The 129,719-nt window shown below is 45.6% G+C and overlaps 1 protein-coding gene across 1 annotated transcript; it reads left to right on the forward strand.

Annotated features, from left to right (window-relative positions):
* Positions 1-25,666: 25,666 nt before the first annotated feature.
* LOC115077641 (vomeronasal type-2 receptor 26-like) lies at positions 25,667-120,341 on the forward strand. The gene is made up of 5 exons (XM_029579936.1): positions 25,667-25,671; positions 28,692-28,983; positions 62,713-62,877; positions 116,837-116,960; positions 119,446-120,341. Exons 1-5 carry the CDS (start codon positions 25,667-25,669, stop codon positions 120,339-120,341), a joined length of 1,482 nt encoding a protein of 493 aa, XP_029435796.1.
* Positions 120,342-129,719: the final 9,378 nt, after the last annotated feature.

Raw genomic sequence — 129,719 nt, forward strand, 5'->3', positions numbered from 1 at the left:
TGAAAGAACTACATAGGTAGATGGAGGGCCATTCAAGGCGAAAGATTTTTTTTAACTAGCCTATAACTGGCATTTAGATAAATTCATGCTGATGTCTTTCCAATTAGTTGTCTGATCATGCGCAAAGAAAATCTATTTTCTCTCTTGCATTTTGGACATAAAATTTGTATTTTCAAAAGAACTCAGTCAAAGGAAAGCTTTAAAAAAGGAGAGAGAAGAATTTTGTTATTGGTAAAGTGATTTCTCAGATCTCCACTGGTTCAATAACAGTGCTCTCACTGTGAAATGTATTCATTTATTAAAAAAAAACATTTATATACCACCTATAGAAATGTTTTTAGGATCTAAGTGGTTTAAAATAAAAGAGAAAATATGATAATCAGAAAGTTAGGGGAAAGTAAAAATAGACTAAAGAAGAGTAAAATTCAAAAGAAAACCAAAGTAGAGCAAAAACCAAAAAATACAAATATGAGAAGTAATAAAAATATTAAAATTAATAAAATTAAGAAGATATAGGAAAAGATAAAATGTCATATGTAGGAGTCATATAGTTGTGTGAGTTGTGTGACATAAAGCCTGTGGTACTGCTTTCTGCCTGCTCACTGAGGAAGGGAAATAGATTGGAGTACAGGAGCAGCCTTCTTAGTTTATTCCTTTTGTTACAGATATATTTTTGGTATGTGTAAAAGGAGTATATCAGCAGTATACAAACATACACCGTGTATGAATGTGCATTTGATCAAAACATTTTTGCAAACAATGTGAGGGTAGGAATCTTTGTTTTCAGTTTTTATTTTATTTTACCTTGGCATTTATTAGTGTTTATCACAGCAAAGAAAAAATGGGAGAAATGAGTGAATTAAATAAGCCTATCATTTTTTCCAGTAAATATCATTTTTGTTTTATAATTTTTGGGGAGAAATAAAAACTGAAAATGAGGGCCCCATTGTGAGAGAGAGCCCTAGAAAGATGGAGACTGAGTTTGTGTCACAGAAGGTTGCTAAATCTGCTTGGCAATTTGGCAGTGCAGGCCATGCACTGAAGTGAACTCAGTCTGTCAACGTGATTAAGTGTGTGACAGACAGATACTGGTGAGTGGTATTGTATCAATAGAGTATATTGTGACAGGAAAGCCCTGGTAGCCACATCCAATTCCATCATGCTGTCATGGTCAGGCAGGCTAGAGTCAGGGAGCATCCCCACAAAAGCAGTGCAGGACAACAGGGCTGAATTAAGGCTGGTTTACTGTTACCATCCCGGTCACGAGTGCCGCGACCAGGCCCTTACCTCCATGTTCCTGGACCTGTTCCCGCTTCTGTTGGCAAAGTTCACGGCCTGTTCGGCGGCGTCCCCGTGGGAGCAACGCCGCCGGGGAACCTCTGATGTTCCTAGGCGCGCGTGCGCGCAAGTTGGACACCTTTCTAGGCCCGTTCCCGCCATTGGTGACTCCGCCCAATTCTTGATGTCAGAAGCCGCGGCCTTGATAAGCTGGCCGCGGACACTCAGTCTTTGCCTTGCAATGGGGTTACCTTGCGGTTCCTAGTTGCTCCGTGCCCCGGAGTGGGTTGCCTTCCTGAACTCGCTCCGTTCCTGCCTGCTACAGTACCTGCCTGGTTCCAGCATGCTTGCTACAGTTCCTGCCTGGTTCCAGTACCCGAGTCTTGCTACAGTTCCTGCCTGGTTCCAGTACCCGAGTCTTGCTACAGTTCCTGCCTGGTTCCAGTTCCCGAGTCCAGCTACAGTTCTGTCCGGTTCCAGTTCACCAGCCTGCTTGCTCCTGTCTCAGTTACACCACTCGCCTAAGTCCCAGCAGCTGGGCCCCTATGGGCTGCTCCCGGGGGGGCTGCGGCTTCCAGGGGTGAAACCTCACCTAAGTCCCAGTGGCTGGGCTCCTACGGGCTTCTCCCAGGGGAGCATCAGCTTCCAGGGTGAAGAGCTTTGTCCACATCCTGCCTGACATCTGCCTCCCAGCCTGTGTTTACCTGGAGACAGCTGAACACCATTCCTAGTCTTTTGCAGGTCGGCCCAAGGGTCCACTAAACTGAGACTCTACAACGGATTGCAAGGCCATGGACTTGATGGATGTGACTGGTCCCCCGGATCTGCCTGGGATGACCCAGCGAATGCTACAGCACCTAAACTGCATTGATACACTGGCAGCTACAGTGGAACAACTATCCACTCATCTGGATTCCCTGCCTGTCGTTGGCCTGGCGCCTGAGGGACAAGGCTTGTCCGTGACTCAGCAACCGGCACCCTCTCGCTACACTGGAGATACAAGGATCTGCCGCGGCTTCCTGAACCAATGTTTCATACGGTTCTCCCTGCTGCCCCGGCAGTTCCCCACGGATGCGGTGAAAGTAGCCTATATCCTGTCCCTGCTTAATGGGAAGGCCTTGGTATGGGCCTCCCCCCTTTGGGAAGATAATGATTCCTCGCTAGTGGATTTACAACAGTTCATCTCGAACTTCCGGCTCTCTTTTGATGAGCCAGCTCGAGTAGCTACAGCTACGTCTGAACTGCTACAGCTCCGTCAGGGGGCTCGCTCCTTGGCAGACTATGCTATGGAGTTCCGGAACTTAGCCCAGGAAGTAGGTTGGCAGGATGGTAGCCTTAAGGCCATCTTCTTGGAGGGTCTATCCGAACGTATTAAAGATGAAATTGCTGCCCGAGATCTGCCGGAGGACCTCAACGCCTTGATAGAGATGGCTGCTCGCATTGATCGCCGCCTACATCAAAGGGCCAAGGAGCAGCAGACATCCCAACGCAGCCCCGCTTCTGCGAGACCCGTGTCTTCTCCTAAGACTTCTCGCCCAGACGTCCCCACCTGAGAACCTATGCAGCTGGGACGTGCCCTGTTCTCTGCTGAAGAGAGAAAACATCGTCGTTCGTTGAGACTGTGCTTGTATTGTGGCCAGAAAGGCCATTTCTTATTTATTTATTTATTTATTTATTTATTTAACAGTTTTTAATATACCAACGTTCGTATGGCACATCACGCCGGTTTACAAGTAACTCAATTAAAGGAGGAATTACAATGAACAGGGGGCCGGGGATGGGAGCAGGCCTGAAAGAGGAGGGGGGTAATGGAGACAGGAGAAGAGAGGGAAAGATAGGTAGCGTGAAATAGAGAATAAAGAGCAACCGTGAAAACAATAGAAGGAACTTATTTACAGAAGGATCTATTTACAATAGTTACATCTAAAATAATATTAATTACTTCAGTTTCATTGAAATACTTTATAAAATTGCAGAACGATAAAAAAGGGAGGGCAGGCACCGGGAGGTGGAGAGGTATTGCCTTAGGGAGGGAAAGGCGGGCGGGGTGGTAGGGAGGGAGACTAGGAGGCTATAAAGGTGGGGGTGGGTAGGACTGGGTAGAAGTGTCTAGGTTTGGTTGGTTTCAGGATAGGCCTTTCTGCATGCTCCTGGCATGCTGCCAGGAGCATGCAGAAAACGCAAGAGCCTAGGAGGTCGGGAGGAGCTCCTCCTAGGCTGTGCTACAGCTCCTCAATGTACCGTGCCTATTACCCTGGAATACCCTGGAGGGTCTATTGAGACAATCGCATACCTGGATTCGGGAGCAGGGGGTAATTTCATCCTGCAGGACTTAGTCTCCCAGTTGCGGATTCCCACGTATAGACGGGAGGTCCCATTACAAATTACCTCCATCCAGGGGACGCACCTTACAGGCCCCATTGTGATGTCCATGGAACCCATTACTGTCTGCACCGGGGTGATCCATTCGGAGGAGATAGCCTTCTTAGTGTTGGAGAAGGCCATCCACCCCGTGGTGCTAGGGTTGCCGTGGCTACAGAAGCACTCGCCCATGTTTCAGTGGGATACTCTACAGATTGTTAAGAGGAGCCCCTTCTGTCTTGCCAATTGTATGAAGATGCCTAAGGCTCCCGGACTTCTGATGATGCACTCTGCCCTTAGTCCTTATGAGGACTTCACGGACGTTTTCTCCAAGACCAAGGTGGAGATTCTTCCACAGCACTGCCCGTATGACTGGGCCAAAGACCTGCTACCCAGAGCTATGCCCCTCGAGGAAGGGTATATCCCCTGTCATTACCTGAAATCCGGGCCATGTCCGAATATATTTCAGAAAACCTGGCCAAGGGGTTTATTCGCCCATCCAAGTCGCCTGCAGGGGCAGGCTTCTTCTTTGTCAGCAAGAAAGACTGCTCGTTGAGACCGTGTATTGACTATTGAGGGCTTAATTCTATTACTAAGCGGGACCGCTACCCACTTCCGCTAATACCGGAGCTCCTCGATAGGCTCCATGGAGCAAAGATTTTTACAAAGTTGGATTTGCGAGGTGCTTACAACTTAGTCAGAATTCATCCTGGAGACGAGTGGAAAACCACTTTTAATACCATAGACGGGCATTATGAATATCTTGTGATGCCTTTCGGCTTATGTAATGCCCTGGCGGTGTTCCAGCACCTGATGAACAAGGTGCTATGGGAACTTCTGAACACCTACGTAATTGTCTACCTTGAAGATGTTCTAATCTACTCCCAGGACCTGCCTTCACACCATCAGCATGTCCGTCAAGTACTCCAAATACTTAGATAGCATAGTATGTATGCAAAACTTGAGAAATGTAGTTTCGAGAAGACGTCCCTGCCGTTCCTGGGCTACATCATCTCTGCAGCCGGCTTTCAAATGGATCCCGAGAAAGTGGCTGCAATTAAGAACTGGCCTTGGCCGAGGGGTCTTAAAGTGCTGCAACGCTTCCTCAGCTTTTCCAATTTCTACAGACATGTTATTCCCAATTACTCCCGCATTGTGGCTCCTTTGACTGTTCTTACCCGGAAGGGAGCCAATGCGGTGGATTGGCCTGATTCCGCCTGCCAAGCCTTCGAGGATCTCAAAGAATCCTTTTTGCTGGACACCTGCCTTCGTCATCCCGACTCTAGCCGGCCATTTGGGGTGGAAGTCGATGCTTCCAATGTGGCTATAGGGGCAGTACATAGCCAGTACTCCAATTCTGGACAACTGTTACCATGTTCCTACTTCTGAAAGAAGTTCTCGCCGCGGAAAGCAACTACTGTATTAGCAATAAAGAGTTGCTAGCCATAAAACTCGCTCTGGAGGAATGGAGACAGTGGTTGGAGGGGGCCAACCACCCAGTTTCAGTTTACACTGACCACAAGAACTTGGCATTTTTGAGGCAAGCCCTGCGCCTGAACCCAAGGCAAGCCTGGTGGTCTCTGTTCTTCGATCAGTTTAACTTTACGTTACATTACCGACCCGGCTCTAAGAATATCCGAGCTGACGTGCTTTTGCGCTACTCTGAGGTCGAGGAGACTCCAGACACTTCACAGGATATTGTTGACCCCACAAAGGTGAGCCTCGCTGCAACTCTGGTGTTCTCCCAAGGGAAGACCGTCGTCCCAAGTCGCTCCCATAGAGCAGTCCTTGCCTGGGCCCATGATTCCCTCACCGGGGGCCATACTGCCCGTAAAGGAACCTTAGACCTGCTGAATCAATTCTACTGGTGGCCGATGATGAGACAGGACATCCAAGCTTTTGTGGGCTCTTGCTCTACCTGCACCATACAGAAGCCACTCACTGGGAAGCCCAGGGGCCTGTTACAAACATTGTCCATCCAGGTGGAGCCCTGGATGCATATCTCCAACGACTTTGTGGTGTATCTCCCAGTGTCGGAAGGAAATTTGGTCATTTGGGTGACCGTAGACCGATTCTCTAAGATAGCGCACTTTGTCCCCCTGCCAAAGTTTCCTTCTGCACCTGACTTAGCCAACCTCTTCGCTCAACATATCTTCATACTTCATGGCCTTCCGCAGGACATAATCTCAGATCGAGGTCCACAGTTTACCTCTCGATATTGGAAGGCACTCTGTAAATGCTTCAGTGTGCAACTCAGTCTTTCATCTGTGTTCCACTCCCAGAGTAATGGGCAGACGGAACGGACTAACTGAACATTAAAGACTTTCTTCCGTTCATTCGTAAATGAACGGCAATATAATTGGGCCAAGTTACTCCCATGGGCGGAGTTCTCGTATAACAATCATACGCATGCAGCTACTGGAAGTTCACCTTTCCTTGTTCCTTTCCTCGTCCACCCTTGCCTTAGCTTGAACCCAGTGCACTCCCGGCAGTGCAGCTTTCAGCCCGCCAGCTCCTTTCTTTATGGACATCTATCCACGGGAAGTTGCATAAAGCCGCCAAGTCCGCCAAGAAATGGGTGGATAAACATCGTCAACCAGCGCCCATCTTCCTCCCCGGAGTTCGCGTCTGGCTTAGTACTAAGAATCTACAGCTATGGATCCCGTCTCGAAGACTAGCCCCCGAGATTCTGTGGGCATTCCGAGTCGCCGAGCGAGTGGGAGCAGTCTCATACTGATTACGCCTACCTTACTCCATGCACATACATAATGTCTTCCACGTGTCGTTGTTGAAGCCTCTTGTTCTTTCCAGATATCAATCCCGGGCTCCTGAACCCCTGGATCCTTCAGTACCAGATGACACCACTTATCAAGTTCGCGAGATCCTTGATGTACGCTTCCATCAACGATGCTGGGAGTACCTGCTCACCTGGGAAGGCTGCGGACCCGGGGACAACTCGTGGGAACCTGTCCATAACATCCTTGACAAGGACTTACTACGGCAGTTCCATCAAGACCACCCAGGTAAACCCGGACCTGCTAAGAGGGGGCGTAAGAGGGGAGGTACTGTTACGGTCCTGGTCGCGAGTGCCGCGACCTGGCCCTTACCTCCACATTCCTGGACCCGTTCCTGCTTCTGTTGGCAAAGTCTGCGGCCTGTTCGGCGGCGTCCCCGTGGGGGCAATGCTGCCGGAGAGCTTCCGATTGATGCCCTGCTCCTAGGCGCGCGTGCAAGTTGGATGCCTTTCTAGGCCCGTTCCCGCCATTGGTGACTCCGCCCAATTCCTGACGTCAGACGCCACGGCCTTGATAAGCTGGCCGCGGGCACTCAGTCTTCGCCTTGCAATGGGGTTACCTTGCGGTTCCCAGTTGCTCCGTGCCCCGGAGTGGGTTGCTTTCAAGGAATTCGCTCAGTTCCTGCCTGCTACAGTACCTGCCTGGTTCCTGCCTGCTTACTACAGTACCTGCCTGGTTCCTGCCTGTTTGCTATAGTTCCTGCCTGGTTCCTGTCTGCTTGGTACAGTACCTGCCTGGTTCCTGCCTGCTTGCTACAGTTCCTGCCTGGTTCCGGTACCCGAGTCTTGATACAGTTCCTGCCTGGTTCCAGTACCCGAGTCTTGCTACAGTTCCTGCCTGATTTCAGTACCCGAGTCTTGCTACTGTTCCTGTCTGGTTCCAGTTCACCAGCCTGCCTGCTCCTGTCTCGGTTCCACCACTCGCCTAAGTCCCAGCGGCTGAGCTCCTACGGGCTTCTCCCGGGAGAGCACCAGCTTCCAGGGTGAAAAGCTTCATCCACATCCTGCCTGACATCTGCCTCCCGGCCTGTGTTTACCTGGAGACAGCTGAACACCTTTCCCAGTCTCTTGCAGGTCGGCCCAAGGGTCCACTAAACTGAGACTCCACAACAGTCTTCTATCTACTCTCGCCTTTAAAGGTTGACTCCTTTCATTCTGGGGCCTGGAAGGATTTGTTTATGGCAGAACAACATGGTGCAGGCTGGTAGCTGAGGTCGGTCATAGGCTGGAAGCTGAGGGTAGGCACAGGCTGGATACAGGTACTGGCAAGGGGCTGGATGCAGAGCATAGGCTGGGGATGAATCCAGGTATTGAGGGTAGGCAGGGTCTGGAGCTGAACCATGGAAAAGTGCAAGTGTTAGTTTTTTTTTAAGTTTCATGGACTCTTGGCCCATGGTGGGAGTTGATACTACCAGAGAGATAGGGCCAGAGATAGGGCCAGAGATAGGGCTGGCTGGGAACAGAGGCAACTGCACCACTGCTGTGGCCCTGGAGAAAAAAGAAGTAAATGAGCTATCTGCATCATAGCCACGTGATCACAGGCGTCCACACCATGCCTGTACTGTGGAGTGCCCCTAGGAGCAGAGCTGAGGTGAGACAGTTCTAAGGAGTCACAGTGCAGGGTAGATCTGAGAGCGAATATCCCAGATAGGTTCCCAGTGTGAGAGTGCACCAGGCTGGCCCCAAGGAGCGGGAAGAGTGGATGCAGGCGCTTTGGTGTATCAGCACAGAGGCTACCTCGAGAAGCGGGGAAGTGCAGAGGCAGTTTCTTTGGTAAATAGATGCTGAAACTGCCCCGAGGAGTAGAGAAGCACAGAGGCAGTCTCTTTGGTGAATAGGTGCTGAAGCTGCACCGAGCAGTGGGGAGGTGTAGTGGCAGTCTCTCTGAAGTAGTGGAGCAGGGGCTACCCAGAAGAGCGGAGAAATGTAGAGGCAGACTCTCTGATGTATCAATGCTGAGGTTACTCCGAGGAGCAGGGTAGCGTAGAGTCAGGCTCTCTGATGTGGCAACGCTGGGATTACCCCGAGGAGCGGGGTAGAATATAAGCAGGCTCTCTGATTTAGCAATGCTGGGATTACCCCGAGGAGCGGGGTAGAATATAAGCAGACTCTCTGATTTAGCAATGCTGAGACTACCCCAAGGGGTGGGGTAGTGTAGAAGTAGGAGCTCTGGAAAAGTAGCGCTTGTGGCCCTCCCAAGGAGCGGGAAGCATAAGAAAAAGTCCCAGGGACAGAAGCGCAAGTGAGCCCCCGAGGAGCGGGTACTCAGCCAGAATCCAAGAAAGCACAGAGATCCAACTGGAACCTCAGGTCCAAAGTACAGAAACAAACACCAGAGTAGCTGAGGGAACTCGTTGCCAAGGCCCAAGGCAGTGCTTAAATATCTTGATCTTGTGATGTCATCAATCGGGGATGGCTTGGGGTTCCCACTGTAGGCCCATTAAAAGAAGCACCAATGGCGCGCACATGTGCCTAAAGAGGCCTGGAGTCAGAGGGTGGATCAGCGGCGTTCCAGCCACCACGTGGGACGCAGAAAGGACAGCGGTAGTGGCTGGCTGCAGCCGCAAGCACCCCAGGAGTGACGGGCCAGGCAAGACACAAAGTAAGTTGAGGCAGCCGCTGGCGGCCACGGCCTACGGTCATAACAGCAAGGACTGGAAAACAGACAAGGACTTGGCAGAAAGCGCAAGACAGAACAAGGATTAGACAAGGACAGGACTTGACAAGGACAAGGTCTAGACAACAATATACAGGGAAGCCCAACAGGGCACAACGATGTCTGGGAGAATCTAGCAGGGCCAGAGGCTGTAAAGTAAGGCAGAGAGGCCCAGAGGGCAACAGCAAGGCAACTAGACCTGGAAGGGCACAGAGCAAAGCAGGAGGCCAAAAAAGGCTACAAGGCAAGGCAGAAGGTCTGAGTAGGATGCAAGGCAAGACAGAGAAGTGAGAAGGTGGCCAAGTCAAGGACCTAAGGTGACTTGATGAAAAGGCACTGAGGAAATGGCCAGGCTGGGGATCAGGTGATCTGGAAGGTAGTGGCTTGTGCAACTGGGAGCAGGGCTTGCTGAATGCCCCTGGTGGGGGGAAGACTATACAGCAGGCTGAAACTTGGCATGCAGAAACTGCACAGCAGGCAAAGTCATGCCACTGCAAGGAAAAGGGAGCGGAGAGAATGGCAGGGGCAGAGAATTGGTTGTTGATACACAGTCAGCCAAGCCTGTGAGAAATACTTGTAGAAGTGAGAAAGAAGGGAGTCCTTCTTCAAAATCTGACATATTTATTATCTGCAGAAATCAAGTACTGGAAGCCAGCTAAATAAAAAAGAAATTAAAATTGTAAGAACATGTGCCACTGCCACTTTTTATGGGTGCTATGAAATATTTTTCTCTGAAGCCAGACTAGTTTAGTGGCAGTGAAGAAATTAAAAATAAGTACAGCAAAGTGATTGCTGTTAAATATATCTGAAGCAAGAAAACTGTGAAGGAATCGGTTAGACCATTAGATGACCGAGGGGTAAAAGGGGCTCTTAGGGAAGATAAGGCCATTGCAGAAAGAATAAATGAATTATTTGCTTCCGTGTTAACTAATGAGGATGTTGGGGAGATACCAGTTACGGAAACGGTTTTCAGGAGTGACGAACTGAACAAAATCAATGTGAACCTGGAAGATGTAGAAGGCCAGATTGACAAACTAGAGTAGCAAATCACCAGGACCAGATGGCATGCATCCTAGGGTACCGAAGGAACTAAAAAATGAAATTTCTGATCTATTAATTAAAATTTGTAACCTATCATTAAAATTATCCATTGCATCTGAAGACTGGAGGGTGGCCAATGTAACCCCAATATTTAAAAAAGGCTCCAGGGGCGATCCGGGTAACTATAGACCAGTGAGCCTGACTTCAGTGCCAGGAAAAACAGTGGAAACTTCTCAAGATCAAAATCGTAAGCATATTGAAAGGCATGGTTTAATGGAATACAGTCAACATGGATTTACCCAAGGGAAGTCTTGCCTAACAAATCTGCTTCATTTTTTTGAAGGGGTTAATAAACGTGGATAAAGGAGAACTGGTAGAAGTAGTGTATTTAGATTTTCAGAAGGCGTTTGACAAAGTACCGTATGAGAGGCTTCTAAGAAAACTAAAAAGTCATACGATAGGAGGCGATGTCCTTTCATGGATTACAAACTGGTTAAAAGACAGGAAACAGAGTAGGATTAAATGGTCAATTTTCTCAGTGGAAAAGGGTAAACAGTGGAGTGCCTCAGGGATCTGTACTTGGACCTGTGCTTTTTAATATATATATCTGGAAAGGAATACGACGACGAGTGAGGTTATCAAATTTGCGGACGATACAAAATTATTCAGAGTAGTTAAATCACAAGCGGATTGTGATACAGTACTGGAGGACCTTGCAAGACTGGAAGATTGTGCATCCAAATGACAGATTAAATTTAATGTGGACAAGTGCAAGTTGTGCAGATTGTGATAAATTGCAGTTGTGCAGATTGTGATAAATTGCAGGAAGACCTTGTGAGACTGGAAAATTGGGCATCCAAATGGCAGATGAAATTTAATGTGGATAAGTGCAAGGTGATGCATATAGGGAAAAATAACCCGTGCTATAATTACACAATGTTGGATTCCATATTAGGTGCTACAACCCAAGAAAGAGATCTAGGTGTCATAGTGGATAACACATTGAAATTGTCGGTTCAGTGTGCTGCGGCAGTCAAAAAAGCAAACAGAATGTTGGGAATTATTAGAAAGCGAATGGTGAATAAAACGGAAAATGTCATAATGCCTCTGTATCGCTCCATGGTGAGACCTCACCTTGAATACTGTGTACAATTCTGGTCGCCGCATCTCAAAAAAGATATAATTGCGATGGAGAAGGTACAGAGAAAGGCTACCAAAATGATAAGGGGAATGGAACAACTCCCCTATGAGGAAAGACTAAAGAGGTTAGGACTTTTCAGCTTGGAAAAGAGATGACTGAGGGGGGATATGATAGAGGTGTTTAAAATCATGAGAGGTCTAGAACGGGTAGATGTGAATCGGTTATTTACTCTTTCGGATAGTAGAAAGACTAGGAGGCACTCCATGAAGTTAGCATGGGGCACATTTAAAACTAATTGGAGAAAGTTATTTTTTACTCAACGCACAATTAAACTCTGGAATTTGTTGCCAGAGGACATGGTTAGTGCAGTTAGTATAGCTGTGTTTAAAAAAAGATTGGATAAGTTCTTGGAGGAGAAGTCCATTACCTGCTATTAAGTTCACTTAGAGAATAGCCACTACCATTAGCAATGGTAACATGAAATAGACTTAGTTTTTGGGTACTTGCCAGGTTCTTATGGCCTGGATTGGCCACTGTTGGAAACAGGATGCTGGGCTTGATGGACCCTTGGTCTGACCCAGCATGGCATTTTCTTATGTTCTTAGGGAAAAATAACCCGTGCTGTAGTTACACGATATTAGGTTCCATATTAGGAGCTACCACCCAGGAAAAAGATCTATGCATCATAGTGGATAATATTTTTAAATCGTCATCTCAGAGTGCAGCAGCAGTCAAAAATGCAAACAGAATGTTAGGAATTATTAGGAAGGGAATGGTTAATAAAACGGAAAATGTCATAATGCCTCTGTATCGCTCCATGGTGAGACCGCATCTTGAATACTGTGTACAATTCTGGTCGCCACATCTCAGAAAATATATAGTTGTGATGGAAAAGTTACAGAGAACGGCGATCAAGATGTTGAAGGGGATGGAACAGCTCCCCTATGAGGAAAGGCTGAAGAGGTTAGGGCTGTTCAGCTTGGAGAAGAGACTGTTGAGGGGGGATATGATAGAGGTGTTTAAAATCATGAGAGGTCTGGAATGAGTATTTGTGAATCCGTTATTTATACTGTACTTTTGGATAATAGAAGGACTAGGGGGCACTCCATGATGTTAGCAAGTAGCACATTTAAGACTAATCGGAGAAAGTTCTTTTTCACTCAATGTACACCTAAACTCTGGAATTTGTTGCCAGAGGATGTGGTTAGTGCAGTTAGTGTAGCTGGGTTTAAAAAATGTTTGGATAAGTTCTTGGAGGAGAAGTTCATTAACTGCTATTAATCAAGTTGACTTAGGGAATGACCTCTGCTATGACTATCATCAGTAGCTTGGGATCATCTTAGTGTTTGGGTATTTGCCAGGTGGCCTGGTTTCTTGTGGCCTGGTTTGGCCTCTGTTGGAAACAGAATGCTGGGCTTGATGGACCCTTGGTCTGACCCAGCATGGCAATTTCTTATGTTTTTATGACATTGCTTTCATCATACAGGGATGCCATTAAACTAATGACAGAGTGAATGAAGTCTTTAATATGACAGCTTATTGAGTATAATCATCGGTCTTATATTAATACAGAAACCTTTTGAAAAATTTGTGAAAACACTAAGGGGCCGATGCAATCAGTGCGCTCAGCCGAGTGCACTGTCCAACCTGCAGTTGGATGTGCGTTGTATAGGTGCTATCTAATGCCTTTATGCCATAAGGGGATTAGCGCCTCTACAATGCGCGACCAATGCAGATTGAAACTAATATTTCTTATCCTATTCAAATGCATGTGATTGAGACTATTAGCTATTCAAATGTAAACAAAAAGAAATCTGTCTATGACTCACATTTTTGTGCTCAGAAATTATCACCTGTCTGGAGCAAATTTAAATTGCTGCAAGCTCCTAAAATTAGTACAGAATACAGAAAAAATGTCTTTTCTATACAGCCTCCTAGTTAATATCGTTGTGATGTTAAGTAGGAGAAAAAAAAAATTAAGATTTCAGAAATCGATGGCAGTCGGATGCAGGAAATGGACCTCGGACAAGCATCTGTTTTCTAAACCCCTGCCTGTGCGCCGTTTGGGAAACTGACGCCGATAAATTTGGTGGACGGCTGACACTCATGGGCTCCCATTATAAAGGAGGCGCTAGGGATGTGCAAGCCGATACACGCACAAGTGCCGGGCCCTGAAAAAGAGGTGGGCAGGGGGGCAGGGTCTGGGTGGGAAGTGGCAGGGTGGGGTGGGATGGAGGCAGGGTGAGGTGGGATGGAGGCAGGCCGGGACAGTGCCCATTAGCTGTTGTTCTTGGGATGCTGGCTGATGCACACAAGTTACTTCTGCTCCTACAGAGGAGTAAGGGAACAAAATAAAAGAATAGACAGGTAGGAGGTAGGGGTCAGGGTGGAGAGGGGAAAGGGGAAAGGGGAAAGGGAAGGAAGGTTAAGTAGGAGGGTAGGGAAACTCCCTAACAGTCCTTAATTGGAGTGGATTGGGAGGGAACTGGAGGAGGCCTGATTGTGTCACCGTGAGTAATACTAGAAAATGCATCCTCCTGTACATGCTGCCTGCCCATGCGTGTGCAGATTGTAAAATCTGGTGTGCATGTGTGCATGGCCAATAGATTTTATAACATGCGCACACTAGGACATGCATGTTAAAAAAGTGATGCATCCATGTGTATGCGCCAGGAACCGCACGCACATGGACATGCGTGCACTTCTTTTAAAATCTACTCCTTTGTGATTTTATTGGCACAGTCTAAAAAATGTTCTCAAAACTTATTTGCAAAAAAACTTCTGTATTGATATGACTGATGATTTTACTCAAGACGAAGTCTATTTAAAAACTTTATTGACTGTCATGAATTTAAAAGGCGTCCCTATATGATGGTCATGTTAATGAAAGCAATGTGAAATCACAGTGATTTTTTCTCAACTTTCTTCTAGCTTGATCGGCTTTATTTTTCACCTATTTGGGTTCATTGTATTTCTAATTGTGTGTGTGTGTATTTGCCTGCACCTGTGTGTGTTTTAGGGAGGAATATGGATTGTCTGCCTGTGTGTGGGGAGGGTGCTTTGTGTGGATGTGTGTTTGTTATGTGTGTGCTTGTGCCTTGTGTATGTGAGTGTTTGTCTGCCAGTGCCTTCCTGTGTGTGTGCTACTGTGTTTGTGAGTGACAGCTTTTAAGACAGAGCATGATTTCTTTGCAAAGTGCATTGTTCTGGGTATCACCTGATGGCCACAACTGTTTGACTGAGATTGATTTGAGAGATGGAGAAAGAGAGAGATAAGGAGAGTAAGAATATCAGTGGTGGGAGACATGAAATTATATGTGGTTAAAAGAGAAGTGTAAAGAATATTCTTAAGAAAGGAGGGAGGATATTCACCCAAATTATTTTTGGACAAACAACAGACTACTTTGGGATTTTTCAGAATAATAATTTCTGTAAAACCAGAAACTTGGGCGAAAAATATAGATCAGGAATGCACATCATTTTGAAATGAATTCTTGGAGGCCGGTCTGTAGGAAGAGTTGGGGGTGAAAATCCTGTGCATTCCTGATATAGACTTGGAAATGTCTAGTGGTTATTTACTTTTTCACATAATACAAGGGCTAGGGGCACTCCATGAAGTTAGCAAGTAGCACATTTAAAACAAATTGGAAACAATTATTTTTCTCAATGCAGAATTAAGCTCTGTAATTTATTGTTGGAGGATGCAATTAATGAAGTTAGAATAGCTGTTTTTAAAAAAGGTTTTCAACAAGTACTTGAAAAAGAAGTCCATAAACTGCTATTAACCAAGATGACTTAGCGGTAGATCTTAAAAGATCCAATTTTAGAACATGTGCATGCTGGCACGCACATATTATAAAACCTGGTGGCCACGCGCACATGTGGTGTATTTTACAATCCGTGTGCACATCTGCGGGTGCCATGTGCAAGGAGGGATGCATTTTTGCAAATGACGCATGGCGACGCAATCGGGCCTTTGAGTCCCGTCCAATTAAGAAGCGCACTGGAAGGGACCTTCCCTAAAACCCTGTCTAACCTTCCTTGTCCTTCTCTCCTCCCTGACACCTATACTAACTATTAATATGATTTTTTTTTGTTTCATAACTTACCTGCTCCTTCAGAGCAGAAGTAACTTACACACACCTGCCGACTGCCAGCACGCACTTCCCCGGCACAGCGGGTAATGGACGCTGTCCCGGTCAGTCTCCACCCTGCCCTGCCCCTCCCCACTCAGACCACACCCCCTGCCCGCCCCTTTCTCATTGCTTGGCACTTGTGCACATATTGGTATTTATGCATGTGGCCGGGCCCTTTAGAAAATGTGTGCGGCACGCGCAAGGCCCTGCCACGCATGTAAACCCCAAAATGTACGCACGCCAGGCTTTTAAAATCCTTGCTTTAGGGAATAGCTACTAATTTTTACCAACATTAGAAGCATGGGATTTTTTTTTACTGTTTGGGTATTTGTCAGGTACTTATATCCCAGATTGACCAGAAGGGAAAGAGGATGCTGGGCTTGATGGACTCTCATTTGGACTCAATATGGCAGCTTCCTATGTATTTATGTTCTCTTAGATAACAGTATTTATGATTCAAAAATATTGTAAATTAAGGGGGTGGAGTTGCCACTAAGAGTCTGTTTTATGTTTTTTTTCAGCTTTTTTTACTTTTCTTTCTATGTCATCTTAGAACATTTCTCTTTCTTTAAATTTCCTGAGCAGCGCACAAGATGGCCGCCCACGCTTAAAGCTCCATGCACCCTCGCTCCCAAAATAATTCTTTTGGACGATTCGTAATATTTTTTTCAGTTAGCACGGGACCAACTCCTTTCTGAAACATGGCAGCAGCTAAAACGGGGAAAATTGAAGCGGCATTCGCTTCCGCAGCCGGCACAAAGCGACAGAAACAAGATCCTCCAATGCCGGACAAGGCCAACCCCGGGAAAAACATGGCGTCGGCCGAATTGGTCTTAGCGGAGCTCAAACAACTAAAGGACATGTTACAACTTAATATCGAAAACACTACTGCGATTCGCACAGATCTGCAAACCTTATCTGCTCGGATGGATGGATTTCAACTGCGTTTAGATGACACCGAAACGCAGGTATCCTCCTTGCTCCTTACAACCGCGTCTCTCCCGGATCTCACTAAAACTGTGGCGCAGCTCAAAACGGACGTGGAAGATCTATCTAATAGAAATCGCCGTAACAACATTAGGATACTGGGGATTCCGGAGGGAGCGGAAGGTAACGATCTCATGCTCTTTTTGGGGACCATGGTTCCTGCATGTTTACAGCTGACCTTTGAGCAACCATTAGAGCTGGAGCGGGCTCACCGTATACCTTCTAGGCCTCTGAGAAATTCCAAGTACCCGAGACCTATCATCTTTTTTTTTTTTAACATATGTTTATTACATCGTAAAATAACACCATAGGAACATAACCTTCGCAGATTACATACGCTGAAACTCATACACACATCCGGTATACAATAAATGGTCATATTACCTAATGGTTCTGTAAGCTTTACTATATTGCAGTTCATATTTTGATTTTTCCTCCCTTTTTTCGTCGCCCCTCCCACCCTGGGATCTGTACATCCAGTTATCACTGCTTCCTTTGCCCTTTTCGTACGGTTAAGGGATAGTTCCCTTCTTAACACAGTCCTGCATGGGTAATGTGAGAGTGTTCCAGTATTTATTCCAAATCTTTTGGCATTTTGCTTTGGCATCCGGAGATTTGATGTTTGTCATATAATCGAATCGCAGAAGCTTGTGTAACCTGTGTTTCCACTGTTCAACTCGCGGCGGATCCGCGGGAATCCATTCAGTCATGACTGGTTGTAGCGCTACTAATAGTGCTTTCCTCAGGAATATACAGTCCCAATCTGTTAAAATGTCCAAAGTGCCTCGAAAGAAGCGTAGTAAGCAAACCTCTAGTTTCAGAGGCACAGCAATTTGCAGGATTTGGCTCAGGGCTTCCGTCACCTGCTCCCAATACTGCTTTACCGTGGCGCAATGCCAGAACATGTGCATTAATGATCCTGGTTCGTGACTGCATTTCAAACATTTGTCCGAGTTGCTTATCTTAGCAATAAACATTCTGGTTCTGGACATATACATGCAATGTAAAACCTTGTATCCTGTCTCCCTCAAGCGGACATTTTCTGTAGTTTTTAAACAATCCCACCATATCCGTTCTCTGTCCTTCATAGTCAAGCTTACACCAGCTTGGTCCTTCCATATTTTTTGTATTTCTACCAGAGTCTCTTCTTTTCTTAAGTCTCTTAATGCCCTTGAGAAGTTTGAGCAAGATTTCAAAATTTTACCCGGTGGCATAAAGAAGTCCGGTAACAACTTCATCTGTTGACCTCTTCCCATAGGTCTGTGCGTGGTAAGCATATAGTGTCTAGCTTGTAGATAGGCATAGAAATCTCTCGAGTCTATACCATATGTTTCTTGTATGTCGCTGAAACTCCGCACAGAACCAATGCTCTCGTCCCACAGCTGTGCCACTCTGGTTAATCCCTTTGATTCCCATGTGCGGAACACTGGGCTCGATACCCCTATTTCAAATAGAGGATTACCTCTGAAGGTCAGAAATTGTATATTTAACCCTAAACAGCCCAATTTTTCTTTACATAAAAATTTCCAAGCTTTTCTACATTCTTGTAGTATCATGCTATGTTTATAAGATGACGGAACTCTCGCTGCCTCAATTTGAAGCAGATTTTCTGGTCTATAGGGATAGGTCCACTCCTTAACAAACTCATACGGAGTGTACATACTAGTGCCCTGCAGCCAGTCCTGCATATGTCGTAATAAGCAAGCCAAATTGTACTCTCTCCAATTTGGGCAAGATAATCCTCCCTGTTCGTAGGGGCGCATCAGAGATATTAAGGATACTCGTGCCCGTCTTCCACCCCACACGTAATTACGTATTGCCCGATTGATTTGCTGCACCTCCCTCTTGGTCAGCCAGAATGGAATCTGCTGTAGCACATAAAGCCAGCGCGGTAGCTCCATCATCTTTAGTAAGCTTATTTTTCCCATTAAAGACAATGGAAGCGAGGCCCAGATCTTTAATCTGCTTTCCATTTTCTCAAGTAATGGTCGAATATTTGCCCCTCTGAGTTGTCCCACCTCCCTGGTTATTTGTAGCCCTAAGTACCTCATGGACTGATTGACCCATCTTAATGGAAAGGTCCCTTTCCAATCTGCTTTGACCCCGTCCCCTATGTCCATGGCTTCAGATTTCTCCTCATTTATCTTTAACCTGGCAAACATGCCAAAGGACCTTTGATGTTACAGTACTTTTTGTAATGAGAGTTGCGGCCTAGTTAAAAATACTAACACATCATCTGCAAAGGCAGAAACTTTAAATTCCTGTGTTCTCAACCGGTACCCGGTAATGGAGGGATCCTCTTCAATTTTCCTTAACAAAGGATCGATTGTTAGAATATATAGCAATGGAGACAGGGGGCATCCCTGTCTCGTACCCCTATATAATTGGAAATCTTCTGACACATGGCCATTAGCTAGTATAGCCGATGTCAGGGCACGATACAGCATAGCAATGTTGCGTACTATGTCTCCCTGGATCCCATATCTATCTAGCACAGAGAATAGATAAGGCCAGGACACCCTATCGAACGCCTTTTCGGAGTCAAATCCAACTACTAGTGCCGGGACTCCATTAGCTTGGCCCTCTTCCAAGGCTATCAGTAGTTTGGTGACATTCGTACTGATCGCCCTTCCCCGTACAAAGCCCACTTGATTTTTGGTAATTATGGTTGGGAAGACCAGCCCGAGTCTGTCCGCCAGAATTTTTGCAAATATCTTGGTTTCATAATTTAACAGGGAAATTGGTCGGTATGAAGATGTGAGCGCCGGGTCTTTGCCCGGCTTCTCTAAAACAGTTATGTAGGCCCGAGTGAAATCAGTAGGAAACTGCTGTCGTTTTGCGCTTCCTTATAAAATAGCAAGAGGTCTGGAGCAATTTGGTATAACAATGACTTATAATACTCTGCACTAAAGCCATCAGGCCCTGGCGCTTTACCTCTTTTACTAGTCTTGATCGCTCCTATTATTTCTACCAAGCTAATCGGTTGATTTAATTGTTCTAGTTGTTCAGGCCGAATACAGGGTAACGCAATATCACCAAAAAATTCTGCCTCATGTTCCATACCTCCTCTTCTATCATCTGTATATAGCTTTATATAGAAGTCGCGGAATGCGGCACAAATGTCTGTTGGCTTGGTAATGGGGGTTCCATGCTTATCTTTAAGCTTAGTTATGAATGTTTTCCCTCTAGCTAGCTTGATCATGCCGGCTAAAAGCCGACCCGCTTTGTTTCCATATCTGAATAACTTATGCTCTCCAAATAGAATCGCCTGCTGTGCTTTCTTATGTAACCAATCGTTTAAGGAGTGCAGTATTGCATGATATTCTGCTCTAGCTTGCCCAGTGTTGGATGTTACCATACAGGACTTAGCCATCTTAAGTTGCGATTCCAAACTTTTAATTTGATTGTGCATATTCTTAGATCTAGCGATCTGGTAGGCTAAAATTTCACCACGCATAACCGCTTTCTCAGCTGCCCAATATAAAACCGGATCTGTCTTATGTTGCCGGTTATGAGTCTCATACTCCCTCCATTTTTCTTTTAAGAAATCTTTAAATTTTTGATTATCTGCTAAATAACCTGGAAACTTCCAAAGCACAGGACCGGGATTAGCCTCTGTACTTTTGAGGTCAATCCAGATCATTGCGTGGTCCGAGATCTCAATGGGGCCAATATCTGCCCTACTAATCTTAGGAAAGAGAGCTTCAGCTATCAAAACATAGTCAATCCTTGACATTGTGGCGTGAGCTCTCGAAACATGAGTATAGTCATGTTCGGTTGGATGCAGAGTGCGCCAGATATCCATCAAGTTCAATTCCGCGCATAAGTATTCAATGCCTTTTACCTTCCTTCCCACTTTATTAGTCCCCGGGCCTGTTCTATCCATCAGTGGGTCCCTTACACAATTGAAATCTCCCAAGAGTATTAGCGATCCCCTGGCAGCTGATATTAGTTTGGCCACTATTGTTTGAAAAAAAGAATGAGAATAAGAGTTCGGGCCATACACTGTACAGAAAGTATACTCTTTGCCCTTAATTTTTCCTACCACTATTAAATATCTTCCCTCGTCATCAGTGATTTGGTGAGTCACCTCTAGTGTGATGTTTTTGTGAATTAATATTGCGACTCCCGCCCTTCTGTGTATTGCCGGGGAGGAGAAGCATTGTCCCACCCAGCTGCGTTGCAATTTTTTGCTTTCGGCTGCAGTCAGGTGTGTTTCTTGCAGGCATGCAATTTCTATTTTTTTTCTTTGCAAAGCACTAAGTATTTTCTGCCACTTTATCGGCGAACTAATACCTCCCACATTCCATGACCCGCATCTAAGTGTCGTCATTTTTCTGGGCTGAAGGTGCGCCACGGGTGTACCTGAAATGCAATGTCAACACCTCGAGGCCTCCCAGCCTGGGCCCCCAGGTCACGTATACTTGCAACGTGATTGTCAGCGAACCCATCTATATCCCTTAGTGCATGTCCTGTTCTTGTACCAGATCCCCCTAACCCCCCCGCTCCCACCCCCTCCCTCCCTTCCCCCACCCAAGTTCTCCTTGGTCTTCCGAATCTTCCCCCTCTCTTGGGTTCTGAGATCCCCCTTCTGTTGTACCACCCCCATATCCGTGGGGGTCGAGGTCCATGCTAAGTGCGCTCGGGAGCTTCCCCCCTGTCCACTACTATGGTTTTCCCTGCTGGACTATTACCACCTGTCTTACTAAGTCTTTGTATATGGTATTCCTGGTACCTTCACCTATATGTTAATTTTTCTGATTAGACCTTTAAACCCTTCATCCTGTGAGGGCTAAGTTGTGGAACTTACTAATGGAAGGATTTGCAAGAATTTACCCTTTAAATCCTCTATTATATCCGTATAAGTTTCCCTTTGTCATATGCATCCCTCTTGCATACCGTACTTGAGAGGCTGAACCTGATATTATAACCAAAATCCCCTTTTTTTTTTTTTTTGTTTCCCCTTATTTAGATAACTTTGGGATTGTTGTACCATTTCCCGAACACTCCATAGTTAGTGTCAAACATAAAAAAATTCAGGAGCATATGAACATAACAATTCAGGAAACTGCCAAACCTTTTACAACCTCAGATAACATAAGCAAAATAATGTATTTGCCTTTAGCGTTGTGGCTGAACACCACAGGTCCTGCTGCCGGGGCTAGAAGCCCGCCTTTTCAAGTGTGACCTGGTCCTTTGGCCATCCATTCCTCCGCTTTAATGTGGGAGTCAAAAGAGAAAATTTTCCCTTCACTCCAAATCTTGAGCGTAGCTGGATATTGCAGTGCAAAGCGCGTTTTCTGGTTGTACAAATCCTGACACGTTTTGGAGAACAGCTTTCTCTTTGCTGCCACTGCTGCGGAGTAGTCCTGAAAGGTGATGATCTTTTTCCCTTGATATTGAACTGCTTTAAGCTTCCTGTAAGCAGCCAAGATTGCAGCTCTCTGGCCCCAGTCAAGAAATCTAGCAATTACCAGCCGTGGTCTCCTCTCCGAGTCCCTCCTTGCCCCCAGTCTGTGCGCTCTTTCAATCTTTAGCTTACCCTCCAGGTCTGTAAGCTTTAGTTCCTGTGTTAGCCAGCCTTCCAATGTACTGCTCAGGTCACCCTCTATGATCGATTCTGGAAGCCCCATAAACTTTAAATTGTTCCTTCTTGACCTATTTTCTAGGTCTTCCAGTTTTTCCTCTGCTGCTTTCACTGCTGTTTCCAACGCGGTTACTTTTGCTGCCATCGCCATGTTGTCTTCCTCGACTACAGAAATTCTTCCTTCTGCTATTTCAATCCTATGTCCGATGTCCCCCAGCGTTTCTTTCAGGGCTGTCAAATTTTCATTAATCCCTGCAAATTTGTGGTCCAACGCTGCTACCACCGCTGTTGTAAGCTTTTCGATCCCCCTGTCTTCGCCCGCCATTATTTCTACAGAGCTGCCGCCATCCGCCATTTTGTCTTCGGCTCCGACTGCCTTAAGCTTATCTTTTTTAGGTGCTTTTGAGGCCATTGTTTCGTCTGTATCCCTCGATTTCGCACGAACTCGTCGGCCCTGCACCTCGCCTTCCTTTCTGCAGCTTTTCGGCTGTTAGGGGGTCGCGTTTACGGCGGTGTTTTTCCGTTTTCGGGGGTCAGCTCCCGGAGCTCAGGCGAACGCGACTCACCCGGCTCACCGCATCACGTGACATCGACCTATCATCTTTAAAGTTTTGCGATACCCACAGGTTCTGCAGATCTTTGCTGCGGCTCGCACTAAAGCCCCAATTACATATCAAGGAAATTCAATTTTGTTTATCCCGGATCTGGCTAAAACTACTGCTCATCGGCGTAAAGCCTTATTGAGTTTGAGGCCACGTTTACAAGCTTTGGGAGCGCGTTATGGTTTACTGTATCCAGCCCAAATGAGGGTCACTCTAAATAACAGAACTCAGATTTTTCAAGACCCACAGGAACTGGAGGACTTTCTATCCTCCTCTGATTCTGCAGCTTCTATGGTGACCTGAATTCTGACTTGATTTTTGTTTGCTGCCTCACAATCTATCATGGGTTACAGGTGTTACTTTGTACCTGTCATATTTAGCTTTTCGATCTAAAAGTCTTCCTGCTGCCATTTTGTTAGGTGACGCTTGTCCCCTTTTGTTTACTTTCTTTGCTTGGAATCATGTACTGGGAGCGAGGGATGTGGGCGACACCCTGGCCTGCCTTGAGGCCCGTTTTATTTTCCACGTGAAGCCAGTGTGAGTTAATACTGTCCTCTCTACTTATGATTCAGTACATTGTTGAGGTATTGATGGGACGATTTGCATTTTTGTTCTTTTTTCTTTTGTCTTCTCAACTCTTCGCACCTGGGAAATCGCTTCTTAATTCTTTACCATACATGCAGTATGTATACCAGCTGATTATGTATATCATATGGATGGCCTGTCTGTTATCTATGTGCTAATGGCGACAAGTATCTCGTCTTTCAAAATAGTCTCCTTGAACGTCAACGGTTTTTCGCATCCAATTAAGCGGAGGAAGATTTTCACATATCTTCATTCCATCAAAACGGATATTGCACTCTTGCAGGTGACTCACCTCTCCGCCACTGAAGCCTTAAAGCTTAAACAACAGTGGGTGGGTCAAGTATATTTCAGTGCAGCGATCAAGAAAAAAAGAGGCACTGTTATCCTTATACATAAATCCTTAACAGCGACTGTTTCTGACCAATTGGCGGATCCTGAGGGTAGGTGGAACTTACTACACCTCTCTATCCAAAATGAGCAGTTTACTATCCTCAATATTTATGCACCAAACATCGATAATCCACAATTTTTCCAGGATGTGTTTGTGAACTTGCTCCAGTTGGACTCTACTTCATACATCATAGGTGGTGATTTTAACCAACTTTTAGATCCTATTCTAGATAAACAGTCTGATGCTAAGACCTCTGTTTCCAAATCAACCAGAGCACTACAACATCTTATCTCCACGTATGGGCTGGCGGATCCATGGAGATTGAATAATCCTACTGGAAGAGACTTCACCTTCTTCTCTTCCCCTCATTCATCATACTCACGAATAGACTTTTTTCTCACTAATAAATCATTGCTACCAAGAGTTTTGGACACGCACATTTATCCTATTTTGGTATCCGATCACGCGGCTATTTCTTTAACTTGTAACCTTAGTTATCCTAAGTTGGTTCACAGGCAATGGCGTTTCAACTCCTCTCTATTAGAGGATCCTGAATTCAAGCCTTTTCTGGAGGAGAAGATCTCTGAATATTTCCAAAACAACTGTCCGGGAGAAGTTTCATCTGCTACTGTATGGGAAGCTTTCAAGGCCACAATCCGCGGGGAAATTATCAGTTTTTTCCACTCGACGGTCTAAGCAACGGCAGGCGGCTATAAATACTCTTCAACAGGAAGTCGCGTCTCTCGAATCGGAACATATCAGACATCCATCTTCAATATCTTTAGCCGCATTGGTCAAGGCAAAATACCAATATAATAGTTTGCTCAGCTCACAAGTCCAATTGCATGTCTTGCAAACGAAAGCACAATACTATGCGGGTAACAATAAATGTGGCCATCTATTATCATCTTATTTAAAGAAGAAATCTGAAACAAAAAGGATATCGCAGATTCTCTCTTCCTCTAACGATTTACTAACTGAGGACTCTGACATTTTACAAGCCTTCAGTGATTTTTATGTGCACTTATATCAATCAGAAATCTCACCTACGCCAACAATGTTCCAAGAGTTTTTCACAAAACTTCAACACCCGACTTTGTCTCAATCACAACTGGAATCTTTGGACTCGCCTCTAACATCTGCTGAGATCGCTTCTGCGATCAATTCACTGGCACAAAAAAAGGCGCCTGGACCAGACTGTTTCACAACGGACTTTTACTGTTTCTTTCAGAAGACTCCGATCTCTCATTTACACGATTACTTCTCCACTTTTCTTCTTCATAATGACTCTGCTTCGTCTTTTACACAAGCTTGTGTGGTGGTACTTCCAAAGCCTGGTAGAGACGAGACCTCTATAGCGAATTATCGCCCTATTTCCCTCTTAAATACAGATTATAAAATATTCACAAAATTTTTAGCCACCCGGCTTTCCCGAGTTATGGGTGTGTTAGTTGACCCCGACCAATCTGGCTTTATCAAGAACCGCCTGATCACTAATAATACTAGACTGTTCATGCATATTCAACAGGCGGCTTTTTCTTCTTCTATCCCAACGGTGGCCATATCACTAGACGCCGAAAAGGCCTTTGATCGTGTAGAATGGCCTTTTTTGTTCACTGCCCTGCAATGGTATGGCATTGGTCCTATTTTTTTGTCTTGGATACAATTTCTATACACATCTCCTAAGGCATTTTTATACATAAACCAGCAAATTTCTCCGACTTTCTCCCTTCATAGAGGCACTCGTCAGGGTTGCCCCCTTTCACCATTGCTCTTTAACCTGGCTTTGGAACCTCTACTAACAGCAATTCGGCAGTCTGAACACATTCAAGGGGTATCTGTTGGCTAGTTCACCTTCAAACTCTCTGCATATGCAGATGATGTCCTTTTGTTTTTGCAGGACCCGGAAAGTTCACTCCCACACCTTTTTGATTTAATCTCGGCTTACTCATCTTTGTCCTGATATAAGATCAACTGGCATAAAACTGAATTATTGCCACTTAATTCAAAACAGAGGCCAAATAATTATTTTAGCCTCCCTGTTCAGAGAAAATCCACGCAACTCAAATACTTAGGAATTCATTTTTTTATGGACCCACAAGAGACGATGGCGTATGGTGAATCCAACATTATACGTGCCATTAAAGATCTTATTTTAAGATGGTCTCCCCTGCACCTAACTTGGTGGGGTAGGCTTGACACAATCAAAATGGTATTGGCACCTAAAATTACCTATACCTTGAGTATGATTCCGGTTTTTTTTTCTGCAGAATTTTATAAACAGGTGGATAGAATTTTAACATGATTCCTGTGGAATAACAAGGCCCCACGTATAGCTCTCGCCAAATTGAAAAGGGCCGGGCAACAGGGTGGAGTGAACTTCCCGGATTTTTATTCTTATCACTTGGCTTTCATATTGCAACAAGGTTATCATTATTTTGATTTTGAACGGGACCATGTCGACCCCCCGTGCTGGTTACTTATTGAACAAACTCTATTAGCTCCCTTGCTTTCCTATTGTTTTCCAGGAGTGGCCCTACATTACTCCTTATTTTCTAATTACATACTACGATCACTGCACCGTGCCTTTTTAGAAATGGATGCTAAGCGACCAGCTGACTCCGCAGGCTGGAAATTATCCAGCTTAGCTCCCTTATGGTGTAATCCACTTATAAAAATTGGAGATACTCTGCCATCCTCGCCAATATGGCAACGATGTAATATCTGGATACTCTCCTCAGTAGTGCAGGCTGGAAATCCTGTATCCTTTGTACATTTGCATAAGAGATTTGGCTTACCATTGACACAGCAATTTGCCTGGTGACAATTACAAGCAGCTATTCGAGATAATAAATTGTACTCTTCCTGCTCAGATACAGACCCTTTCTTATGAAAGTTTTATCAGAAATACGGTACTATGGGGCATCTTGCGTCACGCCTCTATAAACTCATAGGTCGCCTCTCATGTGCTCCATCATCCACCCTCAGGGCGACATGGTCCTCAGATATAGGTCTTGAGGTTACTGTATCAATGTGGAACTATATCTGGACAGTCTCCTCACGCATTTCCCTCTCTTCCAGTTTGACGCAGACTTCTTTGTTTACTCTTCATAGAGTAACATGGACCCCCATGGAAACTCCACTGAGCCGGCCTTTTAGGCTTGCATCAGTGTTGGTCATGTGCTGCTCCTAAGGCGACTTTATCACATATGTTATACGAATGTTCCTTTACGCTCACTTTTTGGAGACAGATTTGGGGTAAAATTTCCTCTATTTTACAGTTGAGCCTCCCTATCTCTTATTCCATTGTTATACTAAAAGGAGCACACCCAGACATACATCTCCCACTCCCACAATGGAAATTATTAGATTTCCTTCTCAATATTGGGCAACATAATGTTTTGTCAAACTGGAAACGGAGTGATCTGCTGTCGGAACCTCTCTGGTGGAACACTGTCTATATACTAAATATGAGCAAGCCATGGCTGTTAAATTTGGTCGTCTTGGTAAATGGTCCCAAGTCTGGAAACCGCTTGACGTCTACATTAACTCTTTATAACGAATCTCTTGGCTCTATTCAATTTCATATGATCAATCCCCCGGTAAACCGTCTTTTCTCTAAGTGCTTCTCCAGGTGCTCTCCTTTCTTCTTTTCTTCTCTCTCTTTTTCTTTTTCTCTCCCCTTTACTACTTTTCTTCTTTTTCCCCTTACATATCTAGATTTTTGTGATGCGCAATCAGTTATTTTCTATGTTAGCGGTTGTATATCATGCTTGTTGTATCGATGAGATGTTTCTGCTGACAGCGTATAATATTGCGCTATTTATGTCTATTTGTTACTGTATGATTTTTCAAACCATAATAAAAATGTTTAAACTAAAAAAAATCTCCCTGTCCTTTTTTTGAAGCTGCAATGAGTGCATTTTGAATACTGCAAACTGCTATGTAGGATTACATTTTCCACCTTTCCCTGTCCCTTCAGGCTTTTCTTCAGTGTGACTTGATGCGTTAAAACATTCTGTCTGAAAAACCCTTCTTTTATTCATCATATTTCATTCTTTTTTTTTTACGTCTTCCATTATCCTTATGCATTGCAAACCTAAAATGTCAATTTAAGAACATTTAATCTTAAAAGCTTACAATCGATTAGGGATGTAAATCGTGTGCCCAATCGTTTTAACATTTTTGGCTGGGGGGGGGGGAATCTGATTGACATGGGGTTTTTTTTGTAAAAAAATCGGTTTTTCGGTTAGTGCGCACTAACAGGAAGTTAGTGCGCACTAACAGGAAGTTAGTGCGCACTAACAGAAAATGATATAATTTGACACTTTTCAGGTCAGTTAAGGTCAGTTTAGGAATGAATATGTATTCCTATTGGCTGCCCTCTTATTTATTCATGTTACCAAGGTTTCCACTGACGTGATGGTTTAATATATGAGGGATGGGAAATGGAAACGGTTGGTAGCTTGACAAAAAAAGTAATGTGATCAGTCAATGTGACTAGAACTTGTGCCCTATCCCTGATACCGGGAGTGTTGTGATCTTCCTGCACACAGTGCCCTATCCCTGATACCGGGAGTGTTGTGATCTTCCTGCACGCAGTGCCCTATCTCTGATACCGGGGGTGTTGTGATCTTCCTGCACTCAGTGCCCTATCCCTGATACCGGTGGTGTTGTGATCTTCCTGCACTTAGTGCCCTATCCCTGATACCGGGAGTGTTGTGATCTTCCTGCACACAGTGCCCTATCTCTGATACCGGAAGTATTGTGATCTTCCTGCACATAGTGCCCTATCCCTGATACCGGGAGTGTTGTGATCTTCCTGCACGCACTGCCCTATCCCTGATACCGGGAGTGTTGTGATCTTCCTGCACACAGTGCCCTATCCCTGATACCGGGAGTGTTGTGATCTTCCTACACACAGTGCCCTATCCCAGTTACCGGGGTTGTTGTGATTTTCCTGCACACATCCCAGTATCAGGGATGTGTGCAGGAATGTCAATTAATTAAAGAACATATTTTCTGAGGAAATAGAAAAGGTGCAATGAAAAAAGATTTCTAGAACTGAGTATATTGTATTATAAGATGCATGCATTGTTGTGCAATTACTGACAATACTAATATTCCTACAGACTACATACTAATAATTTACGACACCTGCTGGCCTTTGCTTTTGCCATTGAGGAGATCAACAATAGCACAGACATTTTACCCAACATTACTCTGGGATTCCTGATGTACGATTCCTGCACAAGTGACAGAATTTCAATCCTAAACACTCTGAGAATATTATCTGCCAAGAAGGATGCAGTTCCCAACTACAGTTGTTCTCAGAGGGACAGAGTCGTGGCTTTCATAGGACACTTGATGTCTTCTCCATCCTATTCAACAGTACAAATCACAGGGATTTACAGATTTCCTCAGGTAGGGCGAAGAGATTTTGTTTTCCATTTCTAGCATTTTATAACCTATGATGCACTTTTTAAATGTCAAAAGATTTGAACTGAATTACATATTCCTTTAAACTTTTTGAAATGGTTAATTTCAGTATAAAAATATATCAAGATTTGTTTATGCCATTAGCAACAAAAAGAAAAAGAAACAGCATGACAGCATCATTTAAATCTCATAAATGTAGTGAAATGCAGGGAAGTTAAAGAACAGAAGCGCTTACAAATACTCAGGTCGATACTGTAAAACCACGGGAGAGCGGATGAACGCCCGCTCTCCCGGCGCACGCACCGGCCCTTCGCCGGTGCGAGCTATCCAGTATGCAAATTAGGCGACGGTGCAAACGAGGAAAAGGAGGCGCTAGGGACACTAGCGCGTCCCTAGCGCCTCCTTTTGGCCTGGAGCGGCGGCTGTCAGCGGGTTTGACAGCCGACGCTCAATTTTGCCGGCGTCGGTTCTCGAGCCCGCTGACAGCCACGGGCTCGGAAACCGGACGCCGGCAAAATTGAGCGTCCAGTTTTCGGCCCGACAGCCGCGGGCCGAATTCAAATTTTTTTTTTTTACTTTTTTTTACTTTTGGGGACCATCGACTTAATATCGCTATGATATTAAGTCGGAGGGTGCACAGAAAATGTTACGCTTGGGCTCCGATCAGGAGTCGTGAACACCACCCAGCAGGGTGGCTCCAGGTGGAGAGAGACAGGAATGGCTAGAAACAGTGTCTGGTTCCAGGCTGGGTCAGGGCAGGCAGCAAGTAGCAGTGTCTCGGTTCAGGCTGGGTCAGGGCAGGCGGCAAGTAGCAGTGTCTGGGTTCAGGCTGGGTCAGGGCAGGCGGCAAGTAGCAGTGTCTGGGTCTAGGCTGGGTCAGGGCAGGCGGCAAGTAGCAGTGTCTGGGTTCAGGCTGGGTCAGGGCAAGGCAGGTCAGAAGGCCCGTAGGCCACACACACACAGAAGGCCCGTAGGCCACACACAGTAAGCAAGGCAAGGCAGAGAAGGCCCGTAGGCCACACACGCACAGAAGGCCCGTAGGCCACACACCGTAAGCAGGGCAAGGCAGGTCAGAAGGCCCGTAGGCCACACACACACACACACACATAAGGCCCGTAGGCCACACACCGAAAGCAGAACAGGCAGGTCAGAAGGCCCATAGGCCACACATACACACGGAAGGCCCGTAGGCCACACACCGTAGTCAGGGCAAGGCAGGTCAGAAGGCCCGTAGGCCACACACACACACAGAAGGCCCGTAGACCACACACCGTAAGCAGAGCAGGCAGGTCAGAAGGCCCGTAGGCCACACACCGAAAGCAGAGCAGGCAGGTCAGAAGGCCCGTAGGCCACACATACACATGGAAGGCCCGTAGGCCACACACCGTAAGCAGAGCAGGCAGGTCAGAAGGCCCGTAGGCCAGGTAAGAAAAGCGAGGAAGAAGGCCCGAAGGCCGCGCAAGGCAAGGCAAGGAAATGCCCGAAGGCCACGCAGGGCAAGGCAAGGAAAGGCCCGAAGGCCGCGCAGGGCAAGGCAAGGAAAGGCCCGAAGGCCCGAAGGCCGCGCAGGGCTAGAGCAGGGAGCCCAGGAGAGCTCGATGCCGAAGCCCCGAGGAACTGTCAGGCAGGGTTATAAGGGCCAACCCAGAACATAGAGTGGACAGGGGAGATGGCCTGGGCCTGTCAGGAGAGCCAGCACTAGAGGGACCCCTGGTGGTGAGGCGGTTGCACTGCAGCCAAAACTGTAACAGAAAAGCAGTTTTTACTGCTTTTCTGTGCACTTTCCTGGCGCCGGAAGAAATTAGCGCCGACCTTTGGGTCGGCGCTAATTTCTTAGAGTAAAATGTGCGGCTTGGCTGCACATTTTACTTACTGGATCCCGCGCGCATACCTAATAGGGCCATCAACATGCATTTGCATGTTGAGGGCGCTATTAGGTGCCGCGGGTGGGCCGCGTGTTTTCCTCCCCTTACTGAATAAGGGATAAGGGAAAACATGCGTCCAGAGCAGGCTGACAGTGCGCTCCGACGGAGCACACTTTACTGTATCGACCTGACTATGGGGTAATTTGGTAACATCACAGATAATAAAATCATCAAATGAACTATACACATTTGTTTAGCAGGTTTAAGCAGTAAGTCTGCTTTGAATATTATCCCATTAAATCTTCCCAGTCAAGTTACACCTGATAAAATGTCCACATAATTGTTTAATGAAAATATATGTTCATACTTTTTATTAACTTTATATTTATTCAGTTTTAATCAATATTACATGATAGAGAACAAAGCATTTCATGTATTAATACAAAGGAAAAACCTTACAATTAATAACCCATCTTCAAAAAAGTAAGCCCACATAATGGATGTACTAGCAATCATTCCAGGTACTATCTAGATTAGCAAACAATAATAATAAGTGATAGGCCCACGAATGGTTCTACTCATCTCCAGTGTAAGGCTCCCAGACCTGGCCCGTCCTCACTGGTGGTTGTGTCCTGCACCCCCGCTGCTTCCTTGGGCACTCCCAATTCCTCTACGGACCTCTCTGGCTCCTGGCAGGTCTCCCCACATGTGCTGTGGGGAGCCGCCGCCATCCAGCGCCCTGCCTCCTCCTAGGTGCACGAGCATCTCATCAGCCTTTAAAGAGGCCGCGATGGGAATCTAACCTGCGGCCCTGGTTAATGACATCATCTGGCCCTGCAATTTAAGGCAGGACCTGCCACTCATTCCTTGCCTTGGCAACAGGTCTCCATGCTAGTCATGTGCTTCATTGCTCGTTCCGTTCCTGACTCTGTTCCTTGTTCCTGTTCTTGACTTCGTTCCTGTTCTTAACTCTGTTCCTGGTTCCTATGTAGCCTTTGCCTCGGGCTGATTACTGGCTTTTACCCTTGCTTTGTTGGACCATGCTCAGGACTGATTATTAGCTTTGACCCTTGCTTCATTGGACTATGCTCTGAACTGACTACTGGCTTTGACCCTTGCTTCATTGGATTATGCTCTGATTGATTCCTGGCTTTGACCATTGCTCCACTGTACCTCGCCTAACTCTGCCACCTAACCCAACTCCAGTCTGCTCCTGACCTTGCCTCTGGTATCTCTTTGGACTTGGCCTTGTTAGGCTTCGGCCTTCTGTTCTTCGAGCATCATCTACTCTTGTTCTCTGGCTCATCATTGCTGCCCGGGCCTCTGGATCTGTGCCTCATCCAGACCTATCTGGGTCCCTCCGATACCTCTGCTGGTGCCTGGTTGCCTACTTCAAACACCCACTGGGAGTCATCTGACGGAGGCCCAACTAAGACCAGCCAGCCCTGGCACCCAATGGCTTAAACTGTGGGGAATGAGGGCTGATATTGGCGTAGCTCCAGTCGGCCTTCATCTCCCAATCTGTTCCTCCTCCCGATGGTGGGGACCCATGGGGCTTGCTCTACAGGTAGCATCAACCCCAACTCAGGCCAAGGGTCCACCACCAGCACAACACAAACATCAAAGATTAATAATCAGTAAGAGAAGGAAGGAAATCAAATATTATACAATGTCCACAAATTTGTGAAAGAACTAAAAAATGAATTGTTAGACATATTTCAATTAATTTGTAACCTATTATTAAAATCATCCATTGTGCCTGAGCCTTGGAAGATGGCCAATGTAACCCCCATATTTAAAAATGGTTCCAGAGCTGATCCAGGAAATTATAGAGCTGTGAGCCTAACTTCAGTGCTGGGAAAAATCATGGAAACTGTTATAAAAATAAAATCACAAAACATTTAGATAGACATAGTTTGATGGGACACAGCCAACATGGATTTACCCAACTGAGGTCTTACCTCACAAATCTACTACATTTTTTTGAAGGGGTGAATAAACATGTGGAAAAAGGTGAACCAGTAGATGAGGTGTATTTGGATTTTCAGAAGGCGGTCAACAAAGTCCCACATGAGAGGCTTTGAAGAAAACTAAAAAGTCACGGCATAGGAGGCATTGTCCTTTTATGGATTGCAAGCTGGTTAAAAGACAGGAAACAAAGAATATGGGATTAAATGGTCTGTTTTCACAGGTAAACAGTGGAGTGCCTCAGGGATCTCTACTTGGACCAGTGTTTTTTAATATATTTATAAATGTTCTGGGAAAGGGGTATGATGAGTGAGGTGATCAAATTTGTGGATGACACAAAAATATGCAGAGTAGTTAAATCTCAAACTGATTGCGATGAATTGCAAGAGGAACTTTTGAGACTGGAAGAATGTGCTTCCAAATGGCAGTTAAAATTTAACGTGGACAAATGCAAAGTGGTGCATATAGGGAAAATTAACCCTTGCTGTAGTTACACAATGTTAGATTCTATCTTAGGAGTTACCACCCAGGAAAGAGATCTAGGCATGTGTTGTAATTCTGCTAAGGAGTTAGCAATCTGTTATAGTTCCGCTAGGGAGTTAGCAATCTGTTAGTGATCTGCTTTCCCAGAGGGGCGGAGCTAGCAATATTTTACCAATCAGCTCCTCCCAAGCGGAGGAGTAGCAATCTCTTATGGATCTGCTTCCCCAGAGGGGAGGAGTTAGCAGACTGTTGTACTCCATAGACGGAGTTAGTGATCAGTTATGGGTTGGCTCCCCACAGTGTGGCAGTTGTTATGATACTGCTCTAGTTGTGTAAGGAATGAACACTGTAATATAAATTGGTGAATCCTTGGGCCGATGGCAGATGACAGCACCCCCAGGCGGATATCCTGACAGGGACCACCGGCTAGGCTGGAGTATGGAGACTAACACAGATAGTTCTTTATTAGACAGGAAGTAGAACCACCAGAGGTGGCAGTAGTGAGCTCATGTGCCCAGCAGGGCTGAAGTCCCTCAGATACTGGAATTGCAATCTCTATGTTGCTGAGCTGTAGCGAGAGACTATAGGTAGTGAGTAGACAGGGTATGCTGGATACATAACCAGTAGTAGATGATACGCTCACAATTGTAAATATCTGTAATGGATTCTAGAGATGTGAATCGTGTGATCGATCGTCTTAACGATTGATTTTGGCTGGGAGGGGGAGGGAATCGGATCGTCGCAGTTTGGGTTTTTTAAATATCGTGTAAATCGTGTAAATCGAAAACCGGCACACTAAAACATCCCTAAAACCCACCCCGACCCTTTAAAATAAATCCCCCACCCTCCCGAACCCCCCAAAATGCCTTAAATTACCTGGGGTCCAGTGGGGGGGAGGGGAAGGGGGAGGGCGGGAAAACCGGCACACTAAAACAACCCTAAAACCCACCCCGACCCTTTAAAATAAATCCCCCACCCTCCCGAACCCCCCCCCCAAAATGCCTTAAATTACCTGGGGTCCAGAGGGAGGGTCCCGGTGTGATCTTTTACTCTCGGACCTCCGAGTGCGTTGCAGAAATGGCGCCGGCGCTACCTTTGCCTTGTCATATGACAGGTCAAAGGTAGCGCCGGCGCCATTTTGTTTTTTGTCCCCCGACGTCAGGAGCGTAGGAGATCGCTCCCGGACCCCCGCTGGACCCCCAGGGACTTTTGGCCAGCTTGGGGGGGCCTCCTGACCCCCACAAAACTTGCCAAAAGTCCAGCGGGGGTCCGGGAATGACTTCCTGCACGTGAATCGTTTTTCCGTACGGAAAATGGTGCCGGCCATCGCTCCCGGACCCCCGCTGGACTTTTGGCAAGTCTTGTGGGGGTCAGGAGGCCCCCCCAAGCTGGCCAAAAGTCCCTGGGGGTCCAGCGGGGGTCCGGGAGCGATCTCCTACGCTCCTGACGTCGGGGGACAAAAAACAAAATGGCGCCGGCGCTACCTTTGACCTGTCATATGACAAGGCAAAGGTAGCGCCGGCGCCATTTCTACAACGCACCCGGAGGTCCGCGAGTAAAAGATCACACTGGGACCCTTCCTCTGGACCCCAGGTAATTTAAGGCATTTTGGGGGGGGGTTCGGGAGGGTGGGGGATTTATTTTAAAGGGTCGGGGTGGGTTTTAGGGTTGTTTTAGTGTGCCGGTTTTCCCGCCCTCCCCCCCACTGGACCCCAGGTAATTTAAGGCATTTTGGGGTGGTTCGGGAGGGTGGGGGATTTATTTTAAAGGGTCGGGGTGGGTTTTAGGGTTGTTTTAGTGTGCCGGTTTTCCCGCCCTCCCCCTTCCCCTCCCCCTTCCCCCGATTTACGATTTTTTGACGATAAATCGGGGGAATTGTTATTGTATCGCGGCTCTAATGATTTTTGATGATTTAAAATATATCGGACGATATTTTAAATCGTCAAAAAACGATTCACATCCCTAATGAATTCTATGCAACAGAGAGTCTTCAGTATATTCAGGAACAGGAGCCGTATGCGAGTACTGGTTCCTGTATACAGTCTGGAATAAGAACTCACAATATCTGTATATGAGATGGCTTCTGGACTAGAAGAAAGTCTTTGGAGGGTTTTAGGAACATAGACCCTCGAGGATTGAGTACCGGTTCCTATCTGCAATCTATATTAATAATTCACAAGATATAGGTATGTGATAGCTTCTGAGATAGAAGAGAGTTTTGAAGGGTTTTAGGAACATGGGCCCTCGTGGAGCGAGTACCGGTTCCTAAAATAATAACTCACAATCTCCGTACCTGCGATAACGTCTTAGACAGAAGAGAGTCTTCAGAGATTAGGAACATAGGCCCTCGTGAAGCCCGTACTGGATCCTATCTGTAATAGAATAGAGCTCACAGTGTTCATGTCTGCGATCACTTCCAGGCAGTAATGAGTCTTCTGAGCATTCAGGGACGTAGGCCCTCGAGGAGTGAGTACCGGATCCTGTCTTAGCAATATGAAATCAAGAAGAGAGAGCAGGGCCCCCAAGGAGCGGGTACCCCTTGGTAAGTTTGAGGAGGCAGAACAGCAGAGAGAGAGTTATCCCCCTTGCTAACTTGATTCCTAGTTGCAAGCAAAGACCTTTTAAGTTGGAAGCGGATGACGTCACTACGGGGGGAGGTTCGCGCTCTTGCTGGTACAAACTCTGGAGTGTGTGCGCGCGCCCTTACATCATCAGGAACATGGTGGATCCTCAGCGTCAGGCCAGCCTGGGGATTCCGGGGAGAAGCAGCGAGGAGAAGCCGCGGCAGCATCTGTCCGGTAGACCCGAAGGGAGTCACCACAAAGGTAGAGAGGGTGGAGCAAGGGCGAGAACAGGCACGAATGCAACAGCATGATGGTGGATAATATTTTGAAATCGTCAGCTCAGTGTGCTGTGGTGAACATAAAAGTAAACAGAATGTTAGGAATTATTAGGAAGTGAATGGCTAATAAAAGGATGGATGTCATAATGCCTCTGTATTGCTCCATGGTGAGACCACATCCTGAATACTGTGTGCGGTTCTGGTTGCCGCATCTCAAAAAAGGTATAGTTGCACTAGGTAAAGTGCAGAGAAGGATGACCAAAATGATAAGGGGCATGTAATGGCTGCCCTACAAGGAAAGGCTAAAGAAATTAGCTTTTCAGTTTGCTGTTCAGTTTGGAGAAGAGATGACTGAGGGGGGATATGATAAATGTCTACAAAATCATGAAATGACTTGAACAAGTTAATGTAAATTGGTTATTTACCAAAGGATCAGGGGGCACTCCATTGAAAACCAATCAGAGAAAATTATTTTTCATTCAGTGCATAGTTAAGCTCTGGAATTCATTGCCAGAGGATATGGTTACAGCAGTTTGTGTAACTGGGTTTAGAAAAGCTTTGGATAAGTTCCTAGAGGGAAAATCCATAAACTGCTATAAATGAATAAGCAGTAGTAGCTTGTGATTTATTTAATGTTTGGGTACTTGCCAGGCACTTGTGACTTGGGTTGGCTACTGTTGAAAACGGGATACTAGGCTTGATGGACCCTTGGTCTGACCCAGTATGCCGTATCATATGAGCCTATCTTCCAAAAATGGTTATTATTGTATATAAGAAAGCAGAAAATTTCAAATTGTCAGCATCAAGCCAGAAGTTTACATCAAAAGATCAACAGTCCCTGATATGTGCCATGTTTTGTAAAGACTGCATCAGGAGGGAGCCCATACATTTTAAGAAACTCAGATTAAAATAAAGGTTGAGTTAAAGAGCATTAAATCCCCAAAAGAGTCCAAAAGGATCAAGATAATCAATAAATTTATAGATAACTATTTGATTCAGAAATCTTTGTAAAGCAATTTCATAAAGGACTACCAAGTTTACATGTTGCCAGCTTTGTCAGTGTATCCCCGTTCACTTAACCTGCAAATCCTGACAAGTAAAAGAGGACACTGCAATTGAACTGCAATTGAAAATGTAAATTTTAACCCCTGTGATAAATTGTAAAAAAGTGATAAATCTATTCCTGAAGATGTTTTCACAAAAACCATCAAATGAGGTTAAAGTGGAAAAGAGGTATGTTCATACATTAATCAATCTAAAGCACCACCAGTGTAGTTGCTCTGCAGTTTTCTTTGCTTTATTCTCATTAACTAACCATCTTCCACCTAATAAAGTGACAGAAACACCACTGATTTTTGTAAAAACATTTTTTCAAAAATTGCATTTGAAAGAAATAATTTACTCCTGGGGGAATTCGGCGCAAAAAAATTAAAAATTCTGCAACCAAAAATTGAAAATTCTGCGCACACATTTTCTAAATTCTGCAAAATTCTACAAACTTACAAAATACCTGGTGGTCCTGGTGGGAGCTCGGGAGTGATCTGCCACTCCCGGGGCCTCGGATGCCACTAAGCAAAATGGCGCTAGTGGCCTTTAGCCCCTACCATGTGACAAGGGCCAACCAATGGCACCGGTAGCCCCTGTCACATGGTGCCATTTTGCTTAGTGGCAGCCAAGGCCCCGGGAGCAGGAGATCGATCCTGGGCCCTCCACTGGACCACAGGGGGGGTGTCAGGAGGGCGGTACGGTGAGGCAAGGGCATTCTTCTGGTTTTTTTTATCCTTTTCTGGCACGGGAGGAAATTGCGAGGCAACAGCAATGTTGCGAGGAACAGCAGCGGGGGAGGAAATCTGCACAGCAGCAATGGCATATGCGCGGCAGCGATGACATCTAAGAAATCTGCGAGGTGAGGAAGGAAATCTGCGTGAAGGAGGAATTGTGCGCAAATTCTGCATTCCACATTAGTGCAGAATTCCCCCAGGAGTAATAACTGCTTGTGAAAGGAAAAATTCTTAAGGTGTAGTCAATAAACATATTCTTAAACCACTCATGTCTCATGCTATGCTGCATCACTAAGGTTGTATTTCAAAAAAATCAATACCATAAACATGGTTTACCTTTAAATAGCATCACGTTGATGAATGTGAAACCGTCCACTCTAGTCATCAGTGTTTTGTAACTGGAGTGTTTGGAAGGGCGAATATATCATTCCCCTGATGAAGGAATTTATTTTTGAAATGTGACCATGTTGGGAGATTCTATGACCTAAGAATATGTTAACCATGTTTCACAAGCAACTTTTTTTTACTAAAATCAGTGGTGTTTCTGTCATTTTATTAGGTAGAAGGTGGTTAGTTATTAATGATGATAAAGCAAAGAAAACAGCAGAGCAACTACACTGGTGGTGCTTTAGATTGGTTAATGTATGAAAATACCACTTTTCCTCTTTAACTTCAATTTGATGATTTTTGTAAAAACATCTTCAGGAATAGACTTATCACTTTTTTACAATTTATCACAGAGGTTAAAAATTATGTTTGTAATGGGCTGTCTGCAGGCCTGTTAGATGCTTTTGTTTGTCTGCCAGTCAGAACATACATCAGGAGGATATGGCTGACATACAATGTCAAGTTTAAGAATTGCTGTGCGCCCAAGTCCAGGAGAAGGACTCAGCTTTAGATACAGGAAACTGTGTTCAGTGTCAGTATGCACTCACAGTGGAGACACATAGTAACACAGACATTCAGGAACTGGTCACTAGGGGACAAGGAAACCCCTTTAATGAGCACATTAATGATTTGGATGCCACAGAGATGATTATCAGTACTAAAGATGATTATCAAGACATCATAGCCAAACCATTGGCAGATATTAACATTTCTTTAGAAGAGGGCAAGTTCCCAGATTCCCTAAAATGTACATTAGTGAAACCTATTTTGAAAAGAGCACAGTTAGATCCCAAAAGTTTAGCAAACTATCGCCCAATATCAACATTCCCTTTTTTGGCTGCCCCCCCCCCCCCCCGCCCACAAGAAGATATAGGCTACTTTCACAGAGTCAGACGGGAACTGTGCGGGCAGCAAGGACAACTGGACGTAACACTGATTCAAGAAGCCCCGGAACGCCTTGGGATCCCCTGCATAGCGAGGAGGGGCAGGCAGCTGGGTAACCAGTGTTGCACTTAAGGTGGGAGCCGGAGGCGGTACTGGAGGGGTCTCTGGAGCCGTCGCCTCCAAACGGGTGACCAGCCGCTCCACGGTAGAGGCCAGGGCGTCAATGCAGTGCTGCTGCTGTTGTAGACGCTGTGCCATCCCGGGGATAGCCTGCAGGCTAGGCACCTCTGCCGGGTCCATGGCCTTGCAAACTATTGTGTACTATAGAGAGATGGTGGACCCTTGGGCCGAGCTGCAAGGAGGGTTCCTAAGCAGACCGGGAGGCGGAGTCTATAGCGACCACCAGTAGGCTTAACCCGGGACCCGGAATCCCCCCAGGAGGGGCCCGTAGGGATCCGGGCCCTTGGGACTTATGGGCCAGAGAAGGCTGCAAGTGGGAGGCGTCAGAAGCAGGCCCAGGGTCAAGGCAGGCGGCTAGCAAGCAGCGTTCAGAAGCAGACCAGGGTCGTGGCAGGCAGCGAGCAAGCAGCGTTCAGAAGCAGACCAGGGTCGAGGCAGGCAGCGAGCAAGCAGCGTTCAGAAGCAGACCAGGGTCGAGGCAGGCAGCGAGCAAGCAGCGTTCAGTAGCAGACCGGGGTCGAGGCAGGCGGCTAGCAAGCAGCGTTCAGAAGCAGACCAGGGTCGAGGCAGGCAGCGAGCAAGCAGCGTTCAGAAGCAGACCAGGGTCGAGGCAGGCAGCGAGCAAGCAGCGTTCAGTAGCAGACCGGGGTCGAGGCAGGCGGCTAGCAAGCAGCGTTCAGAAGCAGACCAGGGTCGAGGCAGGCAGCGAGCAAGCAGCGTTCAGAAGCAGACCAGGGTCGAGGCAGGCAGCGAGCAAGCAGCGTTCAGAAGCAGACCGGGATCAGGAACCAGGAAGACAATCGATGCAGGTCACTGCAGCAGGAACTGGAACGGCAAAAGGCAAACCAGGAACCAGCAGAGAGCAGGGTCAGGAAGGCAACTAGAATTCAAAGAACCTCGTTGCAAGGCACCTACTCGGAGTCTGGGCGCCGCTTAAATGCAGGCCTGGCATCTGACGTCAGCTGGGGGGCTGTCCCGTACTTCCGGGTGCTGGACGCACATAAGGGCCTTCCTCGCGCGCGGCAAAGGAGGAGGGCGGAGCTTCTGTCGGTCTGGACGGCGTTCCGCATGCCGCGGCCATGCGGCCCACCAGCCCGGGACTTCAGCGTCTTTTCCCGCGGACTGGAGCAGAGGTAAGCGGACCCAACCCCGATCATGGTGGAGGCGGTCGGGACCGCAATAGGAGGGGCTCTTTTTAGAATTAATATGCTTATATACTAGTACTTTCCAGCAGAACTTAGCCATTGTGTGCTCACTGGAAAATGAAAATATGACCATCTTAATGAACCTTCACTGGATACCAATTCAGTATAGAATACAGTAGAATATATAAACCTTAATTCACAAAATAATTAGCAATAATGATTCCTTATGGCTTGGTAAAGTCTGCATGTATGCTCTCTGTCAATGAAACTTATGTTCCACAAACAAAGATCTCCTGAGTGTGCCACTTATCCAGCAGGTACTCCTAGGGTAGGTCAGGAACAGAGCTCTCTCTATAACAGGTGCCACATTATGGAACACAATACCTGATAATCTGTGACTCACATCCGACTTGAAGGAATTAAAAAAAACAAACATTTTAAAATGTTGCTTTTCAAGCAGGCCTTTAATGAACTAATAAGTAGAATAGGATTTCAGACAGAACTTGCAAAGAATAATACATATGTATAAACTCTACGAATTGTATAGAATTGTCATGTTTGGGTTTATGTCATCTTAAAATTGAAGTTTTTATGAATGTTGTATTTGTAATCCACAACAATCTGTGCAGTATGCAGTATAAAATATATTTTAAATAGATAATGTATTTATTTACTTATTTACTTATCTGTAAGTTTTCCTGTGTGATTGCTTTTTCTTGCAAGCAACCTCAATTGTTTATTTTCATCCATCCATACCCCTCTACCCACCCACCCCTGAGATTACTTTTCTTAGATAGTCTGCCCTGGACTCCTACTTATGCATCCACAATTAAATCATCTCCCATTACAGAAGTTCCTTGTAAATCAGATAAAAGAAACATAAACTGCCATATTGTCTGTAAAATTTGGCTTTCAGATTCTGGCTATTAAACATTACTGACTTGTTTCCAAAAGTTTTACTTTTTATTTCAAATACCTATTAAAAAAATCATTTCCTTGTGCCTAAATTTTACCATACCTTAATTATAGCATTTTAAGGAATTAGTAAAAATTAACAAAATGTCTGTCATTCATTTCAACAATTATAGTACTTATGTCCCAAGGCCTATTAGGAGGATCAAAGGTTGTCCATTTTGCTGTCAACTGTCTGCAATGAAAATGAAACTGACTCATCTGAGAGAAGAATTGTCCAGGTTTCAAGTAGCCTCCTCGTCCTTTCACCATGCAGTATATCTCACCCATTTTACACAGAGGATTCAGAAACCTAAGATAAAATGGTTTACCCTGGGCTCTTAAACATGACAAGTGACAAAGAGACACCAATTTCCCCAACTTTGCAGCATCCTGTGTATCAACCCCCACTCCCACAGAGCTGTCAGACATCCAGGATTCAAAAACCCAGGAATAATTAGATAACAGTGGACTCTGGCAGAATAAGGCCTGTGATGAAAACACCTACTCTCTCCACTGTTACCCCTACATAATGCATTTTCTGCATTGCAAAAAGGAAGAATTTGAATAGAATTTGAAGTGTTGTCTGAAAAAGACACAAAATGTAACCAGAAGTCCTTCAACTGTTATGCTCAGGCTTGTGAACCCTTGGGCCGATGGGAGGATGGTGTACCTTAGGAGGAAGATCCATAGGTTCTCCCGTCGGGTGGTGAGGCAGGGCAGAAGATGTGACCAGCTGACCCTCGGCACTGGATACTGAGGCGACGGAGGCAGATGAAGAGTTGTGACGTTGAGAAACGGAAGTGTGCCTTCACCACTGGAAGTCCGTGGTCCCCCCAGGAGGAGCCCGTAGGGACCCAGACAGCTGGGACTTAGGTGGACCTTTGAGAGGTCAAGAAGTCAAGTGTACGGTGCAAGGACAGACTGGAGCTTCACCCCTGGAAGCCTGAGGTCTCCCCAGGAGGAGCCCGTAGGGACCCGGGCTGCTGGGACTTAGGTGGGCCCTTGGAGATGATGGTCAGGAAGAAGTCCAATGTCGAGTGCCAGAGGGTCATTGCTTACCAGTCCAAGTCACACACTTAGGGATCACTACTTGCCAGTCCAAAGTCACACACCAGAGAATCACCAAAGTCACACACCAGAGAATTTGCCAATCCAAAGTCAATACCAGGAATCACTGCTAGCCGATCCGAAGTCAATACCAGGAATCACCGTTAGCCGATCTGAAGTCAGGAACCAGGAACACCAAGATGAAACAGGAACAAGGATCCAAAGCACAAGGAACTCACCGAAGCAAGCAGACTCAAACAGTGCTACAAGAGATGTTGCCAAGTCAAGGAATGAGCAGAGGAAGCTGCCTTTTATATTTACCCTACTCTAACTGATAGAGAACAGCCGATTAAATGGATTAGGTCCATTTAAATCAGCCCATAAGGCGCGGCCTCGTGCCTAAAGATGGTGGCGGCCATCTTGGATTTCCCCTGCGGAGGAACAGGCTGCTGGATGCCGCGAGGGGGGAGCAGGGATGGCTCCCCCTGTGGCGGGCAGCACGGAGACCCGTGCCAGAGCGACGGGCCTCAGGTCAGGGCCTTTCCCTGGGACTCCCGTGATGGTTTGCCACCGCGGGCAAGGTAGGGGACCGCGGTCATGGCCTACCACGGCCGCAAAACACAACACAACAGGATTAAATGTCATAAAAGAAAGCTTCTTCTGCTGGAGATATGATCATCAGGAGAAACAATGTGGGAGATCGTTTTGAAGGTGACAAAACATTTAAATGCCTTCCTGGACCCTCAGATAGTAGAACTTCAAACCACATGGTCAAAGACATTGTAGAAGAAAGTAGTATCTTTAATGTCAATGTTATAATCCATCTGGGGATCAATAACCTCAATAAAAATGATATCCATGAAGTACAGAAAGATTTCCAAAATCTATGGAAGAAGATAAGACATATGGTAAAGACTATTGCCTTTTCACAAGAATTACCTGTTCATGGAAAGGGAAACGAAAGGCTATGCCAAACAGACACTTTCAATTCCTGGCTCAAAACCAGATGAACAGAAAGTGATTTTGGATATATTGGAGGCTAGGGCTATGTATGGAGCATTAATAGTCTATATGGTAAGGATAGCCTACATTTGTCTGTAGCAGGAAGGAGGATTCTAAGTGAGAAATTCAGATTTTATATTATCAGACATTTAAACTAGAGCATGGGGGTGGCAGGAGATGTCCATTGATGAGTTATTATTTATGTATGCACAATTGTGATTCAGAGATTTTTGGATCAGCAGAATATAAATTTAGTAAACAGGCAAATAAATAAATAAATAGATAGATAATTTGATGTTATCAAGTTGAGTTTTGGGTTAATGTTGAGTGCAACATTAATTCTCAGTGAGGTGGAATGTAAGCCAGAAGCTTAAGATATTGTTCTTCCTCTGACTAACAAAGGTGAATTAAACTGCAAAGGACAGAACTCCTGTCCACTCCCTGACTGAAGCTTAAAATGCAAGGAAAGAACAGTAAAGATAAAAGGTAACATGTGAATTACTTTTCAGTACTTTTGTTGGCCGAGACAGAGAAGTAACATTGCAAATTCTTTCCTGTGAAGCCTTCAGAATTCCTTCCTACCAATGCAAATGTTAAATTATCATCTGTGTGCACTATGATGGGGGGTGGGGTAGGGGGTGGGGAGGTGCTAGGGCTGGAAGCCACTGGTATTATACCCTGATTTCAGTGACACCAAGTGGACCTGGCTACAATTGTTAGAATTAAATGGATATTTACCCAGAAGGAAAATCTTGAGTTGAATAGACCTATGGAGATTCTTGGAATCAGGATATATAATCCCTGCACAGAGACAATGAGGAACAGGGAATCAATTGCTAATTAACAGGCCAATACTGTACAGTGCGCTCCGACATAGTGCACTGTTAGCCTGCTCTTGGACGCGCATTTTCCCTTACCCCTTATTCAGCAAGGGGAGGAAAACACGCATCCAACCCGCGGCACCTAATAGCGCCCTCAACATGCAAATGCTGGTGAGACCGACAGTGAAATGCTAAAAGAAATTAGGGAAGCTAACCAAATTGGTAGTGTGATAATAATGGGAGACTTCAATTACCGAGAACACAACAAGCAGGCAACTGCACTTCAGCAAATAATATCCAACACAATAGTACAGACAAACATCAAAGTCCTAATTCAGTTCACAAATGAATATTGGTTTTATTTTCTCATTTTTGAACGGCAACTCCACTGACTTAAAAACAGCATATATTTCACAGGGGCCCCCAACACGGACCCGTGTTTCACCAAAGGCTGCGTCGGGAGGGACAAACTTCAGAAGTTCAGAAGTTTCTTGACCCTCCCAACGCAGCCTTTGGCGAAACACGAGTCCGTGTCGGGGGACCCTTGTGAAATATATGCTGTTTTTAAGTCAGTGGAGTTGCCGTTCAAAAATAAGAAAATAAAACCAACATTCATTTGTGAAATGAATTGGGACTTTGATGTTTGTCTGCACTATTGTGTTGGATATAGACTTCAATTAACCCAATATTGACTGGGAAAATGTATCATCGGGACATGCTAGATAGATAAAGATCCTGGATGGAATAAATGATAACTTTATTTCTGGAACCGATGAGAGAGGGTTTTAGATCTAATTCTCAGTGGAGCATTAGAATTTGGTGAGAGAGGTAACGGTGCTGGGGGCCGCTTGGCAATAGTGATCATAATATGATCAAATATGAATTAATGACTGGAAGGGGGACAGTAAGCAAATCCATGGCTCTTGTGCTAAACTTTCAAAAGGTAAACTTTGATAAAATGAGAAAAATAGTTAGAAAAAAACTGAAAGGAGCAGCTAAAAAAATAAAACATGTGCAAGAGGTGTGGTCATTGTTAAAAAATACCAACCTAGAAGCACAGTCCAGATGTATTCCACACATTAAGAAAGGTGGAAAGAAGGCAAAATGATTACCGACATGGTTAAAAGGGGAGGTGAAGGAAGCTATTTTAGCCAAAAGATCTTCATTCAAAAATTGGAAGAAGGATCCAACAGAATAAAATAGAAGAATGCATAAACGTTGGCAAGTTAAATGTAAGACATTGATAAGACAGGCTAAGAGTGAATTTGAAAAGAAGTTGGCCGTACAGGCAAAAACTGTTATGGCTTGAGAGGTGGACCCTTGGTCCGGCGAGGAATGAAGATCCCTCGTCGGTGGGCGAGGCCAGTCACGAAAGTCCTACTAGAAGAGGATCCGGATGCAGGCGCCTCCTGCAGGTCATTTAATCGAGATAGCTGGCGCCTCCAGCAGGTCGAGCGAATAGAGATGAGCACCTCCGGTGGGTCGTGAGTCTGAAGCTGGCGCCTCCAGCAGGTCGTGGGAACTGAAGAAGTAACAAAGGCAGTCCAGAGCCAACACACTCCGCAACCAGTCCACGGGTATAACGCCAGAAGAGTCCGCAGCCTGTCCAGGGGTCAAGAGCCAGAAGAATCCGCAGCCGGTCCAGGGGTCAAGAGCCAGAAGAATCCGCAGCCAGTCCAGGGGTCAACAGCCAGAAGAATCCGCAGCCAGTTCAGGAATCAAGAAACAAAGAGAGTCCGCAGCCAAGCCAGAAGTCAGGAGCCAAACAGGAACGACAGCCAGTCCAGGGATCAAGCACAGAAGCAAACAGGAACCAGAACGAACCAACACTGGAGCCACGAAGCCGAGGCCAGGTCTGAGGCCCCAGGCCTTGCCTTAAGTAGTGCAGGGAAGCTGGAGACAACAGGAAGGAACACCCTACACTTCCTGTAAGGGTTCCTTTAAGGCCAGGCACAACCTGCTCGCGCGGGCCTAAGAAATCTTCAGGGGGCGTGGCTTAGCGGCGTTGAAGATGCCGCGGCCATCTTGGAAAGCAGCAATGCTGCCTCGGAGGCAGTCTGCCGACGACGGCCCCGATGATCCAGAGGTGCGTGACCGGCCCCCCGGTCGTGGTTCGCCGCGACCGGCGGTCACAACAAAAACTCACAGTAAAAACGTTTTAAAATATATCTGAAGCAGAAAGCCTGTGAGGGAGTCAGTTGGTCCATTAGATGATCGAGGGGTTAAAGGGGCACTTAGAGAAGTAAGGCCATTGAGGAAAGATTAAATGATTTCTTTGCTTCAGTGTTTACTGAAGACGATGATTGGGAGGTACCCGTACTGGAGAAGGTTTTCATGAGTAATGATTCAAATGGACTGAACCAAATCATGGTGAACCTAGAAGATGTGGTATATCTGATTGACAAACTGAAGAGTAGTAAATCACCTGGACCGGATGGTATACACCCTAGAGTTCTGAAGGAACTAAAAAATGAAATTTCAGACCTATTTTTAAAAATTTGTAATCTATCATTAAAATCATCCATTGTACCTGAAGACTGAAGGATAGCTAAAGTAACCCCAACATTTAAAAAGGGCTCCAGGGGTGATCCGGGAAACTACAGACTAGTTAGCCTGTCTTCAGTGCCAGCAAAAATAGTGGAAAGTGTTCTAAGCATCAAAATCACAGAACATATAGAAAGACATGTTTTAATGGAACAAAGTCAGCATGGCTTTACCCAAGGCAAGTCTTGCCTCACAAATCTGCTTCACTTTTTGAAGTAGTTAATAAACATGTGGATAAAGGTGAACCGGTAGATGTAGTGTACTTAGATTTTCAGAAGACGTTTGACAAAGATCCTCATGAGAGGCTTCTAGGAAAAGTAAAAAGTCAAGGGATAGGTTGCAATGTCCTTTCGTGGATTACAAACTGACTAAAAGACAGGAAACAGAGAGTCGGATTAAATGGACAATTTTCTCAGTGGAAGGTAGTGGGCAGTGGAGTACCTCAGGGATCTGTATTGGGACCCTTACTTTTCAATATATTTATTAATGATCTGGAAAGAAATATGATGAATGAGATAATCAAATTTGCAGATGATACAAAATTGTTCTGAGTAGTTAAATCACAAGCAGATTGTGATAAATTGCAGGAAGACCTTGTGAGACTGGAAAATTGGGCATTAAAATGGCAGATGAAATTTAATGTGGATAAATGCAAGGTGTTCAATATAGGGAAATATAACCCATACTATAGTTACACAATGTTAGGTTCCATATTAGGTGCTACTACCCAAGAAAAAGATCTAGGCGTCATAGTGGATAACACATTGAAATCGTCGGCTCAGTGTGCTGCGGCAATCAAAAAAGCAAATAGAATGTTAGGAATTATTAAGAAGGGAATGGTTAATAGAACGGAAAACGTCATAATGCCTCTATATCGCTCCATGGTGAGACCGCACCTTGAATACTGTGTACATTCTGGTCGCCGCATCTAAAAAAATATATAATTGCAATGGAGAAGGTACAGAGAAGGGCTACCAAAATGATAAGGGGAATGGAACAGCTCCCTTATGAGGAAAGACTAAAAAGGTTAGGACTTTTCAGCTTGGAGAAGAGAAGGCTGAGGGGGGATATGATAGAGGTGTTTAAAATCATGAGAGGTCTAGAATTGGTAGATGTGAATCAGTTATTTACTCTTTAGGATAATAGAAAGACTAGGGGCATGAAGTTAGTGTGTGGCACATTTAAAACTAATCAGAGAAAGTTCTTTTTCACTCAATGCACAATTAAACTCTGGAATTTGTTGCCAGAAGATGTGGTTAGTGCAGTTAGTATAGATGTGTTTAAAAAAGGATTGGATAAGTTCTTGGAGAAGAAGTCCATTACCTGCTATTAAGTTCACTTAGAGAATAGCCACTGCCATTAGCAATGGTTACATGGAATAGACTTAGTTTTTGGGTACTTGCCAGGTTCTTATGGCCTGGATTGGCCACTGTTGGAAACAGGATGCTGGGCTTGAGGGACCCTTGGTCTGACCAGTATGGCATGTTCTTATGTTCTTAAGTGTTTGGATGTACCAGCAGCAAAAGGACGCCACCCCGGTGCCCAGTTCCCATCCTGCTCTGCTTCCAGTTCCTGCTGCCCCATGGCAACTCTTCATCTACCGGTGCTACATCCCTAAACCGTAGATAATCGGCAGTGTCGTGGTTTCCTAAATCACTGTTTCAAGCATTTTTCCTTATAGTTGGCCAAGTCACCAATGACAGAAACAAACAACCTTTATTCTGTTGCTCTTGGATGGCAGGAAGCTGTCTTGAGCTTCTCCCCTCTGGAAGCGAGTCAGTCTCCTGCTCCAGGACCTTCCATGCTTCATCCAAGTGTTCAAGCAGCTCTTTGATGAGCCTGGACATTAGACTATGGCAGCTTCTGAGCTTCTCCATCTATGCCAGGGGCCATTGGCAGATTATGCTGAGGAATTTCACACCCTAGCATATGAACTGGGTTGGCGAGACGACAGCCTCTGGAATATTTTTCCAGAAGGCTTTTCCTCTAGAATTAAGGACAAGCTAGCCACCAGGGAACTACCCGAGGACTTAGAGGGCCTGATTGACCTCACTGGCCGGATTGACCAGAGATTACAGCAATGCCTCCAAGAGCCGCTTTCTCCCTACAGGCTGGTGGTCCTGCCTCCACTCACAGCAGTTCACAAGTCGCCTCCCATGGAGGATCCCATGCAACTTGGGTGAAGCAGACTCACCCCCGAAGAGAGGCAGCAATGGTGCACCTTGGGCCTATGTTTATATTGTGTTGGTAAGGGCCACATGTTGGCTCAGTGCCCCGAGAGGCAGGGAAATGCCAGAGCCTAGGAGTCAATGGTTAGATGAACCTGGGCTACACTAAACCTGCTTCCCAATGTACCTTGCCTGTTACAATCTGTCACACCCACGGGGACTTCACCACCTTGGCTTTAATTGATTCTGGCACCAGGAGAATTTCCCACATTGCCTAGAGAGCCATCCCTGACTATTTAATCCATCTCTGGGGATCCCCTTCCCGGGAGGATTACCCACAAGACCACTCCAGTAAATCTTCGCACCAGGATTCTCCATGAAGAGGAGTTCACCTGCTTTATCCTTGAGAAAAAATACACTTGGTAGTCTTGAGTCTTCACTGGCTCTAGTAGCTCTCTCAAGGTATCGACTGGGAGTCCATGCAGATCACCTCCTGATGTCCTCTTTGCCAATCCTCCTGTCTCCGAGATGTGCCTCATCCTGGTCTCCTCATGGCTACTGCACCACTTGCTTTGCCCCCGCAATGCATCAGTTTTGCGGTTGTCTTTTCCAAGGAGAAGGCAGTGACACTTCCCGAACATTGCCCGTTTGACTGTGCAATCAACCTCCTCCTGGGTACCATGCCTTCTCAAGGATGAGTATACCCCCCATCACTACCAGAGACCCAAGTGATGTCCAAATATATCCTGGAGAATCTTGAGAGTAGGATTCATAATACTGTCCACCTCACCAGCGGGGGCTGGCTTCTTTTTTGTAGCTAAGAAGGATGGGTCATTGTGGCCCTGTATTGATTACCACAGACTGAACACCATCACTAGAGTGACTGGTACCCAGCCCATTACTGCTTATTCCTGAACTCTTGGATTGGCCAAACTGTTCATGGAGTTGGATCTCCGAGGGGCCTATAACCTTGTGCACATAAAGCCAGCCGATGAGTGGAAGACAACCTTCAATACCAGAGACGGCCACTATGAGTACTTAGTAATGCCTTTTGGCCTCTGTAATGTGCCAGTGGTCTTCCAATGCCTAATGAATGAGGTCTTCCGTGACATGCTCCACTTCAGCATTATAGTGTATCTCAATGACGTATTCATATTTTCTAGGGATCTCTCGTCCCATCAACAGCAGATCAGACAAGTACTTCAGTGCCTATGAGACCACAAACTGTTTGCCAAACTAGAAAAATGCCTGCTCGAGGGGGAGTCTCTTCCCTTTCTGGGGTTCATCGTTTCATCTTCAGGATTCCACATGGACCCTGAAAATGTATCCAGCATCCAAGGTTGGTCACAACCCACAGGACTTCGGGGCCTACAACATATTCTAGGGTTTGCCAATTTCTACAGGCATTTCATCCCTCAATACTCCTGGCTGGTAGCACCTCTTACATCACTCATCAGGAAAGGAGCCAACCCCAAGCAATGGCCATCCAAAGCAATAGCAGTATTTAAAGACTTGAAGTATGCCTTCCTCCAAGACACATGCCTGTGACATCCTAACCCTTCAAGCTCATTTGTGGTAGAGGTGGACAACTCCAACATGGCTGTGGGAGCCGTCCTGAGTCAGTACTCTGAGAAAGGGGCCCTGTTTCCATGTCCTTATTTCTCCCGGAAGTTCATACCCACTGAAAGAAATTACAGCATCGGAGACAAGGAACTTCTGGCAATTAAGGTGGCATTTGAGGAATGGCAGCATAGCTCAAGGGGGTACAACACTCCATCACAATCTTCACAGACTGTTACCAATCTGCTTGGAAGTTAGCAATCTGGTATGCTCTCCTTCTCCAGAATGGGAGGAGCTATCAATCTGCTGTTACTCACTCTGCCAGGAGGGCGGAGTTAGGAAGCTGTTCTGCTGTTCTGCTGAAAGGGGAAGGAGTAGCGATATAACATGACCTGCTCCTCCAGAGGGGAGGAGTTAGCTATCTGTAGATCTATTAGCGAACTGCTGTAGGTGTTCCTGTAAGGAAAGGCAGTAGCACTCTGTTACCAATCCATAAAGGAGTAGCAATCTGTTATGGATCAACTCTCCAAGGAAGAGGAGTTGGCAAACTTGTATAATGATACTCTTCTGAGGAGAGGAGGTAACAATAGGTATTATGTGCTTTGCTACTGAGATAGCAATCTTGTCATGCCCCCGCTATGGAGTAGCAATCTGTATATATAAGCTGCTGGCAAGTCTTAGAGAAAGAGGAGTAGCTGTCTATAAAATACTTAAGTGAGCGGAGTTAGTGGTCTGTAGTGTTTGGCTCCCACAAGGTGACAATAGTGAAAGGAATGACCAATTAGAGGAAATGGTGAATCCCTTGGCCGATGGTAGATGATAGCACCCCCAGGAGGAGATCCCAAGAGCAACAACCGGCTAGATAGAATATGAAATAAACACAATAGTTCTTTATTAGGCTGGAAGCTGGGACACCAGGGGTGGCAGTAGTGAGTTGCTGTGTCTGGCAAGGCTGAAGTCCTTCTGATACTGGAATACAATCTCTGGGTCACTGAGCTGTAGAGAGAGACTAGAGGTTACAAGATACAAGATGGTACACTCACAATAGTGGATGTCTGCAATGGTCTCTATGCCACAGAGAGTCTTCAGTACATTCAGGAACAGGAGCCGTAGGTGAGCACTGGTTCCCACAAACAATCTGTAATAAGAACTCACAATTTGTTGTATATGAAATGGCTTCTAGAGTAAAAGAGAGTCTGTATTAGACTCTAGGAACATGGGCCCTCGTGGAGCGAGTACCGGTTCCTATCTGTAATCTTGCCAATGTAACTCTTGGTCTCTGTACCAGCAACGTCTTGGACAGAGGAAGTCTTCAGAGCAAATAGGAATGTAGGCCCTCGTGGAGTGAGTACCAATTCCTATGTAATAGAACTCATTGTGTTCACATCCACGATCACCTCCAGGCAATGAGGAGTCTTCCGAGTGTTCTGGCAATCTGAAAACAAGAAGTGAGAGCGGAGCCCCCGTAGAGTGGGTACTCCTGGTAAGTTTGAAAAGGCTGAGTAGAGGGGACGGCTTCCCCTCACTAACTCGGATCGTTGTTGCAAGGATCGTGGACTGCCAAAGCAAGTCCTGTTGGAGTTCCTTGCTAACTCGTTAGAGGTTAGCAAACAAAGACCTTTTAAAGTACAAATGGATGATGTCACTACGGGGGGACGCCCCCGAAGTTTGCGCCCTTGCTGGTACAAGTCTGGAGCGCGTGACATCGGGGACATGGCGGATCCATAGCTTCAGGCCAGCCCAGGGGAACCAGGACTAAGGAGGCGGAGAGAAGCTGAGGTCACAACCGTCCATCAGAGCTGAAGGGAGTTGCATCCCAGGTAGAGAGGGTGGAGCAACGGGCGAGAAAAGGCATGAACGTAACACAGACCACATGAATTTAGAATACCTCAGCTGTGCCCAATGATTAAACCCTCACCAGGTCTTCTGGTCATTATTCTTTAGCAGATACAACTTTTCCCTATGCTACAGACCAGCCTCCAAGAATACTTGGGCTGATGCTCTCTCTAGAGCCTTTGAGATGGAGGATTCACCATCAATTCCTCACTATATCATTGACCCAGCCAGAGTTATTATGGCTACCACTCAGCCCCCTCCTTCAGGGAAGACGATGGTATGTCTTCAACTCAGACAGAAAGTCTTGGCCTGGGCTCATGATTCCCTCACTGCTAGATATTCGGGAAGAGCTTGTACGCTGGAGTTGTTGCAACGCTATTATTAGTGGCCCCAGGTAAAATGGGATGTTAGGGCCTAAATTGATTCCTGTCCATCTTGCACCTGATAGAAGCCCTTACCTGGTGACCATGAGGTCTACTCCAGCTACTTCCCATCCCTAAGGAGCCATGGACCCACCTCTCCATGGACTTCATGGTGGACCTGCCTCCTTTGATTAGTCACCACATGATTTGGGTGATCATGAATAGTTTTCAAAGATGGCCCACTTCACCAATCTTCCTAAACTGCCTTCAGCACTGGAGCTGGACCAACTTTTACCCAACATATCTTTCACCTACATGGACTTCCACAGTACATAGCATCGGACCGCGGAGTCCATCCTCACAGCAAACTGTTGGTGATCTTTGTGTAAGAAGTTTGGGATTCAGCTTGACTTCACCACAGCATTCCACTCACAGGGCAACAGCCAAGCTGAATGTACCAACCAAACTTTAAATACCTTCCTTCGCTCCTTTGTAAAGAGCAGCTAAGATGACTGGACCTCTCTACTTCCCTGGGCCTAGTTCTCACACAATTGTCATACCCACTTGTAAACTGTCTCTTCACCTTTCCTAATGGTCTTTGGGAGAGCTTCCTACGCCTCTTTTGGTACCTTCTCCGGCAGTGCAGCTCACCACCCAGCAGCTGCTCACTCTCTGGACCTGCACACAAGATCACCTTCAGTGGGCAGCGAAGAAGGCTGCCAACAAGCATCGGTGACCCACGCCCCTCTTCAACCCCAGAGACCAGGTGTGGCTTAGCACCTGCCACATTTGTCTTTGAGTACCCTCAATGAGGCTAGTCCCCCAATGCATTGGTCACTTTTCCATCATTGAACGAATCAGTCCAGTTTCTTTCTGCCTGAGATTTCCTTCTTCTTTAAGGATGCACAATATATTTCATGTGTCACTCCTTAAGCCTCTAGTATCATCCTGGCCTCAATGGGAGCCTCCAGAACTCCAGGACCTGTCAGCAAAGGAAGAACAGATTTTCAGGTAAAGGAAATCCTGAACGTGTGATGCCATCACAGAAGGTGGGAATACCTAATTGTTTGGGAGGGTTTCGGGCCCGATAAGAACACTTAGGAGCCCACCTCCAACATACTTGATAAGACACTTATCCAACAGTTACACACATTTACATTTATTAGGTTTATAGACCACCTAACACAGAATGGTCTAGGCAGTTAACAATGAAACACGCATAAAATAATTGACAATAAAAAGAAAACAAAATTACATTAAAAAGCATAAAAGAATAGCAAATTAAAATACTGTTTCAAATCATAAAACTAAAAAATAGGCAGATTTAAACAAATGGGTCTTGAGAAGACTTTTTAACTTTTTAAGAGAATCACATTTTCGTATTTCGAGTGGGAGGAGATTCCAGAACATAGGTCCAGCAATGGAGATGGAGCATTCACGTGTAGGAGGTTTTGTGATGAGTTTAGAGAATGAGTGGGCTGGTAAAATTTGAGTAAGGAGTTGGCCCATGGACAAGAGATGTAATTCAGAAATTTATATAATATCATTCCCAGTTTATATTTGATGCATTTGGATATGGATAGCCAATGAAGATGAATTAGAGTTGGTGTAATGTGATCTGAGAGTTTTATGTCAGACAGGAGTCATGCAGCCGAGTTGATTAAGAGTTGGATAGGTCATAGAGTCACAGCAGGAAGACCAATGTATAAAACATTACAGTAGTCAATAATTGGGAATAAAGAAGCTTGAAGAACAATATGAAATTTGGCAGTGAAGAAAAGTTTTTTTACGCCAGCAAGTAACCTAAGTGAAAAAGCCCTGTTTGATTACGTTCTTAATTTGCGGTTTGAAAGACAGAGTGCTATCTAGAAAACACCAAAACTTTTGTTTACTAATGGTAAATGTTGCAGTATTGATGGAAATGGTGGTCTGTGATATCTGGGAGTAAGGACTGAAGAATACTAGGAATTCTGTTTTTGACATGTTTAGCAATAATTTGTTATGATCCAACCAGGATTTTATTGAGGAGAAGCAAATGTTAAGATGATCAACAGTGTTGTTCAAGGATAGACAAATGCAGATGAGAAATTGAATATCATTTGCATAGAGTTTATAAGCATCAATCAAGTTTGAGAGAATCTTGCATATGGGTACTAGATAGATATTGAAAAGCACAGATAAAAGTACAGAACCTTGAGAAACACTGATCTTGATTTAAGAGATATATGAGAGGGAGGTGGCAATTTTAACTTGTTGAGAGCGATTAGTGAGGTAAGAATGAAACCAATTGAATACTGTGCCAGATAAACCAATTTCTTGCAGGAGGTACAATAAAATATTGTGGTCCACGGTGTCAAACTCCAAGGAGATGTCTAATGAAATAAGTTATTGATGGCCATTGTCAATGCCTCTTCTAATGGTGTCAACAAGAAAAATAAGTAAATATTCAGAATTGAGAGCTTTGTGAAAGCCAAATTGATGAGTGTCAAGGATTTCATATTTCTCTATATTTATTTATTTATTTATTTATTTATTATATACCGATGTTTGATTTTACATATAACATCGGTTTACAGACAACTGAGTGGTACAGGAAACCAAGTGTTTCCTTTTGTTTAATACAAGGAACATTTATAACAGAAAAATGAATAAGGCGTTAAATAAATAGTCAAAGGTCTAGATATTATATATTACAGGAGAACATCTATAACTAATAAATGGTTAAACAAATATTCAAAGATATAGCTATTGTATATTACATCGGTATACAGGAACTGGGGAGCAGTTAAGTTCAGAGACTCTTCTTGTCTATTATAAATGATATCTATGACAGATAAGCAGTTAAATAAAACATCACCGGTGTAGATATTGCATGAAATCAATCATTATTGATGAGCGATGATCTGATAACTGAGTTACATTTTTGAAAGGAGGAAATTGGCCTATAATTTGATAGGTCAGAGGAGTCAAGAATAGATTTTTTAAAAAGAGGACAGACAACTGCAAATCTTAACTTATCAGGGACATTATCTTCTTTCAATGACAGATTTATTAAACATTGAAAATAGGAGCTAAAGATTCCTTGGCAGCTATAAATAAAGGAGTGGAGCAATTGGCTTGTGGACACATGGTAATGTTAGATGTGGCAATGTGATTAGTGATCTCTACTGATGAAACATAATTAAATTCTGACCAAGATGGAGTGGTAGAGATAACTTTATTTAGGTACCATTTTGGAGTGTATGCAAAACTGAGAGTTACTTTTTTTATTTTCAAATTGACAAATTTGAGAAATGAATCTGCAGACAGATTATTAGGAATTTGTGAATTCAAGGGAGTGAGATTGGTGAGATGTTTGACAATATTAAATCGGGTTTTAGGGTCATAGCCGACCTCATTGAAGAGGTTAGAGTAGTATTTATTTTTTTACTTCTAAAATAGAAATTGGGTAAGTTTTGAGGGATGTTCTGAAAGCCTTAGCAAGAGAGGAAGATGGATGTTTGTGCCATGCACATTTGGATTTTCTCAAGATTTGACACGTAGTTTTAACCTCAACAGTTAATCATGGCTGGGATTTGATACATTTATACGACATGCATTTAAGAGGAGCAAGTTTATTGACAGTTGTGAGAAGAATCTCTTCCCATTGAGTGACAGCATTTGTAATGCTATGAAAAGAGATAATTGATGTGGATGAAGTGATGTTAGAAGAGAAACATCTGAATCAATCTTACTGCATTTGGAAAGATTAACAGAGTCAGGAGAAGTGTTAGTATCTGTGTAATGAAGACAACATTGAATTCAATTCCCGAGAAGCCTGGGTCCTCTAAGAGGGGGCGTAAAGGTGGGGAAACTGTTAGGATCCCCAGCCATGCAGAGCCGTGACTATGTCCCCTCACCTGGACAGCCTGGAGGCCCATTCCAGCTCCCTCCATCACTGCTCCCTGCCACCAACACTGCTTGAGGCCTGCCTTCGAGGCACCCCGGATGCCACCAATGCCAAGACCTCATGGCAGGCCTCTTAGGCATGCACGCACACCAAGTTCCTGGATTTAAAGGGCCAGTGGCAGGAAAGTTCCCCGCAGCTCGTGGAGATGACGTCAGGTTATGAGGGTATTTAAACCCTACCTTGCCACTTCCACTTTGCCTCAGCAACGGGTCTTGCTCTTCAGCGAGTGTGAGTGTCTGCATTCCTGATCCATGCGTTCCTGATTTCTGCCTTGCCTTGTGTTCCTGACTCTTGGTTCCAGCACTCCCGATCCTTGCCTCCGGTACCTACCTTGCTCCTCTTCCCTTCAGATTGGACTCTTGGCTCTGATCTTTTGCCTGGTAATTCACTCCGCTTGACTTCCACCAGTCCTGACCATCTGCCTGGTACTTCAACTCTGCTTGACTTCTGCATGCTCTGATCTTCTGCCTGGCTCCGCATCTCTGCTTGATCATCACCTGTCCTGACCTCTGGCCTGTTCCTAGTTCTTCTCGTCAGCTGCCTGCCTCGACCCTTGGTTCACCTGACACTGCTTCAGCCTCTCGTCTTCTGGTTCCACACTTGAGAGACCCATTCCTAAGTCCTGCCAGCCCCGGACCAACAGGGGCTGTCCCCTGAAGGTAGCGATAATCTCGTCTTGACTCAAGGGTCCACTGGCAAATCAATTAGCAAGGCATTGAACAAAGAGATACAAATAGCAGGTGAAACAGACTGGACCTCATTAGTGGTACAACAAACAGCCAGGACCAGGAAAAAGGCAGGATAATGACAACTGGCCAGGGCAGGAGGAATAGGCCAGGCAGATTCAGAAGCAAGGCTCCAGGATCCTGTGACATCTAGAAAGAGGCCGTAGAAGAGAAATGTTTTTATTTTGAGGCCAAAGAATCCCAGTAAATAAAGGCACAGTATAAAGAACAGATTGGGCCACACGAGTGGTACAAGAGAACAGCAAGGTGCTGCACCTGGGAAGAGGCAGAGCACAAGCAGTGGACTGAGCAGAAGCAGCAAGAATGGCAGCAACACAGCAAGGTGCTGAGGGCAAAAGGTTTGCTAAAGGTATCTCACTACTTCCCCCATTTCTTCAGCCTGTCCTTCAGAAACTGACTCATTTGAAACAATATTTACATTTTAGCAAATTTTTCTTAACTGCTACATCTACCAGTAATCTAGTCAAAGCCACTTTCACAAATCCTGAACCCTGATCATTATTGCAAATACTCCCTTCCAACACCTGAACATATATCAGCTTTCCATCATCTCCGTCCCTGGACTTGATGCCAGATGTATATAGAAAGTAAGGATGTGAATCATTTTTTGACGATTTAAAACAATTGTCAGATATATTTTAAATCGTCAAAAATCGTTAGAGCCACGATACAATAACAATTCCCCTGATTTATCGTCAAAAAATCGTAAATCGGGGGAGGGGGGAGGGCGGGAAAACCGGCACACCAAAACAACCCTAAAACCCACCCCGACCCTTTAAAACAAATCCCCCACCCTCCCGAACCCCCCCAAAATATTTTAAATTACCTAGGGTCCAGTGGGGGGGGGGTCCCGGCGCGATCTCCCGCTCTCGGGCCACGGCTGCGTTAATAGAAATGGTGCCGGTGGCCCTTTGCCCTTACCATATGACAGGGCAAAGGTAGCGCCGGCGCCATTTTGGTTCCTGTCACCTGACGTCATGAGTTCAGGAGATCGCTCCCGGAGCCCCGCTGGACCCCCAGGGACTTTTGGCCAACTTGGGGGGACCTCCTGACCCCCACAAGACTTGCCAAAAGTCCAGCGGGGGTCCGGGAGCGACCTCCTGCACTCGCGCCGTATTGCCAATATTCAAAATGGCGCCGGCGCTACCTTTGCCCTGTCATATGGTAAGGGCAAAGGGCCACCAGCGCCATTTCTATTAACGCAGCCGTGGCCCGAGAGCGGGAGATCGCGCCGGGACCCCCCCCACTGGACCCCCAGGTAATTTAAAACATTTTGGGGGGTTCGGGAGGGTGGGGGATTTGTTGTAAAGGATCGAGGTGGGTTTTAGGGTTGTTTTGGTGTGCTGGTTTTCCCGCCCTCTCCCGATTTATGATTTTTTACGATTTAAAAAAAACAAAAACCATGACGATCAGATTTCCCTCCCCCCCCCCAGCCAAAATCGATCGTTAAGACGATCAATCACATGATTAACATCCCTAATAGAAAACCCTCATGGACCTGTCCTGCAGCGTTATCTAATGGTTCATAATGGTGTTTAAACAGCAAGTCTGTCACATCCCACCTGCTGGTGATTGTTGGAATATGCCACAATGGCAAGGAATCATTCCAGATTGATAAAAAGAGGCTGGGAATTTCAGACCAAACTTCATCAATGGCGCTTCTGAATTTGGAGGATGGTTTGGGATAGGGGAGAACTCACATTCATGTGTAGAGAGTTGTTGAGGTTAGACTTTATGAGGGTAGAGTCTTCATGAGAGATCTGACTATATTGGATTTTTTTCCTTCAATCAGGGTTGTTCTAGGAAAAAGTATTTATTTATTTTCAATTATCTGCCTTTTTGAAACAAAATTCACTCTAACTGGCTTGAATAGGTGGCTTATATGCTGGAACACCTCATTCGGTAGACTGACAGGATGAAATCCATCATGCAAACCAGCTCTTTCCCATTCTCCTGGTTTATACAGAGTTTTTGAGACATGTGGAAATGTTTTACTTTGTGGCCTTGCTTATTTTTTTCCTTTATAAAATGTATAACTCACCTATCAAACGTTTCTAGGTGATGCACAATGCAATACTCATAAGAATATAAGAATAAAAACAAACAGGACCCAATAAATAATCAGAACAATATCAAATTTTGTATACCCTCTAAAAGACTTCATTTTAACTGTCATAAAAGCAATGTAGTAACTTCATTGCTAAGCAGTGTTTCAGTGTGCAGGTAAACATTTTGATGTGCACACTAAGAAAATTTAGCTTGAGTTTTGTACCCACCACAAAAACAGGCAAACAATACATTGAAAATTGTTATTGACAGATCCTTCCCAGTCATCCAGACTAGAAATTTAGTCATGCAGAGGTCAGTTTTCAAAGGAAACAGTGCATTACTTAGGCAGTCACATTTTGGCTCTCGAAATTTAGTTGAGTTTTTTCAGAATTTAGCCATTTACACAAGAAAGGAAGTGGAACTGTGGCAGAGGGAGTGAGATGGGTGGTGGCAGGGCCAGGTGTGATCTGTGCAAAAGGGCAGGACCATAGCTGGGTGTGAACACACACACACATACTCCAAACACATTCTTCAAACTGTTAACATGCTCGATGAGCATTGGTAGGTAAAGGATGGCTGAAGGTTGGGGATGCAAGATCACTGGGATAAGGAGGGGAAGGTGGATATTTATTTATTTATTTACAAACTTTTCTATCCCGTCATTTAGTAATGCACCATCACAACGGTTTACAATTAGGCACAAAATAAGTTTGGTTTATGAATTATCCAGAAAGTGCCAAAATATTTTTTTCGGTTACATGTTTCAATAATATACACTAAGTGGAGAGTGGGTTGGAATTTCCATTTATATGAATAATAGGATAATCATATATGTTCTATACTGTCCTTCTCTTAATTTAATACTTAATTGTGATGAAAATAATAAAGTAAGCGATTATGCTTTTGGGTGACTTTCAGCTGTGTGTAGGTGTTCTTATTCATCGACCTCACTGTGAAAGGCTTTTTTGAAGAGCCAAGTTTTTAAAAAATTTTTGGAGAGTTTTGTCTTTCATTAGTCTTAATTCGAGTGGTAATGCGTTCCATAATATTGGACCCTCTAAGGATAGAGCTCTCTCTCTAACTTGGGTCAATTATGCTGTTTTGACCAAGGGAATGGTTAGTAGGGCTTTATTGGCTGATCTGAGATTTCTCTGGGGGACCTGCAATCGCAGGACAGTGTTTAACCAATCGGCATTTTCGTCATTCATTCCTCCTCTCTGTTCTGGTGATTCTGATCCTCTATCACCAGCCCCCCATAAATTTCACAGTAATCCTTATTCCCCCCCCCCCCCATCTCCCCAGTAGGTCCTAATGGCTCTAACCCCTATCCCTGGGGATTGTCAAGCTCCTTCTCTCCCTGGGAAATTCTGGGACTTGGAATTCAAAAGCATGGCCTACTCTTTGCCTCCTTGAAGATGGAAGGAAGGCAACATGCCACATATTTTCTTCTTTCTCCCTATCCCAGCACACCCAATCCTATCTTTTTCTCTCCTTCACTCTTTCTCCTCCCCCTCCAATCACTTCACTCATAGGCTGCCTCCCACTCTGATCACCTCATATACAGCTCATAGTCCCTCCAATCTCTTCACTCACAACCTGCAGCTCCTTAGATATCATCATTCACACGTTTTCCCCCTCACATCCCATTACCCAATCTCCTTCCCCTCTTACTGATCTCTTCGCTCCTTCCCCACAGTCCCTCATTCACTGTCTTGGTGCTGTCATCCTCACTAATGTGGTCACCAGTATCAAGTCCTGCATTGCGGCATGATAAGCAGGAAGCCAACACACCCAGGAAAGGTAGAAGCAGTCAGGCTGACAGGCATTTCCCAAACATTTCTTTTTACCTTGGATGTTGCCTCTCACAAACTCAAATTGTGCAGGGAAAATGCACAAAAATCAAAGCCATGTGGCTGTCCTTGTCACATTGTAAGCAGCTCTTCTCTGCTTTCTCCAAGGGCTGGGAGGCCATAAATCATCCATGCAACTTGTTGCACTGGAGGTGGACCCTTGGCCTGGTGCAGGATTGGTAAGGCCCTCTGAGCGAACCCAGAGAGTGCCTGCTACCAGGGGGCAGAGCACACGAGGAGACAGAGGCTAGCTAAACGTCGCCAATAACAGTCCGGGGTCTCTGCGGGTTGAGCTCTTGGATTTCCATACCACCTGGAGTTAGGTGGGCCTCAATGGGTCTCCCAGAGAGATAACGAATAGGTGTACCCACCATGAGTAGAGATGCACAGCTGTCGTGGAATAGGCGAGCTAGACCGGGATGAGAGATACCGGGGACCACAGCTACAGTCCAGGAACAGAAGGTCCTCTGGGCAGAGTATGCAGTGCCTATGCGTCTAGCTCATGGCTGGCCATGATGAGCGCCTAGGCAGGTGGACCTGGCAGTCTCAGGAGTAGCAAAGAGGGTGTCAGAGTGTAGCGCAAGGTTCAAAGCCAGGGTATCCTTCCAAGGGTAGTCATCCAAAGCAAGGGTCAGTTCCAGAGGTCAATCAATATGTAGTCAGGCAGGCAGTGGTCGGTTCCAGGCATCAGACGAAGAGTAGTCAGACAGGCAGTGGTCGGTTCTGGGCAGCAGGCGATGAGTAGTCAGACAAGCAGGGGTCAGTACTGGGTATCAGTCCAAGAAGGTACTACCTGGGTAGGGACACAGGAAGGACCATGGAACACAGGAACACTGGAGCAGGCAAGGAACACTGGAACATGCAGGAACACTGGAACACACAGGAGACGCAAGAACACTGGAACAGGCAAGGAACACTGGAACTCACAGGAGATGCAGGAACACTGGATCAGGCAAGGAACACTGGAACAAACAGGAACACAGGAACAAGCAGGAAATGCAGGAAATTCTCCTTTCACAAAATGAAGCAATCCCCAGTAGGGAGATGCACATCCACCATCTGCTGGAGATGGAGAATACTAGAAGGCTGATATCACTGCAGGGGTATAAATACTGTGATGTCAGCTTGCTCCATCTCCATCTGCTGGTAGAGGTGCATAACCCACTTTTTCTGGATTCATCTGACTGGACGCTAAAAAATGATAAATTATTCTATTTCTTGCTTTGCTAAAAATCAAATAATTTCTATAGCTGTCTGTTATTAACTTAAATATTTTTCTGTTCCCTTCAGATCAGTTATGGAGCCCTGGATCCCAGCCTCAGTGACAGGGTTCAGTTCCCTTCCTTTTACCAGACTGTACCTGATGAAAGATTTCAGTATGAAGCAATAATTCAGTTACTGAAGCACTTTGGCTGGACCTGGGTTGGGATTGTGGCATCGGATGATGTCAGCAATGTGAGAGCCAGTGCGGAGCTGAGAAATGAGATAATCAGGAGTGGTGCCTGTGTTGACTTTTTAGTAATTCTCAATGATAGAGATGACAGAACATTCACCACAGCTGTTGAAGTAATAGAAAATACAGCAGCAAATGTAATTATTGTTTTCAGTTCATTTGATTCTTTTTACAGCTTAATGAATGACCTACTGTCACTTTCAGTGCTTGGGAAAGTTTGGATTTCCTCAGCTACATTAATAATTGATACAAGTGCTTTGAGGAAAATTGATTTGTATCCATTCAATGGTTCTTTGATGATCTCAATTAAGAAAGGAGAAATTCCTGGATTTAAGAACTTCATATACAGTATCACTCAGTCAAAAATGCTGCATCTTAATCTGCTTTCTGAGTTCTGGTTAGATCAATTTCATTGTAAACCCGCCAATATTCCTCAGGATGAGCGAACAATGTTTATTTCTCCATGCACTGATGAAGATGATTTCAGATTTCTTGATGAACTACTATTTGATGTGAATCATTTTAGATTCACATACAGTCTTTACATTGCTGTATATGCAGTGGCTCATGCTTTACATAACCTGCTCTCACCCAAAATGCAACAGAGGGAGTTTGCTCAAATATCAAGTCTGATGCAGAATATTCACCCATGGAAGGTAAGCAAAGCATGTGTTGCATTAAGTGCAATGTGTGTATTAAACACAGATATGGATTTGGTTTGTCCATGTATTCATCAATCTATGACACTGATGGCACAGACAGGACTGGGTGGTGCACATACTTAGACCCACTGGGGAAAGCAGTGAGAAAGGGAAGCAATCCAGGGACTTTACTACCTCAGCATAACTTTATTCCAGGCTGGGCAGGAGGCGAGTCAGAGGCTTTATCTGCATTTGCTGTAGTCTTGGCCTTTGAGGGAGGCAGAAGCAAGTGTGGGGAAGGAGATAAAAGTCTGCAGCAGAAGCACAGCAGAGGAAAACAGAAAGAGAATGAGGGGGGAGTAAAGAGGAAATGCAAGACAGGATTGAAACGGGGTGGGAAGAGGAGAGCGCTGCACCAATGTGTCTATGGGGGGGGGAGGGGAGTGAAGAAGGCTCTGGGGTGTGGAGTGGAGGAGGAGAGTGAGAGCAGTATTCTGGGCTGGATTGGTGTGGCTCATGTACTCTAACTATGGAAGAAATAAACTCAGCTTGTATTCAATGGGGGATGAGTCAGAACCAACCTCAGGACATATTTCTTCACGGAGAGGGTGGTGGATGCCTGGAATGCCATTCCAGGGGCAGTGCTAAAGAATTCAAAGGGGCATGGGATAAGCACTGTGTATCGCTAAAGGCTAGAGGATGGACAGGAGGAAAAGGGTGCAGTGGTTACTACTCTAACAGAAGGGATGGGGAATTGGGGATTACTATCCCTAACCAAAAAGCCGTGAAGCTTTCATGCACCTGCAACATTGCTCTCCACTTCAAATGGCAGAGGGAAAAGGGGAAGTGGATTCAGACCACAAGCAATGAGGGCCACAGATTTTATGTCTGGGGAACTGATAAGCACGGGGATAACCTGCATGGAGCAGTAGTTACCTCCCTTAACAGAGATCATGGGATTACATCCCTTAAATAATAAGTCTTGATGCTTTTGATGCAACTGTAACTTCACTTTCCAATTTGATGGTGGGAGGGGAAGGGAAGAGGAATTGAATTTAGAAGGCAACCAACACGCCCTGACTTTAATGCTCTCGGATACTGATTTTCAGACGTAAAGGAAAAAAACACAAGACTAATACAATGGCCAACTTCATAAACAAAGCTCATCAAGCAGCACTGCCTAAATTCTCAAGAGGGCTCATCACCTAGTAAAAGAGAAATATGGGAGTAATCTGAACGGAGTGGCAAATACAACCATAAGAAGCTTGTTGGGCAGACTGGATGGACCATTTGGTCCTTTTCTGCCATCATTACTAAATTACTATGTTACTATATATTCCATCAACCCCATTTCCAAAATCAAATTATTAGGTAGGAGAACATTTCTGAGGCATGTAGAGAGGGGTAAGTAGATAGGGTGAGCAAGATCTCGGGAAGGGGAGACAATGAAGAAGATACAAGGTAATAATGCACAGGGATGAGGGTGGGTGAGGGAAATGAGGGAAAAACTTAGATAGTAACAGAGTGCAGAGGGGTAAAGTAATGAGCCAAAACTGGCCGAAAGTATACGTGGGTGGAGGTCATAGAGAACAGGGGTATCTTTATTCAAAGGGTGAGGATGAGAGGAACCAGTGGTAAGGGGCAGTGAAGCAGGAGAGGAAAGAGGAGCACAAAGTGGGTGCACAAAGGGGTGCACCAAGGGGCATGCCCCTTCATCTCGCTCCTTTGGCATGCGATGCCAGCAGGTGATGCCTGCGGTCAGCGCCGCGGGTTTAAAGGGCTACGGTCCCGACTTGATGATGTCAGAGTGGGCAGGAACGAGGGCGGGCACCAGGTCCAGCCGGCCATGTGGCTCGAGGGGGGCTCTCCTGAACGCCGGTGAGTCGCGTGCCGATTAGCACTGGGAGGCAGCAGAAGAAGCAAGTGGTGAGGCCGAAAGAAGTTCTTGCGGTCAGCGCCGTGGGTTTAAAGGGCTCCGACCCTGACTTGATGATATCAGAGTGGGCAGGAATGAAGGCGGGTACCAGGTCCAGGCGGCCGCATGGCTCGGGGGGCCTCTCCCGGATCCTGGCGGGTCACGTGCCGATTAGCATGGAGAGGCAGCAGAAGAAACAAGCGGTAAGGCTGAAAGAAGTTCCTGCGGTAGGCGCCGCGGATTTAAAGGGCTCCGACCCTGACTTGATGATATCAGAGTGGGCAGGAATGAAGGCGGGTACCAGGTCCAGCCGGCCGCATGGCTCGGAGGGGCCTCTCCCGGATCCTGGCGGGTCACGTGCCGATTAGCATGGAGAGGCAGCAGAAGAAACAAGCGGTAAGGCTGAAAGAAGTTCCTGCGGTAGGCGCCGCAGGTTTAAAGGGCTCCGGCCCCGACTTGATGATGTCAGAGTGGGCGGGAATGAGGGCAGGCACCAGGTCCAGCCAGCCGCATGGCTCGGGGGGGGGCTCTCCCGGATCCTGGCGGGTCACGTGCCGATTAGCATCGGGAGGCAGCAGAAGAAACAAGCGGTAAGGCTGAAAGAAGTTCCTGCGGTAGGCGCCGCGGGTTTAAAGGGCTCTGGCCCCGATTAGATGATGTCAGAGTGGGCGGGAATGAGGGCGGGCACCAGGTCCAGCCGGCCATGTGGCTCGAGGGGGGCTCTCCTGAACGCCGGCGAGTCGCGTGCCGATTAGCACTGGGAGGCAGCAGAAGAAGCAAGTGGTGAGGCCGAAAGAAGTTCTTGCGGTCAGCGCCGTGGGTTTAAAGGGCTCCGACCCTGACTTGATGATATCAGAGTGGGCAGGAATGAAGGCGGGTACCAGGTCCAGCCGGCCGCATGGCTCGGGGGGGCCTCTCCCGGATCCTGGCGGGTCACGTGCCGATTAGCATGGAGAGGCAGCAGAAGAAACAAGCGGTAAGGCTGAAAGAAGATCCTGCGGTAGGCGCCGCGGGTTTAAAGGGCTCCGGCCCTGACTTGATGATATCAGAGTGGGCAGGAATGAAGGCGGGTACCAGGTCCAGCCGGCCGCATAGCTCGGGGGGGCCTCTCCCGGATTCTGGCGGGTCACGTGCCGATTAGCATGGGGAGGCAGCAGAAGAAACAAGCGGTAAGGCTGAAAGAAGTTCCTGCGGTAGGCGCCGCGGGTTTAAAGGGCTCTGGCCCCAATTAGATGATGTCAGAGTGGGCGGGAATGAGGGCGGGCACCAGGTCCAGTCGGCCGCATGGCTCGAGGTGGGCTCACCCGGTCACCAAAGCTATGGTCCTTCCTATCATTAGTCAGATTAAAATACAACCAAACATTTCTTAGCATTTGACAGCAAGTCTTAGCAATCACCTCCCGAATGGCTGAAACTCTTTCTGTAAAATAAAAACAAACACTAGGTAGCAGACTTCATACTATAAGTCACTTGAGAAATCACCCAATTCTTTTAAATATGACAGTTTCCAAACATGGCCACCATGTTCAGAAGTCAGGCTTTTCCAAGTGACTCATGAAGTTTGCTACCAAGCAGTTGCATAGGCCCATGTTGTGCCTTGGCCTAAGATTAGGGTAAGATGATGGGACCGGGCCCAGAGGTACAGTCCAAATCCCGGCTCCTCGATCTAGACCCAGACCCGATGCTGGGGTCTGAGCCTAGGCAAAGGCCTAGGGCCAGGCAAAGGCCTGAAGGCTGGGTCCCAGCACCTAAGCCTTGGACTGGAAGCAAAGGCCCTGCCCAGAAGCCTGGTCTCGGGGCCATGACCTCAGCCCAGGCTAAGGCCCATGAATGTCACCAGGACCTAGCCTGGTTTAGACAGGTAGGTATGGACCTAGGCCCAGACCCAAGCCTTGACCCAGAGGCCAGAGAGCAGGCTGCAGAGTGCCCCTTCTTTCTTCTTAAAATGGCTCCTCCTTAGCTGGGAGGATTTGGTAGGGGAATGGAGAATGGAGTTTGGTGGGAGAATGGGGGAATAGAGAACTCCAACCAAAACAGGCATCAAACAAAAGAAAAGACTGGTTAAAAACAAAACAAAAGAAAACAAAAAAATATATAATTTTATTTTTGCTTAGGGCCTCCCTAATAGGGAAGTGCATTCATTCCATATGAATGCTGAATCTGGATGACTGAGGCCGTTTTTGGTTCAAGCCAAATGTAATGAACTGGAAATGGCCTCTCATGAAAACTTTAAAACATTTTCACATATTTTTGTTTTTCTGTGGTTAGAAATTTTTTTTTTAAAGTGCTTTCTGAAAACAAGAAGACCAACATCTCACCCCACCAGAAGTCTCAGGGCCCAGGCATTGCTCAGCTGGGGCCTCTGTTCGCTCCTCTGACCCCCCTTCCTCCCAACAAAAGATTACTCAGGGTGTAGAGCTACCTCGGTCCTTCTGACCTCACAACCCTTCCAAAAATCATTGAGGATGCAGGATGGGGCCTTACCAGTTCCCACTGACCCGTTCCATTGGGTTTTGATGGTTGTAAAGAAAAGGCATAATTTTCACTGGCTCCAGCCCCCCTGAGTAGCACTGAAGTGATGTCACTTCCACGCATGCCTTATGTTTTTCTGGTGCCACCATTTTTAAAAAGACTGTGACAGGAGGGAGTGGGGAAGCATTGCTTCTACTCTTTTAAAATTACTGGGGCCCCACAGAATTTTCTTCTAATTATTTCTTTTACAAGTACAGTGGAAGCACAGAACACTGCCAATACCTTCCCCAGCTGTTGTACATCTTTGAAAATATTCCCCTAGCTTGGATAAGATATATAGATGCCTAGGATTTGTTCATCTCAGCAGGTGAGTGATCAGCTACAAGCAGGTGTATTTTTGAAACAGTGGCCATGGCTTTAGGAATCTAAAACGTGAGTGGCTACAAAGGTGGAGAAAGGGAAGGGAGACAAAGTAGAAGCTTAGAACTGATGTTCAGATCTAGGCCCCTAACTCTAGAATCATTAAGCCACCATTTTTATTTTTTTGCAGGAGGGGGTTCCACTATCATGGGGAGGGGGGAGCTGTGATAGTGGAGCCCTCCAATGAAAGAATTGTACAGCTCTATGGCACATTTTTTTATATTATGGCCAAACACTGTGGGACAAAAGAATGCAGCGAGCAGCGAGCCCACAACCTCAAGGGACCACCATCACCTTAAAGGGCCACTTCCTAAAAAGTAAAACAATGCTGCGACTAAAGAAAAAGTTGAACAGGGTTCAGGCAAGGTTAGGTCAGCACAATTTTGAAAAATGTCATCAACCAGGTGGGGTGCTAGGGGGCACCCCAAAGGGAGACCAGATTCATTCTTTCAAGGGGTAGGGGTTACGGGGGGGGGGGGGGGGGGGGGGGGTTAGGGATGGGGGTCCCTGTCATCATGGAAGCATGGATTGGATTCAGAAACCTAGGAATAAATGGATTACTGTGGGCTCTGGCAGAATAAGGGTTGTGAAAGACACTGATTATCCCCACAGTTATCCTTACAATGCCATATAGATAATTTTAATTCCTGGCTCAAAGCTCAAAGTCTGGGATATGGAAAGTGGTTTTGGATATATTGGAGGCTGGGGCCTTGTATGGAGCAATGAAAGGTTGGACTACATTTGTCTGTGGCAGGAAAGAGGATGCTAAGTGAAAAACTCAGATCATAATTCATCAGGCATTTAAATTAGGAAGCAGGGATGACAGGAGGTGGCCAGTGAAATTGGCATGTCACCTCCCAGAGATAGAGATGGGATGGAGGTCATCCAAAGAAATGTGACCACAATGGTGTGGGGTTTCCCTCAAATGACTTAGGAGAGACTGAAGGACCTAAATATTAGAGATGTGAATTGTGTCCTCGATCGTCTTAACGATCGATTTCGGCTGGGAGGGGGAGGGAATCGTATTGTTGCCGTTTGGGTGTGTAAACTATCGTGAAAAATCGTTAAAATCGTGAGCCGGCACACTAAACCCCCCTAAAACCCACCCCCGACCCTTTAAATTAAATCCCCCACCCTCCTGAACCCCCCCCCAAATGCTTTAAATTACCTGGGGATCCGGCGGTGGTCCAGAACGGCAGCGGTCTGGAATGGCCACCTCAATAGGATCGTGTTGTCTTCAGCCGGTGCCATTTTTCAAAATGGCCGCCGCAAAATGGCGGCGGCCATAGACCAAAACGATTCGACGGAGGAGGTCATTCCGGACCCCCGCTGGACTTTTGGCAAGTCTTGTGGGGGTCAGGAGGCCCCCCCAAGCTGGCCAAATTTTTTCTGGGAGTCCAGCGGGGTTCCGGGAGCGATTTCTTGCCGTGAATCGTTTTCGTACGGAAAATGGCGCCGGCAGGAGATCGACTGCAGGAGGTCGTTCAGCGGCGGTCCGGAACCCCCGCTGAACGACCTCCTGCAGTCGATCTCCTGCCGGCGCCATTTTCCGTACGAAAATGATTTGCGGCAAGAAATCGCTCCCGGAACCCCGCTGGACTCCCAGGAAAATTTTGGCCAGCTTGGGGGGCCTCCTGACCCCCACAAGACTTGCCAAAAGTCCAGCGGGGGTCCAGAACGACCTCCTCCATCGAATCGTTTTGGTCTATGGCCGCCGCCATTTTGCGGTGGCCATTTTGAAAAATGGCGCCGGCTGAAGACAACACGATCCTATTGAGGGGGCCGTTCCGGACCGCCGCCGTTCTGGACCACCGCCGGATCCCCAGGTAATTTAAAGCATTTGGGGGGGGTTCGGGAGGGTGGGGGATTTAATTTAAAGGGTCGGGGGTGGGTTTTAGGGGGTTTTAGTGTGCCGGTTTTCCTGCCCTCCCCCTTCCCCCCGATTTACGATTTTTTAACGATAAATCGGGGGAATTGGTATTGTATCGTGGCCCTAACGATTTTTTGACGATTTAAAATATATCGGACGATATTTTAAATCGTCAAAAAACGATTCACATCCCTACTAAATATATATACCATAGAAGAGAGGCACTGCAGGGAGAAGTGAAACAGACCTTCAGATATCTGAAAGGTTTTAATGATGCACAAAAATTAAATCTTTTCCATTGGAAACAGTAGAACTAGGGGTCATGAAATTAAACTTCAGAGGGGACGAAAGAACCAATATCAGGAAATATTTCTTAATGTAGAGGGTTATGGATCCCTGGAATGCCCTTCCAGAGGAGGTGGTGAAGACAAAAATAGTCAAAGAATTCAAAGGGGCATGGAATAAACAATGTGGATCCCTAAAGGCTAGAGGATGGAAATGAAGAAGAGTGCATGGGGGCAACCTGCTTGGTGCAACAGTTACTACCCTTAGCAGAAGCACTGGGATTACTACCCTCAACCAATAAGCCTTGATACTTTTGACACAAGTGTAATATCACTTTCCAGTTTGACAGCTGGGAGGAGGGGGGTGGGGTGGGGAGAGAGGGGAAGGGGAAGGGGAATTGGATTCAGATGGCAACCAACATGGGCCCCAACTTTTATGGTCTGGGGATACTTATATGCAGACATAAGGGAAAAATCACGGGAGTAATTCTATGGATAAGTCCAAAAGCAAAGCAAGTCAGCTTTGCTAGAATTTTCAGGAAGGCTCCTCACTAAGTAAAAATTGTTAAGGTTGAGGACCCACCTTGGCTGAGATACTCCTATGGGAACAGTCCAGGACTTCAGGGGCAGACTAGACTATACCAGCCACCTTCCCTGCAGTTTCAGGCCTTGGGTTATGGTGGCCTGCAGGAATTGAACAATGGAGGAGAGAAAAGGCTAAAGCTGGAATGGAATCTGGCATGGAGACAGAAGTCAGGCAGGACTTAATAGGCAGGCTGCAGGGCTGTAGGCTGACATTGGATGGGACTGGAGACAGAAGCCAGAGGAGAATTTGGATGCAGGTTGCAGGGCTGGAGGCTGTCTAGTGGTCTGGAGCTCAAGCAGTACCAAGGTCTGGGATGGAACACTGGCAGGCTTGAGACAGGAAGGCTTGGGAGCCAGGGAGCAAGGATTGAGAACAGGAAGGCTTAGGGAAGCCACAAGGCAGAAGGCTTCAGAGAGCCACAAGGAATACAGAGATGAGGGGCCAAGCAAGGAGCTGAGCAGATACAATGACAAGGCTTAGAGTTTAGCCGGAGGCAGGGCTAAAATGTCATGGATTTGCTGAGTCATGAGGTCACTGAGGCTAGAGCTGGGAAGAGGACAAGAACAGATCCAGGAGGACCTCTGGTGGTTGGAAAGCTGCATGACAAGCAACATCGCAATAACACCCCCTCTTAGGCACTCCTGCCCCCGGGTCCCACTGGATAGGGGAACTAGAGTTCCTGAGGCACGTCACTAGGTTGCACTCCTCCTGGGGTGGCAGAATGTGGCTGGGACTGCTTGAAACTTGGCCCCTCCTGGGGAGAGGAACTTGGTGGCACTCCTTTAGTGAGTGCTTGAAACTGGGCTCAACCTGAGGTGGCAGAACTGGGCTGGAGCTGCTCCCTTCCTGGGGTGGTGGGTCTTGGCTGTACTTCTCCTGGGGTACCTGGATGGGATTAGACCCTTCCTGGGGTACGTGGGCTTGGATGCACCCTCCTAGCATTGCAAGGAACTGGACAAAGCAGGTTCTGAAATTAGAATGGAAACTGAGATACAGTTAAGGCTCTCATTATAAGGTGATGGTAAATTCTTGGTGCAGGATACCAAATCTTTTTCAGGTACTGAAATTTATCCTGCAGGTGAAAGCAAAATATCTGGAATGGAATGCACCCCGGATTAGATCCTAAGCAGGAGAGGGTGCTGGCTGCAGATTGTGAAGCTAGAATGCTGATTAGCTGCTGATTCAGCACAGGTGGAGATTCAGGCATCAAAGCACTGCTTTGATCATTTAACTACAGATTCGACACATCAGAGGCTGTAGAAGAGAATCTCACCACCTCCTGTGCAGGCAACAATTCTTTTTTTTTTTTTTTAAATTTTATTTTTAATGAATTTTCAACAATGTTTACATTTATTACAATGTCTCCAGAAAAGTACAGAGGTAGGAAAAAAGAAAATATAAATAGCCATTACAACTGGCATTACTACATATACAAGGCAATAATATACTTTTACCCCTCTGAATATCATAGGAAAAGGAGGGATCGAAGATGTTAAGAAGCAGATATTACAAGTAATAACCAATAATATAGATTAGCATTTACATAAGACTCCCGTTACTATCTTTATATAACCTAACCTCTCCTGGAGATAAACCTAGGAGTGAGTGTCTAGATAATCCCGTAGATGCGATGGTTCTGTGAAAACATATTTAGTATTTTGGAAAAAAAGTATACATTTACAAGGATAACGCAAATTAAATTTTGCCCCTCTAGTTACCACTTCATTTCTCATAAAGAGAAATTTTTTCCTTTTCTCCTGAGTTGTTTTTTCAATATCAGGAAAACTCGTACTTGCTGACCATGAAATTGTTGATCTGAGTTGCGAAAAAAGAGTCTAAGTACAGAGTCTCTTTCTGAAATATATGTTAAGGTCACTAATAAAGTTGCTCTTGATGCAATAGGGGTTTCTGAGGATTTTTCCAATAACTCTGTCAGGTTTAAAGACGAAGTTTCCTCTATTACTTGTAACTCTTTTTCCTTCTGATCTTTAGGCGATGGTATATAAAATGCTTTTGAAATAGATGGAATATCTGTCTCTTGAAACTTCAGAATCTTTATAAAATAATGTTTAAGCATTTCTTTAGGTGGAATAATTCGAGATTTAGGGAAATTCAGGAATCTCAAATTTGGACTCCTGATTGTGTTCTCTATCACTTCCATTTTGTTTAATTGTATAGTTTCAGACTTGATTAAGTTAGCTTGAATTTCCTTAATTTTCTTGACTTCTTGCTCCATTTCTAGAATAGAAGTCTCCATATGGCTTGTCTTATTTTCAATACTTTGTACTTTATTAGCCTGTTCTTTTAACATTATGGAAATAGATTTAATAGATGTGTCCATACCTAAAAGTAGCTTCCACACCTCATGTAAAGTAATTTTTTCTGTCACAGTCATCAACATTTTGCTTGTATCTGGAATTATTACTCCTACCTCCAGGTAGTCTCCTTTATCCATTTCTACTTTCCTTCCCCTCCGATCCTCAGCTCCTCGGCCTTTGGAGCCCTGCTCTGGGCTCTCCGAGTCGGTTAGTGTATCACTACCAACTCTCTGGGTCGACGGGATAACAGGGGTGGCTGGGTCATCTGTACTCCCAGAATATCCCTCCGTTCTCTTAGGAGGTCCTACCGGCGGGCTAGGAGTTCTAGGTGCCCCGGGGCTGAGGGATGTTTCTTCGGCCATCGCGGTCGGCGTCTGCTTCTCGTCGAGCTCGCCAGCGGCCCCTCCCTCCGGTTTTTCAGTAATGGGCCTCGCAAAAGCCTCCTCGATCCGCGGTTGTCGGTCTTTGGATGTCGGCGTTGAGGTAAGTGTCTCTCGAACACGAGCCTTTCTTTTGGTATGCGGCATCGTGGTTTAAGGTAATATATTTGAAGAAAAATATTAAAAAAGGCTCGAAAAGAAATTTTCACCGCGGAGCTGAGGTATCTGCGTGTGCTTATGCTGGCGCCATCTTGGATCCCTGCAGGCAACAATTCTATTGAGAAATCAGCCAGTGCTGGGGAGAGAATACAATACAGGCAGGTGTGTTCATCAGTTTAGGAGACTCAATGGTTGGCTTGGTGGTAGGAGCTGGAACACAAGAAGTAGTTAATACATCAGGGACATCTGAAACTGATTGTTTTCCTGTGTGATACTTCTTTTCCTTCACTTTCAGTAAAGGGCTATTTTCAGGGGTAGTCACAGCAGACATTCTGGGAGCAGAATGAAACTGTGTTACACCCTCCAATGCTAGACACTGAGAACCACTTCTTGTGCTAGGCTGAAAGTTCTGTGAGTTTTAATAAAAGCCAGCATGGAATCAAGCTCCAGCTGCAGAGGTTGCTTCTTGCTAGCAGAGACATAAAGATCCTCCATTAAGGCAATTACCCTTTGAAATTGACTGTATTTTATTTATCTATCAAATTTTCTATAATGTCATTAAGATGAGCCATCACAACGGTTTTACAAATTGTATAATACATAAGATAAAACATACAATGTTAATAATCAGTTGTATTTATTAAAATAGAAATAATAATAGCAATAATAGCAATAAGAGAAAACAGTAACTAAAAATAAAAGTTAAAAGAATAATAAAGTAAAAGCTAAAAGAATAAATAAGTACTTGAGTAAAAGAAATTGACAGTAATATAGATGCTATTTAATTTTCCCTCTGAGTATGCCTTGTCGAACAGCCAGGATTTTAAATCCCGCTTGAACTTCTTAAAATTGGTTTGTAGTCTCACATTCATCGTTAGTGAATTCCATAGTTTAGGCCCTGCAAGCGACACAGCTCATTCTCTGACTTGGTTCAAGTGTGCAGAGTGGACAGCAGGTAATGACAGTAAGCCTTTATTAGCAGATCATAACTTTCTTTGGGGCACATGGAGCCTGATGGCTGCATCTAGCCAGTCCACTTGATCGCCGTGTATTACTTTATGTAAAGTGCAGAGTATTTTACATTTAATACGGGATTCAATAGGTAACCAGTGTAGAGCTATCAGAATAGGAGCAATATGGTCACTTTTCCTATTGCCCTTTACGATTCTTGTTGCTGCATTCTGCAGGACCTGTAAAGGCAGAACAGAGGAGGCTGGGAGACCTAGGAGTAATGAGTTACAATAGTCCGGACTCCCAAAAATCAATGATTACAGGACTGTTCTAAAATCATTTAGAGATAATAAAGATTTTAGATGTTTCAACATCATTAATTTGGCATACCCTTCCCTTACTTTAGATGATATATGTTTCTTTAACTTAATTCTGGATCCGTGATGACTCCTAGGTCCCATATAAATTTGGCTAATGTAAAAGTGTTATTATTTTGTAATGTTATCATTCTTGGACTCCTGGGTGAGGCTTTTTTCTCTAAGAGAATGATTTCTGTTTTTTTTTATATTTAGAACCAACTTCTTTTGTGTGAGCAGTTGCTTAATGATCTTCAGGTACAATGCCCTGAGTTCATATGCAGCAGACAAGCAAGGTTTCTCAGACACATTTACTCCTGGGTTACCACATTGCTCTTTTGCTGTCTTTCTGCTGGGAGCATTACTTGCTTCTAAAGCAGAGTTAACAGAGGTCTGTCTAGGCACAGATTTTACAGATTTTGGTTTTTGCTCCTTGTTGCAGGAGAAAAAGTCCTCAGAACATTTTAACATTGCAGGTTTTTTATCAAAGGTCAATGTATGTACTCCACAATCCATACAAGTCTGAGAAGCAGGATTTCCACAAGTGCACTGCTCACACTCCCACACGGCAGGATAGGGAGACCCACATTCCTAACACCTGAAAACCCCTGGTGGGGATGTCCTAGGCAGTACTTGCAAACCCAGGGAATAAATTTGTTACTGCGTTTACTAGACAGGTGGTGAATCATGGAACCGGTGCTGCAGGGATGGTATGGCCTTGTCATTCAGTAAGGGATGAGGACCCAGCTCGGCTGGAGAACCTCCACAGGAACTGCCCAGGACTCCAGGGGCAGACCAGACTAGGGGATCTTCAGCCTATACCAGCTTCCTTCCCCACAGGTTGTATCTTTGGGTTCTGGTGACCGGCAGGACTTGAACAAGGGAGGAGTCCTATGGCTGGACTGGAGACAGAAGTCAGGCAGGACTGAATAGGAAGGCTACAGGGCTGGAGGCTGATGTCTGGTGGGTCTGGAGCTCAGACAGGATCCAAGGTCTGGGATGCAACACTGGAACAAGACAGGGGTTACTAATACTGGCCAGCTTGAGACAGGAGGCTTGGGAGCCAGGGAGCAATGCTTGAGAGCAAGGGAGCAAGGCTTGGGACAGGAGGGCTTGGGAACCAGGGAGCAAGGCTTGGGACAGGAAGATTGAAAGCAAGAAGGCTTTGGGAAGCCACATGGCAGAAGGCTATAGAGAGCCATAAGGAATACAGAGATGATGGGTGAAGCAAGGAGCCGAGTAAGCTCAATTACAAGACCAAGAGTGTAGACAGAGGCAGGGCTAAACAGGCAGGGATTTACCAAGTCATAAGGTTACCTAGAGCTGAAAAGAGGTCAAGAGAAGCTCCTGGAGGACCTCTGGTGGTTGGGAGGCTGCAGAACAAGCAGAATCAAAACAAAAATATTGCTAGCAGTAATTTTTTATGGGTTTGACAATTGCTTGTTTTTTTTATTGTAAATATTATTACCCTTATAAAAATTGGGGGTAACTGCATGGACTACCCTTAAGATAAACTGGGGGTAACCTACAAGGCGTGGTAGATATTACCATAAGATGCTTGCTGGGAGGACTGGATGGACCCTTGAGTCCTTTTCTGCTTTCATTACTATGTTACTTTGTTACAACGTAAAGTGAAATTTCCCTTTCCTCTCTTCAGAGAGCCATGGATTGTTCCTTCCCATTTTTCAGTCACCCATATCATGGCGTCTTCATCTAGAAATCCTGTTGCGAAACCTGGCCGTGGATATCCGCGACCAGGCTCCCCTTCCCTTACCCGCTACGCCGTGAGTTTGCCGGCGACTTTGCTTTCCCGGGCTGGGCCACAACAGGGCCTTCCTATGGCATTTTCCACATGAGGGAGACGCTGCCGAGTGCTACCACTGACTCTGCCCTCTAGACGCGCGTGTGCACCAGAGACCAGAATTTAAAGGGGCCATGGCGCAAAACCTCGGCCCTTCCCCCCAAGTGATGTCATCCGCTAAGGCCTATATATAGGCTCATTCTAACCTTACTCTTTGCCTTAGCAACAGGTCTCACTCCGGTGTGTTAGTTGCTGCTTTTGTTCCTGATCCTGCTCATTCCTGACATTGTGTTCCTGATCCTGGTCCTGCTTGTCCCTGCCTCGGTGTTCCTATTCCTGCTCCGCTCCGGTCCTTGTCTTCCTGCTTCCTCCTCAGCTTGTCTTCCTGGTTCCTGACTTCAGCTTGTCTTTTGATATTTCTTGTCTGCTGCCCGTCCTGATCCTTGGCTTGCCTCTGGTTCCTGCTTGTCTGCCGCCTGCCTCGACTGCTGATTCATATCCTCATCTTGCACTGCTGCGGCCCACCATGACCACTGGACTACTCCCAGTTCTGCTTCACTCTGCCTCATCCCAGATCTCACTTGTTCATTGCTTCACCAGGAGACTGCACCTAAGTCCAAGTGGTCAGGGTGCCCAAGGACTCCACCCGGGTAGACCTCAGACTTCCAGTGGTGAAGCTCCAGTTGGTCTCCTGGTCTTGATCCGCTTCCCGGCTACGGACTTTGCTGTGGGCCTCCCCCAGCGGCTCTTCAATGTCTCTTAGCCGGCCCAAGGATCCACGATACAACAATTCCTTTCCACTGAAAAATATTTCTTTCTGTACATTTTTTTATATCTATGAGGCATTTGAATATCTCTTAGGGATGTGTTTAAAACAAAGTGTAAAATGCAACAAATGAGTCCATGTTTGTTTCATTCATGCTCCCCCAAAATGAATGAAGGGGGCCTAAGAATTTAAACAAACATTATCTTATTTGTTTATGTTACCCACTCATACCTATTCCTCATTCAAGTGTAGGGCTGTGATTATTCCAGGACAACCTACAACATTCTCCTCTCCATCTCCATTTTAGTTTGAGGGGATCTCTATTCCTATATCCCAAAGTGTCATTCTTGATCCCAGGCTATCTATGGCCCCAAATTAAACCTGTTGTCAGGAATTCTTTCATTAAGATAAAAATCCTGCATCACTTAAAACCTTTTTAGAACCCCTTCTCCCCAATTTTTTCACTGGGCTTCAGCATTGATTCTTCCTAACTTAGACTACTGTAATTTATTCTATGTTGGTCTTCCACAGAACAGATTTTGTCCACTTCAAATCATTCAAAACTCTGCTTCTTGCTTACTCATTGGAACCCCTGTCTGTGATCACAATTCTTTGGTTCTCAGATCCTTGCATTGGTTGCCAGTATAATAGAGGCTTTGATACAAAACAGAAGTCACAATCCATTATTTACTTTATAAAGTTTCTTCCCCACTCCTGGTCACTCTCTTTGTTCCTCCAATCAGTTCTTGTTAGACATCCCTTCTCCTAATTCAGTCCACATTTTCCATCTTCAGTCCCAAGTTATGCAAGTCACTTCCAACAAGTTCTCAGGCTCATCAGGGACTAAAAAAGCTTTAAGAAACTTCTGAAATCTTAACCTGATTAACGAAGCTTTTGCTGTTCTTTGTTAGTTTATTTCTCTAGTTCCATCTGATATTCTTGGATAGTTTGCACTATAAAAGACAACATGATTGTATATTTTGTTTTGTTGTTAATATAACACTTATTTCTAAGGTGTTTTGTATCCTGCTCTGAAATTTGTTGGAGGGGTGGGTAACACATATTTCGAAATAAAATAAAAAATAAAACAATAGCAACCAATTTTTGCCTGTGTGACATAGCAGCCATGTCAGAACTGAGGCAGTAAAAATGGTAGGAGGGCAAATCATGATGAAGCATTTTATAATCAGCCTTACCAATAGCTTCCATCTGCATCAAGTAACCGTGACTTAGTCCTACTGTGAAGAGTGAACCTGTTCCAAGAAAATCCATTTGCTTTGTTTCATTTAGCAGAGAAGGATGCCTATTCAGATGCTCTTTGAGAGTTTAAAAATGTTTTTTAAAAAGTAAGCTTTGGCACTAGTAAAGGGAATTTCTGACCTTTTCTGCTATTGTCAGTTGTCTTACTGTGGCAGGACAGAGTCATTGGCACTGTTATGCTTGGGCTGTGTTCTGGTGTTGTGAACACCACCTTCTGGAGTGACTCCAGGTGGAGAGAGATAGGGATGGCTGGAAAGTCTCTGATGATGGTAGTAGTGGAGCAGAGAACTGGCTGGGAACAGGATCCACGTCCAAGCTGGGTCAAGGCAGGCAGCAGGCAAACAGTGTCAGAGTCCAGGCTGGGTCAGGGCAGGTGTCAGGCAACAGTGTCAAGGTCCAGGCTGGGTCAGGGCAGGTGGCAGGCAGACAGTGTCAGAGTCCAGGCTGGGTCAGGGCAGGTGGCAGGCAACAGTGTCAAAGTCCAGGCTGGGTCAGGGCAGGCGGCAGGCAAACAGTGTCAGAGTCCAGGCTGGGTCAGGGCAGGCGGCAGGCAGACAGTGTCAGAGTTCAGGCTGGGTCAGGGCAGGCGGCAGGCAACAGTGTCAAGGTCCAGGCTGGGTCAGGACAGGCGGCAGGCAACAGTGTCAGAGTCCAGGCTGGGTCAGGACAGGCGGCAGGCAACAGTGTCAAGGTCCAGGCTGGGTCAGGACAGGCGGCAGGCAAACAGTGTCAGAGTCCAGGCTGGGTCAGGACAGGCGGCAGGCAACAGTGTCAAAGTCTAGGCTGGGTAAGGGCAGGCGGCAGGCAAACAGAGTCAAGGCTGGGTCAGGGCAGGTGACAGGCAACAGTGTCAAGGTCCAGGCTGGGTCAGGGCAGGCACCAGGCAAGCAGAGTCAGAGTTCAGGCTGGGTCAAGGTACCAAGTAGCAAGGCAGGGAGCCCAAAGGCCACACACACACACAGCAGGGATGAGGGCCCGAAGGCCACACACACACGGCAGGGCTGAGGGCCCAAAGGCCACACACTCACGGCAGGGCTGAGGGCCCGAAGGCCACACACACACGGCAAGGTAAGGCAAAGCAGAAGGCCTGAAGGCCGCACGCACAACAAGGCAAGGCAGGGCAGAAGGCCCGAAGGCCACACGCACAGCAAAGCAAGGAAGGCTAGAGCAGGGAGCCCAAGAGAGCTCGATGCCAAAGCACCGAGGGAACTGCCAGGCAGGGTTATAAGGGGAAGTCCAGAACATAGAGAAAATAAGGAAGATGGACCGGGCCAGTCAGGAGAGCCTGCTCTTGAAGGACCCCTGGTGGTGAGGCAGTTGCACAGCAGTCATAGCCATAACAGGCACTGCTTCCTGTGTTCACTGGAGGAAGGGCAGGAATGGGGTGGAAACTGAAGCAGTGCCAGTGATTGTTCTGTCTCTATCTGATGCAGCAGTGAAGTCAGGCAATGTGATTATTTGCAGACAGATTGAAGGGACGAGAAGCACAGCTTCTCCAGCATTCTTGTTTCTGTTTCTAACTCAGAGTTTGAGATCGTTAGGTTTAACAACCATCTTTAAAACTGCAAATGATTGATTAGACCGGAAGACCTCATCAGCTGTTGAGGGACTTTGTCAGGCTTGCAGATGCGGTTATAAAAAGCACAAAATTATTTTTTGCCTAAAGAGATTATTCCTGGCTTTTGTTTTTGGAGGAAGTAGTGATATCCTTTATTATTGTTTAGGTTTCCCTTTTTCTTTGATTTTTGATTACTAATTGGGAATTATAGGCTCTTTTTTCCTGACAGACAGATGTAAGCCATCTTTGGCAAAGAGATATTTACTGTACCATGCATGGCCCCAGCCCCCAATATATCCTAAACTTTTGTATGTGTGCACTGTCTTTCTGACAGCTCTTTGTGCTGTGTTCCTGTATTTCCTGTGTTAGACAAAGAATGCAGAGGACTTTGACTACGTGCTGGAATGCAGCCAGCCAACACCCCAGACCCATTAGCTGATTGGTCTAATACATTCCCAAATCAGAAGCCCTGCACTTATCTAGAAGCAACACTGAATATGTTTTGATTGGTCAGTATGAAAGGTATAAAAGATTATGCATAGTACTGGAACTTTGGGTGACTGAGTAATTATACAATTATGTAGACCTGTCACTCCCTGGAACAAACCATCTTCCTCGTACTTTTTTCCGGTCCCTATTCTCTTTGACTCTGTCTTTCTCTCATTAAAGATTCATATTACATATTGCTTCAGAGATTTATGTAGAATCAACACTTGGTTCTTTACACTAGGATTTGAGCAATACATTGAAGTTATCAATATGGCTTAGCCTCTCCTTCCTTTTTCCATGAATAAGTAACACTTATGAAAAGGGAATGGTTGTCGCCATGTGACTAATCTGCTTCGCTAGAGACTGGAAATCTCTCTGTACTGCTTGGATGCTGTTTCCAGCAATGTCGTCGGTTCCCAAACGGATGATAATATCAACTTTAGAGTCTTTGCTTTCTTCTTTGATCACTGAAAAGCATTTCTGACGGATGATGATCCTGGAAGGCTTTCAATTGCAGTGTTTCCCTTAAAAAGAGTTCCCAAATTAGTGCCTCTGATGACAGAGTCACTTTTTTCCTTTGGTTATTGATTGTATTATGGAATTTCTGTATGCATTCGGTTTCTTCTTTCTTTTCAGATACCTCTTCAATCTCTTTTGCAGGAGTTTCTTCATTATCTAATACAGAGATGGCAGTTTGTACTTGTGTCACTTGAAAGAGCCTGTGTCTCTGCATCACATGTCTTATTCTACCAGAGCCTACTGTAATCCTGTTTTGTTTTGGTTTTTTTGGGTTCATTAATGCCCTATGTGTTGTGATCCTGCCCGTGAGAAGCATGGGCAGGCTCTTACCTTGTTACAGCCACAGCCAGTCGGGCTGCTTCTTTCTCCCTGAATCAGCTGGGGCCATTCCCACAGCTGTTGCCATGCGGTCTGCTCCTCAGCTGCTGTCTCTGCCTTTCCCCGACGTGCTGCTTTGATCCCGGGACCTTCAGCGAGCAGGCCTTCTCTCCCAGTGCCTGCTCAGCCCGGGTCCTTGCCTGGCTGGGAAGCCATCCCTGCCAGTGCCTGCAGTCTTACCTCTGCTCCTGGGGCTGTCTTCACGGCATGGAGCCGTTCCTGCAGTCAGCCCTTCCCCCGCTTCCTCTGCAGCCAGTCTTACCTCTCTCTGCTTCTGTCCTTGCAGCTGGGAGCTGCTCCACTGACCTGCCTTCACCCAGCTCCAGCCCAGGGCTGCTCCACTGCTTCCTTGGCCTTCCACGTGGCTGAGGACGCCACCAGCTTCCAGCTCTTCTCTCCAGCCTCCTAGGGCGCAAGCGCGCGCCTCTCTGCTCCTCTTAAAGGGCCAGCCAGGTGTGGCCCCCTGCTGACTCCTCCCTGGGCGTTGTCCACCTCAGCCCTACTAAAGGGCTGAGCTTTCAGTGTGTCTTTGCCTTCGCAAGGAGTTGGTCACTCCTGAGATCCTTCGCTCCAGGAAGTTGTCCATGTTCCAGCACTTCTGCAAGGTCCTGTGTTTCGTGTTACCTGTTGGAGCTCCTCGTCCAGTCCTGATGTCTGCCTGCCGTTCCAGTCCCAAGGTCTGTCTCTTGATCCAGTCCTGATGTTCCTGCTGTTCCAGATATCCTTGTTCCTGATGCCTAACCTGCCTTGTGCTGCCAGGAGAGCAGCGTATTCTTGCCTTGTGCTGCCAGGAGTGCAGCAAACCTGCTTCCTCTTTCCTGTGCTCTCCCGCTCTCTGCGTGGTCCACGACCAGCCTTCCAGGGCTGAGTAGGGCGCGCATGGGACAGGGTGGTCCGTGACTCAGTCCCGCGGGTGGCCTGAGTAGGGCGCCCTGAGGGTCAGTGCCCATGTCTTCCTTCAGCCCTCGTTCCTGTCTCCACCTCTGTGCATCCAGCACCTCGTCCTGAGTCCACGTCTATGCCTGTCCACATCTATGCATCCTACACCTCATTCCTGAGTCCACGTCTTCGCCTGAGTCCACGTCTAAGGATCCTGCATCTATGCCTGAGTCCAAGTCTATGGATCCTGCACCTCGTCCTGAGTCTACGTCTATGCCTGAGTCTACGTCGTTCCTGAGTCTCGTCTGATTCCATGTTCCAGTCATCGCTGTCCTGGCCTCCATCCGGCCTGCTGCTTCGTGCCGTACCCTGCGGCAGGTCCGAAAGGGCTGGGAACGGTCGGAGGACTGTTCACAAGACCAACATTGCGTTGTTGGGTCTTCCGAAGCGTGCAGGTCCGGAGGAGAGCCTGTCTTCCATGTCACTCCAGCCCCGCTCCCGTCCAGCCCATGCTCAGGCATGCCACGCCTCCCACGGCACTTCTTCAGAGTCCTCTGGGGTTGAGCCGTGGCCCAAGGACACACATCACCCAGGAGTGGGATCGCTCTCCTAGCGCTCCACAACACTATGTGAGTGTGTGTGTGTGTGTGTGGGGGGGGGGGGGGAGAGATACAGGTCTTGTCCTACCTGAGCCCACTGGAAACCCCTTTCTCCTTGACTTTTGGTTTTTCTGTGGTAATGGGGAATTAATTTCTAAATACTGTAAACTGGGTGAAACTTTCTTTATTGCAGCTAATTCAGCTTTAACTTCAGAGAGCTCCTTTTTCGAGGAAGAGAGTTCTGAACAAATGGGGCAAGCCTTAAGTTTCCTGATGATTTCCCTCAAAATAAAGGCTCCACAATAGTTACATTGGATAGTCCTCATTTTGGTAAATTTATTTGATGAATAACACCTGAGGAATGACAAATTTCCAAATTATCTTGTTACCAATTATGTTTTCAGGCAGCCTATATCAGAAAAGCAAACCCTGCGGTGTGTAGATAGAGGGGGAGGGTGGGAGGGAGTTTAACAGTTAACACTTGGCCTGGGCTGTTCACTGGACACTGTATCTGCTATTGATTTTTAACAGACCCTCCCCCAGATTGGCTAGCTTTGTTAAGCATTTTCCTTAGCTCTTCCCTAGAATCTGTAGTTATGGCTGTCCCCTTGAACTTCAAAGCAGACCAAAAACTTGACTACCCCCTGCAAGGCACTATGACTCTCCCGCCCAAAGCTGAAGAGTCCGCTCCCTTATTTATTTATTTTTTTGCTTAAACAAATACACAGCAATGTAATGCAGCAATATCAATATCTAGAACAATATAAAGAATAAGACTAGCGCTACACAAAACAGAAAAATATAAGCAAGAAGCCCTCTCAAATAATGATAAATTAAACTTTTTTGTTGCTTAGTCTCCCCAAGAATTCTGTAGTTGTGCTGTCTTCTTGAAGCTCAAAGCACACTGAAGCTTTGTTTTCAGTTATTCAGTTTTCAAGACCATAAAAGTCAGGGCCCTCAGTTGCTGTTTGAATCCAATTCCCCTTTATGCCTTGCCATTGAAACAGAGAGCAATGTTTGAGTTGCATCAAAGTATCAAGCATATTGGTTTAGGGTAGTAACTGCCACATCAGCAAGTTACCCCCGGGTACTCTTTTCTTCATTTTCATCCTATAGCCTTTAGGGATCCACATTATTTATCCCATGCCCTTTTGAATTTTTTCAGTGTTTTGGTTTTCATCATTTCCTTCAGAAGGGAATTCCAGGCATCCACTACACTCTTAAGGCCAGATTTTCAAAGGGATACGTATGTACCCCCCGAAAACCTGGCCCAAACACCCCTATGTTGAGTAGGCTCGGCAGCGCACGCAAGCCCCAGGATGCGCGTATATCCCAGGGCTTGCCTAGGGGGCATGTTGGGGGCATGTCGGGTGGCGTGTCATGGCCGGCACATAATCGGGGGCATTCCGGGGGTGTGGCCGGAGCCTCCAGACCAGCCCCTGGACCGTACCATGATGTGCCGGCCCAACACGCGCAAGTTATGCCCGCTTCGAGCAGGCGTAACTTGTACAACAAAGGTAGGGGGTTTAAATAGAGCCGGGGGAGTTGGTTATATAGGGGAAGGGAGAGGAAGGAAGGGAGGGGAAGGCTGCATGGCTCAGCACACGCAGGCTGCCGATTTTGGGCAGCCTTGCACCCGCCGACCCCGAATTTTAATGGATACGCGCGGCTACGCGTGTATCTATTAAAATCCCGTATACTCTTGTTCGCGCGGGCACAGATTTATAAAATCTACCCCTGTGTGAAGAAACATTTTCTAACATTGGTTCTGAGATGTCTTCCCTAGAGTTTTTTTTTGTGACCCCTAGTTCTATTGATTTCTTTCCAATGGAAAATGTATGATGTCTGTACATCATTAAAACCTTCTAGGTGCCTGAAGGTCTGTATCATATCACTCCTGCACTTCCTCTTTTCCAGGGTGTACATATTCAGATCTTTCAGTTTCTCCTCATAGGCTTTCTGATAGTGACCCTACACCATTTTGGTAGCCCTTCTGTGAACAGCCTCTATCCTGTCTTTATCGCTTTTGAAATAAGGGCTCCAAAACTGAACACAATATTCCAGGTGAGGCCTCAATAAGGACCTGCACAAAAGCAGCAGCACTTCCATTTTCTTACTGGTTGTTCCTTTCTCTTTGCAGCTCAGCATTCTTCTGGCTTTAGCTATTGATTTGTCTCATTGCTTCACCATACTCAGATTGCCGGACAGTATAATCCCAAGATCCCACTCTTGGTCGGTGCACATCAGCCTCTCTCCCAATCCATACAGCTCTTTTGTATTACCACAGCCCAGATGCATGACTCAACACTTCTTGGCATTGAATACTAGCTGCCAAATCTACAACCACTTATCAAGATTTTGTAAATCACTTTTCATTTTCTCTACTCCTTCAGGAATGTCAACTCTGTTCCATATCTTGGTATCATCTGCAAATACTAATAAGAAATGGAGACGATGAGTGGTATACAGTAGCAGATACAGACTACAGTAGTAGATAGTATAGTGCTGGTTACGTTCATGGAACCTTGTGTTACAGGACTCAATCCAAGAGACTTAACAAAAGATTAATTTTGACATATTCATCATTTATTCATAGTTGCTTGACGTGAACAGATTTTTAGTCCCTCGACATGGACCGTGTTTCGCCAGATGGGCTGTATCGGGAGTGACAGAAGCCCAACGAATGAATGGTAAAGCCGGTTATGTAGGAGTGATCAAAATGTAGAGGAGCACTGAAGAGGAATTGGATGAACTTATAACAGTTAATGGGAAGTGCAGCAGTGTCTCATGAAAATTATTGTTTTCCAAATTGAATGCAAATGCTGGAGACACAAAGCCATCATGAATTTGTCTTTCTTTGGAACCACTTGATAGTATCTCCAGCACTTTGCATTCTTTATCTCTTTAGCAATATTTTTTCTACATGATGTTTGCTTATTAGAATGCCCATACTTCTTGAGCCATCCAGGGCTACCCATATTGATGTATAATCAAATCTGCGGTTTCCAGAATCCCTGATGTCTACCTATCCTGAAGTCATGATCCCATTTGAAGAACCTTTCTCTGATGTGTATGGGTACCACTATCTTGCAAATCAGAATGATAAAGAAGGTCTCTGCAAGAATCTTAGATGAGTCTAAAATGAATTTTGGCTCAGTGGCAGCATTAAAGGTATTAAACAAGTGCGATAGTGCATCCACTCTGGTATTCTTCTCAGGAGGACAGAAGACTATGTAGAAGTTAAATCTATTGAAAAATAATGAGCATCTAGCCTATCATGGCTTGAGCCTCTTGGCTTCTGTTGCGGTCTCCACCGCTGCCCCCTTGCTCGCTATGCTCGGGTCTCACCTCCACGGTCAGGAACGCCGCCTCCGCGACTCTGCTGAGCATTCTGGGCGTCCGCCATTGCTGGGCCGTCTCGCTGCCGCTCCGCTCGCGCGCGGGGACGCGCGTTATGCACTGACCCTCACCGGAAGCCTGACCCCGCCTGAGCCCATCAGGCTACGCCCCAAGCCCGATATAAGCAGCGTCCCGCAGTCCTCTCATTGCCTTGCAACGAGGGTCGCTACTGTGTGTAGTTCTTAGTTGCTCTTCCGTTGTTCTGCTTCAGCTGCTGACTTCTGCTCGTTCCTGACTCTGCTACTGCCTGCCGCCAGCCACCGGCCTCTGCTTGTTCCTGACTCTGCTTCTGCCTGCCGCCAGCCACCGACCTCTGCTTGTACCTGACTCTGCTTCTGCCTGCCGCCAGCCACCGACCTCTGCTTGTACCTGACTCTGCTTCTGCCTGCCGCCAGCCACCGACCTCTGCTTGTACCTGACTCTGCTTCTGCCTGCCGCCAGCCACCGACCTCTGCTTGTACCTGACTCTGCTTCTGCCTGCCGCCAGCCACCGACCTCTGCTTGCTCCTGACTCTGCCTTTGCTTGCCGCAGTTGCCACGCTCCTGTCCTCTGGACAGTGCCTCCTGCAGGCTTGGACTGGAGCCACTGCCAGACTGTCTTGGGTCCTGACACCCTCTGCTTCCTGCTAGGCCTTGGCCTACTCGCTGCTGGATTCCAGCTTGCATTCTGCAAGTCCCAGTCAGGGCGCTATTGACTTTGTCCCTGCTTCCGCTTGCCCTGTGCTTCCTAGCCTACTGACTCTTGTTACTGGACTCTGTGTTCACCCTTGCTCAGGCCTTCCTAAAGAGACCTATCACTGTGCAGAAGTCCCAAGGGACTGGGACCCTACGGGCTCCTTCTGGGGGGTTCTGGTTCCCGGGTGAAGAGCTTATCTGCACTCCCAAGTCCCAAGGTTCTGGGACCCTACGGGCTCCTCCTGGGGGCTCCCAGTTCCCGGGTGAAGACCCTGCGTGTCTCCTAAGTCCCAAGGCTCCAGTACCCTACGGGCTCCTCCTGGGGGGTTCCTGGTTCCCGGGCAAAGTCCTCCACTTGTGGCTCCGCCTCCCGAGCTACTCTACCCAGGGTGGTTCGGCTCAAGGGTCCACTCTCGAACCGCAGCTCCCAGGCCGCAACAGCTTCTTGGAGATAAAGAAGTTTCTTGTGATCCATCATAACAGTGAAGAGATGTTTGGCTCCTTGTAAGAGATGTTGCTATTCTTTTTAAGGTAAGCTGCAGCTCTCTGGGATAAAAGCACCCCTGTCTCAGTGGAGAAGGTGTCCACCTCAAATAAAAGAGTTGGTCTGGGTTGTGATGCTAGAGGACTGAAGTGGACTTGAAGGCCTCTTTAAGTTTTTCAAAGTCTCAAATTGTGTCTTTAGGCCAATATTTCAGGGTGGCCCTTTTGTGTTTAATAGCTGATGGCAGCACCATGAGCGAAGCATAATGAGGAATAAATAGGTGGTAACAGTTCATGAATTGTAAGAAGCATTGTAAGGCCTTGAGTCCATTGGAGGGGCCATTCTCTGATGGCCACTAATTTGGTAGGGTCCATCTTCAGACTTTGAGCAGAGGTAATATAACCCAAAAAGGATAGTTCAGACTTCTGAAAGGAGTATTTCTCCAGCTTAACATATAGTCTTTTTTCATGGAGTTATTGGAGAACCATTGTCACTTGGGAATGATTTTGTGCGAGACTCCAGGAAACAATTAGAATATTATTCAGGTATACCAGAATGCATTTTTGCAAGAGGTCTCTGAAGATATAATTTATGAAGTTTTGAAATATGGCAGGAGGGTTGACTAATCAAAAGGGCATAAAGAGATATTTCTCCTGTCCATCGCATGTATTAAATGCAGTCTTCCATTCAATCCCTTATCTGATTATGATGAGATTATAGGCTTCTTGAAGATCCAGTTTAATATAGATCTTGGTATCCTGGAGACAAAGAGTTCAGAAATAATGGGTAATGGATACTTGTTCTTTACAGCGAAAGAATCTAGGCTGCTTTAGTCAATGCAGGGCCTCAAAGATCCATCCTTCTTGGCGCAAAGAAAAAAATGTTCCTGCAGGTGACAAAAAGTGATGGTCAAAACCCCAATCCTTGTTTTCTTTAATGTATTCAGTCATTGCCTAAGTCTCTAGTACCAACAGAGGGTTTACCCTCTTAAAGGCTATACTTTTTCTGGCTGGAGGTCACCGACCTCATCATCAGAGGCTTTGACAAAGGTCACACATTCATTCTAGCCCTATTAGACATTTCTGCAGCCTTCGACACTATTAACCACTCTATATTACTCGACAGGCTAGCTGACATTGGCATCTCTGGGACCCCACTTCGCTGGTTCAAATCATACATAAGTGACAGACAATTCAAGGTAAAAATTGAAAACCACAAATCGGAGCCAATCGATATCACAAGGGGTGTACCCCAAGGCTCCTCCTTATCATCCACACTCTTTAACATATACCTCCTCCCCCTCTGCCAGCTACTCTCAAATCTCGATCTCCCACACTTTGTCTACGCAGACGACGTGCAGGTTCTTATACCTATCACCGACGCCATCTCCAACGCCCTAACAAGATGGGATAGTGCCCTCTCATCCATCAACTGTCTCCTCACTCAACTCAACCTAGCCCTAAATCCCAACAAAACTGAACTTATGATCATTTCACCTCAACCCATTAATCCCTCATCCACCCCCCCAGCCAACCCTCCCCTTGCTCCCCCAGTCCTCTAGCAAACTGTAAGACACCTAGTTGTCACACTTGACCCTCATTTCAGCCTACAGAAATTTATCTTGTCCACCATCAAAGACTGTTACTATAAATTACACACCCTCAAAAAACTTAAACCTATGCTGCACCTCAACGACTTTAGAACAGCCCTACAAGCAGTCGAATCGTGTTGGTCTATGGCCGCCGCCATTTTGCGCCGCCATTTTGCAAAATGGCGGCACAGAATGGCGCCGGCTGAAGACAACACGATTCAATTGCAGGAGGCCGTTCTGGACCGCCGCTGGGCCCCCAGGTAATTTAAGGCATTTGGGGGGGGTTCGGGAGGGTGGGGGATTTAATTTAAAGGGTCGGGGTGGGTTTTAGGGTGTTTTAGTGTGCTGGTTTTCCTGCCCTCCCCTTCCCCCGATTTAGCTACGGACCGCCGCTGGACCCCCAGGTAATTTAAGGCATTTGGGGGGGGGGGTTCGGGAGGGTGGGGGATTTAATTTAAAGGGTCGGGGGTGGGTTTTAGGGTGTTTTAGTGTGCCGGCTCACGATTTTAACGATTTTCACGATATTTTAAACACCCAAACGGCAACAATACGATTCCCTCCCCCTCCCAGCCGAAATCGATCGTTAAGACGATCGAGGACATGATTCAAATCTCTACTGGCAATACAATGGACCAGAGTCTCATCAATGAAGTTGCCTGCCTCACCAGAGTCAGTCAGAAGCTTCTGGATAACAGTCTGGAGGTAGACCAGAATGGTTATCCACAAAAGGGGATCATTAGTTGAGGGACCTAGAGATGCCTCCCCAGCCATTCCTAGGCAATGGATGTTTTACGGCCTTAGGGGGCAAATACTGATATGATGCCCAGAAACAGTACAATAGAGGCAAAGGTTTTGAAGCCATTGTCAATGTCTCTCTTCCTCTCTCTGAGAAACCGAAGGATTAACTTTTTTGATTGGAGTCACTAGCAGAAGCTGGACCCTCGATGCCAACCACAGTGCCACATTTTATTTATTTATTTTATTTAAAAAGCATTTGTATACCGTTTTTAAAAAAAATAAATTTGTCAAAAACGGTTCACAGGATTAAAACAAAATAAAAGTAATCAAAATAAAATAGAATTTTTAAACTTTACATAAAATAGACAATGGCTAGACAGGGCGCTAGCATTTAAGACTTTAAAAAATAAAAGTTTGGTGCCAAGGGCTTATTGTTTTTTGGGGAAAAGGGAACGGGGGTGGGGGGTGGGGAAAAAGTACAATGTAGAAATTGTGTGGTAATAAAGGGAAAAAGGGGGATATGTTAATTGGAGACGTATGGTATGTTGTAGGTATGTTGTAGTTATAAATAGCATAGATGGAGGTTGTGGTGGGTGTAATTGAGTTTATGAGTGTAGGTTAGATATTGGTGAACGAATTTAGTTAGATGAGGTGTTAAATGCAAGTTGAAAAAGATAGGTTTTGAGAGATTTTTTGAAATGAGAAGGATTGGATATTGAGCGGAGATGATTTGGTAAAGAATTCCAGAGTATTGGACCGGCTATTGAAAAGGCTCTCTTTCTGGTGAGGTCTAATCTGGCTTGTTTAGGAGAAGAGATATCTAGTAAATTTTGGTTAAGTGATCTTAAATGTCGTGTTGGTTTGTATATGCATAATAGTGAGCAGAGCCAGGTGGATGTATGATTATGATTATAAATTAAGCTATGAATAATGGAGAGGATTTTGTATTTTATTCTGAACTTTATGAGTAACCAATGTAACGATTGTGAAATAGGGGGTGATATGGTGGCGTGGAGAAGTTCTGGTTAGTATCCGGGCTGCAGCATTTTGGATCAGTGGAAGTGGGTATAATGAAGAGTCTGACATTCCTAAGAAAAGAGCATTACAATAGTCTAGACCGGAGAAGATTAAAGATTGAAGAATGGTTCTATAATCTCGGTAGAAGAGTAGAGGACGAAGGTGTTTTAACAGACGTAGTTTGAAAAATGATTTTTTTGTGAGGATATGGGCTTGGCCTCGCTCATAAGATCTCTCCTGGAAGCAAATGTCAGTTTGGGTGCAGATGGTCATCATCACATCCAGAGACATAAGAATTTCTTGAACAGTAAGTTAATCCTTGATTTGTGTGGGTAAGCCTTGCCAAAACACGGTTGTCAGGCTTTCATCATTCCAGTGAAGTTCTTCTGCCAGGTTCTAGAACTGAATAGCATACTGGCCCATAGTCTGTGAGCCCTGGCAGAGAGGAATACGGTCAATCGCAGCAGAGGAGCAGCCTAGTTCCTCAACCATTCTCTGGAAATGTGCCATGAAATCAGTGAAATTGTTAAGCAAGGAGTTATTGCATTCCTAAAGCAAGAAAGCCCAAGCCAAGGCCAGACCAATGAGGAGTGAGATAAAATATGCCACTTTAGCCCAGTCTGAAGGAAAACTGGCAGCATGCAATTCAAAAACTATCTAGCACTGATTCAAGAATCCCCTACAGGCCTTTGGACTCCGGTAATAGCTGGGAGGAGGCGCATGGTGAATAAATGCTGCTTCAAAGAGAAGTTGTGGCACCTGAGGAGCCACAACTGGAACTGGAGGCTAAACAGATGAATTCTGTGATGGAAGGGCATCCATGTGCTGAGACAAGGTTTGCACTGAATTGGTAACTGCTGGACTTGTAAGGCCAAACCTTGCAAAAGCTGAAGTGCCAGTAAGTCAGTGGAGCTCATGACCTTCACGTTCTGTTTTCCTGCTACCTTTTCTGCTTCTTCCCCCCTTCATGATGTCTCAGGATGTTTATGCCACTCGTTTTACCCTTTTACCCCTCTCATGCTACTTTGGAGACTGATGCCTCTGGTTTTTGAAGCCTTTGGTGCTCTTGACATGCTTGATGCTGCTCTGCTCCTCTGGCGGTTCCTTGGAGAGCTGTTGCCACTACTTGTAGACTTTTGTCCCTTTACAGATTCTTACACTATACACATCACTCTCGGTGCCACACTGACACTGAGCTCAGAATAGGCTGCATAGCTTCCCCTTTTGCCTTTAATGGGAAATGAAAAACATATAAACATGTTTTTATTTCTTTGACACTAATAAAACAAAATGGATGTGACCTATGAAATGAAACAAAAATATTATCTCTGCACATGCCTAATATCCCTATCAAATCACTTCCTCTCCTTTCCAGTCCTCTTCTCTTGGGTATAAATATGTTGGTTCTTAAGTCTTATGAGGTTTTTGGCATCCCTTCTCCTTACTGTCCCTTTTTGTCTATTTCTGTTATGAGATGCTGCCTTTATCACTGAACTCAATACTCCAGAAGAGATCTAAATAGAAAGAAAAGCAGAACTTCTGCCCTGGGAGAACATGAATTCATGGGAACAATGTATTTATCCAAATGCAAACATCAGCTAATCTATAAGTACCCAACCTGGATTAAATGAATGTTACAGAGCATAAATAGGAATATGGCTGATGCATTGTACTTAGACAAGAATGACCAATTACACATTCTATATGTTAAAATTGTTTTTAATTTGATTAAATAACATTCTTACAACTTCTTTATAGTTCTGTTTTTACTGAGTACTCATGTTCTCCTATTTTAATTATTAAAAAAGAGAATTATCTTATTTATAGATTACTTATTTTCTATAATTCTTATTATATTGTCTGTGTTAGGAGAAAACTGCACTGTTGTGCTCCTATTTTGCATAATAAAGAAAGCTGCCCAAATAACCATTAATGTCTCATAAAAAATCAAAAAGTGCAGTCAGTTATTAATTCTGCTGACTACACCAAGTAAAAGTTCAAGTTATCCAAAAAGTTTAGGACTGCTGTTTGGCATGACCAGACTTACCTAGATAACTTCCCCAGATAATGCTGAATATCAGTGTTACCCAGCTAAGTTATCTGGCTAGGTTAGCATCTCTCTGGAATGACCCTGGAACATCTCTGATCTATGTCGGTAAATCATAACCATGTAAAATCATGATCTATGTCGGTAAATCATAACCATATAAATCAACAACAGTTGCACTACAGGAATTGCAAATCCCACTCTTTTTCTGGCTAAGGTCTGAACTTAGTTAGACAGACTATTTAAATATGGAACTCAAGATTCCTAAATTTAAGACTGCAATTAATTATTTTACCAACATGTAAATGCTTGTTAGGTGCCTTGTTCTGAATATCAATGGTAAGAACCTATTTTTTCCTTTTGTGACACCACTCCAATAGCATCCACTCTTTGAAATCCAAGGAGGCAATTTTAGAAGCCTAATTTAAAATATAGATGCCTAAATCCTCCGGAAATTAACCCATAATTAACTATTTCACTCAAAATTTGGGTTGTCTCTCCAACTGTACAAAAATCATTAACCTATCACTAAAGGAAAGAAACATGCCAGACTCACTAAAAGGAGCAATAGTAAGACCAATTCTAAAGAAAAAAAAACAGCGACCATCTAATCGTGAGCAATTATAGACCAGTATCAAACCTACCCTTAATTGCGAAATTAATAGAAAAAAACATACAAAAACAATTAGCAGAGCACTTAGAAGACAATAATATTCTATACCCATCACAACATGGTTTCTGCAAAATCTTCAGCACTGAAACACTACTGCTTTCACTAACAGACAACATCATGAGAGGATTTGACAGCGGTAAACAGTACCTCTTAATAATGCTTGACCTATCAGCGGCGTTCGACACAGTTAACCATAATATACTACTAAATAGATTAGAAGAAATAGGATTAAGCAATAAAACACTCAAGTGGTTCAAATCATATCTAAATAACAGATACTTCCAAGTACAAATCAAAGATGTAAGGTCAGAGAAAATAAACCTACTAACAGGAGTTCCGCAGGGATCTGCCTTATCTGCCACACTATTCAACATATACTTGCTACATTTATGTCACCTCCTAGCTGGGCTAGGAATTTTGCACTATATTGATGCAGACAATATTCAATTAATACTCCCAATTGATGACACAATTGAGAAAACTCTAAACTTAGCCAACATGTACCTAGATATAATAAAACAACTTCTAAACCAAATGGAACTAGTTATCAATATAGAGAAGACGGAATTCTTACTCCTTGAACGAAAAAACAAATCGATGATTCAGAACCCTATAACAATCAACAACAACCAAAAAATACAACTAGCTGAGAAAGTACGAAACCTGGGAGTGATAATCGATCCGGAACTAAATATGAAACAACATATATCTCAAAAAGTAAAAGAGGGATATGCCAAACTGAACACCCTTAGAAGATTAAAGCCACTTCTAACACCCAAAAACTTCCGCTCAGTATTGCAAGCCTTAATTTTTTCCAGTACCGACTACTGTAATGCTCTCCTACTAGGCCTACCGTACACTACACTAAGACCACAACAGATACTACAAAACACAGCTGCAATAATTTTAACTGGAAAAAATAAAAGAGAACATATCACTGAAACTTTAATAGAACTACACTGGTTACCCGTTGAACAAAGAATACATTACAAAACTTTATGCACCATACATAAAGTAATACATGATGAAAACACAGAGTGGCTGAACACAGCCCTACATATACATACCCCCCCACAGGAACCTGAGATCAGCAAACAAAGCACTGCTAACTAGTCCCTCAGTTAAGATGGCCAGACTAACTCAAGTAAGGGATAGGGCCCTATCCCTAGCAGGACCCCAATATGGAATAATATGCCTTTGGAAATCAGATTGCAAGGAAACATCAAAACCTTCAGAAAAAGTCTAAAAACATGGCTATTTAAGCAAGCATACAACAAAGAGAATTGAGGGGAGAAAACAGGGAAGTGTTGGTTACGGTCAGCCAAACCCCCACACTCACACCTGTTCATCTTAATGCATGTGTTTCTATTTTTTGTATATTCTAATTCTTTCTTTCCATTTCTAAGTATAGATTTATCTTACAGGTAGACAGAGAAAACTGGACACGACTTATAACACCCACCATATAATATTTATGATGAAACTGTTACAGAATGTTGATGGCACCTGTGTAATTGTTAGAATTCTAGACACTATTTACAACATATAGTTATGCGCCATATTGTGATCCGTTGTGATGGCAACTGCTTAACGACAGTATAGAAAAGATTTTAATTAAATAAATAAATAAATACAATATTATGTTTCCTTGTTTTAAGATAAACAGATACATGAAAAATCTTCAATTCCGAACTTCAGCTGGTGATTTGATTATCTTTGATGATGAGGGGAAACTGCAAATTCAATTTGACATCATAAACTTTCTGATCTTCCGTAGAGGAGATGTCTTGAAAAATCAAGTAGGAACATTTAATCCATTTGCTCCTCGGGGTCAGCAACTCCTCATCAATCTGAGTGCCATTGGATGGAGTCCAAAATTTACCCAGGTAAGAAATATGCACGCATCCACTTTTCAAAAAGGTTCACAAACCAGATTTTTTAAAAATCAGTAAAATATTTCCTAGGTCTTCAAAATTGTTCTGTGAACCTTTTCTAAAAAAATAAAATATGAACTATATGAATCAACAAACCACATTGGAATATCAATATGTCTGTAAACTCCATGGTTTCTACAGTGGTTACAATGAGAGAAGATACTAAAAATTGGAAAACTCACATTAAATCTGTCAGATAGTTTCCAGATTTAGTTGATAACTTCCACAGCAAATTATATGAAAGTCCCCGCATGTTGCGGCCTGGGAGCCGCGGTTCGAGAGTGGACCCTTGAGCCGAACCACCCTGGGTAGAGTAGCTCGGGAGGCGGAGCCACAAGCACAGGACTTTGCCCGGGAACCAGGAACCCCCCAGGAGGAGCCTGTAGGGTCCTGGAGCCTTGGGACTTAGGAGACACGTAGGGGTCTTCACCCGGGAACTGGGAAACCCCCAGGAGGAGCCCATAGGGTCCCAGAACCTTGGGACTTGGGAGTGCAGCTAAGCTCTTCGCCCGGGAACCAGGACCCCCCAGGAGGAGCCCATAGGGTCCCAGTCCCTTGGGACTTCTGCACAGTGATAGTCTCTCTAGGAAGGCCCAAGCAAGGGTAAGCAGAGTCCAGTAGCAAGAGCCAATAGGCCAGGGAGCTCAGAGCAAGCGGAAGCAGAACAGAGTCAGTAATGTCTTGACTGGAACTTGCAGGGTGCAAGATAGGAGCCAGCAGCGAGTAGGCCGGAGCCTGGCAGGGAGTAGAAGGTAACGGAACCCAAGACAGTCTGGCAGTGGCTCCAGTCCAGGCCTGCAGGAGGCACAGTCCGGAGGACAGGAGCGTAGCCGCTGCGGCAGACAGCGGACGAGTCAGGAGCGAGCAGAGGTCGGTGGCTGGCGGCAGGCAGAAGCAGAGTCAGGAACAAGCAGAGGTTGGTGGCTGGCGGCAGGCAGAAGCAGAATCAGGAACAAGCTGAGGTCGGTGGCTGGCGGCAGGCAGAAGCAGAGTCAGGAACAAGCTGAGGTCGGTAGCTGAAGCAGAACAACGGAAGTGCAACTAAGAACTACACACTGTAGCGACCCTCGTTGCAAGGCCATGAGAGGACTGAGGGACGCCGGTTATATCGGGCTTGGGGCGTGGCGTGGCTAGCTCAGGCGGGGTCAGGCTTCCGGTGAGCGTACGTCCATAACGCGCGTCCCCGCGCGCGGGGCGGCAGCGAGACAACCCAGCAATGGCGGACGTCCTGAATGCTCAGCAGAGCCGTGGAAGCGGCATTCCCAGCCTCGGAGGTGAGCCCCAAACACAGCTAGCAAGGGGGAAGCGGTGGAGACCGCAACACCGCATTTCCAAAAATGTGATTCTTTGAAATTATCTGGTTTTGATTTGAAATTGTACATGGGAAATATATTTTTAATAGAAAAATAATAAATGAAGGCATAAAAATAATCCCTTTTTTATCTATGTTTTAGGGATAATATTAGCCAACAGTCGTTCAGAAGCACATGCCTCTGAAGGATACTAAGAGAACAGGAAAAATGCCTCTGAAGGATACTGAGAGAACAGGAAAAATAGGACATCCCAGTAGAGAGGATGTAATAAATGCCTGGTGCGCGAACAAAAGTACGCGCTCGCGTATTTTTTAAAAATCTGCCCCAAGATTTGGTAGGTGAGGTAATAGTGTTGGAACAACTTGGCATTCGCGATCACAACACGAACAAATATGACTTAATAACTGGAGGGAGCCCACAAAATAAATCTATTGTGTCAGCATTTAAGTTTCAAAAAGGTGACTATGAAAAAATGAAGAAAATGGTTAGGAAAAAACTGAAAGGAACAATTACAAAGGTTAAGAGTTTAGCTAAGGTATGGATATTGTTTAAAAATGCAATTTTGGAAGCCCAGATTAGATGTATTCCATGCATTAGAAAAGGTGGAAGGAATGTTAATGACTACTGGCAAGATAAGGTCAGAGAGAGTATAATTCTTCTAAACGGGACCTGCGGTGAACTGGGCCTGCGCAGCCGGCGCTGAAAGCCCGTCGGGGTAAGGCCTTTCTGTTCCGCCTTCCCCAATCGGGCTCCCACGCCGGCCACCAGCCTCCTCTTACTCCGGCCCGACTTACCTGCACGCCCTGAACCCTCGCCGCGATCCGGCCTCCTCCACATCGACTCGGCCTGCCTCCAACGCGATCCGGCCTCCTCCGCCCGCACGGCTGCGAACCCCCACCCCCACCAGACACGCCGCAACGAGGTACGCCCCGCCGGGCGCAGGGGTGATGTCATCGAGCCGGGACCTGCAGGATTTAAAAGGCCCTGCACTCCCCGGCGTCTTCCTCTTCTAAACGGGACCTGCGGTGAACTGGGCCTGAGCAGCCGGCGCTGAAATCCCGTCGGGGTAAGGCCTTTCTGTTCCGCCTTCCCCAATCGGGCGCCCACGCCGGCCACCAGCCTCCTCTTACTCCGGCCCGACTTACCTGCACGCCCTGAACCCTCGCCGCGATCCGGCCTCCTCCACATCGACTCGGCCTGCCTCCAACGCGAACCGGCCTTCTCCGCCCGCACGGCTGCGAACCCCCACCCCCACCAGACACGCCGCAACGAGGTACGCCCCGCCGGCGCGCAGGGGTGACGTCATTGAGCCGGGACCTGCAGGATTTAAAAGGCCCTGCACTCCCCGGCGTCTTCCTCTTCTAAACGGGACCTGCGGTGAACTGGGCCTGCGCAGCCGGCGCTGAAAGCCCATCGGGGTAAGGCCTTTCTGTTCCGCCTTCCCCAATCGGGCTCCCACGCCGGCCACCAGCCTCCTCTTACTCCGGCCCGACTTACCTGCACGCCCTGAACCCTCGCCGCGATCCGGCCTCCTCCACATCGACTCGGCCTGCCTCCAACGCGATCCGGCCTCCTCCGCCCGCACGGCTGCGAACCCCCACCCCCACCAGACACACCGCAACGAGGTACGCCCCGCCGGGCGCAGGGATGACGTCATCGAGCCGGGACCTGCAGGATTTAAAAGGCCCTGCACTCCACGGCGTCGCGCGCCAGGCGTTGCGCGCCGAAGGAGCGCGACAAAGGGGCCTGCCCCTTTGTGCGCCCCTTCGTGCAGCCCCCGAAGTGCCAGAGTCCTACATCACACCACCGCAGCATCCACAAGACACCAAACTAATTACTAGAACCAGCACAAGTGATCATTGAAGACAAGCAACCTCAACCAACCTGGACCTCCATACCTCCACCGGCACCAACATCCCCACACCTTGACACCACGACAGAGACTAGAATGGGTGATACTTCCTCAACCAACGCTGAGGCCATCCCAACTATACAACCCTAAAGCTCACCCAGCTGCAACAGACAGGAGAACGCTGGTAAGCATTGTTAATGCAGTCCTACTCAAGCGCTTTACCACTCCTCTGACACCAAACCAACACAATCTCTTCACACCGCTTCCACCGCTCAGACGGCCATGACCCTTTGGGATACCTGGAGGCCCACCTTAAGGCACACCTGGAGATTGTCTTGAACCACGCGACAAAGACTTCACTTATCTCTAGACGCTCCCACATTACTCCTCCACCCTCCACCCCACTCCTCATCCCCATTCCTCATCCCTAGCTCACCCAATATCTCTATAGCATCCTATCTACCCCCACACACTCACACACTCACCATCTCTATAGCATCCTATCTACCCCCACACACTCACCACACCACCAGCCATGCACACATACCCCATTACATCTATCAAACACTACCCCCTCCCACCGAGACCCCCTTACCCCAAAACACATCACATACACCACAGAAACCTCATCCCTATCATGGCCACACCACTCACCCAAATACTAGGCCTCACCACATTTACCATACTCCTAATCAATGCCCAATCCATCATTAAAAAAAAACCCCTCATCAATGACATTCTACTAGACGATAACCCCGACATCCTAGCCATCACAGAAACTTGGCTAAAGGACACAGACACAACACTACTCAACCAACTCCCACTCGAAAAATATGACATTTTCTCCATACCACGACTTAAGAAACGAGGAGGAGGCCTCCTCCTCGCATCCAAAAAGAGTTTTAAACTCACCAGAAAACCCATCCCCACACCCCCCAGACTCGAAATCAGCACCTTTCTCTCGCACAACCTACAAATCTGCCTAGTATATGCCCCACCAGGCCTCCTCGAGGCTAACCCCTCCCCCCTAATTGAATACATTTCCAAAAACATAAACATACAAATGCCAGCAATCATCCTTGGAGACTTCAATCTCCATGTAGATAATGTCCCCACATCTCCTGCCTGCGACTCCCTACTAACAGCATTAGACGCCCTCGGTTTCTCACAAACTATCACCCAACCTACTCACAAAGCAGGCCACACCCTCGATCTCTTATTCACCAACTCACAGATCCAAACCAACACCCCCTCTTGTACACCCATTCCCTGGTCCGACCACTATCGCATCGATGTGACATGCTCTGTTATTAAAACCCATCAGCCCACTCAAGGTAAAAAAGTCATACAGTTCAGACGTAACTGTAAACAAGAAGAATTAATATCAGCCATGTCCACTGATATCAACTCACTTGATTTGACAGACGTCGATACTGCTCTCACATCCTGGAACCATATCACCAACACGATTGCCAACAAGATCTGCCCCATACAAGAACACACAATTGACATGTCTCAAAAACACAAACAACCCTGGTATACACCAGAACTAAAAAGCATGAAATCCAATTTAAAAAAGCTCGAAAGAGCGTGGCTCAAAGACCCTACCGCCACCCAACTAAATAAATTTAAATCCTACATGCACTCCTACCGAATTAACATCGACAAAACCAAAAGAGACTTCCACTCACAGCGCATACACCACCTGCAATTCAATCCTAGAGCCCTATTCCAACTAGTAAACAATTTAACTAAACCTTGCACTCCATCCATACCAGACATAGACAACCAGACAAAATGTGAAGAACTAGCCCTATTCTTCCACAATAAAATCAGCAATATCATGTCACGCTTCCCCCCCAAGCAAACATCCATAGATACTACACAACACCAATCTAATACTAATCTTTCATCATTTGACACCACCTCATCCCTAGAAATAGAATCTATCCTTAAAAAAATCAGACCCTCTACACACCCTACAGATACCATTCCCACAAAACACCTCCTCACCATCCCCGGCATCATCGCCAAACCTATCTCAAACATTATAAACAAGTCTATTGAACTTGGCAGTATCCCTAAAAACCTCAAGCATGCTATTGTGAAACCTATACTGAAGAAGCCATCCCTTGACCCCTCTGATCTCACCAATTTCCGTCCTATTTCCAACCTCCCACTTATCACAAAAGTTCTTGAGAAAGCTATAAACAAACAGCTATCAGACTACTTGGATGAAAACAATATTCTCGCCCCCTCACAGTTTGGCTTTCGCAAACATCATAGCACAGAGACCTTACTCATTTCACTCTCCGACCAAATATTGAAAGGTCTTGACAAAGGTCATTCACACATACTCATTCTCCTAGACATATCCGCTGCATTTGACACCATAAAGCATCAAATCCTATTAGAACGTCTCAGCAGCATTGGTATCTCAGGCCTGGCCCTACAATGGTTCCACTCATACCTGGCTGAAAGACAATTTAGCGTACAAATGGGAAACTCCACCTCCAAGCCCCACAACCTCTCTCAAGGAGTACCACAAGGTTCATCGCTATCGTCCACACTTTTCAATATATATCTCCTCCCCCTCTGCCATCTCCTTGCTAAACTTGACCTTCCGCACTTCATATATGCCGATGACGTGCAGATACTTATTCCGATTAAAGACTCAATACACAAAGCCATTGAAACCTGGAAATCCGCCCTCTCTGATATTAGCAGCCTCTTATCTAACAACTTTCTCGCCCTCAACACTACTAAAACAGAACTTATCCTAATATCACCCCCCAACATATCCCCCACCCTCCTTATGACCCCCACACAAACACACAACAATGGCCCTGCCACTGACCACACCTTCCCCACCCATGTACGAAGCCTCGGCGTACTCATTGACTGTCATCTTAACTACAAGAAATTCATTAATAACACCCTTAAAGACTGCTTCTATAAACTGCACACCCTAAAAAGACTCAAACCTCTCTTACATCTCAGCGACTTCCGCACCATATTACAAGCCCTCATATTATCGAAAATAGATTACTGCAACTCCTTGCTACTAGGTTTGCCTAAAAACACCATCCAACCTTTACAACTACTCCAAAATGCAGCTGCCAGGATTCTCACCAACACTCACAAATATGATCACATAACCCCTGTACTCAAACATCTACATTGGTTACCCGTCGCATCTAGAATTACCTTCAAAGCCCTCACCCTAATACACAAATCCCTTCATAACAACAACATGCACTGGTTCAAAGAACACTTCTCCTTTCACAACAGTAGTAGACCCACCAGAAAACAATATCTAGCCACACTACACACCCCCTCACCTAAGCTTACTAAACTCCGCACCACTAACGAAAGAGCCCTCTCCCTAGCAGGACCGATAATTTGGAATAAACTACCCACTTCCCTCCGCCAAGAAACCTGCCCAAAATATTCAGGCAAAACCTGAAGACTTGGTTCTTTAGACACTCATACACCTAACATTCACACATTCACTAGCCCCCCCCCTCCCTAACTCCTAACCTCCCTCCTCCCTTCTCCCCCCCCCACCCCTTTTTCCTTCCCACCCCCCTAACCACCCCTTTCCACCTTGCCTAACAATTAGCTTTCTACTATGCTTCCCAGAAAGCAAATTTATCAAGACAGCTTACTGTAAATAAGAACATTTTTACTCACAAACGTGTATATATTCCTCGACAACCATTGTATATACAAATTTATTCCTCCTACAAATGTTGATATCAATCATATCTAGCAGAATCTCCCTGCCCCTCTTCTGACTAACCACTATCATGTATCCCACTTAGTTAATTATTACTTGTATAACTTCCATATTATTCGTATGTTATTGTTTTTGTTATTATTGTTATTTCTACTATTCCTATTATAATCATGTGACAAATGTAAAGCCTGTTGCTAAGTTCTGTTCTCTGTAAACCGATGAGATGTTCCCAACGTTCGTCGGTATATAAAAGATATTAAATAAATAAATTAAATAAATAATATCTAAAAGAATATCTTTCAAAAATGGAAAAAGGATGTGAATGAAAAAACAGGAAGCAGCATAAGCACTGGCAAGTCAGATGCAAAGCACTGATAAAGCAGGCAGAGAAAGAAATTGAAAAAATTCTTGCAGTGAAAATAAAAACAGGTACATTTTTTTCAGATACATTTGAGGTAAAAAGCCTGCATGGGAGTCAGTTGGTTCATTAGATGATCAAGGGGTAAAAGGGGCACTTAGAGATGTCAAAGACAGAGCAGAGAGACCCACGCCCAAACTTTCAAAACCCAGCATGTAAAAATTGTTTGGTACGCGCATGGCTGGGCTGAGCACTCACCAAGCGCATTGTTAAAACTGCTCGGCCTCGCCCATATCTACTGATAGATGCAAAAGTGCTGGGGTTCACAAAAAGGGCGGGCTGGACAGGTTCTGGATGGGATGGGGGCAGGGCAGGGGTCAGCCTGGACAGCACCATTAGATGATATCCCAAGGACGTGAGCGCTGGCTGCTGGCTGGCACACAGAAGTTACTTCAGCTCCATAGAAGCAGTAAGTAAACAAAACAATTCAGGATACATAGGATTAGTTTAGGGGTCAGGAAGGAGAGGGGATAAGGGAAGAAGGGTAGTTAGGGTATAGGAAAGTTCTCTCCCAGTCCACTCCTTAGTTGGAGTGGACTTGGATGGAACTTGTCAAAGGCCCGATTGCATCACCGTGCATATATTACAAAATCCCCTCCTGCAAGTGAGAGTCATGACCCGCCCGCATATGCACACACCAATATTAAAATCAGGAATCATATTTTATAACATGAGTGTGTATTTTATAATATGGTATTTGAAGACTGGAGGGTTGCAAATGTAATGCAATTTTTAAAAAGGATTTAAGGAGTGATCTAGGAAATTACAGAGTAGTTAGTCTGCTATCTGTGCCAGGCAAAATGGTAGAAACTATCATAAAGAACAAAACTGCTGAACATATAGATACAAATATACACTTATTTCTCACTGTACGATGGACTTATGGAGTACAATTACTGTATAGACTCAGCAACCATCATATTGCACTAGGTTCCTGGATAATTTACCGGGTAAACTAAAAGAGCTGAAATGCTTCTGTATGCAGAGGTTTTAATCATCGGTTACTTTGAGATGTTTCGTCTTTCCGTCAAGCTAGACGTTTGCTTAGCTTAATTAAAGTTAGTGAAGTACTTAACTTGTGAATGATGACAGAGAAGAAAGCTCGGTATCGACTGTTGCCAAGTGCCGCATAGAACTGAAATCAAATGAAAAGGTCCATTTCAGGTTTGTGCTCGTATTCCCCGATTGGAGCTATTAAATAGGCGTCCTGTCGATGGGTTCCTTTCTGGTATTCATCGCCGCTCACTGTCGAAACGCCCAACACTGCAGGGTTTCAGAATCTCTTCCTTCTTCAGGGGTGCAGCAAGCTTATATTTGTGGCAGATTCTGTGGACATACTGAAAACCATATATGTGTTGCACAGGTGAATGCGGCTTCTATTGACATAAATAATTACAAGACAAAACCCAGTAAAGTCAATACCTTAGTCCTGTTATTAAAGGCGCACATGTATGGATCGTGATTTATATGAGAGCACTGAGAATCTTGACAGCTTACCAACTGGATGTCTACGATCAGCGCTGAATTTGAATAAACTTCCTGTCATTGCAGGGATTGCAATAGCGTCTGATGTCGCGCGGTTCATGTGCTGTCCTTTTAACTTGTGAAAAAGCCCACGAAACAGCAGGGCACACTTAAGGCACTCCTGAATACAATTCAATGTGTATTATGTGATTAGCTACTGAATCTGAAATGACTGTGAAGTCGAAAGTTGGTGAAAAAATAAAAGAAAATTAGTTCTTACCTGTTAATTTTCGTTCCTGTAGTACCACGGATCAGTCCAGACACCTGGGTTGTGACTCCGCACCAGCAGATGGAGACAGAGCAAAACTTGACGGGCTCCCTACATATAGTAAGGTGCCACCCACAGCCCCTCAGTCAAACGTAATGTCAAAGCAAGAAAATGCCAGACTAACTAACTATTTACTCGTTAACGTAGGCCAATTCACAAATCACCCCTGGAACAGAACAGTCAGAACCAGAAGCAAACGGCCTGTAAAAGTATAATAAAAATACCATCGAAAACATGAACAAACGATAATTGAATGAAAAAAACGAGCGGACTCTCCCTCTCTTCAGCACTAGACCAAAAACAGACGGGCAGGAGCCTGGACTGATCCGTGGTACTACAGGAACGAAAATTAACAGGTAAGAACTAATGTTCTTTTCCCTGTACGTACCCGGATCAGTCCAGACACCTGGGATGTACCAGAGCTAATTACCGAGGGTGGGAAGCAGAGAGTCCCGCTCGGAGAACACTCGCCCCCAAATCCTTGAGACTCAGCTGCCTGCACATCTAGTCTGTAATGCCTAGTAAAAGTATGCAACAACTTCCACGTAGCTGCTCTACAGATCTCCTGTGTGGACACCTGAGAAACCTCAGCCCAGGACGTGGCTTGCGCCCGCGTCGAATGAGCTCGAAGCCCCTTAGGCGCCAACTTGCCCTGCAGAAGATACGCCAAACCAATCGCCTCCTTGAGCCACCGCGCAATCGTGGCACGCGAAGCCGCAGACCCTCTGCGAGACCCGGAACAGAGAACAAACAGGTGATCGGAAATTCGAAAAGGATTCGTAACCTCCAGATAACGAAGTAGAATCCTGCGAACATCGAGCTTCCTTAGCTCTTTCGACCCCTTGTCCACCTGATCCAGGTTCGAAAAACCTGGAAGATCCACAGACTGATTTAAGTGAAAAGAGGACACCACTTTGGGCAAGAAGGACGGCACAGTCCGCAGAGAGACTCCGGTCTCCGAAAATCGCAGAAAAGGTTCCCTACAAGACAGAGCCTGTAGTTCCGAGACCCGACGAGCGGACGTAATGGCGACCAAAAACACCGTCTTCAAAGTAAGATCCTTCAGCGTTGCCCACTTGATTGGTTCAAACGGCGCCCCACAAAGAGCTGAGAGCACGCAGTTTAAATTCCAGGATGGACAAGGATTCCGTACCGGTGGGCGCAAATGTTTAGCCCCCCGAAGAAAACGCGTGACATCCGGATGGCAAGCTAAGGACACTCCTTGTACCTTACCCCGAAGGCAACCAAGTGCAGCAATCTGGACCTTTAGGGTACCCCAGGCCAGCCCCTTCGAGAGGCCCTCTTGGAGGAAGGCGAGGACCTCAGGCACAGCTGGCCGGATGGGATTTATGTCGTGAGAACTACACCAGTCCTAGAAAACGGTCCAGACCCGCATATAGGTTAAGGACGTAGACTGCTTTCTAGCCCTCAACAACGTTGTGATCACTGCCTCGGAGTAGCCTTTCGTCCTTAAATGCGCCCTCTCAAAAGCCAAGCCGCGAGACAAAAGTGATCCGCATCCTCCAAACAGACGGGCCCTTGACGTAGGATGACCTCGTCTCCCTGAAACTGAAGTGGAGGCTCTGCCGCCAGCTGAATGAGATCCGCAAACCACGGGCGCCTTGGCCACTCCGGCGCCACCAAGATCACCGCCGCCGGATGCAACTCGATCCGCCGTAGAACCTTGCCAATCAGGTGCCACGGAGGGAATACATAGAGCAACATGTCCGTGGGCCAGGGAAGCACTAGTGCATCGACTCCTTCTGCGCCCTGCTCCCTCCGCCGGCTGAAGAACCGCGGAGCCTTTGCGTTTTGAGCGGTGGCCATCAGATCCAGGTGTGGCTGTCCCCACCTGGCACAGATGAGACGATACGCTACTTCCGGAAGCTCCCATTCTCCTGGATCCAGCCGATGCCGGCTGAGGAAGTCCATTTGAACGTTGTCTACTCCGGCGATGTGAGACGCCGCTATGGCGCTGAGGTGTTGCTCCGCCCAGCGCATCAACTGACTTGCCTCCTCCGCCACTTGCTGGCTCCTTGTTCCTCCCTGGCGATTGATATAGGCCACCGTGGTCGCATTGTCCGACAAAACCCGGACCGCCTGGCCCCGTATCCACGGGAGAAAAGCTCGTAAGGCCAATGCCACCGCCCTGGTCTCCAACCGGTTGATGGACCACCGCGACTGTTGGCTCGACCACAGACCCTGCACCGAGCATCCCCCACAGACCGCTCCCCAACCAGAGAGACTGGCGTCCGTTGTTACCACCGTCCAAGTGGGCATGAGCAGAGAAACCCCGCACGTCAGGTGGGCGGTGCAGAGCCACCACTGCAGGCTGGCCCTGGCCCGGCCTGTGAGGGGCAGCGGCCGATGAAACTCCTCTGATGCCGGCTTCCAGCGGGAAAGTAACGCTGATTGTAACGGTTGCAGATGAGCGAAAGCCCAGGGGACCAGCGCGAGCGTCGACACCATGGAACCCAACACCATCAGGTAGTCGCAGACTAGCGGGCACCGCATTGACAACAGGCGTCTCACCTGCCCCTGCAGCTTGACCACTCTCTCCTGAGTCAGAGACACCCTGGCCCTCTCAGTATCGAACAGGGCCCCCAGGTATTCCAACCTCTGGGTGGGCTGTAGATGACTCTTGGCGAGGTTGACCACCCAGCCTAGCGATCGCAAAAGCTGCAGGACTCTGGCAATCGCCTGCCGACACTCGGACTCGGATTTGGCCCGAATGAGCCAGTCGTCCAGGTAAGGGTGAACCAGGAGCCCTTCCCTCCGGAGCTGGGCCGCCACCACCACCATAACTTTGGTAAAAGTGCGTGGGGCCGTAGCAAGCCCGAAGGGGAGAGCCCGGAACTGATAGTGTCTGCCTAGGACGCAAAACCTCAAAAATCTGTGATAGGCCGGCTGAATCCCGATGTGAAGATACGCCTCCGTGAGATCCAGTGACGCTAGGAACTCGCCCGGACGAACCGCGGCCACCACTGAGCGGATCGTTTCCATCTTGAAACGCGGAACGCGAAGGCATCTGTTGACTCCTTTCAGGTCGAGAATCGGACAGAACGCACCGTCTTTCTTTGGAACCACGAAGTAAATGGAGTACGTTCCCAGTCCCCGTTGCATGGATGGAACTGGAACAATGGCACCCAGATCTTCCAGACGTCGCAGGGTCGCCCTTACCGCGGCTCACTTGACGGCAGCCTTGCAGGGAGACACGAGGAACTTGTCCACCGGCAGACAAGCAAAATCTAACGCGTAACCGCCGCTGATCACGCCTAAGACCCATTGGTCTGAAGTTATCTTGGTCCATTCCTCGTAAAACAAGGTGAGCCTCGCCCCCACGTTTGGAACGGCGTCCGGAGGCCGCAGCGAGGAATGAACCGTTCTCGTTTCATTGAGCCGACTTGGGCCCCGATCCCGACAAGGGACCACCAGTTCTGTTGAACTTCTTACCTCGAAAGGACTGAGACCAAGAAGAATAAGGCCTGGCAGAGCCCGATCGGTAGGCCTGTCCTGCCCCAGCCGATCGCTGTGGCCTCTGACGCCGATTACTCCGAAAACGGGTTTGAGATGAGAAGCCCGACCGAGGCCTGGGCCTATCTTCCGGCAATTTAAAAGTTTTGTTCTCGCTCAGGAACTGCATTAAATCGTCCAACTGGGAGAGAGCAGAAGGAGGTGAAAGAGAACCTGTCATTACCGCTTGCGGTTGAGGAGCCCCTGGACTTGCGGCGGACGTTCGCGGTTTCGGACGAAATCCCCAGCTGTGCCTGCTGACGTCAGGGGGCGGACCCGGCGACAGGAAGCAGGAAGGCCCATAAAATCGGGCTGTAAGAACTGAGTAAGCGAGAGAGCAGAAGGAGGTGAAGGAGAACCTGCCATTACCGCTTGCGGTTGAGGAGCCCCGGGACTTGCGGCGGACGTTCGTGGTTTCGGATGAAATCCCCAGCTGTGCCTGCTGACGTCAGGGGGCGGACCCGGCGACAGGAAGCAGGAAGGCCCATAAAATCGGGCTGTAAGAACGTAAGCGAGAGAGCAGAAGGAGATGAAGGAGAACCTGCCATTACCGCTTGCGGTTGAGGAGCCCCGGGACTTGCGGCGGACGTTCGCGGTTTCGGATGAAATCCCCAGCTGTGCCTGCTGATGTCAGGGGGCGGACCCGGCGACAGGAAGCAGGAAGGCCCATAAAATCGGGCTGTGAATGGCGCGCAGTCGACGTCGGCGCGTCGCCAAAGCCGCGCGCACCAAAGGGGCGCGCGCTTGGCTTTGCCTGGCTTCGCCTGGATTTCACCGGATTCGCCTGGACCATCGCTGACAGAATGAGGTAAAGAAAATTATCTGTCTCTTACTTTGCTCCCTACTCCGGAACAACTGTGGGATATCATTGGCAAATACTATTGTGAAGCAATTTGGACTATCTGGTAAAAAGTATCTTAAAGTTTCGTTTTCCAAAATGCCTCCGAAGAGAAAAGGGAAATTGAGGGTTTTTCCCCCTCTATCCCTACCTTCTCCAATTCTGCCAGATATAAGCCGCTTCATGATAGCTCCTGGTCAAATAAAGGAAAGTGCCGAAGAGCCTGGTGTGCTTGCTAGTCAGGGAGGACTGGCAAGCCCTGCAGAGGAGGCCTCCCTTAGTTTAAGCCCTAACACCGGCTTACCACCTGCGAAGAGGAATGGTAATGGGATATTAGGAGAAGCCTCTGTAGGCAACTACAAAGAAGCTGTGGATGTTGAAGGCGCTGTAGGAGGATTAGAATTGTTGTCCCCCCAGGAGGGTTTGGGAAACCAACTGACCAGCAGGACATCCCCTATCCCATTAAACCGCCCCGAGGTGGTTATGTTAGACACTTTATGGGACATGATGGCGGGAGTGCTTAACAATTTGAAATGTCTGGAAAATAAGGTAGAGACAATGAATGTGGGAAATCAAAAAGATGTTTTACAAATACATAAACAAATAAAAGAATCTGGTGAAAAGATTAAAAGTTTAGAACTGAAAGAGAAGAAAAATCAGGATTTCCAAACAGCAATGGTGAAAGGTAGAGATAATATAACAAGGAGAGTTGAAAACCTCGAAAACAATTCTAAGCGTTTAAATCTGAGATTTCTGAATTTCCCCAGGATAATCGGGGAATCCCCGTTAATTTCCTTAAAAAAGTTTCTAATTGAACGTTTGGGATTTGTTTTAGAGGACTCTCCACTAATAATTAACTGTTATTTTTTGCCTAAATCTAGGAATCAGATGGTATCACCATCTGATCAAATGTTTCAAGGAGATTTGACGAATTTCCTAGAGGATTCTGAAGCACAAGTAATTGATAGGGGCACATTGTTGGCAAATTTTTCATCTATAAACGATATAAATTCTCTCATGAAAAAATATTTTGCCAAATTCCCTGTCAATTATTTTGGTAAGGATGTTAAAGTATTCCCAGATTTAGCTGCTCCCACACAACAAAGGCGGAAAGCCTTTTTGGGTTAACGCCAGGAGGTTATAGCTCTGGGCTTTGTGTTTGCCTTGAGATTTCCATGCAAATGTTTAATCTCAGGACAAAATGAAGCCTTTATCTTTTTTGCTCCAGAACATTTAAAAAATTTTTTAGAACAACGTAAGATCACAACCTCATCCCCTGTGCCTAACAAATAATTAAAATATATCCAGGAAATGTATTTGCCCTAGATTGTTTAAAATTACCTAATATTCTCCCGGTAAATTTCTGGTATTTCCGCACATCTCTCAAAGTTGATTAAGAAAAGATTGGTAGGGTAAAGCAAAGATTATATTTTAACTTAAATTTTGAATACTTTGTTCTCTACTTGTTAAAGATTGTGTATGCTAACCTGTATCTAATTATCGTGTAATTTAAATCATTTTGTGATTTATTGTAAAAACTTATAAATAAAGAATTAAAAAAAAATTGTCCAACTGTTTACCAAACAGAAGCTTCCCCTTGAAAGGCAAGGAGCCCAAGTGAGCCTTAGATGTACCATCCGCAGCCCAGTTACGAAGCCAAAGGAGGCGGCGAGCAGAGTCTGCCGACACCATAGCCCTGGCCGACGTCCTCAGTAGATCATACATAGCATCTGCGCTGTAAGCTATCACCGCTTCCAAGTGATCCGCTTGCGAGGCTTCCCCTTCGGAAAGGCCTGCATTTGCCTGTAAATTTTGGGCCCAGCGGAGCCCCGCCCGCAACGCAAAATTGCTACAAATAGCCGCCCTGACTCCCAGGGCTGAGACCTCAAAAACCTTCTTGAGTTGTACTTCCAGCTTCCGATTCTGGATATCTCGGAGCGCTGTAGCGCCTGTAACTGGAATGGTGGACCTCTTCGTTACGGCTGACACCGCGGCGTCCACTCGCGGGAGACGCAGCAACTCCAGAACATCCTCTGGTAGAGGATATAGCTTGTCCATGGCTTTACTTACCTTCAACCCCAATTCCGGGGTATCCCATTCTCGGAAAAGAATATCGGAAGCCGAGAAATGAAACGGGAAAGCCAACTGAGGCCCAGCTAGGCCTAAAAGCACTGGATCCATATTTGCCCCCTGACGGGTCTCCACCGGTGGGGCTTCCACGCCGAGCTCTTCGAGAATCGCCGGGATAAGGGGGGACAGCTCATCTCGCTTGAAGAGCCGTATGACCTTGGGGTCATCCCCATCCGCCGCAAGCGCCCCTTTAGAGAATCCTGGCTGGACTGGACCCTGGTCATCGGGCCCCTCAGGCCCTCATATGGTCCCCGAGACCGACCCCGCCTCCTCCTCCGAGGTAGACTCAGTGTCCGAAACCCGAGGGCCTCCGCGCGTCGGCCGCTTTTCCCTGGGCGGTCGCGATAATTCTTTATCTCGGGCCGACCTCTTCCGGGGGTGAGATCGATCCCCCCTGCCCCCTGAGCCTGTCTTGGGCTTATTCTTTGTGCGTTTATATTTTGCCAATTTTTTTAATAATAAATTGAAATCCTCGGAGAAGGACTCCTCTGAATCCGAGGAGCCCTCCCCCAAGACCAGATTCCCCGATTCCAGCCCCCCCAGAGGCCCCCCCTCCGTGGTCCAATGCGGAGGAGAAAGAGAAGGTGGCTGGGCGCCATTTTCTAAGGCCTTCCTCGTGGTTTCCCGGACGGAGGTTAAAATGGCCGCCGTTCCCGCGCTTAGCGGGAACGGATCAGCCCCTTCGGCCCCTGAAGACCCAGCGCGTGCCGGCGACCGAGACGCTCGAGGACGGCCCCCCCGACCGCCCTCCGACTGCCCTTCGCCTCCCGAGACACAATTTGTGCAGACGCCATCCCGGGAAACCCGCGCGCGCGCCGACCCGCACGCGCGGCAAGCAGTGCCTCTAGGCATCCCGGACCAGAGCTGAAAGCAAAAAACCTACGAAAAAACAACTTCGCCGCCTAAAAAAAGCTCCCCCTGCCCAGCCCCGATGATGGAAGAGAGAGAGAGAGACAACGGCGCGGCAAAATAAAAATGTAAACACTTTTTTTTTTTTTTTTTTTTTTTATACTTAGCCGCTCGCCCCAGTGCTGAAACTGCCTGCTCCGGCGGGGGTGAGTGAACCGGGCTCCCCGGTGTCACCCCCGACGCTGCTGCCAGGCACGGCCGGGTCCTCGACCCTCAGCAGCGGCCTCAACCAGGAGGGGACGGTCCCCTCAGGACCTACAACCCCCCTGGGAGGCTCCACCAAAGGGAGACTTCCTCTGAAGAATTCTTCTTTTCCTTTTTTTTTTTTTTTTAAACTAACCTCTAGACCAGTGTTTCCCAACCCTCTCCTGGAGGCACACCTAACCAGTCAGGTTTTCAGAATATCCATAATGAATATGCATGAGAGAGATTTGCATACATTGGAGACCCAGGGTATGCAAATCAATCTCATGCATATTTATTGCGGCAATCCTGAAAACCTGACCTGCTAGGTGTGCCTCCAGGAGAGGGTTGGGAAACACTGCGCTAGACTACCTCTGCTGTTGAAGCTAGAATGTCTTTTTTTTTTTTTAAGTTATCCCTGACTAACTAAACCCCAGGGATCCCAGAGACTGTGGGTGGACCTGCCCCATCTGCTGGAGACAGAGAAAGACTGAGGGGCTGTGGGTGGCACCTTACTATATGTAGGGAGCCCGTCAAGTTTTGCTCTGTCTCCATCTGCTGGTGCGGAGTCACAACCCAGGTGTCTGGACTGATCCGGGTACGTACAGGGAATTAAACATATCTTTTTGTCGTAAAAGATGATGACATAGTGTACCATTCTATCTTGTCATTAAGGCCAGCCGGTTCTACTGTTTTTAGTTTGAAAATCCAAAAATTCTCTCGATAATTGAGTTTTGCATTGCGATCTCTTCCTCTTTTGAATGCAGGAATGTGTTCAAGAATTGTCCACTTAAAGTCTGCAAAAATAAGTCCTTTGGAAACGCTATGTGGTACAATGGGTGCCTTGAGATCTTTGATATTAATGCAGATCCGATGTTCTATGAGCCTGGTTTTAATTTTCCTGGATGTGCGTCCTATATATATTTTAGGACAGGGGCACTGTAGAGAGTATATTACATGGTCTGTGTTGCAATTAGTGCTGTGTTTTTGTTTGACCATGTATCCTGTGTTAGGATCTTTCCATGATGTACCAACCATAGTAGTGCTGCAGAAATCATATATTCCACAGGTTTTATGACCATTTTCTTCAACATGGGATTGTGTCATGTCAGGAATTGCTGCTCTGACTATGTGCTGTTTAATATTTGTTCCTCTGGAATATGAAAACATTGGGGTGCAGTTGAATATAGGATGAATTTGAAGGAAATGCCAATTACATTGAATGATTTCTTTGATATTTTTGGTGAGATTAGTGTGTTTAAGCACACATACAAGCATCTCTTTCTGATGCTGTGCTTTGTATTGTAACAATTGATCCCTATCTGAAAATTTCACATGGATAAATGCTCTCTTGATAGCTCGCTTGGGATATCCTCTCTGCTGAAATCTTAAGTATCTGCTCTGTTTCAAGCCAAATGAGAAACATGTCATCATAAGAACATAAGAACATAAGAAAATGCCATACTGGGTCAGACCAAGGGTCCATCAAGCCCAGCATCCTGTTTCCAACAGAGGCCAAACCAGGCCACAAGAACCTGGCAAGTACCCAAAAACTAAGTCTATTCCATGTAACCATTGCTAATGGCAGTGGCTATTCTCTAAGTGAACTTAATAGCAGGTAATGGACTTCTCCTCCAAGAAATTTTCCAATCCTTTTTTAAACACAGCTATACTAACTGCACTAACCACATTCTCTGGCAACAAATTCCAGAGTTTAATTGTGCATTGAGTAAAAAAGAACTTTCTCCGATTAGTTTTAAATATGCCCCATGCTAACTTCATGGAGTGCCCCCTAGTCTTTCTACTATCCGAAAGAGTAAATAACCGATTCACATCTACCCGTTCTAGACCTCTCATGATTTTAAACACCTCTATCATATCCCCCCTCAGTCGTCTCTTCTCCAAGCTGAAAAGTCCTAACCTCTTTAGTCTTTCCTCATAGGGGAGTTGTTCCATTCCCCTTATCATTTTGGTAGCCCTTCTCTGTACATTCTCCATCGCAATTATATCTTTTTTGAGATGCGGCGACCAGAATTGTACACAGTACTCAAGGTGCGGTCTCACCATGGAGCGATACAGAGGCATTATGACATTTTCCGTTTCATTCACCATTCCTTTTCTAATAATTCCCAACATTCTGTTTGCTTTTTTGACTGCCGCAGCACACTGTACCGACGATTTCAATGTATTATCCACTATGACACCTAGATCTCTTTCTTGGGTTGTAGCAACTAATATGGAACCCAACATTGTGTAATTATAGCATGGGTTATTTTTCCCTGTATGCATTACCTTGCACTTATCCACATTAAATTTCATCTGCCATTTGGATGCCCAATTTTCCAGTCTCACAAGGTCTTCCTGCAATTTATCACAATCTGCTTGTGATTTCACTACTCTGAACAATTTTGTGTTCAGAGTAGTTGTGTCATCAATATATTTAACTACTCTGAACAATTTTGTGTCATCAATATATCTTGACAAAAAACACCAAAGAGCACTTAAAGGGTCCTGTTGATCAAAATAAAATAGCAAAAGTCACCACTCTTGTCAAATATTTATAGAGGCTCCAAAACAATAATATATATGTCTTTCACAAAACTTAAATAGTAACAAGATAATATGTATATATATCTCTTGTTAAATATTTATAGAGTTTCAAAACAATAATATATACTTATTTCACAAAATTTCAACAGTGACACTATAGTATATTTATCTATATATCCCGTCAGAAAAATTCATGTATCTTAAACAATAATATATATTTTTTCACAAAACTTCAATAGTAACAATATAGTATATATATGTCTTGTCAGAAAAGTTCATATATTGTCCATAAAGACTGAGTACACACAGTTTGTGGATTAATCTTGAAGGTACCCGATAGCGGCCGGTGTTTCGCTGCAACTGTGCAACTTGTTACTATTTACGTTTTGTAAAAGAAATATATATTATTGTTTTGGAGCCTCTATAAATATTTGACAAGAGTGGTGCCTTTTGCTGTTTTATTTATCAATATATCTTGTCCATAACTGTACATGTTGAAAAACTATGGACTGATAAACTTGGGTTTCTTCGAATCTTGTGACATATAAATTTGCCACACCTGGGGCCAATGGGGAGCCCATAGCGACATGTCCTTCAAATCCATCCTATTTTCAACCGATGTTACCCAGGTAGAGAGTCCATCAAGGTAGGTTGAGAAAACTTTGCACAAATCTCATCTTTGGGTGAGTTTCCTCACTCCGAAGGACATCAAATCTTCACAAGAGAGCACTGTTCTGTTTGTACATCTCACTCTGAAAGTCAAAGTGGCCCCTAACCCCTACACTAATACCTACTAAACCTCACCTCGAGTTACTAGATGGGCCTCCTATAGAGATATAAATACCTATCTAGTATGAGGATATTATGGCTACTCTCTCCAAGTCCCTGATAGCTAGGCTGGTCTTCCAGGAGCTTCACACTAGCAAAAACATCACAACATGCAAAAGTGTTTGCAAACCCAGCCCACCTCTAACTCCTCCTCTTTTTCAGATTACCATGCATTATGCTGCTAACGCATGCATTAAGGTATTTTCACTTACATTAAAGGTACTTAACGCATGCAAAAATGCCATAATGCGATTTGATAAATGACCCAGTTTTAGGTTGCTATGGGAATAGGACTGTGTACAATTAGGGTCCTTTAAATGTATTACTATATTTACTATATATCTGGTAGTGACTTACCAAGGAATGATTAAACTCTTGATAAGGTGCGGGGAATTTATGTTAAAAGACTGATTAATTAATTTTTATTCATTTTTTTGTACGAAAGTCTCAACTGACTATAAATTAAAGGATGAGCCAGGGGAGAATGGTGGGAGGGTTCAGTAATACAAACACACAAACTTCTTTTTTTTTTGCCTGCCTTTTTGACTACCTATTCAATACAGATAAACAACACACTGAATAATAGACCCCAATAATTTACTTCTCCCTAATACTTTTATGTTTTAAAAATTTCCCCAAGCAGCGCTTACAGATTCTTTTCAGCCACCAGCAAGGTGATCCTCTCCTCTCAGTGCTTCACCTAGATTACCTTTCTTTTGACTCATTTCACACCCCAGATTCCTCGTTCTGTGTGCAGTGAGAGCTGCCCTCCTGGATATAGGAAAGCACCTCAGAAAGGAAAACCCCTCTGTTGCTATGACTGTGTTCCATGTCCTGAAGGAGAAATCACCAACATGATGGGTGAGTAAAATGAAGAATGGTAGGTGAGACAAGCCATATGAATGATATGAAACTAGGGATGTGAATCGTTTTTTGACGATTTAAAACAATCGTCAGATATATTTTAAATCGTCAAAAATCGTTAGAGCCGCGATACAATAACAATTCGCCATTTATCGTCAAAAAATCATAAATTGGGGGACGGCGGGAAAACCGGCACACCAAAAGAACCCTAAAACCCACCGCGACCCTTTAAAACAAATCCCCCACCCTCCCGAACCCCCCCCCCCAAATGTTTTAAATTGCCTGGGGTCCAGTGGGGGGGGTCCCGGCGTGATCTCCCGCGATCTCCTGCTCTCGGGCCTCGGCTGCGTTAATAGAAATGGCGCCAGTGGCCCTTGGCCCTTACCAGAAGGTAGCACCGGCGCCATTTTGGTTCCTGACACCCGACGTCACGAGTGCAGGAGATCGCTCCCGGACCCCTGCTGGACCCCGAGGGACTTTTGGCCAGCTTGGGGGGGCCTCCTGACCTCCACAAGACTTGCCAAAAGTCCAGCGGGCGTCCGGGAGCGACCTTCAGCATTTGCGCCATATTGCCAATATTCAAAATGGCACCAGTGCTACCTTTGCCCTCACTATGTCGTATGGTCGTACGGTAGCGCACTATGTCGTTCGGTCGTACGACATAGTGCGGGCAAAGGTAGTGCCGGCGCCATTTTGAATATTGGCAATACGGCGCGAGTGCAGAAGGTCGCTCCCGGACCCCTGCTGGACATTTGGCAAGTCTTGTGGGGGTCAGGAGGCCCCTCCCCAAGCTGGCCAAAAGTCCCTGGGGGTCCAGCGGGGGTCCGGGAGCGATCTCCTGCACTCGTGACGTCGGGTGTCAGGAACCAAAATGGCGCCGGCGCTACCTTTGCCCTGTCATATGGTAAGGGCAAAGGGCCACTGGCGCCATTTCTATTAACGCAGCCATGGCCCGAGAGTGGGAGATCGCGGGAGATCGCACCGGGACCTCCCCCCACTGGACCCCAGGTAATTTAAAACATTTTGGGGGGGTTTGGGAGGGTAGGGGATTTGTCGTATGACATAGTGAGGGCAAAGGTAGCGCCGGCGCCATTTTGAATATTGGCAATACGGCGCGAGTGCAGAAGGTCGCTCCCGGACCCCCGCTGGACTTTTGGCAAGTCTTGTGGGGGTCAGGAGGCCCCCCCAAGCTGGCTAAAAGTCCCTGTGGGTCCAGCGGGGGTCCAGGAGCGATCTCCTGCACTCGTGACGTCGGGTGTCAGGAACCAAAATGGCGCCGGCGCTACCTTTGCCCTGTCATATGGTAAGGGCAAAGGGCCACTGGCGCCATTTCTATTAACGCAGCCATGGCCCGAGAGTGGGAGATCGCGGGAGATCGCACCGGGACCCCCCCACTGGACCCCAGGTAATTTAAAACATTTTGGGGGGGTTTGGGAGGGTAGGGGATTTGTCGTATGACATAGTGAGGGCAAAGGTAGCGCCGGCGCCATTTTGAATATTGGCAATACGGCGCGAGTGCAGAAGGTCGCTCCCGGACCCCCGCTGGACTTTTGGCAAGTCTTCTGGGGGTCAGGAGGCCCCCCCAAGCTGGCTAAAAGTCCCTGTGGGTCCAGCGGGGGTCCAGGAGCGATCTCCTGCACTCGTGACGTCAGGTGTCAGGAACCAAAATGGCACCGGTGCTACCTTTGCCCTGTCATATGGTAAGGGCAAAGGGCCACCGGCGCCATTTCTATTAACGCAGCCGTGGCCCGAGATTGGGAGATCGTGGGAGATCGCACCGGGACCCCCCCACTGGACCCCAGGTAATTTAAAACATTTGGGGGGGTGGGTTCGGGAGGGTGGGGGATTTGTTTTAAAGGGTCGGGGTGGGTTTTAGGGTTGTTTTGGTGTGCCGGTTTTCCCGCCCTCCCCCGATTTACGATTTTTAATGATTTTTAACAAATAAAAAACATGAAGATCAGATTTCCCTCCCCCCCAGCCAAAATCGATCGTTAAGACAATCGATCACATGATTCACATCCCTATATGAAACAGATGAAGGGGTGAATCTTAGACAGCTGTCAAGGTCAGTGGTATTCTTTTAATACATTGTTGTACAGTATATAATGGATTTACATCTAAGGGTTTACATCAGCTCTGGCTCATACAGAATTTCACAGCCCAAATGCTAGAAGGTTGCAAAAGACAATCATGCCGTCTCTATGTAAACTACACTGTCTACCAGTAGTCTGCCCACAAAATATAAAATCTTGACCTTCAAGACTCCAAGTGGAAGAGGTCCATATTTCATAAAAGACTGGTTACCAGTTTCTTCTCCTTTAAGGTCCTCCCAAGATGCCTTCTTAAGTAAACCATTGATTAAAAAAAAAGCCCTAAAGTTCTGATACCTATCTATGGGCCTTTTTGGGTGCTGTTGTTATCTTCTGGAACTAATGACCCTAATCTATCAGTGACATTTTTTAAACTTTTGTTTTCTGGATAGATATGGAAAACTGTGAGCCCTGCCCAGAAGAACAGTGGTCAAATCAGAAGAGAAATCGATGCATCCCAAGAGCCATTGACTTCCTTTCCTATGAGGACCCTTTGGGTCTGGCTTTAGCTTCTGTTGCTATTTTCTTTTCTATGGTAACTGCTGGAGTGATGGGAATTTTTAAGAAACAGAAAGATACAGCCCTAGTGAAAGCAAATAATCGTGATCTCAGCTTCATCCTACTCATCTCCCTAATGATGTCCTTCCTCTGCTCCTTGTCCTTCATTGGACAACCTCTAAAGGTGACCTGTCTGCTACGACAACCTGCGTTTGGGATTATATTTTCTGTTTCTATTTCTTCTATATTGGCTAAAACTCTCACAGTTGCTATGGTCTTCAATGCTACGAGACCTGGCAGCAGGTTTAAGAAATGGTTAAAGACCAGAATATCCATCTATCTTGTTCTTCTGTGTTCAGTGGGTGAAGTCCTGTTATGCATTGTGTGGCTCCTCATGTCTCCTCCATTCCCAGAATTTGACACAAAATCTGAAACAGGGAAAATTATATTACAATGTAATGAGGGATCTGTAACTGCCTTCTATATTATGGTTGGATACATGGGATTTCTGGCATTGTTAAGTTTTGTTGTTGCGTTCCTAGTAAGGAAGTTACCTGACTCATTCAATGAGGCCCAGTTTATCTCCTTCAGCATGCTGGTGTTCTGCAGTGTTTGGGTGTCCTTTATCCCAGCGTACCTGAGCACCAAAGGCAAATACATGGTGGCTGTGGAGATATTTGCTATCCTGGCTTCCAGTGCTGGTCTTCTGGGTTGTATATTTATTCCCAAATGCTACATTATTTTGCTAAAGCCTCACATGAACACAAAAGAATTAGTAAGAAAATATTAAAAAAAATACATCTTCTAAATGAGTATTTTGCCAGAAGGGAATGCCAGCTCTGTTCATAATATTTTTCAGGCATTGGTTATATGAACGTACAAAACATTGAGAGGTAAACACCAAATAAAATAATAATAATAATAATATTGTGTGATATTGAATTAATTTCACTATTCTTTTTTATTTGTTTTTGAAACTCAAAACAATTGAGTGAAAAGGTTTATAGCATGGGTAGCGAGACCTCTTGGCCCATCCACAGTCACCATTCCCTTGCAATTTCATAAGAAATCTCTGACAACATTTCTTGTGTAAATAAAGTCACAGGCTTTATTGTGTAAACATCTTACCTGAGCCATAACAATGAATATCAGTTCCACCCCTATGTATATAGACTGGGTGTCCCACCACCACATCCCAGTGGGAACCACCAATGACCCACCTGGTGCTCAGCGTCCTTCTGGTGAGTCATCACCTTCAGTTGAGGCCTTCTCCATCCACCACCCAGCAGGAAATCTCCTCTGTAAAATAAGCTCTGAGGAAATTAAAAGGTTTATTGCATTTTTCTGTCCAATTTAGCTTTAAGCATATGCAATTTAAAGATTAGAATAGGCCAAAGATATTTGATTGTGCAAGTACATACTAACAATCTTTAGATCATAATAAGAATAAAGGAAATGTAACAGATGCTTAAGGTTGTATTGACATACTTTTTGGCTCCATGGATGAGATAAAGGATAAGAAGACATGAAGTCAGAAATATGCATTATCCTTTCTTATCAGTAACAAAATGTGCTGTGCATATAGATAATTGCAGATAATTATAATTAAAACTTAGGACATCCTGACCTGTTGACTAATAGTGACCTAAGACTTAAGTTGTTGAAATAAAATGCAGAAGTGAGACTGTGATTAGTCAATCTGACATGTTTTGCCTACATCATGACTTTATATGCAGAAAGAATATATTAAGTTTGCTGTATGTAATGAATTTGGTAATGCCCACTGAGTGTCTATCTGAAGTGTGACATTCTCCATGTGATTTCATATATAAATTTGATAGCATTGTACAACCATAAATGTGTCTACTTTTTGTAGAGCAAATTAGAGGGAAAAAATAAAAATCTCAACAATTATGGTGGAGGCACTTAAGATCAAGCTGTTATAATATGATTTGTGATCAACTTAAAAGTCATTTTAAATGCCCTATGTGCCCAAAAGCTAGGAAATATGTATGTGTCTTGGGCGGTTCATACCATGTGGATTTAAAAAGCATGTGAGTATGTGCATATCTCCTGGTAGACATAGAAATCAAATACATAACAAAAGGGGCAGGGAATGGGCATGGTATTGGCAGATAATAAGAACATAAGAACAAGCCATACTAGGTTAGACCAAGGGTCCATCAAGCCCTGCATCCTGTTTCCATCAGTGGCCAATCCAGCCATAAGAACCTGGCAAGTACCCAAAAGCTAAGTCTATCCCATGTTATTGTTGCTAGTAATAGCAGTGGCTATTTTCTAAGCCAACTTAATTATTAGCAGGTATGGACTTCTCCAAGAACTTATCCAATTCTTTTTTAAACACAGCTACACTAATTGCACTAATCACATCCCATGGCAACAAATTCCAGAGTTTAATTGTGCATGGAATGAAAAAGAACTTTCTTCGATTAGTTTTAAATGTGCCACATGCTAACTTCATGGAGTGTCCCCTAGTCCTTCTATTATCCGAAAGAGTAAATAACAAATTCATATTTACCAGTTCTAGACCACTCATGATTTTAAATGCCTCTATCATATCCCCCCTCAGCCGTCTCTTCTCCAAGCTGAACAGACCTAACCTCTTCAGCCTTTCCTCATATGGGAGCTGTTCCATCCCCTTTATCATTTTGGTCGCCCTTCTCTGTACCTTCTCCATCGCAACTATATCTTTTTTGAGATGCGGCGACCAGAATTGTACACAGTATTCAAGGTGCGGTCTCACCATGGAGCGATATAGAGGCATTATGACATTTTCCGTTTTATTAACCATTCCCTTCCTAATAATTCCTAACATTCTGTTTGCTTTTTTGACTGCTGCAGCACACTGAGCCGACGATTTTAAAGTATTATCCACTATGATGCCTAGATCTTTTTCCTGGGTGGTAGCTCCTAATATGGACAGAGCTTTTTCGATAGCTGGGCCATCTATCTGGAATAGCATCCCATCAAGCCTCAGAGTGGAGCCTTGCCTGTTAACTTTTAGAAAACGACTTAAAACCTGGCTCTTTCACCAAGCCTTCACCGACCCACCAGACAATCACTAGTTGTCCTTCACGCTTACCCTGTCATGGTGATTTTCTCACGAATGGACTCTGACTCTTACAGATTAAAGCACCATTAAGCTATAACCCGTACGCCCTATGGTATCACTTTGTATTTATTTCCTGCCTTGTCTTCTTTCCAGCTTCTTGCAAGCTTCCAAGATCTCTTACCCTGTTGATTGTAACTTTGACTCATTCCTACCTATTGTTTACCTTTCGTTTACTTGAATTGCTACCCCAGTTATATTCTTGTTTATTGTAAATCGATCCGATATGGTTATTTACTATGAAGGTCGGTATATAAAACTGTTAATTAAATAAATAAATACATAAATAAACCTAACATCGTGTAAATACAACATAGGTTATTTTTCCTAATATGCATTCCCTTGCACTTATCCAACCAAATATAAACTATTTGAAAGAAAATAAATAGTTTACATCTAGATTAGAACATTTGTAAAATCTAGTGAGAGGGAGGAACCCATGTTTCATTAATTTCCCTAAAGACCCATCTGTGGCTCCTAAAGAAATGTGGAAACAATAATTGACCGATATTTTGAAAATTCCAGAACAGACATTTCCATTTATTTCGAGAGCCTACTACATACCTTCTTTTAAGAAGGGCACTGTCAGTACAAATGGTAAGCAGGCTCTATTCTCCTGTTAAAAATTCCCCATTAGATTTAACAGCTGTTTTGGAAACCTCTCAGAAGGATTTGGTTAAACCAGCATCATTGATTGTTTCTTTTCTTTTGGATTCTGATAAAGATTGGATCCTTAGATTGTTTTTCGCCACTGCTCAGAACTTTTCCTGAATTTGAAAGTCTGTGCATATCCAGACCTTGCATGATGAACACAGAAGAGAAGGAAGCTATTTTTATTATTGAGGCCTAAAGTTTTGGAGCTGGGGGCTTTATTTATTCTAAAGCTTCCATGCAAGTGTATTATTAAGTATTTGAATATTTCTTATACATTCTTTCTACCATCACAATTATCTTTCTTGATTAATAAAGTCTCTTCTATTCCTGCTCTTTTCCTAATGCCTGGTTAGGATGCAGATGTCCCAGATTGTCGTTCAGTTTTGGTATTAGCCTGTCATGCTAGTTTCTACCTTATTTCTTTTTCCTGTAGGGGAAAAATTACCTGAAGATGTGATATTGGAATCTCTATATAGAGAACTTGTAATAGGTGAAACTATAATTCGTTTTATATATTTTTTTCCTTATATGTTTTTTTGTGTTTCATATGATTGCATTTTCAAGTATTTTCTTGAAATGTATTTGAAAATAGCATTAAAAAGAAGTCCAACCTACATGGAATAAGCATGGTAAAGAAGCACACATAAAACAATAAAAAAAACAGAACAAGAGAAATACTTATTATATTTTCTATGCTCACCCTGTTAATGGATCAGATTTCTTAAACCACTCCCCCCCCCCCCATCTATTATTTAGCTTTTCTTTTACTCTTTTAACCCTGACCCTTAAAATTCTACTGACTCACCTGGTTCTTATTATTTTAATCCTTACTCACCATTTAGTGTTCTAAATAAGAAAATCACAGAACATATAGAAAGACATGGTTTAATGGAACAAACCCCAATATTTAAAAAGGGCTCCAGGGGCGATCCGGGAAACTACAGACCGGTTAGCCTGACTTCAGTGCCAGGAAAAATAGTGGAAAGTAGGGATGTGAATCGTTTTTCAACGATTAAACTTATCGTCCGATAATGTTTATATCGTCTTAAATCGTTATAGAACACGATACAATAGAAATTCTAACGATTTATCGTTAAAAATCGTTAAATCGTGTTAGTGCGCACTAACTCGAGTTAGTGCGCACTAACTCCCCGTTAGTGCGCACTAACTCGATTTAGTGCGCACTAACTGAAAATGATACAAATAAACACTTTCCAGGTCACTGAAGGTCAGTTAGGAATGAATATGTGTTCCTATTGGCTGGCTGCCCTCTTATCTATTGATGTTACCAAGGTTACCACTGAGGTGATGGTTGGGGGGATGGGAAATGGAACTGGAAACTAACGAACACCAACAGAAAATGAAACAAAGTGTTCACACTTCCCAGGTCAGTAAAGGTCACTTAGGAATGAATATGTATGTATGTAATCCTATTGGCTGGCTGTGCTCTTATCTATTGATGTTACCAAGGCTAACACTGAGGTAATGGTTGGGGGGATGTGAAATGGAAACAGTTGGAAGCTTGACAAAAAAAGTAATGTAATGATCAGCACTCACGTGACTAGAACTTGTTTGTTTATTATTTTTGTTAGCAGGCACCTGAAATGCTAGTGCATGTTGAATTTGCCAATCACTGTGCATTTTAAAAAGGTGGTCCTGGCTGGAACTGTACACAGTTCAAATATATGTAATTGATTGTTGGTAAGTGTATTTTTTAAGTAGCCACACTGGCACAAGTATGTTTACTTTTCCTCCTACTTAACTCACTATCTCAGCTTTGTAAGAAGGGCTTCTCTGCTTGTGTGTTGTTTTTGTTTGGTGTGAGGAGAGCAGAAACATCAGATCTTTATTCAATCTACTACAGTCATCTCTTACAGTGCCCTATCCCTATTAATACCAGGAGTGTTGTGATCTTCCTGCACACAGTGCCCTAACCCTGATACCAGTCTGAGACAGCTCCCTCCCTGCATTACTAGTGAGAGGCTGGCTTCACAGACAGGGGGGAGCTGCCTGACCCTCACTCCTGACTTCCCCCATGTCCCAGCTAGTGAATGGTGTGTGGGTGAGGGGGGGGGGGGAGGATGGTGAAGTCTGAGACAGCTCCCTCCCTGCATTACTAGTGAGAGGCTGGCTTCACAGACAGGGGGGAGCTGCCTGACCCTCACTCCTGACTTCCCCCATGTCCCAGCTAGTGAATGGTGGGTGGGTGAGGGGGGGGGGGGGAGGAGGATGGTGAAGTCTGAGACAGCTCCCTCCATGCATTACTAGTGAGAGGCTGGCTTCACAGACAGGGGGGAGCTGCCTGACCCTCACTCCTGACTTCCCCCATGTCCCAGCTAGTGAATGGTGTGTGGGTGAGGGGGGGGGGGGAGGATGGTGAAGTCTGAGACAGCTCCCTCCCTGCATTACTAGTGAGAGGCTGGCTTCACAGACAGGGGGGAGCTGCCTGACCCTCACTCCTGACTTCCCCCATGTCCCAGCTAGTGAATGGTGTGTGGGTGAGGGGGGGGGGGAGGATGGTGAAGTCTGAGACAGCTCCCTCCCTGCATTACTAGTGAGAGGCTGGCTTCACAGACAGGGGGGAGCTGCCTGACCCTCACTCCTGACTTCCCCCATGTCCCAGCTAGTGAATGGTGTGTGGGTGAGGGGGGGGGGGGGAGGATGGTGAAGTCTGAGACAGCTCCCTCCCTGCATTACTAGTGAGAGGCTGGCTTCACAGACAGGGGGGAGCTGCCTGACCCTCACTCCTGACTTCCCCCATGTCCCAGCTAGTGAATGGTGTGTGGGTGAGGGGGGGGGGGGAGGAGGATGGTGAAGTCTGAGACAGCTCCCTCCCTGCATTACTAGTGAGAGGCTGGCTTCACAGACAGGGGGGAGCTGCCTGACCCTCACTCCTGACTTCCCCCATGTCCCAGCTAGTGAATGGTGTGTGGGTGAGGGGGGGGGGGAGGATGGTGAAGTCTGAGACAGCTCCCTCCCTGCATTACTAGTGAGAGGCTGGCTTCACAGACAGGGGGGAGCTGCCTGACCCTCACTCAAGCAGAGAAGCCCTTCTTACAAAGCTGAGCTAGTGAGTTAAGTAGGAGGAAAAGTAAACATACTTGTGCCAGTGTGGCTACTTAAAAAATACACGTACCAACAATCAATTACATATATTTGAACTGTGTACAGTTCCAGCCAGGACCACCTTTCTAAAATGCACAGTGATTGGCAAATTCAACATTTATTTATTTATTTATTTATTTATTGTTTTTGTTATACCGAGTTTCATGATAGGCATCACATCAACCCGGTTTACAAATAACAAGGAGTGTAAAGCATAACGTAACGTAAAACAATATTTTCAATAAGAACCTTGAACTTTAAATACAGTGAATCAGAAAAAGGGAGAGGGAAAGTTACAAAAAACAAGGAAAATAAACTTGGGATGGAAGGGGAGAAATTGAACAGCACAATATTTACATTTCAGCCTATTGATACATTAGAATAGCAAGTGAAAATGAACGGTACATAGGTAATCAAATGAATAAATATGACAGTTGTGAATGGTAATAGTATGATAAATATTCAGCAGGAATTAGTGAGAGAGGGTTTGAGGTTGGTTGATTCGTGTTTACATTCCATTATTGCATACGAGTTAGTGCTAGTGAGAGGAGGTTTTATTCAAGGCTTGGAAATGCTTTTTGAAAAGCCAAGTTTTTAGTCTTTTCCTAAATGTTAAAGAGCATGGCTCTTGTCTCAAATCAGGTGGGATCGAGTTCCAGAGAGCTGGACCTGCTGATGAGAAGGCTCTGAGACTCAAGGATTTATGTTGGTAGGTTTTGGCCTTTGGAATTTGGAGTGACTCTTTGTAGTGTTCCCTGATAGGCCTGGCGGAGGTGAATTTTTTAAGTGGTATTTGTAGGTCAAGTTGCGTGTGTTGGTTGATAGTTTTGTATATGATGTTAATGGTTTTGTACATGATTCTATAGTGGATCGGAAGCCAATGGAGGTTTTTGAGAATAGGTGAAATGTGGTCAATTTTCCTGGAATTTGTAAGGACTCTGGCTGCAGAGTTCTGAACCATTTGTAAAGGTTTGGTGTAAGAAGCTGGGAGGCCTAATAGTAATGAGTTGCAATAATCTAGTTTGGAAAAGATTATTGCTTGCAAGATTGTTCTGAAGTAATAAATTATAACATGCACGTGTCTGCTAACAAAAATATATAACATGCACGTGTCTGAACATGCATTGTTCTGAAGTAATAAATTATAACATGCACGTGTCTGCTAACAAAAATTATAACATGCACGTGTCTGCTAACAAAAATAATAAACAAAGAAGTTCTAGTCACGTGAGTGCTGATCATCACATGTCAAGCTTCCAACTGTTTCCATTTCACATCCCCCCAACCATTACCTCAGTGGTAACCTTGGTAACATCAATAGATAAGAGCACAGCCAGCCAATAGGAATACATATTCATTCCTAAGTGACCTTTACTGACCTGGGAAGTGTGAACACTTTGTTTCATTTTCTGTTGGTGTTCATGAGTTTCCAGTTCCATTTCCCATCCCCCCAACCATCACCTTAGTAGTAACCTTGGTAACATCAATAGATAAGGGGGCTGCCAGCCAATAGGAACACATATTCATTCCTAACTGACCTTCAGTGACCTGGAAAGTGTCTATTTGTATCATTTTGAGTTAGTGCGCACTAACTCGAGTTAGTGCGCACTAACGGGGAGTTAGTGCGCACTAACTCGTGTTAGTGCGCACTAATCGGAAAAAAACGATTTTTAACGATTTTTCAACGAAATAATCGTGCCAAACACGATTTTCTTCTCCTGCCACACGATTTCTATCGTTAAGACGATATGGAAAACGATTCACATCCCTAATTTTAACTTCTGACTGGTGAATAAAAAGACTGTTTTTCATGACTGAGTTCTTGATATCAATCCTGCTTCTTTGATGGCTGCTAAAAAGTGACTCTTTGAAATCAAGGGAACTATTTTGGTTGAACTCTGCCCCCTGCCAGGATTCAGGAGGTGTGGAAGGAGTTTAGCAGCTTAGTTAAAAAATCTGTTTTGTTTCAAATGCAGTATTTTTTGTTGTCTTTATGAGCCCTTAACTCACGGTATGACAATGCCAGCTTCATGGCTGGTGCTAGATTTGCCTCATTAGAAAGGGTGCATTGGGTGACTGGTGATTTTCTGCATTGAGGGGTAATAGCTAATATCTTCATCTACATGGAGTTAATGTATGATAAGAGCTATTGGCTAGGCATTTGTTTGGATGTGTGGTTTGGCCATGCTAATCTCCTTATTGCATCAGGTGTTTTGCTAGTTTATCCAAACCACGTGTGAACCTGTGCACTAGGCTGAGCATAATTTATTGCATCAGCCACACTATTTTCAGCCTCCTAGGCTGTCAATGATATTAGGGCTTGGCAAGTGGAGGCTACCCAGGAAGTAAGGTGAATAGCTAGAGAGGCAAGGATGAGACCAATGGTGGAGACCAAAGAACATAAGAACATAAGAACATAAGAAAATGCCATACTGGGTCAGACCAAGGGTCCATCAAGCCCAGCATCCTGTTTCCAACAGTGGCCAATCCAGGCCATAAGAACCTGGCAAGTATCCAAAAACTAAGTCTATTCCATGTAACCATTGCTAATGGCAGTGGCTATTCTCTAAGTGAACTTAATAGCAGGTAATGACTTCTCCTCCAAGAACTTATCCAATCCTTTTTTAAACACAGCTATACTAACTGCACTAACCACATTCTCTGGCAACAAATTCCAGAGTTTAATTGTGCGTTGAGTAAAAAAGAACTTTCTCCGATTAGTTTTAAATGTGCCCATGCTAACTTCATGGAGTGTCCCCTAGTCTTTCTACTATCCGAAAGAGTAAATAACCGATTCACATCTACCCGTTCTAGACCTCTCATGATTTTAAACACCTCTATCATATCCCCCCTCAGTCGTCTCTTCTCCAAGCTGAAAAGTCCTAACCTCTTTAGTCTTTCCTCATAGGGGAGTTGTTCCATTCCCCTTATCATTTTGGTAGCCCTTCTCTGTACCTTCTCCATCGCAATTATATCTTTTTTGAGATGCGGCGACCAGAATTGTACACAGTATTCAAGGTGCGGTCTCACCATGGAGCGATACAGAGGCATTATGACATTTTCCGTTTTATTCATCATTCCTTTTCTAATAATTCCCAACATTCTGTTTGCTTTTTTGACTGCCGCAGCACACTGAACCGACGATTTCAATGTGTTATCCACTATGACACCTAGATCTCTTTCTTGGGTTGTAGCACCTAATGTGGAACCCAACATCGTGTAATTATAGCATGGGTTATTTTTCCCTATATGCATCACCTTGCACTTATCCACATTAAA

This window comes from Rhinatrema bivittatum, chromosome 16 (genome assembly GCF_901001135.1).
Source record: "Rhinatrema bivittatum chromosome 16, aRhiBiv1.1, whole genome shotgun sequence".
NCBI lineage: Eukaryota > Metazoa > Chordata > Amphibia > Gymnophiona > Rhinatrematidae > Rhinatrema > Rhinatrema bivittatum.

Bases quoted from the DNA above. Each gene is read 5' to 3' on its own strand.
- LOC115077641 (XM_029579936.1), top strand. The intron at 28,984-62,712 runs GTAGGGCGAAGA...TGTTCCCTTCAG, and splicing joins GGATTTACAGATTTCCTCAG to ATCAGTTATGGAGCCCTGGA. The intron at 62,878-116,836 runs GTGAGAGCCAGT...TTCACACCCCAG, and splicing joins CATCGGATGATGTCAGCAAT to ATTCCTCGTTCTGTGTGCAG.